Source organism: Oncorhynchus mykiss, chromosome 16 (assembly GCF_013265735.2).
Source record: "Oncorhynchus mykiss isolate Arlee chromosome 16, USDA_OmykA_1.1, whole genome shotgun sequence".
NCBI lineage: Eukaryota > Metazoa > Chordata > Actinopteri > Salmoniformes > Salmonidae > Oncorhynchus > Oncorhynchus mykiss.
Window position 1 is genome coordinate 26,483,283 of NC_048580.1, and position 144,179 is coordinate 26,627,461.

The 144,179-nt window shown below is 42.8% G+C and overlaps 1 protein-coding gene across 1 annotated transcript; it reads left to right on the forward strand.

The window, feature by feature from the left end:
- Nucleotides 1-11,755: 11,755 nt before the first annotated feature.
- ngfrb (nerve growth factor receptor b) lies at nt 11,756-93,871 on the forward strand. The gene is made up of 6 exons (XM_036946621.1): nt 11,756-12,137; nt 20,364-20,505; nt 31,978-32,340; nt 77,663-77,903; nt 86,926-87,092; nt 89,816-93,871. Exons 1-6 carry the CDS (start codon nt 12,102-12,104, stop codon nt 90,157-90,159), a joined length of 1,293 nt encoding a protein of 430 aa, XP_036802516.1. The 5' UTR covers nt 11,756-12,101; the 3' UTR covers nt 90,160-93,871.
- Nucleotides 93,872-144,179: the final 50,308 nt, after the last annotated feature.

Here is a 144,179-nt window from a genome sequence, read left to right on the forward strand (position 1 = left end):
GTTTTTTCGAAATTTTTGCACGTTTATAAAAAAAATTAAAAATAACAGAAATGCATTATTTACATAAGTATTCAGACCCTTTGTTATGAGACATGAAATTGAGGTCAGGTGCATCCTGTTTCCATTGATCATCCTTGAGATATTTCTACAACTTGATTGGAGTCCACCTGTGGTAAATTCAACCAAACTGAGCAATCGGGGGAGAATGGCCTTGGTCAGGGAGATTACCAAGTGTGACGTGTGCTCCCTCTCCGGCCTCATGGCCACCAAGCTGCTCGTTATGGCGCACACCTGTTACCATTGTTACGCACACCTGCATGTCATCAGACTCACCTGGACTCCATCACCTCCCTGATTACCTTCCCTATATGACACCCTTTGGTTCCTTCCCCAGGCGTTATTGTTTCTGTTCCAGTTTCCTGTCTGTGCGTTGTTCGTGTTTCTTATTTCGTTCATTTAATTATACACTCCCTGAACTTGCTTCCCGACTCCCAGCGCACACGTTACACCAAGATGGTCACTCTGACAGAGCTCTAGAGTTCCTCTGAGGAGATGAGAGAACCTTTCAGAAGGACAACCATCTCTGCAGCACTCCACCAATCAGGCCTTTATGGTAGAGTGGCCAGATGGAAGCCACTCCTCAGTAAAAAAAAGAAGGGAAAAAAAGCTGAGCCCATCGTTTGTGTGGCCGTTCAAGGTTTTCCGGAGGATCAACGAGGTGACGTATAGGTTACAGCTTCCCAGTGACTACCGTATCTCACCTTCTGTTCATGTTTCCCTTCTCGGGTTCCTGGTCCCCTAGCTGATGCTGACCTATGCCGCCATAATGGGGTTATATGCAGTACCCCATAATGACAAAGCAAAGCATTTTAAGATTTTTTTGCAAATTCATAAAAGAAAAAAACTAAAATCACATTTGCATAAGTATTCAGGCCCTTTCCTAAGTACTTTGTTGAAGCCCCTTTGGCAGTGATTACAGCCTCGAGTCTTCTTGGGTATGACGCTACAAGCTCGGCACACCTGTATTTGAGGAGTTTGCCCATTCTCTGCAGATCCTAACTTGCTCTGTCAGGTTGGATGGGGAGAGTCGCCGCACAGCTATTTTCAGGTCTCCCCGGAGATGTTTGATCGGGTTAAAGTCTGAAACTCTGGCTGGGCCACTGGAGGATATTCAGAGACTTGTCCCAAAGCCACCCCTGTGTTGTCTTGGCTGTGTGCTTAGGGCTGTTGTCCTGTTGGAAGGCAAACCTTCGCCCCAGGCTGAGGTCCTGAGCGCTCAGGAACAGGTTTTCATCAAGGATCTCTCTGTACTTTGCTCTGTTCATCTTTCCCTCGATTCTGACTAATCTCCCAGTCTCTGCCTCTGAAATACATCCCCAAAGCATGATGCTGCCACCACCATGCTTCACCATAGGGATGGTGCAAGGTTTCCTCCAGATGTGACGCTTAGCATTCAGGGGAAAGTGTTCAATCTTGGTTTCATCAGACCAGAGAATCTTGTTTCTCATGGTCTGAGAGTCCTTTAGGTGCCTTTTGGCAAACACCAAGTGGGCTGTCATGTGCTTTTTACTGAGGAATGGCTTCCGTCTGGCTACTCTACCATAAAGGCTTGATAGGTGCAGTACTGCAGAGATGGATGTCCTTCTGGAAAGTTTTCCTATCTCCACAGAGGAACTCTAGAGCTCTGTCAGAGTGACCATTGGTTTCTTGGTCACCTCCCTTACCAAGGTCCTTCTCCCCTGATTGCTCAGTTTGGCCAGGTGGCCAGCTCTAGGAAGAGTCTTGGTGGTTCCAAACTTCTTCCATTTTAGAATGATGGAGACCACTCCACTGTGTTCTTGGGGACCTTCAATGCTGCAGACATTTGTTTGTACCCTTCCCCAGACCGGTGCCTCGACACAATCCTGTCTCGGAGCTCTCCAGACAATTCCTTCGACCTCATGGCTTGGTTTCTGCTCTGACATGCACAGTCAACTGTGGGACCTTGTATAGACAGTTGTGTGCCTTTCCAAATCATGTCCAATTAATTGACTTTACCACAGGTGGACTCCAATCAATTATTGGAAACAAATTATCAATGGAAACAGGATGCACCTGAGCTCCATTTTGAGTGTCATAGCAAAGGGTCTTAATACTTATGCATTTATGTTTTTAATTAATACATTTCCAAAATGTTACATAAAATAGGTTTTCGCTTTGTCATTATTGGGTATTGTGTGTATATTGATGAAGAATTTAGAATAATCATTTTAGAATAAGGCTGTAACGTAATAAAATGTGGAAAAAGGGAAGAGGTCTGCATGCTTTCCGAATGCGCTGTATATGCCACATAGCAGACGTTTTTCTCCAAAGCAACTTAGTCATGCGTGGATACATTTTACATATGGGTGGTTTAAGGAATTGAATCCACTACGCTGGCGTTACAAGCTGAAATGGAAATGTACAGTACACATCACACATATTGAAAATGCATATCGTATTAATAATGTACTAAATACAATACATATTGTATTCATGTAATTTAAACAAATTTTTTTGTACTGCAAACACAAAGCTGTTTTGAAATGTATTTTCTAAGAGTGTAAATTGAAATGATGTTGTGAACGCATTGGAATGGCAAATGGAACATATTAATCTTGTAAAGTTCAGTGGGGTACAGCAGGGTAGTGAGTGCAATAAAGCATTTTCAGCCAGTATCTTCCCACAAAAGTCCCCAAATTTTCCAGAGGTGAATGAATTTGCCCTTTCAATTTGACCACTCATGAAACACCCTCTTAGGCGCTGACCTCGTCTGAACCTCATAACTGTCTCAGTGTCCGCTTCACTTTATTTCCATAGTGACTATGTCATACTCGTAGGGGGTGAGATGACAGGGGAGGAAGATAGACCAAGTATACTTACTAGACAAGAGGAGACCTCTTTCTTTCTCCCCAGTTGAAAACAATAGGGAATGTGTTGTTTTGGGCCTGTGGTGTCTCTGCAGTCTCTGGCTATGTCCCGAATGACACCCTACTCCCTACATAGTGCATTAAAGGTGGTGCACGATATAGGGGATAGGGTGCCATTTGGGACGCAAAATCTGCATAATCAGAGGCTAGTGGGGCTCCTGACTTGTAGCTTTGTCAATGAGTAGCATTTTGGGGGAACAGCCACAGGCATTGATCAGATATCATCATCAGACACAGTGCAGTTTAACACGTTGCCCAACACTGACCCCTCAGGCACTGAAGAAGGCTGGCTCGGACTGGGAGAGTCAATGCAGCCCTTTATACACATGCAGAGTCACACACACTGGCACACAAGTATATGAGTGCACAAGAGTACACACACACACACACACACATATGCTCATGACCGCATTCGTAACCATGTACAACATGCACGTGCGTGCACGCTCAAACATGTATGACACACACAAACACAAGCACACAGCCACGCACACAGCCACACATGCACGCACATTCACTCACTCACACACAAACACACACACAAACACACACAATTCATATAGGCACACACCCAACACATGCTAATGACCTTCAGTGCACTGACAGTGTAGAACATGGGTCAAGAATGTTGCATTTGTTTTCATCCCCCATGTCTTCGTAAGTGCTTACTAGCACAGCAGTAGTGGCCCGGACATAACATTCCATTCCTTGTAGTCCGTGTCATGCCAAACATGTTTGGCATGACAAGGAGTGAAAAGGAGTGGAATGATAGCTAAACAGACTGGTACCCAGGCTACTGTTCAGTTGGCTGTTGAATTGAACAGGAAGTATTTGATGTTACATCATTGCACAGGAGTAGGAGCCACTGGTGCATGGTGCTCTTTGTTTTATAACTTCCAAAAAGAAAGAGCTCTGCTTCTCCTCTCAGATTTGGCATGGGTCCCCAGATCCTTAAAGTTCTACAGCGGCACCATTGAGAGCATCCTGACCGGTTGCATCACCGCCTGGTATGGCAATTGCTCGGCATCTGACCGTAAAGCGCTACAGAGGGTAGTGCGTATATAGGTCCTGCCATCCAGGACCTATATAATAGATGGTGTCAGAGGAAAGCCCATACAATTGTCAGAGTCTCCAGTCACCCAAGTCATAGACTGTTTTCTCTGCTACCACACAGCAAGCAGTACCGGAGAGCCACGTCTAGGACCAAAAGGCTCCTTAACAGATTCTAACCCCAAGCCATAAGACTGCTGAACAGTTAATCAAATGGAAAATGTAAAATGCAGGTAGCCTAGTGGTTAGCATGTTGGGCAAGTAACCGAAAGATTGCTGGATCAAATCCCTGAGCTGACAAGGTAAAGCTCTGCCGTGCTGCCCAAGAACAAGGCAGTTAACCCACTGTTCTCCGGTAGGCTGTCATTGTAAATAAGAATTTGTTCTTTAACTGACTTGCCTAGTTAAATTAAGTTGAAATAACATGTGAAAAATGGCCACCAGACTATTACATTGACCCCCCTACATTTGTTTTGTACACTACTGCTATTCGCTGTTAATTATCTATGCATAGTCACTTCACCCCTACCTACATGTACAAATTACCTCAACTAACCTGTGCCCCCTGCACACTGACTTGGTACCGGTACCCCCTGTATATAGCCTAGTTATTGTTATGTTATTGTGTTACTTTTAATTATTTTAAAAATGTAATTAATATTTTTATTTGGTAAATATTTTCTCAACTCTTCTTGAACTGCACTGTTGGTTAAGGGCTTGTAGTAAGTAAGCATTTCACGTTAAGGTCTACACTTGTTGTATTTGGCACATGTGACAAATAAAGTTTCATTTAATTTGATTATTTGCTTACATCTTATACCTCACAGTATATACAGCCAATATTTCAGATAAAGTCTCTTTAGATTCCTATCTTATTTTGCAATATGGGAGAAAACATAACAAGTATATACACTCTAAATAAGATTATACTGTATGTATTTCAGACAGGTCCGGTTGATAAAATGTAGTATGGACACTGTGGGTTTGGTGACTATGGTTTTCTGTGGCTAGCGGTTGTTCTTGTAATACTTTTGAATGATAATGAATAGCATTTGTATGGTAATTAAGAGCCATTTGAGGTACCTAACCATTTTCACCAATGTGTAGCTCCCACCTGGGTGAAACAGGGCAGCCATTTTGTGACAAAAGAATCACCGCACATCTGTTTATTGGGGAGGGAACAGGCATTCAGGAGGTCAGTGGCCAGATAACTCGGGTCTGGAAGCTACATTTCTGCAATTCTATACATTTTGCCATGGGATTTTGTATCACAAGTTTTTCTACTGCTGCACATTGCATTTTAGTTACACTGTCTATACACACCACATATTTATTTATATACTGGATTTTTGAGATAGCTTTCTCTTATACATATCATTGCTAGTATATTTTGTGTAAATTCATCTGGTGTATATATGTATAGATTGCATTTGGATTACTGTTACAGTGCTATTTGGGTTGTTAAATTGGATTAGATCTAACATTTCAAGATTTGTAAAATTATTATTTGTGTTTCACATTTTACTGCCTTGTTAGGAGCTAGTAACATAGGCAAAAACATAAACTTTGATCTGATTTGAGACGGCACAAATCCCTTCCCATCCCAGGGACCACATCTATGCAGTATTGAACATGTCTGTTCGTCATGCTGTCCATCCAACTGCCGTTTCTTCCTGAGTGTTCTCTCCATACGCTGGAAGCAGTCTAAAATACAAGGAAGATAGGTCATGGACGACTATATCTGAATGGACAAAGCCATCGATCAAGTGACACCATTCATTGAATATGTCAAATCAAATCAAATGAAATTGCATTGTTCACATACACATGTTTAGCGGATATTATTGCGGGTGTAGCGAAATGCTTGTGGTGCAGCGAAACGCTTGTGAAGACTCAATAGTGCATTTGAAGCCAGGGAAGCCGGTTGAGATGGTGTGTCATGTAGGAGATTTATGTAGAAGTAACATGAGCAGTTTGAGCTACTCCAGGAAGTGATGTTGCAGGCTAGGTCAGTGCTGGCCCCCTCTCATTGAGTATTTCAAGTTGAAGGCGACATTAGCTTGGTGATTCTGCAAATTTGGGCACTTTGGCTGTGCAAACTTTCAGAAATTAAAACTGATTCAAACACCATTTTACCAGTATTGTACTTGTCTTTGATTTGTCTAGAAACGATATCTGATAATTGCTGCGATCGTACTATTCAGGAATGTATATATTTTTGTCATTTTCCCCAGACAGCCATAGACAAATGTCATTTCCATCACGTCATTAAACATTCATTTTAGTTGAAAATGAAATATCATACAATTGATTTATAACGGATTTCTAATACATTTGTACATGAACTTGTATTGAATATTATTTTAAGTGATTTTTAAGGTTTTCCTAATATTAATAATTCAACACGACGCCTGAATGTATAAACTTGCCTTGTTGACTGCTGAAAACATTTATTTATAATGAAAAATAAGATATTACCCAACCTTTTTGTGAGATTATGATAACAACCATATGATTTCCATGTCTAAACAAATAAATTAATGTAAATTATACATAATATACTCATTTAACTAAAAAATATGGGTTGTGATGGAAATCCCAAGGTGTGGTTGATATGACATCTATGTAAAATAAAAAAAACACATATGAAAACAATATTTTATTGCAAACATTTTGAACAACAACCATTGTTAAACATTTCATTACTATAAGACAAAGTAAGATTCCAAAAAACTGGAACTAGCGCCTTTTCAACATGAGAACAATGTCTTGTCCTTGACTACACTGAGATGCTGCAAATAGAAATTCTAGCACATATATAGAGGGAAGAGCTAATTGAGAGCTACACATGTTTTATTTAATGGATGATTTTATGCCCTGCTTTGTATGTACTGTATAGTGAGTTTCCAAGTGTGTCTAAGGCTTAGAAAGAGAGCTAAGTTCCTCCCAGACCAAGGCATCCAGCTCCATGTGCTTTTTGGTCACTGGATGGGGCTCAGGGACAAGTCCAAGCACATGCTGTGGTCTGTACCATATGATGTCGTCTCTCATTGGGCATTTACACACGTAGTTCTCTGCAAAGTCAACATGCGCAATGAACTCCTCTTTCCCCAGATTCTCTTTTAATTCTCTCCGTTTGGAGTATTGGCGTCAAATGTTGTACAAGTGTTTCCCCAACTTCTCTTTCGATCCTTTGGAGAAGTCCTCCAATCGAATCTGCAGTGAGCCACACCTTTTCTTTTACTGTCAAATGAACAGTGAACTTCTACATGTTTCCCTCTTTGTTTTTCTCCTCTCTCTCTCTTCAGCTTTGTTTTCCCACTCAAACCACCATGTCTGCACACCAGCATCAACGTCAGATGTTTTAAGCTCTTTTGCTTGGCAAAGGCAGCACTCTCTATACATGCACTCTTTCTCCAGGTTCTCACAGCACAAAGACTCAATGGATTTCTCAATGTTGCTGCAGCTGATCACTTTGTGATGCTGTAGTTTGTCTGCCATGAACTGGAGGTTGGGCGTGGGTTTTGCAGAGGCATGTGTCCCTATCCTGGACTGTTGGCTTGACGACCCAAAAAGGACGTCTTTTGCAGAATTCACAGTAGGAAATATGAATTTCTGAACTCAAACTTCTGATAAAGGTTCTGAATTGTGCCATTCAAGAAGCACTTCTGCTTTCTCTTCTTGCTCCTCGTTAGTGTGTCCTTTCCCCCTGTTGTTGCTCTGCTGTTGTCATCACATTCATATAATCTAGAGATTCTCTTCTGTGGCTGTGCTAATTCTGTTACACTGATTTATCCTTGAGTATTGAAGACTTGATGGCCTGTTTTCATTTGCCCTCATTGCTTTTGCTGAAAATCAAAATTCTCTGTTTGTGGCTTTGACCAGGCCATACTTTCTCAGGATGTTTCCTCTGAGCATTTTTGAAGCCACTTGTTTGTCCTTGGCACTACACATTTTTTTAATACTTTTGTTTTAACTCTGCAATGATGGCATTTTGAAACAATAAAATCCTTGTCAAGTTCTTCGGAGTTCCCTTCATTTGCTGTTTTGTCTTTGTCTTTGGGGAATCTGGTCTCTCCATTTGCTGTTTTGTCGTTGTCTTTGGGGAATCTGGTCTCTCCATTTGCTGTTTTGTCGTTGTCTTTGGGGAATCTGGTCTCTCCATTTGCTGTTTTGTCTTTGTCTTTGGGGAATCTTGTCTCTCCATTTTGTTCATTAGTCGATCATACCTTTTTTTTGCATTTCTCAGCTTTCCGTAAAGCATTATCAAGTTTTGACGTTTGTCATACTAAGATCTCTGTATGCTTTTGAGCGACCTCCTCAAACCTTTTTCCTTCCAGCAAGTATTCGACTTCTCATTCCTGTTGCAGACGATGAGGAAAGGGTGTCAGGGTGTGCATCAGGGGCAGGTAAGTTAGGGGCAGGTAAGTTAGGGGCGGGTATGTTAGCCTCATGTTCTGGCTGCAAGTCATCTGGTGACTGAGGTGGTGTGGTGCCTGATAGGTAGGTCTCCATTGCAACCGTTCTCTTTAAAGTCTGTCTTCTATTCCGTTGGTTCCATTTCCATTGCCTTCTCTTGTTTCTTTGTTCTCTCTTTGTAAGCTCAGAGATAGATTTCACTTCTCCCTTCTCTTTTTTTCTTCCAGTATCTCTCCCTGTCATTTTTCAGATGTTCCTGGTATCGTATAGGATCATTTTCTATTTTGTTTCTATATGTCTGTGACCCCTGTGCTGTTTTATGTGGCATATTCTAAGAATAAACACAAATACTACTTAGTTTTCAACTTGTGAAACCTTGGAGCATTTTCTAGATTAAATTCATTTAAAACATGATTAAATAATCCTAAAGTTTAAAAAATAAGAAAAAAAAAAAAAAGTTTCAAAAATAGAAAAAAAGTAAAAACGAGTAAGATAATGGATTTGTGTCATTTCCACCACTTTCTGTCATTTCCACCACACTTTAAGTTTGTGATGGAAATGACTGTGATGGAAATGACACTTCTACAGTGTCTGGAGAAAATTGACAGATTGCTAAGCATGCTTTGGTTAGTATTACAGCTAGCATATTGTTTACACTAAATACATAAAATATAAAAACATTTCAAAAGTTCTACCACAAACTAAAGAAATTATAGCCTGTTTCGAAATGACTGACAATTAAAATATTCTCTACACAAGCAACATTTACCTTGATTTTTCTTAAACTTCTGGACATCACATCTGGAACAACTGTCCACTGCATCCATGTGCTTCAGTGTCACAATATGTTTCAATGGTAACTAAATTAACATTCTCTTGAAAAAACTTGATTAATGAGGAATGTGTCCTCAGTGGTGGAAATGACACCACTCCCAAAGGACAGGTATATTTTGTGTGAAAAACAATATAAAGGGCATACTCACAATAAATATTGATACAGATTGTATTTAATTGACTCTTTCTGTGGTACATAACATTATATCATGTGTAATTATTCATGTTTTCTCATAGAAAAACATAGTAGAAGCTTAAAAGTCTGGGTCAGGGACAAGGGCAAAATAGTGAAATGAAGGTATAAAATGCACCTGAAAAGTAGCTAAAATACTTGATAGAGAGGTGTTTAAAAAAGTATGGGGTGTTTCCAGGGTGAACTTAACATACAAATATTTGTAGTGCCCCTAGTTGAAGAATCACCCAGCTACTAAATCATTCTTATCTGTGTGCGATTTTAAAATCTGTTCAAGTACATACATCTTGTGGAATAAAAGCAATTATTGGTACCATGATTGTCTTTGAATTTCTATTTTATTTACACAAAGATTGACTACGAAGATTTACATTTTCCCCTTCACTATAATGGTGTATCTTGTTTTCTGCAAACAATGCCTACAGTACCACGGTCGGCCTTGAACTTGTTGGCTTCAATCAGAGGGGGCAGTCATTCTCCCCTGAGTTATACGCGTCGTCAACACATGAGCATCAGTGATGTACTGTACGGACAATCGTCAATAGGTGTATAATTATTTGAATCAATAAAGCATCAGTAATTTGGCACTAATAGGCACCCATCACTAGCCTATAGACTTCATAGCTGCACCGACTCCCTTGCCAAGCTTTGTGGTCCCCCATCTAAAATAATTTTGGACGTATTCAAATTTCAATTGAAAGATTTGCTGTAGGATGCATGTAGCCTATTATTCCGAGGGTCTTTGCACCCTGCTAAAAAAGATAAACGAATTGGAAACACTATCTTTCCGGCTGAACTCCAAATCAATCATTGGTTGTGTCTAAAATGGCACCCTATTCCCTATGCAGTGCACTACTTTTGACCAAAACCACGTGCGAAACCTGGTCAAAAGTTGTGGACTACATAGAGAATAGGGTGTTGTTTTGGACGCACACGTTCTCTTTTACCTTATTAATCAGTGGGTTATGGAGGATATCCAACATACTGCTGGACATAGGATGTTGATGATACACTGCCTGAAAGGCTACAGGATCGATACTGAGTCTGTTCGGGCATCCATTGGCCCATGGAGGAAACCTGAACCTCTTCCTTCAGCATCAAAATACTTCCTTGTCCTTCAAGGGTTTTCTGTGAAGCTGCACAGCTGCATCTATATTCTTCACTCAGCTCCAACCTCAACGAGCCTCTTCAATCAACAACATCGCACGCAGATACTTTTTGTAGGGCATAAAGGGATGATAACTTATGATACTTGACTTCTCAGATGAAAATGCCCTTATTTTTAAAGATTGAGTAGGCCTCGCCTATTTTTGTATAATGACCATCGGCCAATTCGTGGTTAATTCTCAGTAGCACGTAGGTAATACACATTAGCTAACACAAACCGCACTGGCAAATATTCTGAGCTGGAATGATGTTGAATGAAACAATTGTTGGTAAATATGTAATAGAAGGTCTTATGTTGTACCTGACACATCTGGTTTCTGTGCTCAAAGGCATGGCTATGGTAAGGTCACGTGGTAAAATAATGCACAAAATACATTATTGATGCTCTGACCAGCACATGAGCTGAAATACTTCTTACCTGTGCTGTATGCACCTGTCTTCTTGTAGGTAAAGCCTACGATGATGTTGGTAATGCCTTACTCACGAAGAACTTGTGTATTTAATACCTTGAAACGTGTTTTAAATCACTTCAATAATTGACCCGTGCACCATGGCACGTGAGTATTTAACCTATGTTGCCCTCTAGTGGATGTCTTTATCAGACAGTAATTTACAGGAGGCTAAATGGAGACTATACCTGTCAAAAAAAAAGAGGCTAGACCACGTTTATTAGGTCTCCTTTCATTAGGCAAGACACAAGTGCCTGTTATAACATCAATAACAAATGTACAGCCTGTCAAAGGCGATAAATAATGTCACAATTGGTATGCCTACACTACAGTAGTCTATAACCGTATTACGTCAATTCCCCTATGATAAAGTTGTCTCTGCACTGAATGACCTAAACTTTAATTTGTTACGCAATTGGCAATAGTGATTTGGCATAGACTATTTGGGAAATTTGAGTCACAAGCCTGTAATTATTTACTTATGCGCGGTAATCTAATCAGACAATAAAAGTGTAAATGGTCTGCATGTGCAAAGATGCCGCGGGGCCGCTGGAAGGGAAAAGGCGGTGAAAAGTCCCAGGTTTGTTGTTTTGTAAAAGCAAAAAAAACAGAACATGAATGTTGGAGTGGTGGGCGTGCCCTTAGTCCATAAAACAAGCACAGCTGTCATATGAGAAGCTGCACTGGAGCGAGAATATACTTCCTATCAGTTGTACATCTCTCTGTTCCGCGCTGTGGGCTGTTCTCTCGCAAGTGCGCCCGGACTGCCCCGCAACATAGGCTACTGCATGAGTAAATCTCTGCAGGTTGCTTGCTGAGGATAATTATTATACAGTGACTCCAATACATGGACTGACTCAGTTATTTTGGAGACTTCGGAAACATAAGATAATAAAATAGAGACGTATATTTTTATGCATGGGCATTATCTATACTTTACCCGCGAAATAAATGATGTTCTTATTTTTTAGTGCTTTTCTCGTCAGTCCGTTGACCTATTGGAAAAACACATACATTTCGAAGAAGTGACGAGGATTCAGAATGCGTACTCTGTTCTTAACAGTTCTACTCGGAGCGGTAGGTGTCAATATACTTCTGTAACATTCACCTTGTGTTTTTGCATGGTCAATTTTTTATTAAGTTGTTTGAACTACCTCGTGCATATTCACGCCGCTGTATGAGCGACAACACTGTCACTTGCACATCCAGGTAGGACGGTGTAGCCTAGGCTAGAGTGCCAGGCTGCTAGAGTGCCAGGCTAGAGTGCCAGGCTACGAGTCGTGATTTCTACAGGCTTCTTTGGTGAAGTAATTTCATCTTGTAGTACATGTTAAAGTTTCTGTTCATTCATACACTTTAACATGCACTACGTGAGTCTATCTCATTCATAGACTCTTTCATCCAATACTCTGGAAATAACCTCATTCACTCTGTCAAACCCACCCCATCGTCCTCTTGTTCGCCTATTTGGAGACAACCCTCTTCGCAGATCCACCACGCACGTAAAGTAACCATTTAACATGATATCAACGTAATTATGAAGTGTATTCGGATCAGGGTCTATCAATTGACCATATTGAGCAGGGACTATCAATTGACCATATGTAAAATGTATGCACGCATGACTTTCGCTTTGGATTAAAGCGTCTGCTAAATGGCATATATTATAGCCTATACACAGTTTCATCCTGCATATTTATTTTCCCGTTCCATTTATGCACAACGTATAGCTGCGAACCTTGGAAACAACATCCGTCTCGATTACATTATAGACACTCAAATAAGTATGTTAGGTTACATTTGGTATGGTTACGTACGACAGATGGTTACTTAATGATGGAGTGGACGGATGGGCATGTAACGCAACACGTCTAGCAACCCGAAGGTTGTGAGTTTGAATCTCTTCACGGACAACTTCAGCATTTTATCTAATTTGCAACTTTTCATCTACTTACTACTTTTTATTTTTTTATTTTTTACTTTGCAACTAAACTCAGCAATAAAAGAAACGTCCTCTAACTGTCAACTACATTTATTTTCAGCAAACTTAACATGTGTAAATATTTGTATGAACATAACAAGATTCAACAACTGAGACATAAACTGAACAAGTTCCACAGACATGTGACTAACAGAAATGGAATAATGTCTCCCTGAACAAAGGGGGGGGGGGGGGGGGGGGGGGGGGGGGGTCAAAATCCAAAGTAACAGTCAGTATCTGGTGTGGCCACCAGCTGCATTAAGTACTGCAGTGGAACTCCTCATGGACTGCACCAGATTTCCAAGGCACCTGCAAGTTCCCGGAAATTTCTGGGGGGAATGCCCTGGCCCTCACCTTCCGATCCAACAGGTCCCAGACGTGCTCAATGGGATTGAGATCCATGCTCTTCGCTGGTCATGGCAGAACACTGACATTCCTGTCTTGTAGGAAATCACACACAGAACAAGCAGTATGGCTGGTGGCATTGTCATGCTGGAGTGTCATGTCAGGATGAGCCTGCAGGAAAGGTACGACATGAGGGAGGAGGATGTCTTCCCTGTAACGTACAGCGTTGAGATTGACTGCAATGACAACAAGCTCAGACCGATGATGCTGTGACACACCGCCCCAGACCATGACGGACCCTCCACCTCCAAATCGATCCCGCTCCAGAGTACAGGCCTCGGTGTAACGCTCATTCCTTCGATGATAAACGCAAATCCGACCATCACCCCTGGTGAGACAAAGCTGCGACTCGTCAGTGAAGAGCACTTTTTGCCAGTCCTGTCTGGGCCAGGCGACGTTGTTGCCGGTGATGTCTGGTGAGGACCTGCCTTACAACAGGCCTACAAGCCCTCAGTACAGCCTCTCTCAGCCTATTGCGGACAGTCTGAGCACTGATGAAGGGATTGTGCGTTCCTGGTGTAACTCAGGCAGTTGTTGTTGCCATCCTGTACCTATCCCGCAGGTGTGATGTTTGGATGTACCGATCCTGTGCAGGTCTTGTTATACGTGGTCTGCCACTGCGAGGACGTTCAGCTGTCCATCCTGTCTCCCTGTAGCGCTGTCTTAGGCGTCTCACAGTACGGACATTGTAATTTTTTGCCCTGGCCAGATCTGTAGTCCTCATGCCTCCTTGCAGCGTGCATAAGGCACGTGCATGCAGATGAGCAGGGACCCTGGGCAACTTTATTTTGGTGTTTTTCAGAGTCAGTAGAAAGGCCTCTTTAGTGTCCTAAGTTTTCATAACTGTGACCTTAATTGCCTACCATCTGTAAGCTGTTAGTGTATTAACAACCGTTCCATAGGTGCATGTTCATTAATTGTTTATGGTTCATTGAACAAGCCTGGGGAAAAATGTTTAAACTCTTTACAATGAAGATCTGTGAAGTTATTTGGATTTTTACGAATTATATTTGAAAGACAGGGTCCAGAAAACGGTATGTTTATTTTTTTGCTGAGTTTACTTAGCATGTTAGCTAAACCTTCCCCTATTCTTAACCCTAACCTTAACCCTATTAGCTAACCTTTCCCCTAACCCTAATTTAACCTTTCTTTTAGCTAATCCTTCCCCTAACCCAAACCTTAACCCTTTAACTAACTCCTAAACTTAAACCTAACCCCAAGCCTAGCTAATGTTAGCCAGCTAGCTAATGTTAGCCACCTAGCCAATTTTTTGGCACCTAGCCAATCTAGCTAGAATTCGTAACATATCATACGTTTAGCAAATTCGTAATATATTTTACATTTGAAAAGTCATAACATATTGTATGTTTTTCAAATTCGTAACATTTAATACTAATTGTAATTTGTAACATATCATACGAAATGGGTGATGGACATCCACAAACTGATACATAACATACGAAATGTAACATATCATTCTGATAATAATACTAAATGCACTGACACCAGGTTTTACTCTCTACTCTTTTGGCTACAGTTATTTTGTGAATGAGTGTTATTTGACCAAACCCAACCTGGAACAGCCACTCCATCACTAATTTCTGTCCAGTGTCAACTGCTGCACATATCATATGAAATGGGTGAGGGACATGCACAAATTAATACATACCATACGAAATGTAACATATCTTTGTGAAGTGAACACGACAAAACCTATTCCCCCTCAGGAGATTGAAATGATTTGGCATGGGTCCTCAGATCCTCAAAAGGTTCTCTAGCTGCACCATCGAGAGCATCCTGACTGGTTGCATCACTGCCTGGTATGGCAACTGCTTGGCCTCCGACCGCAAGGCACTACAAAGGGTAGTGCGAACGGCCCAGTACATCACTAGGGCCAAGCTTCCTGCCATCCAGGACCTCTTTACCAGGCGGTGTCAGAGGAAGGCCCTAAAAATTGTCAAAGACTCCAGCCACCCTAGTCATAGACTGTTCTCTCTGCTACCGCACGACAAGCAGTACTGGAGCGCCAAGTCTAGGTCCAAGAGTCTTCTAAACAGCTTCTACCCCCAAGCCATAAGACTCCTGAACATCTAGTCAAATGGATACCCAGACTATTTGCATTGCCCCCCCCCCCCCCCCCCTCTCCACCACACTGTCACTCTCTACATGTACATACTACCTCAACTAACCGGTGCCCCCGCACATTGACACTGTACTGGCACCCCCCGTATATATTGTTAGTTTTTACTGCTGCTCTTTAATTACTTGTTACTTTTATTTATCTCTTATTCTTATCCATATGTTTTTTAAACTACACTGTCGGTTAGGGGCTCGTAAGTAAGCATTTCACTGTAAGATCTACTACACCTGTTGTATTCGGCACATGTGACTATCATACTAAATGGAGTGTCTCGGATAATACTAAATGCTCTGAGACCAGGTTTTACTCTCTACTCTTTCGGCTACAGTTATTTTGTGAATAAATGTTATTTGACCAAACTAAACCTGGAACAAGCACTCCATCACTAATTTCTGTCCAGTGTCGACTGGTACACACAGTTTGTGCATTGTGTGTGCGTGCAGGCCAGTGCATGTGTATCCTTCACCAACCTGAACTCAGGGGTAAACGTAACATAGTAATGTAAAGCTGTCTCCCTTCATTTAGTATGATACATTTGTTTCATATTGTTTGTATTCATTTGTGGCTGTCCATCATCCAATTCGTATGATATGTTATGAATTACACTGAACAAAAATATAAATGCAACATGTGAAGTGTTGGTCCCATGTTTCATGAACTGAAATAAAAAATCCCAGACATTTCCGTACACCCAAATATTTCTAGCAAATTTGGTGCACAAATTTGTTTACATTTCTGTTAGTGAGCATTTCTCCTTTGCCAAGATATTCCATCCACCTGACAGGTATGGCATATCAAGAAGCTGATTGAACAGCATGATCATTACATATGTGCATCTTGGGCTGGGGACAATAAAAGGCCACTTTAAAATGTGCAGTTTTCTGTCTGTAATATAGCCCTTATGTGGGGAAAATAACAAATTCTGATTGGCTGGGCCTGGCTCCCAATAGGGTGAGCCTGGCTGCCAAGTGAGTCGGCCTATGCTCTCCCAGGCCCACCCATAGCTGCATCCCAGCCCAGTCATGTGAAATCCATAGATTAGGGCCTTATTTATTTATTTCAATTGACTGATTTCCTTATATGAACTGTAACTCAGTAAAGTGTTTGAAATTGTTGCATGTTGCGTTTAGATTTTTGTTCAGTATACAATTCGTATGATATGTTACGAATTGCAATTCGTACAATATGTTACGAATTTGCAATACGTATTATATGTTACAAATAATTCAAATTTGTTGTGGCTAACATTAGCTAGCTGGCTAACGTGAGCTAGGTTAGGGGTTAGGGTTAAGGTTGGGTTTAGGAGTTAGGGGTTAAGGTTAGGATTAGGGAAGTGTTAGCTAACATGCCAAGTAGTTGCAAATTAGCTTAAATGTAGTAAGTAGTTGCAAAGTTGCTAAATAGCTAAAATGCTAAAGTAGTCCGTGATGAGATTCAAATACAACAGTTGGATTGTTTGCCTTATACGACCGCCCGACCAACCACCCTCTTTTAGTTTGTGCCTTAATAACCATACCAAAATTAACATCAAACTCATTTGAGTGTCCTGGATGTTACGTTTAGTCTATGAGACCAGGCTGCCTCCACTGCTGCCTCGGCGCATGCAATACTGATATGAGTTTAAGTCCCCTTCACTCCTCTTTCCCTCTCTCTTTTGTTCCCTTTCTCATTTAGAGAGGATGATTCAGCATCGGTTATCCCAAATGGCACCCTATTCCTTACATTGTGCAATACTTTTGATCAGAACCCCCTAAGTGTCTGGCCAAATGTAGTGCACCATATAGGGAATAGGGTGCCATTTGGGACACAGCCCATACATTTGTCATATTACCGACACTGACATGCCCAAACCGCTCCCAAAACGAAGAAATGATTTACCTGACAGTTAAAAGCACTTGTCTTTGTTGTTGTTATTTGATAAAGGCTCAGAGAGTAGCTACCTTTAAATTAAAGCCAGCTTTACCGGAATAGCTACTGTTGTCCTAGTAGTAGATGTAGTCAATGTCTAACGGCTTAACAGCTGTTGACAGGCTGAGGTTGAAAGGTTAAGTGCATCCAAGTGAAAATGTACTCAAATAGTAGCTTGGTGGAACGTTCAAGTTTTGTTCCCTAAAAAATAATTTGATGTGTGTGTGTGTGTTTGTGTGTGGTTGTCAGACTTGTGTGGGCATCAGTGTACGTGTGTGTGCATACTGTATGCGTGCGTTCGTTTGTGCGTGTGTGTGAGAGAGAGAGGGATAGAGAACAGCCTCGAGTTCCACACTTTCCGTTCCAAGCCTTGTGATCAACCTGTGCTCTTGACTCTCCAGGGATAACTGACTTGATAAAAAAACACAACGATAAACGATAAACTAATGGAACTATATGCTAAGTCAAGCAATGACTCACTTGTGTCATGAACCAGGTATCCTTTGGCATTTTCTAATTGCTAACAGCTAATTTTCCACCAATCCAACTGAGCGCACAATTACTTTGTGTGACTTTCTGTACTTTTTGGCCATTGAAACATGTTGTACTACACCCATTCCTGAGGCTATAAGAAATATTGAATCAGAAGAAGCAAGGGATGCTTCCCAAATGACACCCTATACCCTATAGTGGTCAAAAGTAGCACGTGCCATATGAGACACAGCCAAGTAGATTGAGCAGGTTAACATTTTTCATCTTAAATCTTGTTCTGGAGGCAGTTTTACAGAGTGGTCACTAGCTGGCACAGCCACAAAATCTGATTTTAAACCTAACCCAAACCCAAACCCGAACCCGAACTAACCACACTGCTAACAATAATGCCTTAACCCTAACCTTACATTTAGCACATGAAGCACATTTTTTATTTCATAAATGTTTACAATATAGCCAATTTTGGCCTTGCAGCTGGCCTATCTAAGGGGAAATTGCTCAGTGACAATAAACGTGAACTTTGAACATTTTTGGCAAGTCCAATTGTGGTTTTTATACATACCTGTAATATGACTACCTTCAACTAAAGGTTAACAAGTAAACTAAAACATTTGCATTGCAAAACTTGCTCAGATAGCATATCACGCAAAAATAAAACATGTTATCAATGTAAGTAATATATTTTTCAATACCACGCTATAGAATGTTGAGCAAAACTCAAGAAACTGTCAATTGTTCCAAAGTAATCTGTCCGTCAACTCAAGTGTTACCACATCACAGTGGTCTTGAGCTCTGAGGGTTTAAATGGGACTAGCAGGGACTTAGAGGTGGATGGGGCACGGAATGGAATGGTCAAGGGACTGGAGGTGAGGGGTATGAGGAGAGGAGGAGGAGCAAGGGAGAGGGGAAGAGTGTGAAACGGACAACCTTTTTCCTGAAGGGGGAATGCATTGGGTATGTAAATTGGTGTGGATACACACACACAATGTCACTGACAAGAGAGCTGCTCTAAAAAGACAGCAAATGTCCCCTCAGTCGTGGTGTGTGTGTGTGTGTGTGTGTGTGTGTGTGTGTGTGTGTGTGTGTGTGTGTGTGTGTGTGTCCACACACAAACTGGTTCAAATAGCATATCATGAAAAAAATGAAACCAGTTATCAATGTAAGTAACTCAAAAAGCCTGAGGGGACATTTGCTGTCTTTTTAGAGCAGCTCTCTTGTCAGTGACATTCCACACCTGAGTACTTTGGAGTTCCGTCGACAACATCACTCTGCGTACCATGCATACCCCAGTATAGTTTAGGGTGAAGTTTCCCATATACACTGATCCTGCGTCAGTTTTACATTGTCCCACTAATGCTGAAAGTTCGTATTGGGGGAGGAGAAAGGGAAACTTCACTCCAGAGGACCCAGAATCCTCTCTATCCTGTTTTAACATTGCATAAAGTTGCTCACACATGAGTTTGTTCATTCTATTTTAGCAATAATAATAATTTTAAATAGCCTATAATATTTTCCATACAGGATCCCACTTCTGACACCAGTATACAGCATTCATAGAATCAGCTCAATCAAATGGAGACAGTACTCTCCCTCATATTGTGGTCCGTGGTTTGAAACCAATTTCTTTGAGGGAAAAGCTAATTCCTAGGAACCATGCAAATGAAAAAAATGCTATATCTACAGGCTACCTTGCTTTCAAAACAAGGTGCACGGACAGTGAAGCAAGCTAAAAAGATTTCTTCAAAAAGTTAGCATTTCGGCTAATTCCTTGTATCGAAAGAGGAAGTACGGAACCATAACAGGCTACCTTCATAAGGGCTAAAGAGAGAGCTCTCTTGTCAGCTCTCATTAGCATCACTGTCAAAACGCATTTTGCTTCTCTTTTTGAAGATTTACTTTGGAGATTAAGGGTCGTATGGAGTGTGTAGCATTTAAGGGACCAATTTTAGGAACATTGGGTTTAGTTTAAGAAGTGTAAGAAGTGCCCAGAGTATTCAACCTAACTAACACACACACAAACAACTCCGCCACACAGACACACAGACACACAGACACACACACACACACACACACACACACACACACACACACACACACACACACACACACACACACACACACACACACACACACACACACACACACACACACACACATCACATTAACCACCAGTGCATTCCCTTGCCTTTGTGTGTATTCTATGAGTGTTATAAGTACACATTCATGGCTCTAGAGTCTACAGTGAGCTTTCATGTGTTCTCCCTTCCTTTGTGTGTGTGTGCGTGTGTTTGGCCTTTCCATGTGTCTGTTGTTGTTGTTGTTCGTACCTAGTTGTTTGATCAAACATCCTCATCTGTGTCTTTCTGTTGATTGACAGGTCGGAGCTCTAGCCAATAAGGAGGCCTGTAGCTCAGGTAAGTTCACCACCACTGGGGAGTGCTGCAAGCAGTGCCAGCCCGGGGAGGGAGTCATCAAGCCATGTGGAGCAACACAGACTGTCTGTGCCGCATGCGTCGACAGTGAGTACACACACGCACACGCGCACGCACACGCACACACACACACACACACACACACACACACACACACACACACACACACACACACACACACACACACACACACACACACACACACACACACATGCCTTGATAGTGATTTACAGATTACACCCCCTTCAGCCATAAATGTCTGGACATTCATTACATTGTGATGTGGTCACCTAAGGGTTATGACCTCCTCATAGCATTACCCCACTGTACTTATTGTCCATAGTACAGTACAGTACAGTACAGTTCAGTTCAGTACACACAGTACTGCTGTATTGGACATGAAGTAAGTCTTGGCCGGTATTCATAAAGCGAAGAGAAGAAGCTAAGTAGTGCTGATCTAGGATCAGTTTAGCCTTTTAGATCATAATGAATACAATTATATGGACAGGGAGGGCCTGATCCTAGATCAGCACTCCTCTGAGATGTTTTATGAATATGGGCCCAGATGAACAGTGAGTTCTGTTATCACGGTTTCTCAACTTCCCAACAGTAATTATGCTGTACACTAGACCGAGTAAACTCTTTTTCTAGTCAAGACATACTTTTGAGTGAATACATACTGTACTTATGAGTGCCAAAGCAAGTGCCCTCTCCACGCGCCCTTGTTTGCCCGTGCTACAGGTGGCTATGTTGGTCCGCTAATACAGGAATAGTGAAGTCCCAAGTGCACTCCTCTTATGCACTACTTTTTTATTCATCAATATTTATTGTATATTTTTTTTAATTCAGGGGGTGCAACACGCTCTGCACCCCTACTTCCCACAGCTATGACAGAAGAGTATGTACTATATTTTCTTTACCCCGATGCTGGATGCTCATTTTCTCAAAACAATAACAATAACAAATGTGTCCTCCCCTAACAAATAAGACCCCTTTTTCGGTCTTATGTTCCAACATTTTAAATGGTGTTTTTTGACGTTGGATAAAAGTACAGAGTCAGAGCTTCAAAATGGTATATCGTACACTGCAATAAAAAAAGCTAAGTTACTTTGAAAGTTGATCAACTTGTAACCCCACATTTGAGAAATGGCCCTTGAAAAGTTGTGGTTTGGTTTTTACACCTGTTTGTTCCTACTCATTCAGCATCGTTCACACCCTCTTATGCATAGCCCCGCCCATCTCTTTAAGGCCTGAGGCCATGTGCTAAACAAAGTGAGTAAGGTAGTGTAGTAAACAACCAAAGATTTCAAGGCTGAAAGTCGTGAAAGTAGTAGCCTTCCGTAAGAAAAACTCAAGGTAAAAGTACACTTTATCTAGTTATTGGCCTATATCCTAATCAGACTTTGGTGTAGGTCATGTTGTTCTTCACATTACTGTCTCTGGGAAACACACACTATATCAAATCAAAGTATATTTGTCAGATGCACAGGATGCAGAAGGTGTAAACGGTACAGTGAAATAGTTACTTGCATAGTAGCAAAATCCAAAATAGAAAGTGTCAATATAAAAGTGTTAGGTTCTGAACAAACTCGAACGGACATCTGGGAAAAGCTCAAACCAAGTTGATTCAACTCAATGGGTGCTTGAGCTGCAAACACAACATACAAGTCACTCAAGCACATATTTATAGCTTACAACTAGGCGGAGTCATCTCCTTGCATGTCTAAGATAACTAATCCTTCTCTGGTGTTAGGCAGAGACACAGTAGGTTCCTCTTACTGGTATTATCATGGCCCTGCCTAAGTCCCAGGATCATTATGGGTGTGGAAATGTGTGTGTGAGATAGGACTATAATCAGATGGTCATCGGGGTGAGCCCCTATGGCCCACCTCCCCGCAGTGTCTTCTATCTTCAACTGCTGATCTTATCCCGAGTTGAGGTCCACATCTCTCATGGTCCGAGTTCCTCAGAAACTGGCCTTCCTTATCAGGAATTGTAACTAAACTGTTGCCCTTTGCCTCTCTCCTTAGGATCATTAATATATTTCAACAGAATATGAACTTTCTGCACTTCCTCTCAGTAACTTTCAATACCCAGAGTTCCTACACACCATTTATTGACCCCAAACATATACAGTTGAAGTCGTAGGTTTACATACACCTTAGCCAAATGCATATAAACTCAGTTTTTCACAATTCCTGACATTTAATCATTGTAAAAGATTCCCTGTCTTAGGTCAGTTAGGATCACCACTTTATTTTAAGAATGTGAAATGTCAGAATAATAGCAGAGAGAATGATTTATTTCAGCTTTCATTTCTTTCATCACATTCCTAGTGGGCCAGAAGTTTACATACATTCAATTAGTATTTGGTAGCATTGCCTTTAAATTGTTTAACTTGGGTCAAACATTTCGGGTAGCCTTTCACAAGCTTCACACAATAAGTGTCCTGACAGAGCTGGTGTAACTGAGTCAGGTTTGTAGGCCTCCTTGCTCGCACACGCTTTTTTAGTTCTGCCCTCAAATTTTTTATGGGATTGAAGTCAGGGCTTTGTGATGGCCACTCCAATACTTTGACTTTGCTGTCCTTAAGCCATTTTGCCACAACTTTGGAAGTTTGCTTGGGGTCATTGTTCATTTGGAAGACCCATTTGCGACCAAGCTTTAACTTCCTGACTGATGTCTTGAGATGTTGCTTCAATATATCCACATAATTTCCTCCTCATGATGCCATCTATTTTGTGAAGTGCACCAATCCCTCCTGCAGCAAAGCACCCCCACAACATGATGCTGCCACCCCCGTGCTTCACGGATGGGATGGTGCTCTTTGGCTTGCAAGCCTCCCCCTTTTTCCTCCAAACATAACGATGGTCATTATGGCCAAACAGTTCTATTTTTGTATCATTAGACCAGAGGACATTTCTCCAAAAAGTACGATCTTTGTCCCCATGTGCAGTTGCAAACCGTAGTCTGGCTTTTTTTTATGGCAGTTATGGACCAGTGTCTTCTTCCTTGCTGAGCGGCCTTTCAGGTTATGTCGATATAAGACTGGTTTTACTGTGGATATAGATACTTTTGTACCTGTTTCCTCCAGCATCTTCAAACGGTCCTTTGCTGTTGTTCCGGGATTGATTTGCACTTTTTGCACCAAAGTACGTTAATCTCTAGGAGACAGAACTCGTCTCCTTCCTGAGCGGTATGATGTCAGGGTGTTCCCATGGTGTTTATTCTTGCATACTATTGTTTGTACAGATGAACGTGGTACCTTCAGTCATTTGGAAAATGCTGGATGAACCAGACTTGTGGAGGTCTTGGCTGATTTCTTTTGATTTTCCCTTGATGTCAAGCAAAGAGGCACTGAGTTCGTAGATAGTCCTTGAAATACATCCACAGGTACACCTCCAATTGACACAAATTATGTCAATTAGCCTATCAGAAGCTTCTAAAGCCATGACATAATTTTCTGGAATTTTCCAAGCTGTTTAACGGCACAGTCAAGTTAGTGTATGTAAACTTCTGACCCACTGGAATTTTGATACAGTGAATAGTAAGTGAAATAATCTGTCTGTAAACAATTGTTGGATTTTTTTGTGTGTGTCATGCACAAAGTAGATGTCCTAACCGACTTGCCAAAACTATAGTTTGTTAACAAGACATTTGTGGAGTGTTTGAAAAATGAGTTTTAATGACTCCAACCTAAGTGTAAACTTCCAACTACAACTCTACATTCCTTATACATGTAAATATATCAATACGTTTTAGTATGGCAACATGAATAGGTCAATTTTAAGCTAGCTTTAATCTTTAATCCAACCGTGTCAATAAAAATAAAAAAACAAGAACAAAAAGTGTCAATGCCAGTAGAGACAGAACAAAATCATGTACAGTATGTCAAAGAACAATGTCATTAACGATAGCAGTGGTGTGTGTGAGTCATGTGAATGCGCATAGAGGCAGTGCAGATAGTCCGGGTTACTGGAAACTCACCCCCAGTGACGAACTGCGACGTCTACACCCCGCATGAACCAGGGAATCTATATATTCGGGAAAGCCTGTTTCTTGCCCTTGACTTTGGCACAGGGCATATGATGTCCATGGCCTCTTCATCGCAAAACTCTCAGATCTTCAAATAAAATACATACATTTTGGTGGGTGCTTGTACAGGCAGACCATCTCTGTGAGGAAGGGTGTCAGCATTGCGCCGCAGCTGAAACCTGCTCCCTACTGAGTCAGAACGCTCATTGGCAACGACAACACCAAGCTCCAGGGCTTTGAGGCTGTAAAACATGAAAATAGGCAAAAAAATAGACAAGACATTATAACCTTGCATAACATCAATGTACCTCTTAAGTTTAGATAATAAGACGTGCTGTTTATGCTTAACAAGTTGATGGGCCATGGAATCATCTGGCAAAGTGGAACCCGGGTATGCCACTCGGGAGGCCAACACTCCGCTTCTAACCCATCACTGAGTAATACATATAATAAATATATGTCCTCCAAAATGTATGATAAATTACCTCATCCAATTCGTATGCTATTGTATGAACAGGTAAGATGTATGATACTATAAGTTATCTAATTCATATGATAATGTACGATCACTATTCAATTCATAACGTAATGTAATGGAGGGTGTCAATTTAAATACCAAATCCTACGAATTGCCCTGAGACCAGGTTGGCATGATAGGAAAATAATAGGCCAATAAAAGAAAAAAGAGTTTGAGACTGTTACTTAGTTTGAGCCTGGTCCCAGATCTGTTTGTGCTATCATGCTTATCACTCATTGTCTTGCCAAACATGCCAGCAGAACTGGGACCAGACTAGTTTCTTGGATCAGAAGCTCCAAAATGAGAATGTTCTACATTTACTAAAACGACGGTACCGTCTCCCATGTAGGATGAGCCCATATTTAACTTTTTCCCCTGACTTATTGCGTGTCAGACTTGTTCGAGGTCAGGAGGTCCTAGTTGAGTTTGGGGCTGCGTTTCAAATGCCCTGGTTATGGGCCAGTTCCTGTCGGGTTCCCAGAGTCCTCTCTGGCCGTATTTGTGTGTGAATCCCAAGGCTGGTCTGGGCCACCCTGTCAAGTCAGCACTACTCTTTCCAGTGTGTGTGGGTGTGTGCGTGTCTCTGTCTGTGTCTCTGTCTGTATCTCTGTCTGTGTGTGAGCCATAGAGATATACTGTAGAATCCACAGGGCAGACAGACACACAGACAGGGTCATAAGAGTGTTTTTAGGTTTTAAGGATGAGGAGGACAGGATTGGTCTGCACTTTGTAATTTATTCATGGGTAGTTTCTGGGAAATTATGTACATCTATTTCTGTAAGACCATAATGCAACTCATGACATGAGTTAGGTTACTTTAAGTGGTCATGTTGCTTCTCAGAGAAATAATATCAGGGTTGCGTCCCAAATGGGCCCTGGTCAAAAGTAGTTCTCTATATAGGGAATAGGGTGCCATTTGGGATGCAGAAGTGAGTGCTTCTCTGGTTCTACTTTTCAAAATCCTTTTTTGGTAATATAAACACATGCTATAGACTTTAAAGGATTTCAGGGCTTTCCACACATTTGTTTTTGATTCCAAGAACAAGGTATTTCGTTAAGGAAAATATCTTAATTTTGGGGGGTTTGTTGCTTTCTGTTCTGGTTGCATACGAAGTACAACATTTATTTTGTTTAAGTGTGTTGTGCCTGTCTTGTCTGGACTTGAAAGGCATTGAGTCGCAATGACCCAAATTCATCACGGGACTACACAAGTTTAGTGACTCATACAGAAAACGTAAAAAGAAGATAAATAATGTGATGCCTGTCAGATGACTGATTAAATCACATGACTGATTGAAGCTTATCGCATTAGTACATTTTGCTTCAATTTAAAACTCAATTCAAACCATATTTGTTGATATTCACATAATATTGAACTTGAATCAGACATCAAATCAAATCAAATACAACAGGTTTCAGACTTTACCGTGAAATGCTTACTTACGAGCCTTTTCCAAACAATGCAGAGTTAAAAAGTAAGAAAAATGTGTTAAACATTTAAAAGGTAATAGTAACACAAATAATATATATTTATATAGACTATATACAAGGAGTACCGGTACCGGTAGACATACAGTAATGTATGTATAGATACATATGAGTATTAAACTACTATTTCATATGGCCAAAACTTTATGCAAGGGGAATGGAGCACATTGTTCTATCTAAGCCCTAAGACACCTCATCCAACTTAATCAACTTAATTATCAAGTTGAATAATATATATTGCTGGGCTTCAACCAAAATGTGCACCACTTTAGGTCCTCAGGACCATGATTGGGAAATACTACTGATTGTGTGCTCTGAAGCAGCACTTCATTCATCACTTTAAAGCCATTTGTTCCTCCCCTTGTCAATCACAGCCAACTCAAAGCATTCCATTTCCTGGAACACATTTTCTTGCCCCATCTCTAGGGAGGAACTCACCCCCAAAGGCATGTACTGATCTAGGATCTGTTTTCCTGACCCCCAAGCTTAACCTTCACCATAATCAGCCCAGAGAAAGCAAACTGGCCCCAGAACAGGTGTGCTTTCCTTGAAAAAAACGAACCTGACCTCACCATTCCTCTGGTCCAGAGATGCTGAACAGCTAACCTGATTAACAGCTTCCAGCTGTTAATCAAACTGACAGGCCCAATATACCACACCCTGTAAGTTGTTTTCCTCCCTTTTCTTGACCCCTGCCTTGCTCTTGCCCTCTTTGTCTTTCTTACCACCATCACCTTAACCTTTAAACAGTAGTTCAACTCCTATGCAGGTTGGTTATTTAACCTCTACAGGATCGGTAGAGCTAACGTGCGCTAATGTAATTAGCATGAGGTTGTAAGTAACAAGAACATTTCCCAGGACATAGACATATCTGATATGGGCATGAAGCTTAAATTCTTGTTAATCTAACTGCAATTGCCAATTTACAGTAGCTATTACAGTGAAATAATAACATGCTATTGTTTGAGGAGAGTGCACAGTTATGAACTTGAAAATGTATTAATAAGTCATTTAGGCACGTTTGGGCAGACTTGATGCAACATTTTGAACAGAAATACAATGGTTCATTGGATCAGCATAAAACTTTGCACATACACTTCTGCCATCTAGCGGGCCAAAATCTAAATTGTGCCTAAAATTGATTAATACTTTGTGGCTTTTTTCTTGCATTTCAAAAATGATTTAGAAAAATCATGTTTTTTTCTTTGTATTATCTTTTACCAGATCTAATGTGTTATATTCTTCTACATTAACTTCACATTTCCACAAACTTCAAAGTGTTTCTTTTCAAATGGTATCAAGAATCTGCATATCCTTATTTCAGGATTTGGGTTTGTCATTTTAGGTGAAAATTGGACAAAAAAGGGTACGATCCTTAAGAGGTTTAAAAGGCCTGTCTCATCCATGTTAATGATCGCATATACACATGACAATGTTGTGCTCTTTTGGCCATAGACAAAAAAATATGGACGAAGCTATCCATGACGTCACCCCATTGTTTCTTATGAGAATGCTCAGTGGCGCATTTGATAATCAGGAAGTGTCATTTCAACGTGTCGCCATCTTGCTACATGGAGGAGTTTTTGGAAACATTGCATGCGCAGTTTGAGCTACTCTAGGAAGTGATGTTGCAGGCTAGCTCAGTGCTGCCCCCTCTCATGGAGTATCTCAAGTTGAAGGCCAACCGAGCTACTGCAGGCTTCCATTAGCCTTGTAATTTTGTCTGTGTGTGATTTTAAAGTCATCGGTTCCAGGACATACATCTGGTGAAATATAAGTAATAATTGGTACCATAATTGGGTTACAATTTTTTTTTTTATATCAACAAATATTGACAACGAAGATCACCATTTTCCCATTCACTATAATAGGGGATCCTGTTTTCTGGAAGCAATGCCTGCAGTACCACGATCGGCTTTCAACTTGAACTCCTCAATGCAAGGGGGCAGTCGTTCTCCCCTGCTTTAGGCCACCAGACTGCTGTGTCAGTTTACAGTGCAAGACAGACTCAGTGGTTACTTGAGAAGAAAAACTTAACAACAGCCACACACCATTTTGTCTTGGAACGTGGAACTGATCAGGGCTGATCCGGGCCAACTGAAACATGAGTTCTTGGGAGTGGATAGATAGACAACACAAGATAAAACAAAGCTAACCCAGCTGTGTGAGAACTTCAAGAAGAGACATCTCGCCAAGCGAAAAACATGTCAGACTCACACAAGTATGCACGCAGATACACAGGCACGCACGCACGCACGCACGCACACACACACACACACACACACACACACACACACACACACACACACACACACACACACACACACACAACTAAACATTGGGTTTAGTTTAGGAAGTGTAAGAAGTGCCCAGAGTATTCAACCTATTCAATCTCTTGTCAGCTGTATGAGAAAAATACAGATCTCATCCAGTGAAAAACACTCCATCCTAACACACATGCTCATCTATTGCCGGCTGGCCAAAGTCGGAGTCCTTTCATGGGAGTTCAAAACAAAAGAATGCATTGAATGCTAGCTTCAGGCTAATGTACCGCTTTTATATTATCATAATGCTGAGCCAGGCAAAGACAGCCTATACTCCCTCCACTCCACCTCAGCTGCAGGCTAGCTTTATTAATGTATTGACTACTTGAATTATTGATGTGTGGCATTATGATAATGCATTTGAGAGCACTGATGGGGCAGGGGGGGGGGTGGCAGAGGGGCTGAGTGGACACATATCTGACACACAGGCAGGCACACATATACACACACACTGGCATGCACCAACACAATCCAAATAGATGCCAAATTTGGCCTCCATTCCCATATACCCAAGCATTATCTTAACAGTCCATTAGGTACAGTGCCGTGCAAACGTATTCTGACCCCTTGGATTTCTTTTTTTCCTTTGTTGAAAAGTGGGATTCAAATGGATTGAATTATCTTGTTTTGTCAACAATACACACAATACTCTGTAATGTCAATGTGGATTTTTTAAAAGATTGATCAAAAAAAATCCTAGAACTTAAAATATAGTAGAAGTATTCAGCCCATTTGTTTAGGCAAGCCTAAATGAGTTCAGGGGTAAAATTTGGCTTCACAAATCACATAAACAGTTACATGGACTCTGTGTGAAATAATAGGGGTTGACGTGTTTAATTGACTAATCTTCACTCTGTCCCCAAAATCGACTAAAAAGACTAGGGAGCTTTTCGAGAGCCTCGTAAAAAGGGAAGTGATTAGTAGATGGGTGACAATAGCAAATCAGGCATTAAATATCTCTTTAGGCATGGTTTAGTTAATAATTATGCCTTGCATTCTGTATTAAACCATCCAGACACCTCAAAGACACAGTTGCCTTTCTGAATTGAGATGCAGCACAGGAATGAAACTGCTCAGGGATGTTACCATAAGGTCATTGGTGATTTTAAAGCAGCTACAGAGTTCAATGGCTGTGATGGGAGAGAACTGAGAATGGATCAACAACATTGTAGTGACTCCACAAGAATGACTTCAATTACAGAGTAAAAAGAAGAACACAAATATACAAAACATGGCAAAGGAATACACTTTTTGGTCTATGTTTGGGGCAAATCGAACACGACACAACACTGAGTAACTGCCTCCTTATTTTCAAGCATGGTGGTGGCTGCTTCATGGCATGGGTATTTTTAAGGATACAAATACATGGGATAGGGATAAGCTAAGGCAAAATCCTAGAGCAAAACCTGTTTCAGACTTCTTTACACCAGACACTAGGAGATGAATTCACCTTTCAGCAGGACAATAATCTACAACACAAGGCCACGTCTACACTGGAGTTGCTTACCAAGAAGATGGTGAATGTTCTTAAGTGGCCAAGTTACAATTTTGACTTAAATCTGCTTGAAATACTATGGACTTGCTCACCAACATCCTAACAGAGCTTGAAGAATTTAGAAAATAGTAATAGGCAAATATTACACAATCAAGGTGTGCAAATCTTTTAGAGATTTACCCAAGAATACTCACAGCTGTAATTGCTGCCAAAGGTGTTTCTAACATGTATAGACTCGTTGAGCCGAATACTTATGCAACAACTATATATATAAATAAAAAGTACACATTTCTTCCATTTTGACATTAAACTATTTGGGGTAGATAATAACAAGAAAATTAACATTAAATCAATTTTAATCCCACTTTGTAACACAATCAAGTGTGAGGAAATCCAAAGGGTCTGAATACTTTTGCAATTGCACTATCTATTGAACCATAAAGCAATGGTCTATGGATGATGGTCACCAGCATTGTAACTTGCAGAGCAATGAAGAGACAGGGTGGCATTTCGGCTACTGTAGCTGGCACACACTTTATGACCTTAACGCTTTATCAGGATAGGTTCTCGTCCTCCAAAAATGATGTATTTTTTATCTTTATGCAAAATAACAAAGTTAGTATGTCCAGTGTCACCTCCCGACTCTTTTCCATTTGGGCTTCTGCAGTACACAGTATGTCCTGGTTGGTGTGCCAATGGCGCAGGAAGAAAACACTTGATATGCCAATGGGACATTGAGCATACAGACCACAGCACAACTGTCCTTGCACTACACCACACTACACCCCAACACACAACTGTGCCGTACATCCTCATTCGTTTTCAACATGCTCAAAACTTAGCCATTTAGGCGAACACAGACAGACACACACACTCAAAAAGAACATCACGGCGGCTCTGACAAATAGGTCCGTTGCATAATTGAGTGTGTTTCCGAGTTTTCTCTCCAGTCCAACTACAGCTAAACACGCAATGTTGATGGATACCTTTGAAATAATATAGATTCATACAACATTCTGAATAGATCTCACACATGTCAAAAATAAAACATTCTTAATATCACCGGTAAAAATGTTTTTTTTTTTAAATTCAGACATTTTTGTTGAGCAGATCCTTTCCCCAAGTGGCTTACATCGCCTTTGCTAACACTTATCCCCATTCATGCAGCTGAATATCTACCCACTTGAGTAACATAGGAGGAATTGCCTCAAGGGCATAGCACCTGGGAATTGAGCTATTGACCTTTGGGTCACCAGTAAGATGGATTTCTAAGAACATGCATAATAGTCACCTCTGTCAGACTACAAGACATCTCGGGAAGGATTCATGTTCAAAGAAGGTCTTGGGGTTGAATGTGTTTTTCTTATTGATTGTATTCACATGACAAAATGGGGGGGGGGGTGGTAGTAGGACGTGACATATCAAATGGATGACGTAGTACACAATTGTGCAATTTTCAGGGACCGGTTTTGGCTCATGAGCACTACTTTCAAAACTACTGGCTGAAATTACTATACAAAACCTCTGGAGCATCACTAGCTTTCCCAACATTCCCAGGTTTTCCAGAAATCCCAGTTGGAAGATTCCCGGAATAAGTAAGAAAACTGGAATCCACCGACAAGGATTTCTGGAAAACCTGGGAAATTTGCCAGAATATTGCAACCCTATTTAATTACATTATTTTCTCCATTTTCTCCAAGGTGAGACGTTTGCGGAGAACTTAAGCCACAACGAGACGTGCCAGCCGTGCACCCGCTGCGTGGGCCTCCTCCGCATGCAGACGCCCTGCACCGACTCCAACGATGCCATCTGTGTTTGCGACTACGGCTACTACCTCAACGAGCTGTCCAGCCAGTGTCAGAGCTGCACCAAGTGCCCTGAGGGCCAGGGCATGCTGTACAGCTGTGAACACGACCGCGACACCGTGTGCGAGGAGTGCACCAGAGATACGTACTCTGACCAAGAGAGTTCGCGGGAGCCCTGCCTGCCCTGCACCATCTGCGACGAGGACGACGAGCTGGAGATCAAGGCCTGCAACTCCATCAGTGACACCGTTTGCCAAGGTAGGAGAGACAGAGCTAATGTTACAGGGAGACTGAAAGCCAATGTAATATAGCATGCGGAACTCTGGAAGCAAATAGAGCTAATGTAAAAAAAAACAAGGTTATTTAGGATCCATAAACCTCGAACACATGCAGGAGGCAGACAGTCAGAGTTACAGTTCTTTAATATGTATTTTCTCTTTTCGTTTTGAAGGGGATTACAATAAATGAAAACATTTTAATTTATTCTTCGTAGCCCGCTTTGGGTCCGTTCGGCAGTCGCGGTTGTCTCAGTCGTTGCATCTTGGTTCCGCTGGAGAGAGGGGAGAGCTGAAATCAGTAGCATAGTCGCAATGAAAAGGTAGCAGGTACTTCAGTCACACAAGAGCTGCGGTTGACGTCGTTCAATCGTTTGGCTCTTTCCAAGCAGGGTCTCATTCGCTTCAGTAGCAGCTCCCCTCTCCCCAGGTAGCGTTGATGGCTTGATTGAGCCCTGTCATCTGCTCTGTAGCTGGTTTGCTGCAGTGTCGAATCCCCAACACTGACTGAAGAGCTACCTTTATGCCAGTGGCAGCTTGTTAATGCTATGCTCATCATGTGTGTTGGGCAACTACTTGACTCGCTCATTCCCTCATTCACTTAACCAGACAAACACAACAAAAAGGCTTATCAATTTCAAACTATTCAAAATATGAATAAATAGTTTAGGCCTATTTAAATAGTGATAACTGTAAAACAAACCACACATGTGGACTAAATAAATAAAGCACAAATCAGCGAAAAGGGAGAAAACTAAACACACAAAGCAATGGCCCACATATCGAGTAGCTTGCAATGTCAAGGTAGGAGAGACGGAGAGCTAACACTACTGTACGTCAGCTACCTAATGTTACCGGGATGTATTGTAATATGGGGAGATCGGGAAGCAATTAGAGTTAGCTCACACACGGAGCGAGAGATCAAAACAGAGGCCACACGCAGGCAGGTGCAGGCGCACACACACACACACACACACACACACACACACACACACACACACACACACACACACACACACACACACACACACAGACCGTACATCGGTTCCCATCCAGCACATACTTTTCTTGACATTCAGAGATGAGTTGGAGCCATTGTATTGTGTTGTCAATCAATGATACATATTGTATAAAGAACCACCACCACAGTGCCAACCCTAACCCTGCACTATATCAGCCCTATATGACTCTATCAGATAATATCTCTATCTCCCTCACCACAATATGGACATTGTTGGGCCAGAGATGTAACTACCACTCCATACTCGTCTCAATGTCCAGATAGACTCATCCCAAACAAAGACCACCCTCTGTGTCTCCTGGGGCCACTTGAAAGGTCATGATCACTATTGGCTCTGAATTACTTTTATATAATTTCGCCCCGTGGCCATCGCAGTCCTCCGAACCTGGAATTCCCCATGATCAGCTTCACCGCAGATTTCAATGTCTTCGTGCTTCCTCCCTGGATTAAATCGATGCTTTATGTGAGTTTATTATAAAGGGAGTCTATTGAACAGTCATGGAAAGGCCTTTAGGGAGGCTGGTGGATGTGATGGCGTAATTTCGGTAGCGTACTGCAGACGGAAGGAGACCAGGACTAAAGGGAGTCTTTTGTGCTCTCCCATGATCCCTTTTGGTGCGACAGGCTGTTTGATGGCCCAAGAGGCATGCTGGGCTATTTCAGGGACCTACAGAAGATGAGTGAACCCTTTACACTCGTGAGAATTGGCCTGTATGTATAGTGCTAGATTAAAATGTGTCTTACAGAAGAAATACGAAAGCATATGCATAAGCATGGTAGCAATTGAAAGGGGATTATGGGAAAATTATTAGACTAAAGGTGAGGACACAACAGTTCACCTGACACAAGACTGAATCCAAACATTAGACATTTGATTACATGTGCATTTTATATTGACTGTACTTTTCGCCACATTTGAAATCTGGAAATACTCTGGATAAATTCAGTAACATGATAAGAATATTCCTGGAAAATGTGGAGTAGGTGCAACAAAGGGTTTAAGTGAGAGGACTAACTGCTGTCTCCAAGTGGCCACACCAAAGTGTGCGCACTTCTTAAGCTATTGCAATGCACTTTTATGGCTCTAACTACAAGGTGCTTTTTTGAGCTCTCCTAGCCGTGTCATTGAGGAACTAGGGCAAGCACACTTGTTTTGTTTGGAACACAGCCCTGCATCCCCGCAATCACACAATTACTTTTGTTGTTTATCCAAAAACGGCCCATTACAAATCGAAATCTGGGTCAGGTGGGCATCATTTGAAAGCGTGTTCTATTGCCAACATGAATAGCTAAATTATAAAATATGATCTTAGTGTTAGGCTTTCACAGGCCAATTCAGAGAAACAGATTGAATTTTCACAATAGACAACCACAGGCTCATTCTGTTCAGAACAAACCAGGGTATGGAGCCATGTCATCTTGTCATCATACCTCAAACATAGTGATCATAAACGTTGGCAGTGTATACGACATGCGTTTTATTATATGAAAATGTGAAGTGCTCATTTAGACTCTTGGGTGTTTGCCTTGCTTGCAGAACATCAAAGCTGTGTTTATTATAATCCTCAACGTCTCACCTTTCAAAATACATAGATTTGTCCTGATTTACAGCAGTTTCCTCACTCAGACAGCAAAAGCTTCCCGATTTGCTGGAGAGATGGGGGCAACTTCTTGTACTGTGCGGTGCTTAACTTCAGAACGTCTGTCGGTCAAAACCCATACAGCGCTGTGAAACGCATGGTCTGAGCTCTGACGTCATTTATAGCATGACACTGCACAGCCACGCCGTTCCAACCTCCATGCTTATCAATGCCTAAATCTGCTATTTAAAAAAAAATTGTATTCCTTTGAAATTGATATATAGTTATGCTTGAGTTTGCGTAAGAGGAAGCTATATCAGCATGTACAGTTGAATAATGTTACATTAACCTCGGGAGTCAGGAAGCAGGTGCCGAATGTAAGTTTAATAATGATAATTACAAATGAAGAAAACATGAGAAGCGTACAGAATGTGAATGAAAGCAATACCACCTAGTGACTGATTTCTACTGAGGGCTAAATAAAGGGAGAGAAATCAAGAAAATAATGATGTCCAAGTGTGCGTAATAATGGGGAGAAGGTGTGCGTAATGATGGTTACCAGGGCAGGTGGTTAGTAGATCGGCGACGTTGAGCAGGAGTAGGCGTGACAGTAAATGGCAGAATTTAGAGAATCTGTCAACAACAACCATAATAGTAGTAAAACCATCAGAAAGGGGGAGATCAGTGACAAAGTCTATGGACAGATGGGCCCAAGGCCGCTGAGGCACGGGAAGGGGAAGGAGTTTACCTTCTGGAGCGTGCCGGGGAGATTTGGTTTGAGCACATACGGAGCAGGAGTAGCGGGCGCGTAGCGGGTGACCTCCCACGTCAAGGTGGGCCACCAGTACTTAGTGAAGAGAGATTGAATGGTACAGGTAATATCTGGGTGTCCAGAGGCGAGGGTTGTGTGTGCCCAGGACAACAGCCAATTCCTTACCCCCGTAGGGATGTAGGTGCGCTCCGGAGGGCAGGTAGCAGGCGCATGTTCCCACTGCAGAGCCTGGCAGATGTCCACATCTACGTTCCAAAGCACGTGAGCAACGATCCAAGAGGGTGGAATGATGGGCGCACTCAGGATCGGTACCTCTCCCGAGTCATGGAGACGGAACAGGGCATCGGCTTTGATGTTCTTAGAACCTGGGCGATATGACAGTGTGAAGTTGAATCTAGTGAAGAAAAGGGCCCACCTTGCTTGGTGCGGGTTCAGCCGCCTTGCCGTCCATATGTACTCCAGGTGGTCGGTGAGATTGAGGAATGGCTCCTTGTCACCCTCCAAGGAGCTCCTGGTAGCCGACGTCATGTTCCTCTCTGCAGGAGACAGTTTCTTTAAGAAGTATGCACATGGTTACAATTTCTGTAGGTTACCTTGGCGTTGGGACAGGATGGCTCCCATGCCCACTTCTGAGGCATCCACTTCCATCACGAAGGGCATCACGGGATCTGGGGTTTTTGGGCAACGGGCGGAGGTGAAACACTTCTCCGCTTTATCATAAAGGCGGTTATCCAGGAGGCGTCTCAGGACTACTCAGACGTGGGCGACGTGATCCTCCAAGGTGGCCGAGTAGACCAGGATGTTGTCAATATACACGACCACCTGGGGCCCGATCATGTCCCGGACCACCTCGTTCACGAATGCCTGAAACACTGACAGAGCATTGGCTAATCCATAAGGCATCACCAAGTACACGTAGTGCCCAGACGTCGTGCTGAAGGCCGTGTTCCACTCACCCCCCTCCCGGATGTGGATCAGATTGTAGGCACTCCGCAGGTCCAGCTTCGTAAAAAAAACTATTCGATGGCAGCCGGTACCAACGGGAGAGGGTAGCGGTACTTAGTGGTGATAGAATTGACCCCCATCATTCTTGGTCACGAAGAAGAAGCCTGCCGACGCAGGAAATGTGGATGAGTGGTCAAAACCCTGTTGGAGAGCCTCCTGGATGTACTCCTCCATGGCCTCGATCTCAGCCACCAACAGAGGCTAGACGCGGCTGTGCGATGGCGCAGAACATTCTAGCAGGTCGATGGCACAGTCCCAGAGGCAATGAGGAGGGAGACAGGTGGCTTGGGTCTTGGAGAACACCTCCCAGAGATCCTGGTAAACCTCCGGGATGTCGGGCTCGAGGGCAACCACAGGACTCTCAACCGACGTGTGTGATAATGCCTGATCCCACAGGTCGATTATCCAGGGAATGGACTGGAAGAGGAGAGCGGGTATGAGGAGATATTCATGGAGGAGACGAGGGCCTGGTCGATGAAATTCCCCGCAGCACTAGAATCCCCTATAGAGGTAAAAACAACACATGAGTAACAGCCAACCAGTGAAATGGAAACCAGGAACGGTTTGGTGGAAACCATATCTCCATTGGTTCAGGATCTGCCTCGGGACAGCCAAAGGATGGAGGCGAGTGGCGAGGTGGGCTCAAACAAACACTCAATATTTGAAAGAAAATAAATACTCTGTGAACCCACTTCCTATATGAACATGATTCAGAGTCTGATGTAATTTTGCAGTCTGCAGACGGCTTATACAGTAGTGCACTTACCAGTAACATCTTAATCTAGATTTTCATTCCAGGCATGAAGTTTCACAGACCACTGTTTTGTGTTTCGTCCTCATCATCATATATTACTCTTGAATCTAACCTAATCATGTACTCTTACTATCTGATCTAATCGTTTTAAGGAGCACATGATTCATCATTACTTCTCAATCTGTATCCCTGCCAGATGTCCTCATCCATTAAGGACGTGGAGTGAGTTGATGCAGCCTTAAGGCTATAGAGTTGATGCAGCCTTAAGGCTATATACTGCCAGAACCTAGTTAGCAGGGTGGAGAGAGAGAGAGACGTAGAGTGAGTGAAAGAAAGAGAGACCCGAGAGAGCGAAAAAGAGAGAGAGAGAAGAGAGAGAGAGCCAGAGAGAGAGAGAGAGAGAGAGAGTAGGAACAGGAGACACTGCTTCTTGTTGTAACTCTAGCGGTGAGAGAGATCAGTGCGTTTAAGAATGGAAGGCGTCAGGAAAGCCGTTATGTCCGTCCATTGACATTTACACTGTATCCAATTCATTATTCTGTATGTCTTGCGAAGTATATTTTTGTCGGCCATTGGGATGATTCGGCATTCTAGCAGCTCATGAAAGTGGAGGGAGTTGAAAAAAGATCTGCGATGGTTGAGAAATGGTTGTGTTTACCTTATTGCCGCCAATAGCTGCTGTGAAAATCCAATTTTCCCTCTCATTACCAAAGGGATTACTGTTAGTGTTATATTGGAGATTTGAGAAGGAATACTCTCACCAGTCCTCTCCTTAGAACACAATGATGATAATATAGAACATACTCTGAGTGTGTCACAAATGGCATCATATTCCCTATACTGTACCGTGCACTTCTTTTGGCCAGGGCCCAATGGGTGGCTTTTCCTGTGGGTCCTGCTTTTTGTTTCACATCCATGGGCTTATTAAACACTAAAGATGACAATGACATTATTAGTAATATATTCTTTTTTTTTTTTAACAAATGGCAACACTAGCTATTCTATCTTGGAATTTGAGAGGCCGAAACTGTCCTATTAAACGTTCCAGCTGCGTTGGTATCCTAGCAAGAAACCATGTTGATATAGCAATGCTAGAAGAACCACAGCTGCTTCCAAAAGGATTCACACAGAAAGAAAAAATATATATTTGTACAAAACTAAAAGGGGTGATCATAATGATACATAAATAAACTCAAAATGCACCTGTTGGGTAAAGGTGAAGACCAAGAATGCAAAGTCACTTTCTTTAAATGGAAAGAAAAATTGCCTTTATTCATGTGCATGCTACAAATTCACATGGTTCTATGTTTTTTTTGTATTCTCTGAACAGCATCTTGTTAGGATTAACTGAATTCCATCTGGTTCTTGGGACAGTCGTGAATGCCATTTTGGACATAGTAAGACTAACTACAATCCACACGCAACCAAGGCTCTCCAGCATATACTCTCTGGTTACAACCTCATTGATGCCTGGACGAGCACATAATCCTGAAGCTAAAGAGTACAGGTATTCAAGCAGGGCGTAAATCATTCTCACAAATCGATTTCACACTATTATCTACTCCGCTATTGTCTTTAATTAAGAAAATAGAAATTAGACAGAAGAGCTTGTCGACCACCATGCTTAATACCGCCAAACTTCAAATTTCAGAATCTGCTAAACGATCCACAATATGGATTTCTGCGATCAATTCGAAATTGAACTAAATTAATTCATAATGATCAATACAAATTCAGTCGGACCCCTGGATTCTATGGGATGCAACAAAAGTTTTTACAAAAAAAGAATGCAACTGCATTTGCATCTGGGTTGAATAAATCACTATTAGAGAAGATATCACCTCAAATCTCTCTCAATTAACTCAATAGAGCATTGGATATCATGAATAAAGGCAAATCACCTGGATGGAACGGCTTTCCTCCTGATGTGTATTTGAAATGCTGGAATCAATTAGGTCCACTATTGCTTTAAACAATTAATACAGCCGTTCACAAGGTTCATTTGGGAGAGATGTGAATACAGCACTAATCCCCCCCCCCCCCCCCCCCCCCCCCCCAAAAGACAAGATGCCACCCAGTGTTCTCACTATCGTCCCCTACCTTTTGATTAACACAGATATTCAACTGTTTTCTAAAATGCTGTCATCCCGTCTCGAGACGTACGTACCCAAATTGGTCTGTCTTGGAACAGATGGGAATTGCCTCCATTTTCATTAATATGGTTAAAATACTATATTCCAATCCCTCGTCCATAGTTATAACAGGCAATGTCTGCTCTGCTCCATTGAAAATGACTAGAAGCAGCAGACAAGGCAATCCAATTTCGCTATTGCTATTCTTATTCTCCACGGAACCCCTGGCCCAGGCGATTTGTCAATCGAAAGGAAATAACATACATTTCCATAACATCTACTGATCACTTCATCTCATTATATGCAGACAATATTTTACTACCTTACATCTAGACATTGTATCTCTATCGCTCCCTAACGCATTGAAGATTCATAGATACATTTAGCTTTAACCTAAAGCCCTACAGTACTGCTGCTCAAGACCCCGATGGATGACTCCATTGCTACTTATGGAATCCCAATAGTTTCCCTTTTTAAATATATGGGAGTAGATATATTTCCTTCCCTAGGTAAAACCCTTGCCAGAAACTTTAACGGAATGCTCAGATCAATTAAATCCAACCTCGGTAGATGGTTACTTTTAACCAGCAGAATGTCTATTATCAAAAGGAATATATTGCCACTGCTGAATTTCTTTAGAGGTGGGAGGCATGCTTTCTTCGAGGGGTGGGGGGTGGAAGAAGGCATCCAAAAGTAAGTTTGTTCTGAAGTGTCTCCCGTTTGAGACGCACCCTCCTTGATGCTAGTCCCTTGTAAGTGGAGTTGACGGCCAGTAGCGTCTCAAGTGAAATGATGATGGTTATCTAAAGGAAAGTGCAACATGCCTTCGACTCTGATCCATGCCAGTGAGGCCACCGTGTAGAGGTCAAGATTCGTAGGCCATGGGAGGCTATCATATCGTGTGACAGAGGTCTGTTTGGGAGGTTAGAGTGGTTCAGAACCTCCCCAAGGGACATGACTGAGATGGAGAAAACAACAAAGGGTTAATCCCCCAAAATTCCTGCTGGGTTCAAATTGCTCCAACGTTGAAGTTGATGAATGAAAACAGTCTAGTTAACCATAACCAAGCCTCAGTCAGAGCGACATCTTCGGTGTGATCGTAAATCAACTTGGACAAAGTGATGTTACTGTGGAGTGTATGTGATTAATCCTCAATGGAATGCTGGTGCTGTACAATGCTCCGGGGCGAAGTTTCCCCTAGGTACAGATCTAGAATCAGATTCTCCTCCCCCAATCTTAATCTTAACCATTATTGGGGAAAATGCAAAACTGATCAGCGTCTAGAGGCAACTTCACTGTACACCGTGTACAAAGGAAGATGGGGCCATGAAATTGCTGTGTAATATGGCTAATAACAGGATCGGTTTACAGGGTGACAGATGTGTTTGTCTGTTGAGCCCTGGGGGTTACTGTTACATGCATACACGTGTGCTCACATACTGTACATGTGCGAATATGTGTGTGTGTTCTATACAATAGCTAAAACAGGTTGGTAAAGCTAGCCTTATTGTAACAGCTTTCTCTTGGACCATGACTGGGTAAGCAGTCCTAAAGGTCCTCATGTCCAGTTCTTATCAATTTGAAGCACTGGCTGAGTACCTCAAGGTTAGTGGGGGAAGAGGAGGACACCATCCATGGCCTCCCTCCCTCCTTAGGATTATACCCCAGACACGCTGCACATGTTCTGGGCTGGCCCCTAACCCAAGGCTGGGGCCCCTGGATGTATGGCCTCAGGGCCAAGGGTAGTGGAGAGGCTGACGACAAACACACGCACACGTATATTAACATAGGTTCACAAACAGTGGTGTAGTGGAGGCTAAACGCACATACCCACCTTTTTTGGTGGGGCGCAAGCGTTTACACACCTTTTGCGCAAAAATGTTTTGAAAGTTTAGGGAGTGATACTTACCTCTGAACAGCGGATATTTTTTACCCACATATATTTTTTACCACTACTACACGCACACACACACGCACGCACACACGCACGCACGCACGCACTCACTCACTCACTCACTCACTCACTCACTCACTCACTCACTCACTCACTCACTCACAGACAGACGTTGAGGTTCATGGGCTGACTTATTGGACATGACAGAGCATTGTATACAAGGTCAGGTGGGGATCAGAGGAGAGGGGATGGAGGAAGCATCGGGCCAAGTGCATTCTGTTATTAGTTGGGTAGGTGGGGGAGTAGGGGGGTGGGCTCAGGCTGTTTCCTTCCTGTGTTTGGTTGACATTAACGATTAACGACAGACTGCCCTCAACAAATCGGGAAAAGGAGTGATCAACTAACCAGCACCATATACAACTAGGGTTTTTTAGTGGAAACCGGGTTACAGAGATTTACAGAGACTCCCTGCCCAAACCCACTCCCGTTTTCCAGGAGAAATAACTGCGAGAAACTGGTCAATTATAATCCATTATTTATATGAACAGCATGACGTGAAATTGAACTGTTAAATTATATTCAATGTCTAATTCTGGCTTCTCTATAGTCTTCTTTGCTCTGCTATCTGATCAATAATGATCGATAATCATGGCTCAGTGTATGCTGTTGTAATAGCCTATCGCATTTACTATATTGTTTATGCATATTGTTTATGCTGAAACTGTATACACAACCTTGAAGTACAGTTAGTAGGCCTAGGGTAAAGTAATGCCACTGAGACAGAATGCAAATATGCAAGCGCAGAATAAAATGTAGCCTACAGGCAGTTCGACAAGTGGATTGATCCGACATGCAGGCCTACATCCCCCAACAATTGTGAGGCAAGTGCAGAGGGGGCTTCAGCAAGTGCAGAGGGGGCTTCAGCAAGTGCAGAGGGGGCTTCAGCAAGTGCAGAGGGCGCTGTAGCAGCCAAACGTCCTAGAGTGATGCAGTCTTACCTCAAGCTGACGCAAGCACTGAATGAAATTCTAGCAGAAATGGCTGCGAGCGACGGATTCTCCTACCATGCCATTGCAAACAGCATTGTGCCACACACCATCTTCCTCACTTTCTCCAATGTGCTCCGCAGCTCCCCTCTCACCTCATACTGTACTATCCATCTTCTTCAGCATCAACACAAACTTTGTGGAGCCAAAAGGCTCACGTTTCATTTATTTTTTGCTGTGGCTATATTTGGATCTCAATTATTATTTTGTTGCTCAGAATTTTCCTGCAGGAAATGCAAACTTGTAGTGTTTTGGAGGTTTTAAAAGGCTTGTGAAGTTTGTAATTTCAACGTAAAAATGTCAGACTTGAATTGCCTTAACAAAAAAATATATCAATCCCTAAAAAAATGCCAATGAATTATAATCCATATAATAATTCAAATTGCTTGAAGCAAACGGGCTCAGATTAAGATGCTACTTGAGTAGACTAGCCTATGTGTTTTGACCAACATATTATTTTGTGAAAAGCCAGATTTATTCGAATGAGAGAGAGAGAAAGAAAGAGAGAGAACGAGGGAGAGATTTTATGTTCCATAGAATTACCACATCATTAGCTGAGGCGACTGGTGAGACCCTCACCCGGGCCTAATAACTTGAGACTATTTTGTCTGTCTGCCCCTACATCTGTCTGTCCGTCCATCCGTCTGTCTGTCTTTGTAAAGTGTGCCATTGTAAGGCCATAGCGCGGGCTACCCTCTTTGAGTCCACTTTTGACTTCTATGGCCTTGCATCAGTTCTATTGACTTGGGCTATATGGCCACAGTTGACCTTATCTCCTGAACCCCATTGCTCTCTGCTCAACACAATACAAGCCTTGTGCCGACGAAGGGAGTTTTAAGTCTCCAAATTCCACGCATGTAGATGCAAAGAATTGTCTCCTTGTGTTAAGGACTCATAACAAATAACGAATGGCGCAGTGTGGCCATTTTCTGGAATGTTGTGTAATTCAGCCCTTCGACATTCCAAGAAGAATTTTTGGGAGTTGCTTTTTTAATTGCAGCGTTGTGTTCCGGTCCAGGGATGACCACAACACTTGTGGCGGGGCTCGTGCCGCTTCCATTCATGGCCAATTTTCCAGTTGGTAGCCCAAGTCCCTGTGATAGATGGATGATGTGTTGGAAGCTTGTATGTAGGCTTGCTTGTAGCATGGCCAACCCTTCCCAACGGTAATTCTTATCAGCTATATGCCATAGTTATCAGATATCTGCATTGATCATGGCATGAACGCAACATGCAACAATTTAAATCATTTTACAGTTAAATATAAGGAAATCAGTCAATTGAAATAAATTCATTAGGTCCTAATCAATGGATTTCACATGACTGGGAATGCAGATACCTTACAAAAAAAGAAAGGGGCATGGATCAGAAAACCAGTCAGTATCTTCTGTGACCACCATTTGCCTCATGCAGCATGACACATCTCCTCTGTCAAAGCTATATATTCAAGTTAAATGAACTCTTGTCTTTATTTGTAGTTATTTATCAGAAATGAATGTTGGTCCTTGGTACTCTGAATCTTGTCCAGCAGTCCAAATCTAATGGGGAGAAAAGGCTCTTCAGTTTTCCCCCAGCAGGTTATTAACGAACACATTTTATGAGTGATGTATATCAATACCTTTGTTTTATAGCACTGCCTGACTTTTTTAGACCTTATTCCTCAATTTGACCATTTGGGTGAAAGGAGGAGCAGAGGTTGCAGATGAACACAACAAGAGAAAGACAGGTAGAGGAGGGAGGGCCGGCGAAGAGAGAGGAAGAGAGACAAGAGGGGGTGGTGCAGAAGCAGAGCGAAGGAGAGAGGCTAAAAGGGGAGAGACGGAAGAGAGGATAGGAGAAAGGGGAACAGATGCTGAGAAGAGTGTCCCGGTCGATAAAAGCGATGGAGTTACTCCTCTGCACTCTCAGGTTTCGGCGGGTGACCTCTAGCAGTGCCTATCACATTCTGCCGCAGAGCAGACACTCACACACGCGCGCAAATATGTACACGTGCAAGCACGTGCAAGCACGCACACACACACACACACACACACACACACACACACACACACACACACACACACACAGCAACAACTGTGCACAAGTCCATCCGCACATGAATAAACACAGGGGTATGTGCACAGATAAATGAGAAAGGTCAAGGGGAGCGAGAGAGAGAGAGAGAGAGAAAGAAAGAAAAAGAGAGGCACCCAAGTAAGAGCTAGCCATATAGCCAGAGAGAAAGAAAGATCAGGTGAGGAGAGCAAGCAAGCCATATAGTATTTGTATTGGCAGAAATTACGTCATTACATGCGGAAGTACATTTTTGTCACCGAGTCTGAGCAATGAATGAACATCACAATTTCTGAAATACTTTTTTAAGCAACTGTTAAGTTACTTAACTGGATTCTAGGACAGGACTGGGCTTGTGGTGGGAAAGGTTACAGTTTTGGCACCACTCAAGCGTAATGACATGTAATAAAAACAGGGTTGTGTCGGAAACCCCTCTTTCTCCAGCCCTGAAACCATAAACCTCCACTGTGGAGTCTGTAAAAGACTAGGAACACTGTTGACTACAGTATTCAAGAGGTTGGAATGCAGAATGGTCATTGCTTTTTCAGGTGTGGCCAGCTACTGAAATATCCACACACACACACATTTATGAGTGCCTAGTGAAAGTCTACCCACCCCTTGCAGTCTTGACATGTTGCTGCCTTAAAATGTTATCTTAAAATTGATTCAACTGGATTTTTGTATTTCTTTTTTTTCAAAGCCAGCATTCTTCTTTCTCTGTGCAGGGAGAGATTATCAGGACACACCTTATTCCCAAATTGATAACGTTTATCGCGCATCGAGAGTCACGTGGAGACGAACAGATTTGGTTCAGTCAGTTCAGTTCAGTCAGTCATCCTGAAGAGCCCTTCCCATCTAGCTAGTTTATGCTTGTGGCTAGATAATATCAGCGAGAATTTGTCTGCCGAAGTTGGGACTTTGGGAGTGTTCAGAATCATTCTGTTTTTATCTGAGTAATGTTTTATTATACACTACCAATCAAAAGTTTTAGAACACCTACTCATCCAATGGCCTTTTTCTTTATTTTTAATTTTTTTTACATTGAAGAATAATAGTGAAGACATGGAAACTAATGAAATAACGCATATGGAATCATGTAGTAACCAAAAAAGTGGAAAACAAATCAAAATATATTTGAGATTCTTCAAATAGCCACCCTTTGCCTTGATGACAGCATTGCACACTCTTGGCATTCTCTCAACCAGATTCACCTGGAATGCTTTTCCAACAGTCTTGAAGGAGTTCCCACATATGCTGAGCACTTGTTGGCTGCTTTTTCTTCACTCTGCGGTCCAACTCATCCCAAACCATCTCAATTTGGTTGAGGTCGGGGGATTGTGGAGGCCAGGTCATCTGATACAGCACTCCATCACTCACCTTCATGGTAAAATAGCCCTTACACAGCCTGGAGGTGTGTTGTGTCATTGTCTAAATAAATCACAGACAGTGTCACCAGCACAGCACCCCCACACCATGACACCTCCTCCTCCATCCTCCACGGTGATAAATACACATGCGGAGATCATCTGTTCACCCACACCGCATCTCACAAAGACATGGCGGTTGGAACCCAAAATCTCAAATTTGGACTTCAGACCAAAGGACAAATTTCCACCGGTCTAATGTCCATTAATCATGTTCATGGTCCAAGCAAGTCTCTTCTTCTTATTGGTGTCCTTTAGTAGTGGTTTCTTTGCAGCAATTTGACCATGAAGGCCGGATTCACACAGTCTCATTTGAACAGTTGATGTTGAGATGTGTCTGTTACTTGAACTCTGTGAAGCATTTATTTGGTCTGCAATTTCTGAGGCTGGTAACTCTAATGAACTTATCCTCTGCAGCAGAGGTAACTCTGGGTCTTCCATTCCTGTGGCGGTCCTCATGAGAGCCAGTTTCATCATAGCGCTTGATTGTTCTTGGATAGTGGTGCACATGACCACCTCTCTTGTATCCATCCACTTCAAAAAGAGCAGGCCATCTTGTCGAATCCATCTCATGGTACCCCAATCAGCCCGCTTAGGCATGTCATTCACCTTGGTTTTCGGAAAGCCCACTGTTGGCCTGAATGGTGCCACAAGCCCACACATCCTGCTTCCTCAGGTCTGTGAACAGGGTAGGGCTTGTGTAGAAGTTGTCCACAAAAAGTTTGTTGCCCTTCCCCATTCGTTGAAAATCTAATAACTCCATGACGGAATCATAGCTAAGTCCCTTACCGGTCGCACAACTGCTCGTCCCCTCATAAACAAAAAAATTGCACTTGTATGCACACGCAGAATCAACCAAAACAAACAGTTTGTAACCCCATTTATTTGGTTTGTTAGGCATGTATTGTTTTAGGCCAATTCTGGCCTTTGAGGTTACCATCCTCTCATTGATGGAAAGTCCTGGGCGGGCTGAAAATAGGTCTTGCAGGCCTCAACCACACTGGTAGAGAGGTTTTATTTTGCCGAGCCTATCAAACCTTGCTGTGCCTCGCTTCTTCTCGTTGTCCTCATCAACTTCTGGGTCACTGATATGAAGCGCCCATGACATTGTCAGACACATTTTGCATGACATGACAGTGGAGAGGAAAGGCAGTTGATAGAGGGGAGCAGTTTTCCAGTAGTCTTTAGCTTCACATGACCCATGTAAATGACCATTGACAGGTAACAAAAAAGATCTGACGTGGAAATGGGCTTCCATGCCTCTTTCTTGCCTGCCATACTTATTAGTGTTCAACACCATCAACAACTGACAAGGTGAAAAACAGCTGAAAAAGTTGAATGGGGCTGTACTTCGAGGTTATGTCCAGCTCAGGTCCTGGTGGCCTTTTCTGTCTGAATGTTGGAGGAAGTGGCTCGACATCCTCCTCCAGCACAGAGTGCCAACGACCCTCTTCCTCTCATTTCAAAACGTCATGAGAAGTATTTACCAGTCCAACACTGCATCTTCTCCGTACAAAAACATCTCCTCGGTTTGCGAGTCAAAACTGTTCACTATCTGACTCATCTTGTAGTAACTCCGTCTCACTTTCCCTATCAATTTCATCGATAATATCATGTAGATCTGTATACCTAGAGTTTGCCTTTGATTTTCCAGATTTAGTTGCCATAATTATTCAGATAAAACTGGGGGAAATGCTCTCGAAACAATACTGCTATGCGTAACCAGCGTGGCTGGTTCAGGTAAAATTTTCAATGGCAAATTAGTGTCTTTACGCTCGAGTTTCAAGCAAGGGCTAGTCTTTCTGAATATAACCGTTACACATTGCCGTTTACCTCAGCTCATTGGCTGTCTACCATGACGATCAGTGGTCATTGGGCCGAAATACAGTCAATCAACGAAGCACTGGTCATATCATTGGTGCGCAATGAGGTCATTGTTTGGTGTGTTCAAATCAGTTCCTTTCAGTCAATACGTCCCGCGAAAATAACCATGAAGTCTGGTTGCGTTACTAACAAACAGAGGATTGCAATGAAACCAACCATGAGTGGAAAAACGTAAGTTTAGTGTGAGTAATTACATCGAATGTTTCGTCAAAAGTTGAAGGAGACAAAATTCATGAGCCGTTTACAAAATGTTTCGTATTAGGCTAGATTGGACCTTTTGTATTACCAAAAGATGATCTTGAAAGATAAGTGATTATTTTATTGCTATTTCTGACTTTCGTGACTCCTGTCCTTGGATGGAAAATGTATATTATGCATTTCTACGTGGGGCGCTGTCCTCAGATAATCACATGGTATGCTTTCGCCGTAAAGCCTTTTTGAAATCTGACATGGTGACTGGATTCACAAGAAATTAAGCTTTATTTTGTTGTATAACACTTGTTATTTTATGAATGTTAAGTATTTATCTTCCTGTAATTTGAATTTCGCGCCCTGTAATTTCACCTATGTTGTCGAGGTGTCCCGCTAGCGGCATGCCTTTCCGAAACAGGTTTTAAATGATAGGTATGCACAATCCTGTTACTCTGGTTGTGTAAATTGCTGTTTCCACCTAACTCTGTACCTAATCCACAACGGCTGTGCACATCTCGTGTTCTTACCCCCACCCTCTGTACCCTGAAACTTGCACGTTCAGAATGAGGTATCTCTGTTCCGAACAAAGTCTCTCCTCTATTCTAACAACAAACAGTTCTTAGTACTCGCAGGAGAACACAGAGGACTCCGAATATTTGGCCCCCTAATACAGTAGATATCAGTTAGTTTGACACATTGAGACAGTTGTGGTGGATTAAGGAAATGTGACAAGGTTGGGCTATATAGGCAAACCCCAACTCCGAATGGCTGAGTTCTCACTCTTTTCACTTGTGTGTATGGTGTGACCTGCTCTCTTATTAATAGATTTTGAATAAAGAAATAACTTGATTGCTGCCCTTGTCTCTCCTCATTAATGAATTAGCATTTCCACGACACGGTCTTCATGAGAGCCAGTTTCATCATAGTGCTTGATGGTTTTTGCGACTGCACTTGAAGAAACTTTCAAAATTCTTGACATTTTCCAGATTGACTGACCTTCATGTCTTCAAGTAATGATGGACTGTCATTTCTCTTTGCTTATTTGAGCTGTTCTTGCCATAATATGGACTTAGTCTTTTACCAAATAGGGCTATCTTCTATATACCAGTCCTACCTTGTCACAACACAACTGATTGGCTCAAACGCATTAAGAAGAAAATTAATTCCACATATTAACTTTTAAGAAGGCATACCTTTTAATTGAAACACATTCCAGGTGACTACCTCATGAAGCTGGTTGAGAGAATGCCAAAAGTATGCAAAGCTGTCATCAAAGCAAAGGGTGGCTTATTGAAGAATCTCAAATATAAAATATATTTTCATTTGTTTAACACTTTTTTGGTTACTAAATCAAATCAAATCAAATTTATTTATATAGCCCTTCGTACATCAGCTGATATCTCAAAGTGCTGTACAGAAACCCAGCCTAAAACCCCAAACAGCAAGCAATACAGGTGTAGAAGCACGGTGGCTAGGAAAAACTCCCTAGAAAGGCCAAAACCTAGGAAGAAACCTAGAGAGGAACCAGGCTATGTGGGGTGGCCAGTCCTCTTCTGGCTGTGCCGGGTGGAGATTATAACAAAACATGGTCAAGATGTTCAAATGTTCATAAATGACCAGCATGGTCGAATAATAATAAGGCAGAATAGTTGAAACTGGAGCAGCAGCACGGCCAGGTGGACTGGGGACAGCAAGGAGTCATCATGTCAGGTAGTCCTGAGGCATGGTCCTGGGCTCAGGTCCTCCGAGAGAGAGAAAGAAAGAGAGAAAGAGAGAATTAGAGAGAGCATATTTAAATTCACACAGGACACCGGATAGGACAGGAGAAGTACTCCAGATATAACAAACTGACCCTAGCCCCCCGACACATAAACTACTGCAGCATAAATACTGGAGGCTGAGACAGGAGGGGTCAAGAGACACTGTGGCCCCATCCGAGGACACCCCCGGACAGGGCCAAACAGGAAGGATATAACCCCACCCACTTTGCCAAGCACAGCCACCACACCACTAGAGGGATATCTTCAACCACCAACTTACCATCCTGAGACAAGGCCGAGTATAGCCCACAAAGATCTCCGCCATGGCACAACCCAAGGGGGGGGCGCCAACCCAGACAGGAAGATCACATCAGTGACTCAACCCACTCAAGTGATGCACCCCTCCTAGGGACGGTATGAAAGAGCCCTAGTAAGTCAGTGACTCAGCCCCTGTAATAGGGTTAGAGCCAGAGAATCCCAGTTGAAAGAGGGGAACCGGCCAGGCAGCGACAGCAAGGGCGGTTCGTTGCTCCAGAGCCTTTCCGTTCACCTTCACACTCCTGGGCCAGACTACCTGATTCCATATGTGTTATTTCATAGTTTTGATGTCTTCACTATTATTCTACAATGTAGAAAATAGTAAAAATAAAGAAAAACCCTTGAATTAGTAGGTGTTCTAAAACTTTTGACCTGTATATATTTTTTTTAACAAAAATGTAACATTAGACGTTAATGCTGTAATTGTACATTTTCGGTGAAATCACTACAATAAATGTGCTTTAGCTGTTACCCTGGCCGGATATTGGCTACAGTATCTAGCTGCACTACATGACCAGAAGTATGTGGACACCTGCTCGTCTAACATCTCATTCCAAAATCATGGGCATTAATATGGAGTTGGTTCCCCCTTTGCTGCTTTAACAGCTTATACTCTTCTGGGACGGCTTTCCACTAGATGTTGGAACATTGCTGCAGGAACTTGCTTCCATTCAGCTACAAGAGCATTAACGAGGTTGGGAACTGATGTTGGGTGATTAGATCTGGCTCGCAGTCGGTGTTCCAAGTCATCCCAAAGGTGTTCGATGGGGTTAAGGTCAGGGCTCTGTGCAGGCCAGTCAAGTTCTTCCACACCATTCTCGACAAACCATTTCCGTATGGACCTCACTTTGTGCATGCTGAAACAGGAAAGTGCCTTCCCCAAACTGTTGCCACATATTTGGAAGCACTGAATCGTCTAGAATGTAATTGTATGCTGTAGCGTTAAGATTTCCCTTCACTGGAACTAAGGGGCCTAGCCTGAACCGTGAAAAACAGCCATAGACCGTTATTCATCCTCCACCTAACTTTATGGTTGGCACTATGCATTGGGGCAGGTAGCATTCTCCTGGCGTCCGTCAGACCCAGATTCACCCATCGGCCTGCCAGAGGGTGAAACGTGATTCATCACCCCAGAGAACGCGTTTTCAATGCTCCAGAGTCCAATGGCGGCAAGCTTTACACCACTCCAGCCGACGCTTGGCATTGCGCTTGGTGATCTTAGGCCTTTGTGCAAATGCTAGGCCCCGACGAACAGTTCTTGTGCTGACGTTGCTTCCAGAGGCAGTTTGGAACTTGGTAGTGAGTGTTGCAACCGAGGACAGACAATTTTTACACGCTAAACGTTACAGCACTCGGCGATCCCGTTCTGTGAGCTTGTGTGGCCTACCACTTCGAGGCTTACCCATTGTTGCTCCTAGACATTTCCACTTCACAATAACAGCACTTATAGATGACAGGGGCAGCGCTAGCAGGGCAGGATTTTACGAACTGACTTGTTGGAACGGTTGCATCCTATGACAGTGCCACGTGGAAAGTAACTGAGCTCTTCAGTAAGGCCATTCTACTGCCAGTGTTTGTCTATGGAGATTGCATGGCGGTGTGCTCTATTTTATATACCTTTCAGCAACGGATGTGGCTGAAATAGTCAAATCCAATAATTTGAAGTGGTGTCCACATACTTTTGTATATACTGTATTGTGTACTTCCCTTTCTTTACTGAGGCGAGCGGGAGCAAAGGACACTGTGTTGTTGTGCTGTCGGCCTGCAGCACAAACCATCCCCATTAAGCAGTGTAGACTGTATCACTGTGACATCCAGATGGTTACCTCCAATATTACAAGTTATTTCTCGTGTATGCTGCTATCCTACGAGAAAAAAAATCAAGTGGGATGGTATAACTTGGAAATGGTGACCAAATCCAGATGGTGACCAATAACGTTACGTGAAGTTATTTCTCCCTTGCCCATCGAAATAAACATCACTTGAAGAGTTTATTTCCAAAAACGCTACATCCACCAATTTTTTCACATGTATGTTTTTTTCAACCGAGATGATTGTGTCTGTAAAATATTATTGTTCTCAGATGTTTTATTAATAGATTTTAGTTGTGTATTAAAATGTTTTTATTTTATTTTTACAAACCACTATATATTGATTGTTTAGCTGTAATGGAATGTTGGTATACTGTATATTTGATGGTGATATGTGTTTGTCTCACCTAGCTATCTTAAGATGAATGCATTGACTGTAATTCGCTCTGGATAAGAGCATCTGCTAAATGACTAAAATGTCAAATGTAAATGTTTTACCTACCTATCTCATATAACTATCAAGAAGGTGTTGAAAGCATTCCACAGGGATGATGGCCCATGACTCCAATGCTTCCCACAGTTTTATCAAGTTGGCTGTATGCCCTTTGCGTGGTGGACCATTCTTGACACACACAGGAAACTGTTGCGTGTGATCAACCCAACGGAGTTACCATTCTTGACTCAAACCGATGTGCCTGACACCTACTACCATACCCCGTTCAAAGACACTTAAATATTTTGTCTTGCCAATTCACCCTCTGAATGGTACACATACACAATCCATGTCTCAATAGTCTCAAAATACTTATTTAACCTGTCTTTTCCCCTTCATTTACACTGATTGAAGTAGATTTAGCAAGTGACATCAATAAGGGATCATAGCTTTCACCTGGATTCACCTGGTCAGTCTATGTCATGGAAAGAGCATGTGTTCTTAATGTTTTGTACACTCAGTGTAGCATTTAGCTAAAAAAACATGATTATTTGTCTTAAAATGGGTATATAGCGTTTTGGAAAGAAACTCTTTGCTTACTTTTACAAGTTGTAACTAGCAGCATGTTGCTGTTGTTGCCATCTAGCCAAGATAAACTAGCTGAGAAGGGTTTATCAGGATGACTGACTGAACTGAATCCATCCGTCTCCACCCTCGACTCTGAACTCTGTGACATACGTCATACATTTGGGCACCAGGCTTATCTGTACAGCTTCTCCCCACTGTGGAAATCATCAATGTGTGTCTTGCTAGCTGTCAATCAAATGACGAGGTGCTGAAGCTCATTGGTTGGAACTCTTATTGATAGGAGGCTTGCTACATGGGCCCCGCTTGCAGTACTCAAAATGGTGCCACACAGCTTCCAGAAAACCGTTGCTTTCAAACTAGGGATTTCATGACTAATTGAGGTAAGACAGTAATTCTGTTAATGGATTATGCATTTGTGAACTACACGTAGACACATCCAGCCCAAAGCAGGAAGGTAAAAAAATACATACCTAGTTGCCGAAGTTCCAGAACATCTCTTTATTACTTGGTTGAAGGTGGAAGCACCTTGCTTTTCAAGTATTGTGGTGGCAGTGTCATGTTATGTTATGGGGTATGCTTGTCACAGGCAGAGACTGGGTAGTTTGTTAGGAACAGAATAAATATTAAATATACCACGGCTAAAAAATAAATGTCCATTTGCTAGTGGAAATGTTTTTAACATCCACTGAAGTAGCTAGCAAGTTTACTAGTTAGCTAAGGTAAGCTAACGCACTTCTGTACATCACGCTGTAACATACAATTTACCTTATTTTAGCACCCCAATAACGAAATCATTCCAGGTCAACTTTAATATGAATACCATTGTAAAGCACAATTTCTCCCCTTTCCAGAAAAATCAATGACGAGCCCTTCATGCTGCCCGTCTCTGAATGATTGAAGAAGGCAATGAGCTCCGTCGGGTCTTTAAAAAAATGACGGGTGGGGAAGCGAAACCTACTTTGTGATAGGGAAAAAGGGGAGATAAGCCGTGTGGTGAAACTGCTTTTTTCATCCGAGCTGTCCAACTTATCACCTCTAAAATGTAAATAAAAACACTAAAAAGAGTTTATATAATGTGTCATTACACACATATTTGAAGGTTTATGTCGAATTTGAATCGGGTTTTTAGGGCGGCGCTAAAGTTATCTTCAGAAGTAAACAGCGGCTGTCGAGGCTTTTGAGAGTGATGTGCTACACAGAGGGGTCTGTTTTTTCAAATGTTCTCCAATACTATCGGGCCATACCATGTCAATAATTTTCATTTTCATTTCATTTTTAAGTGGTTAGAGCTTTGAGCCAGTAACCGAAAACTGACAAGATAAAAATCTGTCGATCTGCCCCTGAGTAAAGCAGTTAACCAACTGTTCCCCATGCGCTGCAGACATGGATGTTGATTATGGCAGTTAGTATCAATTGCAGATCTCCTCTTGTGGGAGCCGGCAGCATTGATAGTCTATGTTCGCTAGCTAGCTAATTAATTATGTTCTCAGATCTACTTAGCTAGCTAGTTCTTACTAGTGTCTGGGTGTCGGTATTTCAGAGCAAGTTCAACCATAATTTCCCCCCGGGAATGCTGTGCCATGATAGTGCTGTGCCATCACTATCAGAATAAAATGATATGATATCAAGATAAAAGGCAGTTAGAATTGGCTGCTGGGGGTCAAGGAAGAAGTAGACTGAATTTTTTAATCAGTGGAATGCTCGGTGGATAGCTAAGGGGATGGAGAAAATTCTGGCATTTGATTGCAAATATGCGGAGGGAGTCAAAAAGAGAAGTTGTATAAAACACCTGTCTGTGGATTACATCTTAAAAATAAGGGCATCCATGGGATCCATGACAGAGAGGGATAAATGTTAATCCATGTACATGGGTAAGAAGAGTCTAGCTAGCTACATTTTCAGATATTATACGTTTCTAATTTTGTCTGAAAGTCATTTTCATTGCAAGTTAAAGCGTACTGTTAGCTAGCTAGCTAACATTAACTGGCAGGCTTTCTAGCTAACGTTACATGTATGATCTTTGTAGTAATATTAATCGTATTTCAGAAAGCCAATTGTATTTCCAGTTATAGCCTAATGTTATCTAGCTAAACATTGAACCTAGTTTGTTAGCTTTAGCTACCTGCAGATTCATGCATGGTGGCTAGTTATGAAAATCAGTTTGTATTGCTAGTAGTATATGGGTTGGGATTATTGCTGCATTCAAAACAACTGGGAACTCGGAACGGGCAACTCAGAAACCTCAGACTTCAGTGCATTCAAGATAACTCTTTCTAGAGCCCCGACTTTCCGACCTGAAGATCGCTGACGTCAAGATTTGACTTTGTATTTTTCCAAGTTCCCAGTTGCCTTGAAAGCATCATTAGGTCCATTGTTTAGCTAGCTTGCTTCATGTCTGAACAAAAGACTCCACTTTGCTAGATGATTGTATGACCCATCAAGTTAGCCAGGTGTGTCTGGAGGTGATTACGGTAATCTAATGGACCAGATAAAGTGTATTTTTGCTACTACTTTAACCACTTTAGTCTTAAAATCTTTGGTTGTTTACTACACCACCTTACTCTGTTTAGCACATGGACTCACATGTGAATCCTAAAAGAGATGGGCGGGGCTAAGGCTTAAGAGTGTATGAACGATTCTGAATGGGTGTGTAGACAAAGAAAAGCTCTCCAGTAGGTGTACCAGAATATTCAAGATACATTTTCTTAAAAGTGGGGTCACAAGTTTATCAACTTTCAAATCAAAATTAATTTCCCATTGTTCCTCAACTGCAGTGTATGATATACCATTTTCTAGCTCTGTCTCTACTTTTATCCAAGGAAAAAATCACAAATTTCAAATTTAGCTACGTAGGACCGAATCGAGCAGGTCAGTCATATATTGCCATCTAGTTCATCCCCTGAAAGTTAGCTTGTTATCTAGCCATATTTACGTGATCTGTTATTAGCTAGCTAGCCAATTTGACGTGGTCCATCAATCAATGTATCCAATCATGTCTGTCAGCAGCAATTGTGATTAAACACTCTTTAAAACAAGGTTAAAAAGAGGATAGCTAACTTCGCTGGATAGGTCTATGCTGTTTGGAGGAAAAAACATTAGGTCTACCTACCACTATGTTTAGCCAACTGTACAAAGGTTCTACCTGTAGCTTGCAAAGTAAACATTATCAGCTAAAAGTGCATTGGCAAAACCTCCTGCTGCTTGACAGGCAGAGCCTACAAAGGATGAGAAATTAACCTAAGCCACTCATACTTGTCAGGTATAGTTCACTCAAATATCCAATTAATTGTGGCCAATATTTAGAGATATCATAAGACTACCCTCATGTATCTGAAATTACATGATCAATTGATGTTTACTGATCATGATACGCAGGCAGTTGCTGCTGTATATTTGCTGTATACTATACTTGCTGTATAACTCTGATGATGGAGCCAAATGTGCGCAATTGTTTGCATAGAATAATCGGAAATGTGTAGTTCTGACTACGCTCTACAAGATATTACAACTAATAGTTAACATTTGTTTAACAATCCCTTGAAAATGGCATGCAGTTATCAAAGGTTTTAGCGGAGATGGGGGGTCTCCTTGCCTCCCAGCAGGCAAATCGAAGGCTTTGAAACTTATTGTGATGTTTTATTCATAATGACCTATTGGGAATTATAAACTGGGTGGTTCGAGCCCTGAATTCTGATTGTCTGACAGCAATAATGCACCTCAGGGGGTTTGTGATATATGGCCAATATACCACGGCTAAAGGCTGTGTCCAGGCACTCCGCATTGCGTCATGCAAGAACAGCCCTTAGTTGTGGTATATTGGACATATGCCACACCTCCTCAGGATTTTGCTTAATTATACAACGGGTGGGTCTAATCCTGAATGCTGATTGGTTAAAATTCGTTATCCAGCCGGTGTCTATTCCACAAGTTACTACCGGCTAAATCTAAATCTGGTCATCAGACCAGCCATGCAATTTATAAACTTGATCTCCACTATAAAAAGCATCTAGACATTATCTCACATTTCTTTTAGACTGAATTTAGTTTTCAATAGAGGAGATTTGTGTGAACCTTGCTGTCCGTCTCTCCGATATTTGCAACATTGTTTCAATATTCAAATTCTATCTCCAGCATAGTAATGAACGAGTCAGGACAAGACAGACAGGCAGGCAGCGTTACTCAGACAGTCGAAAATCATGAATCAGCTGGCACCAATGTTATGGATAGATACAAAGAAATGTCATTTGAAAAAAAGTCAAATGAAACAAAGCGCTGCTACTGTAGTTTGCCGTCTTTCCAGCTTCAGTTTGAAGTGATTCTGTTTACTGTGTTGTTGCCTAGCTACTCTGAACAAGTGTCCTGACGAGTGAGCACATTTTCTATGCCAGGTGAAACCGCGCCTCATTGTAATGGATGTATCCAAATAACTGTCAATGGAAAACAGCTTAAACAAATGGAAATGCAGCTACTTTGCTGTTATTTTGGCTTTTCGACGTGACTGTAAGTTAGCCGTAGTTGGCTAGCTAGCAAGCAAGGGATAAGAACGTTGCCAGCCAGTATGGCAATGCACCATTTAGAACGAACGACTGGGTCGCGTCCATAGATACAGAACAAAAGGACTGTGTCGCGACTATATCTTGTGGAAGGATAAAATAGTATGAATACATTTATCAAAATAACAATTTTTTATGAAAATATGTAAATTATTATTTGAATATGTTGGTAACCCGTAAAAGTGATAATGCCCTCGAAGCCGGTGTTTGGAGGATACAGTGTATTTGGAAATTCAGACCTCTTGACTTTTTCCATATTTTGGTACGTTACAGCCTTATTCTAAAATGGATGTTCCTCGTCAATGACCCGTAATGACAAAGCAAAAACATTATTTTTTGCAAATATATTACAAATAAAAACTGAAATATCACATTTACCTAAGTATTCAGACCCTTTACTCAGTACTTTGTTGAAGCACCTTTAGCAGCGATTACAGCCTTGCGTCTTCTTTGGTATGAAGCTACAATCTGAGTTTCACCCATTCTTCTCTGCAGATGCTCTCAGGCTCTGTCAGGTTGGATGGGGAGCGTCGCTGCACAGCTATTTTCAGGTCTCTCCAGAGATGTTCGATCGGGTTCAAGTCCGGGCTCTGACTGGGCCACGCAAGGACATTCAGAGACTTGTTCCGAAGCCAGTCCCGCGTTGTCTTGGCTGTCTGCTTAGGGTCGTTGTTCTGTTGGAAGGTGAACCTTCACCCCAGTCTGAGGTTTTCATCAAGGATCTCTCTGTATGTTGCTCCGTTCATCTTTCCCTCGATCCTGATGAGTGCCATGACTCTCCTGTGAGGATACGAAGGATCAGGTTACAGTGAGTCCACTCTACAGCACCCTCTCTCTCCCGCAAAGGGGTATACGTGCAGGGCGAGCTGAATACGTCACAAATGGTCAGGAACTCTCGATGAGTGAAGAAGATAAAGACTACACATTCACAGTCTGCAGCTGTATATGTAAAATAGTCTAAGAAACTTGACCGAAGACAAGAAAAGATGAACATTTCCCTATCGGTCGACCATTGGAATGTCTGGAAGATCCGTTCTAACGGACACTCCGAGACCAACCTACTACAACTACAAAGGACATGGTGACCTCTGGTGGACAACCAGAGACTTACAGAACCAGAGAGGTTCTGTCGAATTACTCCCCGTAGATAGATTGAGTGTTTTCAACAGAGAGACAGCAAAGACATTCACATGTAAATATGTACATTGCAATTGTTTTCGAATGAGCGGCCATTCATGTGCAAAGTATTCACATTTCCATGAGCATAGTAATCAGCTGTATGTACGATAGTGGAATTCCTTTGTCTCTCGCTTTCCCTCTCTTTTGAATCCACCATTTTGTGTAACAAGCCGGTTTAGTCCACTACGGACTTTTCATTGCATTGTGTAGTAATCAATGTGTAAGCTATCCTGTTTGTGTGTTTATGTAATTCTGTGTGATTATTTAGTTAGTTAGTAAATAACAAAGCCAATTTGTATATCGCTGATTCATCATTTATGCTAGGGTTCGTGCAGATTTATAGGATATTATGGCGTGTTCAGAATGAGACTAAGATATGAGGTAATAAAAATTAATTAGTGACTGCTATGAAATCGATATATTCTGATATTCTTTGAGTTAATTCGGGAAACTGTAAATCATTAAACAAACTTTTCCCGTGGTGCCACAGGTCACTGAATTAATTGTTTTAGAATTAATTTAATCACGGAATAATAACATTAATTATAATTAATAATAATTATAATTATTCTAATAATAGCATGTCATCACATTAATGATAGTCACGACATGACACTAGTCTCCCAGTCCCTGCCTCTGATAAACATCCCCACAGCATAATGCTGCCACCACCATGCTTCACCATAGGGATGGTGACAGATTTCCTCCAGATGTGATGCTTGGCATTCAGGCCAATGCATTCAATTTTGGTTTCATCAGACCGAAGTATCTTTTTTTCTCATGGTCTAAGAGTCCTTTAGTTGCCTTTTGGCAAACTCCAAGCGGGCTGTCATGTGCCTTTTACTGAGGAGTGACTTCTTTCTGGCCACTACCATAAAGGCCTGATTGGTGGAGCGCTGCAGAGATGGTTGTCCTTCTGGAAGGTTCTCCCATCTCCACAGATGAACTCTGGAACTCTGTCAGAGTGACCATATGATTCTTGGTCACCTCACTTACCAAGGCCCTTCTGCCCCGATTGCTCAGTTTGGTCGGTCGGCCAAAGAGTCTTGGTGGTTCCAAACTTCTTCCATTTAAGAATGATGGAGGCCACTGTGTTTGTGGGGACATTCAATACTACATTTTTTCAAATCAAATCAAATTGTGTTTGTCACATGTGCCGAACAGGTGTAGGTAGACCTTACAGTGAAATGCTTACTACAAGCCCTTAACCAAACACGCTTTAAGAAGTGTTAAGTAAAAAATAGATAAGTAAAAAATATAAATACTTTCTGAATGCACGGTTTGCTGGCCCGAGACGAAACAACACCCCTGTGAATATATCCTCCAAACACAGGTTTTCTGGCATTATCACTTAAATAATGCACACTCTAGAATTTCCTTCATGCTAATCAGAAATGAGTATTCAACAATTCCATGATATAAAGTAGTATAGTGTACTCTACAGAAATATACACTATCACAGAGATATGCATAGAAATATTGCTTAGCTTGTTGCTTAGCTTATACACCTTTCAAACCAATATGTTTTTCCGGCAATTTTAGCATCCTGCCAACCTTTTGTGAACTTTTTAAATATGGTTAAGTTCTGCCTACGGCTTAGTATGAAATGTAGCTGTAATGCTGAGGCGGCATTAGCACGCACTACGCTCTTAAGCTCTTGATGGTTGCCAGGCAGTGCCCGTTATACTGCTGTCCTCCTGGCAGTTCTAAACTTTGCGAGGCATGTCACTTCACCCATCTTTTCACATGGCCCACCACACCCAGCTAGCAATGAGGAATTGGCCCAGAAGCGGCCAATTGGGTGTTGGACTCGGCCCGGAATCAAAATGAATGAGCCCAAGTACATTGGGCCATTTCCATCTACCGGAATTCAGCTGACTTTGCCGGCATCTTACCAGAATCCCCCCAGAAGCGGCCCGATGCAAATTGTACTTGATTTAGTCATTTGAAATATTACTATTATACATTTTATACATAGAAATTATGCCCAATCAACAAAAAAACATTCAGTGTCAGAGGAAACACAATACACCTGGTGACGTGTCAGCGTGCATGCGCCTGGCCCGCCACAGGAGTCGCTACAGCGCGAAGGGACAATGACATCCCGGCCGTCCAAACCCTCCCCTAACTCAGACGCCGCTGGGCCAAATATGCGTCGGCTCACTGGTCACTGCTGGCACAGATCTCGAACCAGCATCTGGGCCAGATAACTCTCACCGGAATCGGCCCAAGCCCCAAGTAATACATTTGGGCCAGATAGCTCGCACCGGAATCGGCCCGAACTTCGGCCGTGTCTGACACTCAGCCGAGTGCCCCGACTCTCAGCCGGAATCGGTCCAGATCCACAGATCCACTGTGCTAGCTGGGCATGCATTGTTTTCTTAACCACGACTGGATGGATCCATAAAGAATTACTGTGGGCATAAATATAATTGAATTATGAAAATATTGGAATAAAGTAGGCCAATGCAATTGAAGGCATCAACTTGTTGCTTGCTAAAACTCCAAACGTCATTAAATTGTTATAATACATTTTTAGCAAAACCCTACCCGCGTGTGTTCAAGTATTTTGGCACCGTTTTAGGCTGGTTTGAGACAAGCGTGGGGACGCGTCTTGATAATTCAATCAATGTCCGATTTTTCTTTTTACTGAATCACCGTTTGGATATTGGTTAGGCTACAATTAGGCTGTAGAAATGTTAGCTAAGTTGAGGTGGGTGCTGCTCATGATCATCTTGTCTAGTAAGCTCATTTATTATCAGAACATTGTTGTTCTGTTGTGTAGCTTAACAATTTGATTATTTTGCTCTTCACTCCCAGTCGTTTAGTAGCCTAGGCCTACTCCCAACCAAAACCCGGTGACTCGTCTTAATCAATCAATGTGTTTTTTGTTTCACTGAATTTCCATCTGTATATTTGGTTAATTCTCTGGCTGGGGAAGTAAGTGGAGGTGGTATAGCTCATCTATTTGTTTGCTCATCTATCACTGATCAGAGACATTTAGCATGCAATAATGTACCCTAAATCAAGTGTAGGCCTATTATTTTGTTTGATCGATTGAAGGCAACTTCGAAAGCCCACGGAGGTTGTGAAATATGAACACGAGACTCACATGCTTTTGAAAATACGGATAGCTAGTATTTTCTATCGCTATCATGATGAAGATACTCTAAATGTCAAACCCTACGCCTACTCCCTCACAAAGCGGAGTGAGGGTAGGAAAGAGATTAAATGTTGATCAAAAAAGCATGGGCTTGCCTCTGGCTCTGTTTCAAATTATTACTTTTTGTTTAGGATTGTGCTTCCACATGTTGCCGTGAGGCAAGTTGTACGGGAATAATATTATTTGTATTTTATTCTGTTATATTTAATTATATCCTTACTACAAAATATATGTGTGTTGACTGTGATCGGGGTGTGTCTCGTCTGTTTTCATGAACAAAAATAATGAACTATTGATTTCATTCATTTGGATGAATTCAACTCAAAATATGCCATTCTATTGTTTTGAAAATCAATTGTATTAGTCTTATAATGTTTCGTAGGATCTGCATAAACATTTTAATAATGGATTTTCATGGTGTTTATTCAATGGATTTATTCCAATAGACACACACCCACAACTGCACACCACTACTACCACTTATGCCGGTATGTGCACGGGAGCTATACAAGGAGTATGCAGGCAAGAACGTGGTAAATATTGGCGGTCATACATTAAAAACATTGCCCATATCTTTATGGACACACTTCAGAAAGAACACTTGGCTCTTTACAAGTGTAATTACAGTAGCTGCTTATGAGTTATGGCTATTAAAGTCTTTCACAAACAGACAAAACCAGACAGGATTTTTTTCAATCATTCCAATAACAACTGGCAACACATTTAAATGTATGATGTTGACATTCACTGTGTAATCATCTTTGGCTACAGAGGCTATACTGTTGGTATAGTACTCGCACTGTAAAAACTACTTAGCACCCATGACCTGTGACTTGACTTTCTGTATTTGTAATGGAATATCTGTGTTTTTGTGCATTTTTCTGTGTGTTTTGGGTATGTTCTGTGTGTTTTGGGGTGTGTTTTGAGTATGTTTCTTGGGTGGTTTTCAGAGTGGCTTGGATGTGTTTTGGGTATGTCATGTGTGTTTTTGTTGGGGTTTTGGTGTGTTCAGGCCAGGGTGTGTTTTTGTGTGCATGTATGTACCTTATAACTTGAGCTTTATCAAAACAGGCTCTGAGTTACAACATGAACATGTTCACACCTGTCCTTGGGGTTAAAACGTAATAGAATAACTCAAATCAAATCAAATTGTATTGGTCGTACACACACAAATTTAGCAGATGTTATTGCGGGTGTAGCGAAATGCTTGTGTTCCAACAGTGCAGTAGTATCTAACAATACACAACAATACACACAACATCTAAAAGTAAAATAATGGAATTAAGACACATATACATTTTAGGACGAGCAATTTTGGAGTCCGGAATAGAAATATATAGACAGTATGTGGATAGAATATGTAGTATATCTCAAGAAAATGTTGGATTGAATAGTATATGTACAGCAATAGTTGAATAGGATGGCCATGACTGGAACACAGTACATACACATGAAATGGGTAAAACAGTAGGTAAACATTATTAAAATGACCTGTGTTCCATGTCTATGTACATAGGCCAGCAGCCTCTAAGGTGTAGGAGCCGGGTGGCAGCCGGCTAGTGACAGTGACTAATTTCAGGGTAGGGTACTGGGTGGAGGCTGGCTTGTGATGGCTATTTAACAGTCTGATGGCCTTGAGATAGAAGCCGTTTTTGATGCACCTGTACTGGCCTCGCCTTCTGGATGATAACAGGGTGAACAGGCTGTACCTCTGGTGGCGGGGATGGCTGAGGTCCTTGATGATCTTCTTGGTGCTGTAGATCTCCTGGAGGGTAGGCAGTGTGCCCCCGGTGATGTGTTGGGCAGACCGCACTACCCTCTGGAGAGGCCTGCGGTTGTGGACGGTGCAGTTGCCGTACCAGGCGCTAATACAGCCCGACAGGATGCTCTCATTGGTGCATCTGTAAATGTTTGTGAGGGTCATAGGGGCCAAGCCAAATGTATTCAGCCTCCTGAGGTTGAAGAGGCACTGTTGTGCCTTCTTCCCTGTACTGTCTGTGTGAGTGGACCATTTCAGATTGTTCGTGATGATTACGCCAAGGAACTTGAAGCTATTCACCTTCTCCACTGCCTACAAGATAATCAACAACTATTAAGTAAAGAAGAGATTTTGATGTGTCTTAGATGTTTTATATCCATTTAAGTGCTTGAGAGAAAGTTACATGTGCCCTTGGGTGTGCACAGTCTAAAAAACAGTTTGAGCTTTAAAGTGACCACTTACAATAAACCAGAAGCATTGCCTCCGCTTGACAACGCTTCGCATCAAAAGGATTGGCTGCTTCGTGGGCGTAGGCGTGAACCTATTCAAGTAAGTAAATACATTTTGAAAAGTATAAAAAACAATGTATTATTAGCTAGTTGTTTAGCTAGCTGACTACAGCTGGCCACTGTGTGTAGGCTAATGAGCTGGCTAGCCAACTTCAGAACTTTACAGTACATAAGTTAAGTGAAATATCATCAACGAGCTAACTTCATATTAGCTTGTTATCTTGATGTAGGCCTATTTATCATTGTAAATTAAAAACACATGCTCCAAATATATTTGTAGATAACAGCAATGAAAACTGGTCAAAGGGAGAAAGTAGGCTACTCGTTAGATAGTGCAGGTATAGTGCATTTGGAACTTATTCAGACCCCTTGACTTTTCCCACATTTTGATATGTTACAGCCTTGTTCCAAAATGGATTAAATTGTTTTTTCCCCTCATCACACTACACACAATGCCCCATAATGACAAAGCAAAAACAGTCTACTGTTGAAGCACCTTTGGCAGCGATTACAGCCTCAAGTCTTCTTGGGTATGACGCTACAAGCTTGGCACACCTGTATTTGGGGAGTTTTGCCCATTCTTCTCTGCAGGTCCTCTCAAGCTCTGTCAGGTTGGATGGGGAGCGTTGCTGCACAGCTATTTTCTGGTCTCCCCAGGGATGTTCGATCGGGTTCAAGTTCGGGCTCTGACTGGGCCACTCATTGACATTCAGAGACTTGTTCTTAAGCCACTCGTGTGTTGTCTTGGCTGTCTGCTTAGGGTCATTGTCCTATTGGAAGCTGAACCTTCACCCCAGTCCTGAGCGCTCTGGAGCAGGTTTTCATCAAAGAACTCTCTGTACTTTGCTCCGTTCATCTTTCCCTCGATCCTGACTAGGCTCCCAGTCCCTGCCTCTGAAAAACATCCCCACAGCATAATGCTGCCACCACCATGTTTCACCGTAGGGATAGTGCCAGATTTACTCCAGATGTGATGCTTGGCATTCAGGCCAATGCGTTCAATTCTGGTTTCATCATTCAAAGAATATTTTTTCTTATGGTCTGAGAGTCCTTTAATTGCCTTTTGGCAAACTCCAAGCAGGCAGTCATGTGCCTTTTACTGAGGAGTGACTTCTGTCTGGCCACTACCATAAAGGTCTGATTGGTGGAGCGCTGCAGAGATCGTTTTCCTTCTGGAAGGTTCTCCCATCTCCACAGATGAACTCTGGAACTCTGTCAGAGTGACCATATGATTCTTGGTCACCTCCCTTACCGAGGCCCTTCTCCCCCGATTGCTCAGTTTGTCCGTGCGGCCAGCTCTAGGAAGAGTCTTGGTGGTTCCAAACGTTTTCCATTTAACAATGATGGAGGCCACTGTGTTCTTGGGGACCTTCAATGCTGCAGAATTTTTTTGGTACCCATCCCCAGATCTGTGCCTCGACACAATCCTGTCTCGGAGCTCTACGGACAATTCCTTTGTCCTCATGGCTTGGTTTTTGCACTGACATGCACTGTCAACTGTGGGACCTTATATACACAGGTGTGTGCCTTTCCAAATCATGTCCAATCAATTGAATTTACCACAGGTGGACTCCAATCAAGTTGTAGAAACATCTCAAGGATGATCAACGGAAATAGGATGACCCTGAGCTCATTTTCGAGTTTCATAGCAGGTTCTGAATACTCACACAAATATTTTTTATACATTTAATACACAAATTTAAAAAAATTTTTTTTTGCTTTGTCATGGGGTATTGTGTGTAGATTGATGAGGAACATTTTTATTGAATCACTTTTAGAACAGGGCTGTAACGTAACAAAATGTGAAAAAATGCAGTGTATGTTTTGTGGGAGGAAATGGAAAACTATAGCAACATATTAGGGACTGTTTAATTGTAATATAATGAAGCCTGTCTCTTTGTGATGTTGTCTGTCCTCAGATATGGAGAGCTGTGAAAGCCTGTCTGCAGATGAAGAGGTCCCAATGATTGGCGTAAGAGACTGCTGGCAAATACTTATATGCCATGGGTTGTATGTGTAATACAGTTAAAAATCACACACAATGTAGGCTATAAACGTATTGCAAGTGGAACAGGCCAATCCTGCTCCTAGAGCTATGCTGGGTGTGCAGGCTTCTATTCCAGCACAGCACTAACACACCTGATTCAACTTATCAAACCTAATGAGTTGATAATAATGTGGTGTTATTGCTGGGTTGGAATAGGTGTCTGCTCACCCAGTAGATCAGGGAGTGGACCAGGGTTGGTCACCTTTGAAATGATGCTTTAGTAATAATAGCCTACTTACTAAAACGTCTATAATTTACAAACAAGTTCGCTTATTTGTACATTTTGAAATTATATGTTGATTCATTCAATGTGGATTCATTGACGTGAAGGGTTTAAATTTATCTGAATTGTTAACTTAAATCTATTATTCAAGATTAACTAGTGTCAACGTTCACAGATCAGAATTCTGCAATAAAAATGGGATGAAGAGGATCTGTCTCCAATTTGTTGTTGTTGTGTTTCTATGTTGATTTCTCCGACGAACACGACTTCTTCGGGTCCTGTTATGTGCTCTCCAATCTGTTTTTTTTCCTGATTGTTTACTCTCTCAGGATATCAGGCATGTGAACGTATCATAATGGCATGCATCACCAATGCAGCCATATGCCTTCAGTATGATGGCATTACTCGCCTTATGGACATGTGCAATGCGTCCCTTGTTATTGTACATCTGAAGCAAAGAATTACTAAAAACTCGCACTTTGTTTGTTTGATCTAGCGAAATATTTTCAATTTAGAATGATACCAGTAGATATGAGGCTAACAAAAAGCCAGATTTTTCGATGTGATTCTTCTGACACAATTGAATTGTTCAATGCAAATCCAACCCTTGTATTCTGGGTACAGCGCTGTATGTGAAAATAAGGATCTGAAATGTGTAGGCTAATTATACAAAAAATATATAATTAAAGGAAAATAGTGGGGACGTGGGGAGTCTTGTAATTCTACCTTGTTTATTTGTTGAGAATGTTTTTATAACGCTGAAAGAAAATCAGAAGGTCAATTGCATGGAGGAGGTTTGCAGAGATTGTTGGTGTTGATGGTGGGTCATTAGAGATTTTCTCACAATTTACTTCTACCCAAAGTACCCATTCATGTGTATTTTACATGCAGGCCCATGGACTGTAATTTATAGGAAGTGAGCTCTAATCATCTATGTCATTACACAGGTATAAGAGCCATGAGCCATAACTTATAAGAATCAAAATGTTAAGATACCATAATCCAATTGGTAGCATATTGCAGGCTTAGAGCTATATTTACAATGTTATAATTTGTGTTACTGTAAATTTCTATCATTTGGTGGGCAAATTTCAGAATGTAATTTAGTTAACACATTCACAAATGGTGGCTTTGATCACAATTTTGAAGTTTAGGTCTAGGTTGATTGAGGTTCATAACTAGCTAGCAGCACAAGCAAACAATGCTGTGCAAACTTCTCTTCATTCACCATCAACACCAACGATCTCTAAAATCCTCCTTCATGACGTTGACCTTTTGATTTAGTCTATGTATTCTAGCAAAGCCAACATCATATATATAGTTGAAAAACAGAACCGATGATTAGCTTTCTTCCATCCTTTTTAAAATGTCGCTTGCTCGGAACAAATGACTGGCGGAACTACTATATGTTTTATGAACTGAAGATTTTCAAGCAAACATCTGCTCCTCACCTGATTGGTTAACAGCAGCGGTGGCCGTGTGAAATTTGAATAAAGTAGTGAAGCGCTCAACTTTTTCTGACGCGCCGCAAGCAGGGTTCTCTTCGCTCACCTTCACACAATCCATTCACATTTCTCTTCATGCCCTTGTTGAAAATGAAAGGGGGTCGGAGCTTCTGCTGCCGTACTGTCTGTACTGAGTGATACAATAATAGGGCTCAATCCTAACTTGAGGTTACACACACAAGCTCTTATAAGTACAAACCAAGGGCCACTTCTCCTGCTCTAGGGATACTGTATGTGCTGAGCTCAGCAGAATGCTGTGGAAGAGGAGGAGGATAAGGTCACTCCCAGTGTGGCCATTCATTGCACTGTGGGCAGCACTCAGTCACGCTGGTAAAGGGCACTTTAGAGTGTACGGCTTCCTCTCTCCATCATACAGAGATGAAGAGAGAAATCGAGAGAGAGAGAGAGAGAGAGAGAGAGATGCAGAAACAGACAGACAGCGAGAGAGAGACAGAAATACAGTAAAAGAGAGAGAGAGCCAAAGAGGGTGTTTGTGTGTGTGTGTGTGTGTGTGTGTGTGTGTGTGTGTGTGTGTGTGTGTGTGTGTGTGTGTGTGTGTGTGTGTGTGTGTGTGTGTGTGTGTGTCTGTGTGTGTGTGTGAGAGAGAGAGAGAGAGAGAGAGAGAGACTGTGAGGTCCAAGTGAGTTGGGGATGGAGACAAAGGAAACTGCATATGGCTTGATAGAGAGGGAGATAAGGAATGGACAAGGGGGCAAGTAAGAGAGATGGCATATTCTGATAGAAAGAGAAAGAGGGAGTGAGGGAGAGAAAGAGAGGGCACATTTGTGCCCGACAAAGGGGATCTCTGTCAGTGTAGGGTGTCTGGTGTCCTTTCTTGTTGGGTGGGTGGAGGGGTGTAATGAAGAGAGTGGTGGGCGCGGTGGGGGAGGGGGTAGTAAAAGAGGGAGAAGTCATGATGATGAGAGAGGAGGAAATGTCATGAACTAGTAGTAGAGACAGGCAGCAGGTAGCCTAGTGGTTAAGAGTGGTGGGCCAGTAACAGAAAGGTCTCTGTTTCAAATCCCCAAGCTGACTTGGTAAAAAATCTGTTGATGTGTCCAAGTGTAAGGGTTGAAGGGAAATAGCCATTATCAAAAGAAGTGAAAAAAGTTGTCAATTAGGCAGTCAATCAGCTTAGTTCCCTTTATTGATAGTCTATTTGATTAGAAATCCAATCGAAACATTTGCGTTTTTTTCCTGTGTTGCGTATTAGCGTTAACCTATCATTGTTCTGGAAATGTTCATTTTTCTGTGTAGTGGTGGTCGGTTGCTAGCAATTGATTTTGAACGCATGAATTATTAAAAAAAAACAATGAACATCCTCAAATGCTACGGGGTTAAGCTACAGAAGCCAGGTTAGAGTAATGCACCTCAGTAGAAAGGGGTAAAGAAAGGGTAACCGGAAAGAGAGAGGAAAAAAAGAGCTGGCGTCAGCCACCTGCGTCTAAGCTGTGTTCTGCTGAGTAGGCTGAACCCACGGAGAGGCCACTTGACTGGAGCACAAGGCTCATTGAACACAGCAGGTGGACCATTCACTGACCTGGCAGTCACAGGAGGCCATAGTCAGACCACCTAGCAGTCAGAGAAACAAGCATCAGCCAGAAAAATAAACTTTAACACACCTGCAATCTACCAGTAAACTAGCGGCCAGACAAAACAATCAGACTAACTGTCTGTTATTAACAACACCTGCAATCGAACATGCACCACTAGAACTGATCTGCAGTCAGACAGGATAAATAAGGTTGAACAAACTCGGCCTCAAGTAAATCAGTAGGCTGGCTAGTCAGTCACGCAGTCACACAAGCCTGTAAATTGCACAACAAAATAAAAGAAAGGATCTGTTTGTTGTTGTATTCATGGTCAGAGCTGCTATGAAGTTATGACTAGGACCCTTAATAACATGAGATGAGATAAATGAAATATGGGAAAGCAGTCAAAGATGTAAATAAAATGTATGCGCAAATGTGACGTTCAATGTATTTCTAATTTTAGAATTCTGTACAGTTCAAACGCAGCGGGCTCATGAAGCAAAAACCCAGTTACATGTCAAACTAATTGACCACTTCCGGTCATTGACATTGGTCACACCTAAGACAGCATACTAAAAATGTATCCTCTCCTTCCACACTACTGACCCCTCCCCTTGACCTGCTCCCCTTGAGTCGCAATCACAACAAGGTCTCACTAATTATTTCACCACATTAGCGTAAAAAAAAACGACTACCATCTCCTTCCCCAATGCAAAGCAACTCTCCTGAGTCATTTAGTGCTGTCGGATGAGTTCCTGTTGATGTGAGTAACTGTAAGTAAACGACAGACGTGGAGAGTTTTCCACATCAGCAGCCAGCGCTGAGGAGTGAACATGCCCGCTAGGTGTTAATGGTGGAGAGAGAGGGAAAGTGGGCCGGATGGATGGAACCACGGGCTCTTACTCTGGTAATGACTCCTTGGGGGTATGGGAAATGGCCAAGTGATGTGGGATGGGATAGGAGGAGGAAGTCAAGTGTGTGTGTGTGTGTGTGTGTGTGTGTGTGTGTGTGTGTGTGTGTGTGTGTGTGTGTGTGTGTGTGTGTGTGTGTGTGTGCGTGTGTGTGTGTAGGGAGATGTTCTCTGTTAAGTATACCCACCTTCTCCTGGGTTTTCGAGCTACTCCTCAAAATGGAGTCAATTACTGACAGTTACAGGACAAGAGAGAGATGCAGCATGGTGTGTGTGTGTGCGTGTGTGGGTGCATGCATGAGGTTAAGCTTAGGGGGGGATTGTCTACACTGTCAGGCCCAGGGCTACTTGTGCCGTATTCAACTCCTGTAGGCTCACTCCTGTTTCCATCCTTGGGGCCTATACCCACCCCACATCTTAGGTCCCTAAAACCTCCATATGGGCAGGGTATCAGGACTCACAATATGTTTCTCCATCTGCCACCACCTGTGACAGAGGGAACAGTCTCCATATTGAGGCTCCAGGCTGGGCTTGTAGAGGTGGAGGGGTGGGGGGGGGGTGACCCCCTTATCAGGCCTCTCCCTGAGTATCTACGGGTGTTTGTATGAAACTCAAACTGATAACAATACTTCAAATATGGAGATAGATACAGAGGGCTAAATCCTGTTCTCAATACATTATCTGCCTGAAAGTTCAAGTGGCAAATGTGTATTTCAAGACAGGATTCGGAAGAAAACTGAAGTAGATGTTGATTGTATGGTGGGTTAAGATAGTGTGGGAAAGGACTTAATATTTGATATTGTACAAAGGAGGGAGTTTAGCAGTAAGTCGTCGTACAATACATGTTGACTGATACAACATCGAATCAAATCAAGTGTTATTTGTCACATGCGCAGGTGTAGACCTTACAGTGAAATGCTTACTAACAACCCCTTTAACCAACAATGCAGCTTTAAGAAAAGTAAGTGTGAAGAAAGTATTTACTAAAATAAACTGAAGAAAGAGGTAAAGTGACTATACTTAGATAAGAGTAGCAAGAAGCATAAAAATTGGGGGCAATGCAAATAGTCCAGGTAGCCATTTGATTAGCTGTTCAGGAGTCCTCACAAGGCACCCCGACCTAAGTCCCAGATATCTCTGTCTCTTCTTCGTGCAAAGGACAGGGTCCAGTACGAGGAGAGAAATCGCTGTTCTGATATCCAGAAGCTCTTTTCAGTTATAAGAGATGGTGGCAGAAACATTATGTACAAAATGAGTTACAAATAACGCGAAAAAACACACAATAGCACTATTGGTTAGGAGCCCGTAAAAGGGCAGCCATGATGACATGATGGCGCCGGAGAGGATGGCTGCCATTTTATTAGCTCTTAAACAATTTTTTTTTCCGCATTGCTTGTAACTTATTTTGTACATAATGTTGCTGCTACCGTCTTTTATGACCGAAAAGAGCTTCTGGACAGTGATTACTCACCTCGAGTTGGACAAATAATTTTTCTTTAATGAGTCGGACAGGAAGGATATACTCCAAACACCCGAACAGGCCCTCATCGCCGTCATTCGCAGGAGAAAGAAACAGATGTTTCATGGAAAGAGATCGGGGTGGATTGTGAGGATCAGGCGACGAGTGGCTAATCTGCCTTTGCCATTCGTACTGTTAGCCAACGTTCAATCTCTGGAAAATAATTGGGCCGAACTGAAAGCACGTATATCCTACCAACAGGACATTCAAAACTGTATATCTTATGTTTCACCGAGTCGTGCCTGAACGATGACATTAATAACAGCTGGCAGGCTATATTCTCTATCGGTAGGATAGAACAGCAGCCTCTGGTAAGACACGGGGCGGTGGCCTATGTATATTTGTAAACAACTGCTGGTGCACACATGGTGTCAAAGGAGGTATTGAAGTTTTGCTCACCATGATAAGCTGTAGACCACACTATCTACCTAGAGAGTTTTCATCTGTATTTTACGTAGCTGTCTACATACCACCACAGACTGATGCTGGCACTAAAACCGCACTCAATGAGTTGTATACCTCCATAAGCAAACAGGAAAACTCTCATCCACAGGTCGGCGCTCCTAGTGACCGGGACTTTAATGCAGGGAAACAAATCAGTTTTATCTCATTTCTATCAGCATGTTAAATGTAAATAACAACTCTAGACCACCTTTACTCCACACACAGAGACATGTACAAAGCTCTCCCTCACCCTCCATTTGTCATAGCTGACCATAATTCTATCCTCCTGATTCCTGCATACAAGAAAAATTGAAGCAGGAAGCACAAGTGACTCAGTCTATAAAAAAGTGGTCTGATGAAGCAGATGCTAAACTACAGGAATGTTTTGCTAGCACAGACTGAAATATGTTCCGGGATTCTTCCGATGGCATTGAAGAGTACACCACATCAGTCACTGGCTTCATCAATAAGTGCATCGATGACGTCGTCCCCACAGTGACTGTACGTACATACCCCAACCAGAAGCCATAGATTACAGGCAACATTCACACTGAGCTAAAGCGTGTACCTGCCGCTTTCACGGAACAGGACTCTAACCCAGAAATCCCGCTATGCCTTCCGACAAACCATCAAACCGGCAATTAGGGTTGCACCTTTTGGGGAATATTCAAAGGTGGGAATTAACAGGAATATATGGGAATTAATGGGAATATATTTGGATTAAAGGAAATATATGCAAAGACATATTAATGCCATTTAAATGTAGATGTTTTTTGCATTGGATATATTTACCATATCATATGGAGACAGAAACATAAACCTTTTACCTTATCATAAGTAGACATAATTGCAAATTATGAAATCCTTCCAATAGAAATTTAAAAAACGATTTAGTTACTTAAATTAAATGAGTTGACTCTTCACATGGGATGATTTCACTGAACAACAAAAGAAAGGGAATATTGAACATTCCCCAATGATCCATCACATCTCCCAAAAACGTTGTCAACATACATCTGTAAAATGATAGTCTAGAAACTAAAACTTTGGTTGTCTTCCTCTCAGGCTTCCATATCTTCTCCCTAGACCTCCTCAATGTCCACCTTTTGAACATCAGACTCTGAGGCCTCCTCTTCACTGCCACTTTCCAACCTTGTTGAGGTTGGCTCGTTGTCAGGCTCAAAAAGCCTCAAATTTGCCCAGATGGCCACCGATTTTTCAACCCTTGTATTGGTCAGCCTGTTACATGCTTTGGTGTGTGTGTTCCCAAACAAGGACAAGTTGCGCTCTGAGGTGGCTGATGTTGGTGGGATTTGGAGGATGATGGAGGCAACAGGAGAAAGAGCTTCAGATCAACAAAGTCCCTTCCACCAGGTGGCTGATGAGATATGTTGGCACAACTGCCATATTGCATCTCCATCCCAAAGCCCTTGCTTGGAAGTGTACTTCGCCAGACAGCCTATGTACCTAGTCCTTATCCAGGCCAAGGTGGCAAGACAAGGTAGTGATGGCACCATAGGCCTTGTTGATCTCTGCACCAGACAGGATGCTCTTGCCAGCATACTTGGGGTCCAACATGTATGCTGCGGCGTGTATGGGCTTCAGGCAGAAGTCTTCACGCTTTTTGATGTATTTAGAACTCTGCTTGGAGCAACAGTGAAGTGGGCAGGGCAGTACGGATTTCTTCTCTTACATCTGCAAGCAGCGTCTGAACATCAGACAGGATGGCATTGTCTCCCTCAATCTGTGCAATGGCTACTGCTATAGGTTTCAGGAGTTTCAGGCTGCATGCCACTCTCTCCCAAAATACATCATCCAGGTGGATCCTCTTGATGGGGCTGTCCATATCGGCAGACTGTCAAACATGATGACAACACCAGCCCAACGGGTGTTGCTGGGCAGCTGCAATGTGGTGCTCTTATTCTTCTCACTCTGCTTGGTTAGGTAGATTGCTGCAATAACTAACTGACCCTTCACATACCTAACCATTTGCTTGACTCTCTTGTAGAGTGTATCCATTGTTTTCAGTTCCATAATGTCCTTGAGGAGCAGATTCAATGCATGAGCAGCACAGTCAATGGGTGTGATGTGAGGGTAGGACTTCTCCACTTTAGACCAAGCAGCCTTCATGTTTGCAGACTGCCTTCAGCTCATCTGCAATGTAGAACCGGTGTGTCTGTTGTCCCTTGTGTCTGTGCTCTTGTAGAATACTGGTTGAGGGGTGGAGAGGATGTAGTTTATTATTCCTTGCCCACAAACATTCAACCACCTATCAGAGATGATTGCAATAGTCTGCTTTCTCTGATTTGCTTGACCTTCACTTGAACTCTGTTGAACTCTGCATCCAGCAAATTAATATAATAAAGCATGCCTGGTTGGAGGGGTGTATTCTGGGCGAAGAACATTCAGAAATCTCTTCCAATACACATTGCCAGTGAGCATCAGAGGTGAACCAGTTGCATGCACAGCTTGAGCATCAGCATTTCTCTGACTACGTTCCTCCATTGAGTCAAAAAATCTTCTGATTCCAGGAGGAGGGGTGCTGTTGCTATCGATAAGGTGTCTTATTCATCATTTTCACCTCGAATAGAAGTAGAGGGACTTTTGTCAGATGTTGCTAGTTGTGAGCGCTGAAGGAAATTAATGCTCTTTGCCTGATGATTCTTCATCTAAAAAAACAACAAATACAATTCCATGTACAGATCAATAGTTAAGCAGTTAGATTAAACAAGTCCTTTGTAAGATACATGTTTTAAAATGAAACATTTATGGAAACCCACATGGTAGTAAATACTAACTAGCAGAAATTGTGAACAAGTTAGAAATGATTTAAACACACTTTACTGAATGCTACTATTTACTAGTTAACAATAAATCATGTATGTCTTATGAAATATATTCACCCCACCCAATATTGTAATCAAAGCTTACCAGAAAGCATGTAGTCCTTGGCTCAGACAGTGTAGTAGTGTGGGCTCAATAGCATCTCATTAGTGTGCGAGATCTTGAGAATCAGATGTGCATGTGATGGAAGAATGCACTGTGCATGCAGATGCTTGCAATTCCATTGAATTGGGGATAGTTTAACCGAAATATACTACAAGACCTAGAATTGCCTTATGTGTATACCACAAAAAAAGGTTCACTGTTATGAGCGAACTTTTTGGAGGAATTTAAGCAAAATTCCCCAAATTCCCGGGCTTAATTTCACATGGGAAATTTCAAGAAAAATTCCCTAGCGTCAATACGGGACTAAGATCAAATCGTACGACACCGGCTCCAACACTCGTCAGATGTGGAAGGGCTTACAAACTATTACAGACTACAAAGGGAAGCACAGTCGAGAGCTGCCCAGTGACACAAGCCTACCAGACGAGCTAAATAACTTTTATGCTCTCTTCGAGTCAAGTAACACTGAAACATGGATGAGAGCATCAGCTGTTCCTGACGACTGTGTGATCTCGCTCTCCGCAGCCGATGTGAGTAAGACCTTTAAACAGGTCAACATTCACAAGGCCGCAGGGCTAGACGGATTACCAGGACTTGAACGCCGACCATGCGCTAACCAACTGGCAAGTGTCTTCACTGACATTTTCAAACCTCTCCCTGTCTGAGTCTGTAATACCAACATGTTTCAAGCAGACCACCATAGTCCCTGTGCCCAAGAACACTAAGGTAACCTGCCTAAATGATTACCGACCGGTAGCACTCACGTCTGTAGCCATGAAATGCTTTGAAAGGCTGATCATGGCTTACATCAACACCATTATCCCAGAAACCAATTTGCATCCCGCTCCAACAGATCCACAGATGATGCAATCTCTATTGCACTCCACACTGCCCTTTCAGACCTGGAAAAAAGGAACACTTATGTGAAAATGATATTCATTGACCACAGCTCAGCGTTCAACACCATAGTTCCCTCAAAGCTCATCACTAAGCTAAGGACCCTGGGACTTAACATCTCCCTCTGCAACCGGATCCTGGACTTCCTGACGGGCCGCCTCCAGGTGGAAAGTGTAGGTAACAACACATCCGCCATGCTGATTCTCAACACGAGGGCCCCTCAGGGGTGCATGCTCAGTCCCCTCTTGTACTCCCTGTTCACTCATGACTGCACTACAACACCATCATTAAGTTTGCTGACGACACAAGAGTGGTAGGCCTGATCTCCGACAACGAAGAGACAGCCTATAGGGAGGAGGTCAGAGAACTGACCCCGTGTGGTGCAAGGACAACAACCTCTCCCTCAACGTGATCAAGACAAAGGAGATGATTGTGGACTACAGGAAAAGGAGGCCCGAGCATACCCCCATTCTCATCAACTGGGCTGTAGTGGAGCAGGTTGAGAGCTTCAAGTTCCTTGGCGTCCACATCACCAACAAACTAACGTGGTCCAAGCACACCAAGACAGTCGTGAAGAGGGCATGACAGAACCTATTCCCCCTCAAGAGACTGAAAAGATTTGGCATGGGTCCTCAGATCCTCAAAAGGTTTTACAGCTGCACCATCGAGAGCATGGTTGCATCACTGCCTGGAATGGTAGAGGGTAGTGCGTATGGCCCAGTACATCTCCAGGGCCAAGCTTCCTGCCATCCAGGACCTCTATACCAGACGGTGTCAGAGGAAGGCCCTAAAATTGTCAGTCCCCAGCCAACCTAGTCATAGACTGTTCTCTCTGCTACCGCACGGCAAGCGGTAACGGAGCACCAAGTCTAGGTCTAAGAGGCTTCTAAACAGCTGCTACCACCAAGCCATATGCCTCCTGTACATCTAATCAAATGGCTGCCCAGACTATTTGCATTGCCCCCCTCCCCTTCTACTCTCTGTTATTATTGCATAGTCACTTTAATAACTCTACCTACTTGTACATGTTACCTCAATTACCTCGACACCGGTGCCCCCGCACATTGTCTCTGTACCGGTACCCCCTGTATATAGCCTGTATACATTGTTATTTTTCTGCTGCTCTTTAATGATTTGTTATTTTAATCTCTTACTTTTTTAGGTATTTTCATAAAACTGCATCGTTGGTTATGGGCTTATAAGTAAGCATTACACCTGTTGTATTCGGCGCATGTGACAAATACATTTTGATTTGATTTGATCTCCTCCGGCGCCATCTCTCATGAAATTCCTTAACGGATTTGTATGCCTCTATCTAGATTCACATCAGATATGTTCACAGTTCACATATATTTACTCATACATGAATACACAACGGTCAATTATATTCACTCCATTTCTCTCCCACTTTTTATTCTCACCACCATCTTGTTCTTCTCTTCTCCTGCAGATCTGAACCCGCCGCTCTTCTCCTCCATCTCGCCCCCTCCCTCTGGGGGCTCGTCCCTGCCCTCGTTCACTGACGATGACGCCCTTTTCCCCTACGGCCCCACGGAGACCGCCACCACCACCACCACTACCAGTACAATCAAGTTCATAGGCGACGAGCTGAACAAGAACCTCATCCCCATTTACTGCTCCATCTTGGCAGCCGTTGTGGTGGGCCTCGTAGCCTTCATCGTCTTTAAGAGGTGAGGAAGAAGGGCAGATGGGATGGGACTTCAATGAGGAATGGTGTTGCATTGTAATATTTAAGGGAACCAATCTACAGGAACGCAATGTTCGATAGATGAGATTTTCAAGACATGAGGTATACATAAGAGTCAAGGAATCTGATCTGATAATAGAGTTCATCTGCCACTTTTTCTGGGTGAGGGCACAAGCCCCTGACATTCAGCCTGGGGATCCCCAACGTCTGTTCAGAGAAAACGGCCTATTTTGTGCTACATTTGAGTTGCTATCCTTTTAAACCTTTTACACCCACTCCCCACTGATCCACGCGTAATATTGATTGCTTATTTTCCCAACTCTACACTCTCGACACGGCACTGCTAGCTTTAGTGTGATAATCCGACGCACTTTCAGCTCAAGACAGGGGCTTCAAAACAAACAGACCAGAACACGGTTGGGCTAGCATCGATGCTGGTGTTGATAAAATGAGATGTGCAGGCGGACGAGTCGGTCAAGGATCGATTCGGACAAAGTGATCTATTGTATGACAAGTGACAGTTTATTCAGAGTAAAGATATCTGGTACAGCATGCATGGGCTCTGTCAAGTAACTCCGAGTGAGCTAAAAGAGAGAGCGCCTAATACAGTTTGTTTACATATTTTATACAGCACAGAAAGTAGGTTGAGTCTTGAAGTTCTGGTTCTATGGTTCAAATCAAATCAAATCAAATCAAATCAAATCAAATTTTATTTGTCACATACACATGGTTAGCAGATGTTAATGCGAGTGTAGCGAAATGCTTGTGCTTCTAGTTCCGACAATGCAGTAATAACAAGTAATCTAACTAACAATTCCAAAACTACTGTCTTGTACACAGTGTAAGGGGATAAAGAATATGTACATAAGGATATATGAATGAGTGATGGTACAGAGCAGCATAGGCAAGATACAGTAGATGGTATCGGGTACAGTATGTACAATGAGATGAGTATGTAAACAAAGTGGCATAGTATAGTATAAAGTGGCTAGTGATACATGTATTACATAAGGATACCGTCGATGATATAGGGTACAGTATATACGTATGCGTATGAGATGAATAATGTAGGGTAAGTAACATTTATATAAGGTAGCATTGTTTAAAGTGGCTAGTGATATATTTACATCATTTCCCATCAATTCCCATTATTAAAGTGGCTGGAGTTGAGTCAGTGTCAGTGTGTTGGCAGCAGCCACTCAGTGTTAGTGGTGGCTGTTTAACAGTCTGATGGCTTTGAGATAGAAGCTGTTTTTCAGTCTCTCGGTCCCAGCTTTGATGCACCTGTACTGACCTCGCCTTCTGGATGATAGCGGGGTGAACAGGCAGTGGCTCGGGTGGTTGATGTCCTTGATGATCTTTATGGCCTTCCTGTGACATCGGGTGGTGTAGGTGTCCTGGAGGGCAGGTAGTTTGCCCCCGGTGATGCGTTGTGCAGACCTCACTACCCTCTGGAGAGCCTTACGGTTGAGGGCGGTGCAGTTGCCATACCAGGCGGTGATACAGCCCGCCAGGATGCTCTCGATTGTGCATCTGTAGAAGTTTGTGAGTGCTTTTGGTGACAAGCCGAATTTCTTCAGCCTCCTGAGGTTGAAGAGGCGCTGCTGCGCCTTCTTCACGATGCTGTCTGTGTGAGTGGACCAATTCAGTTTGTCTGTGATGTGTATGCCGAGGAACTTAAAACTTGCTACCCTCTCCACTACTGATCCATCGATGTGGATAGGGGGGTGTTCCCTCTGCTGTTTCCTGAAGTCCACAATCATCTCCTTAGTTTTGTTGACGTTGAGTGTGAGGTTGTTTTCCTGACACCACACTCCGAGGGCCCTCACCTCCTCCCTGTAGGCCGTCTCATCGTTGTTGGTAATCAAGCCTACCACTGTTGTGTCGTCCGCAAACTTGATGATTGAGTTGGAGGCGTGCGTGGCCACGCAGTCGTGGGTGAACAGGGAGTACAGGAGAGGGCTCAGAACGCAACCTTGTGGGGCCCCAGTGTTGAGGATCAGCGGGGAGGAGATGTTGTTGCCTACCCTCACCACCTGGGGGCGGCCCGTCAGGAAGTCCAGTACCCAGTTGCACAGGGCGGGGTCGAGACCCAGGGTCTCGAGCTTGATGACGAGCTTGGAGGGTACTATGGTGTTGAATGCCGAGCTGTAGTCGATGAACAGCATTCTCACATAGGTATTCCTCTTGTCCAGATGGGTTAGGGCAGTGTGCAGTGTGGTTGAGATTGCATCGTCTGTGGACCTATTTGGGCGGTAAGCAAATTGGAGTGGGTCTAGGGTGTCAGGTAGGGTGGAGGTGATATGGTCCTTGACTAGTCTCTCAAAGCACTTCATGATGACGGATGTGAGTGCTACGGGGCGGTAGTCATTTAGCTCAGTTACCTTAGCTTTCTTGGGAACAGGAACAATGGTGGCCCTCTTGAAGCATGTGGGAACAGCAGACTGGTATAGGGATTGATTGAATATGTCCGTAAACACACCGGCCAGCTGGTCTGCGCATGCTCTGAGGGCGCGGCTGGGGATGCCATCTGGGCCTGCAGCCTTGCGAGGGTTAACACGTTTAAATGTCTTACTCACCTCGGCTGCAGTGAAGGAGAGACCGCATGTTTTCGTTGCAGGCCGTGTCAGTGGCACTGTATTGTCCTCAAAGCGGGCAAAAAAGTTATTTAGTCTGCCTGGGAGCAAGACATCCTGGTCCGTGACTGGGCTGGGTTTCTTCCTGTAGTCCGTGATTGACTGTAGACCCTGCCACATGCCTCTTGTGTCTGAGCCGTTGAATTGAGATTCTACTTTGTCTCTGTACTGGCGCTTAGCTTGTTTGATAGCCTTGCGGAGGGAATAGCTGCACTGTTTGTATTCGGTCATGTTACCAGACACCTTGCCCTGATTAAAAGCAGTGGTTCGCGCTTTCAGTTTCACACGAATGCTGCCATCAATCCACGGTTTCTGGTTAGGGAATGTTTTAATCGTTGCTATGGGAACGACATCTTCAACGCACGTTCTAATGAACTCGCACACCGAATCAGCGTATTCGTCAATGTTGTTATCTGACGCAATACGAAACATCTCCCAGTCCACGTGATGGAAGCAGTCTTGGAGTGTGGAGTCAGCTTGGTCGGACCAGCGTTGGACAGACCTCAGCGTGGGAGCCTCTTGTTTTAGTTTCTGTCTGTAGGCAGGGATCAACAAAATGGAGTCGTGGTCAGCTTTTCCGAAAGGGGGGCGGGGCAGGGCCTTATATGCGTCGCGGAAGTTAGAGTAACAATGGTCCAAGGTCTTTCCTCCCCTGGTTGCGCAATCGATATGCTGATAAAATTTGGGGAGTCTTGTTTTCAGATTAGCCTTGTTAAAATCCCCAGCTACAATGAATGCAGCCTCCGGATAAATTGTTTCCAGTTTGCAGAGAGTTAAATAAAGTTCGTTCAGAGCCATCGATGTGTCTGCTTGGGGGGGGATATATACGGCTGTGATTATAATCGAAGAGAATTCTCTTGGTAGATAATGCGGTCTACATTTGATTGTGAGGAATTCTAAATCAGGTGAACAGAAGGATTTGAGTTCCTGTATGTTTCTTTCATCGCACCATGTCACGTTAGTCATAAGGCATACGCCCCCGCCCCTCTTTTTACCAGAAAGATGTTTTTTCCTGTCTGCGCGATGCGTGGAGAAACCTGTTGGCTGCACCGCTTCGGATTGCGTCTCTCCAGTAAGCCACGTTTCCGTGAAGCAAAGAACGTTACAGTCTCTGATGTCCCTCTGGAATGCTACCCTTGCTCGGATTTCATCAACCTTGTTGTCAAGAGACTGGACATTGGCAAGAAGAATGCTAGGGAGTGGTGCGCGCTGTGCCCGTCTCCGGAGTCTGACCAGAAGACCGCCTCGTTTCCCTCTCTTTCGGAGTCGTTTTTTTGGGTCGCTGCATAGGATCCACTCCGTTGTCCTGTTTGTAAGGCAGAACACAGGATCCGCGTCGCGAAAAACATATTCTTGGTCGTACTGATGGTGAGTTGATGCTGATCTTATATTCAGTAGTTCTTCTCGACTGTATGTAATGAAACCTAAGATGACCTGGGGTACTAATGTAAGAAATAACACGTAAAAAAACAAAAAACTGCATAGTTTCCTAGGAACGCGAAGCGAGGCGGCCATCTCTGTCGGCGCCGGAAGTCAGTGGTTGGTTCAGGTCCAGGCGTAGTCTCCGATGATTGGCTCCTGCAGTCCATCGCTTCAGCCGTTGCTCAATGTCCTTGTTGTCTTCTTGAGTCCAGGGTGGGTGTGTGTGTGTGTGTCCTAGATAAGTTATAATCTTGTGCAGCATGTGTGTGTCTTGAGTTTGTGTGTCTTAATGTATGTAGTTCCTGTTTTCACATAGCCAGCCGTTGGCCGATACTGAGACTAAGGCATTGTGGTTGGGCCAGTTCCTGTTTATGTGCTGTGAGTGGAGACATCAGCCTGCTTGTGTCAGCGTTATTGAAGTGCTGTTTCCTATTGAGTAATACTTGGTAGACAGATGAAGTTAATATGCTGAAGTTAATATGTTATAGCAAAAGGCCTGGTTATAATGAACACAGCTAAGTGCTCATGCTTACACTGGCGGCAGTCAGCACCGGGGACAGAAGGGGGGCTATGAAATATTCAGATACCCCATCAAATGGTGTCACTTTGACCCACTTCCGCCCCATGAGCATGAAAAGCAGACTGAGGACATAGACAGGTCGCACAATAGGTCAGTTACTATTGACTTATCGGTGAAATTGACATTTCTTTCATGTTTTTAAAAAAATGTATAACCTTTATTTATCTAGATTAGTCTCAATAGCTAGGTTTCCATCCAATTTACAACATATTTTCATGTGAGTATTATATAACTTGCCAGATCTGGTTTTCACACATGCTCTCTAAACAACAGTTCGCTGATAAAGTGGACAGGAGCATTTTTATTTGTAATTGGCAGCTAAGCCCTGATCATCATGTCACTTTACAAATGAAGACCCTCAATGTTTACAGGAAAGGAGTATCAAGCTCATCCCCATGGACTTTCACCACCCTGGGAAGTTCATTATAACTTATTTCATCTGTAGCCTAATAAACTGAGCATGCGTTTTCAAGTCATAGTGAGGACCACACAAAATACCTCGACAGGATGGATATCTTATTGCACAATAAATAGTTTCCCCCACACAAAAAGATCCCACCATGTCGACCGAACAAATTGCACATTACATTATTGATTTTTAAATGTTTTATTTAACAAGGCAAGTCAGTTAAGAACAAATTCTTATTTACAATGACAGTCTACCCCGGTCAAACCCTAACCCGGACGACGCTTGGCCAATTGTGCGCCACCCTATGGGACTCCCAATCACGGCCGGTTGTGATACAGCCTGGAATCGAACCAGGGTCTGTAGTGACGCCTCTAGCACTGAGATGCAGTGCCTTAGACCACTGCGCCACTCAGGAGCCCAACATCTTCTTGGCAAGAGAGACCTGGTTAAAATAGCAGACAGAAATTATGTTCGAATGGGGTCTGAAGTGTCAGCAACTAAAGGGTCAAAAGTTCGAAGGTGTTTTATTTTTATTTTGATCCACTTCAAAGCTTGTTGAGTCTAGGATGAAATGTGTTTTGTTCAAATGTGTTTCGTTTACTCATTCAAGTAACTGACAGGTGTTAACTAATCAGAACAACAGGAGACGCATTGGTATGGAAGATGACAGGATTAGATTGAATGTAGTTTAATCAGATAAGGGTGCATAGTATGGAACGCCATTTGCGTCTTTGCGTGTCAAAAAAGATACACGTCAAATAACAGTATTTGACCTGTCAAACAAGATTATTTACCAATCAGGACCTGAATATGACTGCACGTCACATAATAATTTCACGCGTTCATACATTTTTTACGTAGTTATTACACATTGATTACACTATCACTCGTATTTCATATGTCACAGCGATTCATCGATATGTATGCTATGATGCTGGTGAAGTTGTCTTGCGCACCTACAGTGCTGGATATAAAAAAGCTAGCTGATGGATGCAAACAATGTTCTTCCTCAAAAACATAGCAAAACGACATAATCTGTTTCAGGAGCTATAGTTAGCTAGATAATTATATTATATAATATATAAAATAACCCTAATTTATAAGACAGTTCTTATTTGATTAATGGTGGTCAAACCCATCTATGTGAAGCTAGCCACAATAAGGATTAGCCACAATATTGGACTTTGAGGTTAGCCTTCAAAATAAAAGTATGCCATTGACAGTGATGCAAACTAAAACAAATAGTAGAATTTTGCCATAATTGAATAATAATAAACGAGGTTGAAATGTTGTCATATAAAATCAACAAAAGACAATCATTTGTTAATTTCGGTTGAAATCACACTGGATGTATTATACTTTAGAATTGCATTGGGCGCATACTTATTTCACTGTACAGCCTTATCTATGGATTGTGGATCAATGACATGGGGTATCAGTCTACTCAGTGACACCCAGAGAAAATTAGCATCGTAGCTCTTATTGTGGGACTCTGAAACAACCTAATTGAGCCACATTTATTGTCAACCTACTATGTGTATTGAACATTATCCCAGAGGAAAAACAATACTGCGTGGATGTTTTGGAGTCTGATAACTCTGAGGAGGGCATTGGGAAGAAATATCTTGGGTATTCAGTAGACTGATACCCCATTTCATTGATCCCTAATCCTTAGGTAAAGCTGTACAGTAGTCTGACTGGGGAGGTGATTTCACACAGTCACAGTCCTGCGATAAGAGCTACAATGCTAATATTTGCGTAAACTCTTCACAGTTGTGTTCTGTGGGTGTCACCGAGTAGACTGATACCCCATTTCATTGCTTCACATTCCAACCTTGTTTAACATTATATAGTTTAAATATGGCATGATTCCACCAATTGTAACCTTCTGCATTGCTTTCAAATAAGTACTTTTATTTTGAAGGCAAACTGCAAATTCCACTATTGTGCCTCATCCTTATTGTGGCTAACTTCACAACACATAACCCGGTCCGGTCGAGCTTCACTAGCCAGATGAAGCTAGTTGGCTGCTTATAACGTTAGCTTTGTGCAACAGGGTTAAGTAGTTGGCAAGCTATTTATTTTCATGAACTGAAGTTCAATGTCAATAGGCAAACAACAAGTGACTATCTAGCTAATACTTACTGTGGTGGTTAATTTCTGTATTATCAAATGAGGAGAGACAAACTTATCACACAAGTCAGTTAAACGTTAACTAAATCTTTAATAGTGAGAGCTTTGCAATAGCAATGACTTGTCAATGATTCACCATTTCTAATGATCCGTTGAGAGTCACAACACAATGGCTAATGAGATCTTTTATAGCAAAGATCCACCCCCTAGTCGACATAACAAACCACAGATATTAGGAACAGTTCACAAAATGAGACTTTATAAATGAGATCCCGTAGCCAGATAGCATTCGCCAAGAATTATCGTTCTGTTTGGCCCCTAAGACGAGGTTGCTATCTTGTTCCTGTTACTCCTAGCACAAAACACCAACTCGACCAATGGCATAAATCAATTGTCAACTCCAGACACTACCACACACATCCCTCAAGGCCAAACGAGGGAGTGACTGGCACACAAACATTGTGGAAATCTGTAATTGGTTCCCCATTAATTACGCCATCCTTTCACATGGTTTAGAATGGGTAAAGACACATTCACATATGAAGATAATGTTCCCTCCTGTCCTCTTCCCTTTCTGATATTCTGCATAGCACCAGGGACATGTGAAAGACAAGCCTGACCTCTCCCCTCTCTGGGTCCCAAGTGACTGAGCCCCAGCTGAGGGAGGAAGTGCAACTGCCAACACCAGAGTCCAAAGGGATACATTCTAATAACAAGTATATCACATAAGCATATTATGCAGATAAGACATCTTAATTATCCAAATTACCCAACTAATTCTGATTCATCCGTCACATTACTCACTAGGATTGCTGAATCATTGCGAAGAATAATGAAAAGGACTTAATTTCCTACTGGTCATTGTTTTTAGGTACCGAGCTAAAGCTAGCTAGCTACCGCAGAAGTACCGGTCAAACAAATGATGCCTTATTACCAACGTGGTATTAAAAACACATAGTTTGTGGCCAGTGTATGCTTGTTTGCAGACTTTTTTTTGTACAGCTTTGACAGTGCTTACTGATGGTAGTGGTGGCACTTGGATGGCACATGCAAATTCAGCACACACAACATTCTACAATAGAATTGTATTATTTGACGCGCATCTTTTTTTGACCGCCAAGACCCAAACGGCGTTCCATAGCTAAGGGAGCATGTGGGAATGGCAGTGGACTGTGTAGAATATGAGGTGACTATTGAGAGTTAGTGCCAGCAAGAGAAAATTGGGGGTAGGGTTCTATCCTCTGCCAAAGGGTTCAACATTCTACCTGCTCATCATGTATGTTGTTAATTGATAGTGATGGGGATGGGGTGAGCTTGTCTCCAGGCGGGCACTAATGGTGGGTGGGATTATCATGATCAATTAGTAATTTAACCCAATAGAGTCACTCTTGGCTCTCCAAATTTCGTCTGCATGTTTTAAAATAACCCACTATTACTTTTGTAAAAAAAAAAGTGTTATTACTATTGCATAGTTGTATGCTTAGTCCTGATGGACCAATGGGTATCTGGATAAACTGAACTTTACAACACCATACAAGGTAACTGAACACGGGTATTCTTGAATTTAACAAATGTTTCTTTGACTAACGTTTCATTTCATTAGACCTTCGGCTCTGTGAAGCTGCAAGGGTCATGGCCGGTATTCATAAAGTGCCTCAGAGTAGGAGTGCTGATACGGTATATATACTTTGATACGCTTTATGAGTACGGGCCCTGACCTTCATCATTTGATTTGATTTGATTTGATTTGAATTGAAGTCCATTTAAAGCATTTATTAATCCATTTTTATATAATGAGTACTTTTTTCCCCCCATCTCTGTGCAGGTGGAACAGCTGTAAGCAGAACAAGCAGGGCGCCAACAACTGCACAGCAAATCAGAACCAGACTCCTTCGCCGGAGGGGGAGAAGCTGCACAGCGACAGTGGCATATCGGTGGATAGCCAAAGCCTACAGGAGCAGCAAGGCCAGGGGCAGACTCAGGCACAGACAGGTAGGCCTGCACAGAGATACTCACACACAGGCGAGCACAGATGTATGAGTACGCACGCACGCACACACACACACACAGGTGGCGCGTCCAAAAGCAAAGCTAAGCTTCCTCAGAAGTAAATTGAATTAAACTTGCCCAAATTATATAATTACCACTGCCTATACAAAAATAAATGAAATCCTTCAAAACACTAGCTTCTCTTTTTTTAAAGCGTGGATTGTTTTCAATCACAAGGCCAGGGCATAACCTACAGTCGGGAAGCGTGCAATTTTGGCAGCGTGCAGCATTTCAAATAGCTGATTGTTGATTTGCGGCAGTCAGTGAAAAGCATCTAAAATAGGCCTAGGCATATCTCAATATTTCTAAATACAATTGTTGGAAAAACAAAGAAAAAACTCTAACCTGTCTTTAGTTAAGATATCAAAATGTTCAACTCCCAATAGGCTATTGAGCAAACAACACTTAGCCCAAAGGTGGACGATATGCCGATATTGAGTAATTTCATCTTATTGTCTTACTTAGCCGCTACAAACGTGTGTCCCTCGTGGAACAGTGGGTACATAAAACATTCTCCATTAAAGGCTGCAAAGGCGCCAATTTCCTCTTTAACTCTATTTAATCTCGAGAAGGCAGAAAAAAACAGAAAATATACATACTTTCTTTATGAAAAACCATTTTCCACCACCATGCTATTCCCAGATGTTGTGTATTCAGCCAATCAGGTTGCTGCAGTCTGTTTTTTTCACCCAGGGTCTAATTGATTCAAAAATAAAAGACTGCTGCAACCTGATTGGCTGAACACAATAAACAACATCCTGGACTAGCTTTAGCTACTCTAGCATGGCGGTGGAAAATGGAGAAAGTATGCATATTTTTCCAGTTTTCTGTCTGCCTTCTTGCGATTAAATAGTTAGGGTGGAAATTGATGATTTTGCAGCCTGAATAGGGAATGTTTTATTTACGAACCGGTCCACGGGGGATACGATTGTATAGCCGGCTGTATACATTCCCTATGGACGGTAAGATGAAACGACTCAATATCGCCATCTGCCAGCCTTTGGGCTAATTGGTACTATAGCGGAGCGCATCGGCCATATCCCCGGTGAGTGCGCACATTCACTGTCTTTATCATTGGGTGAGTTTTTTTAGGATAACATTTTCCTCCCCCAGGCTAGATGGACGTCATAGCCTACAATATGTGTCTCCCCTTTTCATAGGCCTTAATTAGATGGTTGTATTCAAGACAAGGTTGTTTTTATTTAGCTCAGTTTGTCAGCAGAGTAGCTATTGTCTCCAGTCATAGAGAGTAGAGAGTGTCTTAGAATTGCACGAAATGTGTTTATAAAAGACAATTTTTTTGCGAACAGTGAGTCAGTCTTGTGACTGATTGGATAGTCAGCCTTGTGACTATCCAATCTACTCCTCACATTAGGAATAGTAGGCTAGCTTACATTTGTATGCAAATGCCATAATAGATGCATGCAATACTTTATCATAAAGGTAAAAAAAAAAATTGTTGTAGATTTGTTTAGCTTCCCCTTACTTGAAGCTCACGCACGGCATACAGTATGCACATACACACATACTTTAACACACACACACCTGTATGTAGAGACAAGTCAACCCAGGGACAGACAGGTACAGACGGGAACTTTACTACAGGTCTGTGCACCCGACACCTAATGTACTGTAACACAAAATATAGATTAATGTACCACATCTACTATAGCACACCTAGACAAGCTCCCCCCCCAAAAAATATAATGAAAAGATCCATTCATGAATTCACATTTAAGTCAGCATTCAGGTCAATTATACCATGTGCCACGCAACAAAGCAACTCCATAGAGGTACCATGCGTTTGATGGCTGCTTGCACTTTGAGGGCAGTTTTCAATATGGAGCAAAATGCATAATTAAGCTATTTAGGTTGAACCGTGATACCACTCAACAGAACACTACCACAAATAGGTTTGATGGACAGTAAGCTGGTATGGAATAGCTTTTCTAGATGCCATGTTTGTTAACACCCTGAGGGCCTTCACTCAGTAAGACAAGAGGATAGGAATTTCCCTTTGGGGAGAGTGGCATCTGGTGGCCTCGTAAGCTCCACTTTGAACACAACCTCTCAAACCTACTGTAGCAAATCAACAACAATAATAATAAACCTCTGTTAGGGGCCACAGTTAGTTCATCAGCGGCATGCGCTCCTGGCGGTTTGGAGTCAAGCCCTGAAGAACCCGTTTGGAAGAATGTAGACCTTTCAAAACACACACTTGGCTGAAACTAGACTAGATGGCTGGTTTGTCTGTGGAGTCGCGTGATTCTCTAGTGATTAACAGGTTCCTTAGAAAACCTTCAGAGAACAAGAACTAGTTCCAAAGAACTATAAGCAACTGGAGCAGAGGAAATAGTCAGAAAGAGCACTCCAGCTGGCCTGAACAAAGTCCTACAATATACTGTCTATAAGTGTAGTGAATCAATATTATTTGCTGATGTTCATTTCTGTTTAGTGATTCCATCTGGAAACAAAGCCAAATTCAAAGTCAAAGCTATGATGTAATGATGATCCATTGACATTAATGTATGATTGACAAAATGTCCACACAGATCCTGAGTAAGGATTTGGAGCTCACTGACCAGTGTGATTAAACATTACTTCAACAGATATGAATGTAAATGTAACCTCAGACTAACGCTCATGTAACATCTTTCTCCCTGCAGTGGTCACTGTGGATGAGGAGCCTTGTCTGCTCCTTCCCCTCCACACGCGAGAGGAGGTTGAGAAACTACTCTACAGGGGTGGAGAAGGGGAGGGCTACGACCACACGGAGGACAGAGATTGGTGCAGCCTGGCAGGGCTGCTGGGATACCAGGAAGAGCGCATCGCCACATTCCGGCAGCAGGAACATCCAATCCGTGCACTGCTCTCTGATTGGGCGAGCCAGGATTGCGCCAGCCTGGACACGCTCTGCACGGCGCTGTGCAAGATCAACCGCGAAGACATCGCACAGAGCCTCGTGCTCAGCCCCAACACCGTCAAACCCACTGCCACATCTGCAGTGTGACCATTTGACCATTACCGCCAATGCTACGAAAACATCACAGCCAAACCCCCCCCCCCCCCCCCCCCCACCCCCCCACAGTCCATCCATACTGTGACTATTTAACCGACTACACCAACCATCTGAGCAATTACACCAATGCCAAACCATGCAGATCGGCAAACCAAAGTCTGATCATCCACACCTGATGCCAAAACTACTCCTATCAATCCACCAAGACTCGGCCCAGACCTAAATCGAACATTTCTGCGAGACTTCGGCAGCCACTGCATCCCTTACCGCCTTTATGGTCCTTCCTAAGCGTGCCGCATCGTGTGAAACCTATCGCTTCCAATTCCACTTGTGAACCTATGTCAAACTCTGTGGCTGGTGCACTTTCAAGATACACAAACCCATGATGGTCAACTGTGGCCTTGTAACCATACTACTGGATGTTCCACTGTGTCTTCAGTGTGCCCAAAACAGTCAGGCACCATTTTGCTCTGCCCTCTCACTAACCCGGAAGTAGCAAAAGGCTACAAGACTCTGGGGATTGAGGTTAATTTTCATTTTCTGTGCTTCTCTTATGACTGAACTAATTGTTTTCATCCATTCCTCACTTGCAACACAGAACTCTGGCTTGTGGTGCCTTGATGAACATCCCTTGGCATTCAACACGTACAGCAAGGTACTACTATTCTTTCATTTCATTTTTGTTGTTCTGTACTACCAAAGCCTAGCTTATCAACCATACCTATACCTATTATAATATCTGAACATTAAATTGTTTGTAATTTATTGGCAAAATATTCCATTATTTGTGACCATTTGCTAGTCAATCAATGACTGTCGGTCAAAGCTGAATGGTGGTCATTTTCAGCAGAGATCAAGGACTGGAAAGATATAACGAGCTAGACTACAAAAGGTTAGCACTAAATCCAAACCAATTCTTATGTGAAAAAAGCTAATGACATATCAACCTGCATCGTCGCCTCTATTATTTTCAACACATTGATATGGAGAAGCTCAATTATTTGAGCCGTTTCCTCCATAATATTTTGTGAAATGAAATATTAAGGAGAAATATCCCCTTTCAAACTTAAGTTATCGTATGCATTATTATTATTTCTTTAGACCTGACATAGGAACAGTTCCCAGTATGTATATATCTACTGGAACAAAGTCAGAGTAGTGGACTGGCTGACCTGTGCTGCCTAACATGGTAGTCTGTGGAGCAGGCAACCTGACTCCAGCTTCTATCTGGCCAGGCCCATCTGCATAACACTGGGGCTCTCACACTAGGCCTATACTCTGACCTAGATAGAAAAGGACTAGGAATTTAAAACTCACTCACACATATAGGCCTATCTACACACACAAACATCCATGAATGCACGCACACACACACACACACGCACACGCACAAATCTACACACACTTACATACACACGTACACAAACACACAGATGCATGCATGCATGCCAGTATCCACACACATGTATGCATACACATACTGTATAAAATAACAAACAAACAAAAAAGCCTGTGCTGTGTCAATCAAGTGTTGTGTCAATGATAAGGGACCACAGGACCAAGGTCATTGGACATGAACATACACCCTTTCAGGGACCACATGCAGGACACCTTATCGGACATGATGGACGTCGGCCAACTTGCAGTCAAAAATATTGCAGTCATTCACACCACAACTGGAATCTGTATAAATCATGTAATCCTTTCCCGTGAGGTCATCCACTGCTGTGTTAGCAAGAGGAACAGCATGTACACACTAGCGAGTCATATAACCGATACACATCATATTCAAAATGCACATACAAGTACTGTACATAAAATAACTTACGACTGAACAACTAGCCATTATTTCAGGCTAAGATATACAAATCCAGGGTTATCTATTTCTGTTTAGTTTCTCAGGGTCTTTTGTGTGGCTTTAGTGATTAGCTGGATGTTTGTCTAATGTTGTTTCCTTTTCCTAATCAACGCTCAGACAACCTGAATTAGTTGTGTATAGGTTGAGGAAGGTGAGGGAGGCCTTGTGGAGGGATCCAACACTAGCTAGTGTTTCAGGAAAGGCCCTTTGTAGAACTTACTCAGGCAATGATATCAGTGGCGTTTCAGGTTGTCTTTCTATGCAGTCGCGCTGCTCGGAGGATCAGATCTCACATTGCCTGGAAAAGTGTTTAAATGTTTAAAGTAGCAGGGACCATATTCATATGATATCTAGTAGGGGACTGCCAAAAAGACGACCCGGTGGCCATTGTGACTGACAATCCTTCAGACAAAAGAATAGGGATGGACGCAGATCAGAGGAAAAACAGGGGTGTCTAGTTTCCCCATTGTTCACGACAACAACCTTCGAATGAAAGGCTAGTCCTTAGAGATCGGAGACGAGCAATACGGGAGGACTTCCAACCACTGAGAGTTGAAAAGATGAAAAGAAGCATGCCAATTAGACCTTTTGGTAACAGGTTACTTAAAGCTGACGGGTATAATGCATTAAGATGTGGTTATAATGCATTGTAAAAATTGCTATAGGCATTTATGTCCCACTTATAATGTCTTATTGTCATGCCATGGTACCTACATATTATAAGCCTCATAAGCCTCATTGTATGCTTATAACAAGTAATAAAGCACTATACGTGTTAGCTCAAAATAAAAATGTTAGCACATCGGTGCATTCATAAAGCCTTCGTAAATGCTTCAAAATGTGTCGTAGGCATGCATAACCATTACAGGCAGCTATGAATTAAGAACTGAGGGGGGTGTTCCCTTATTTTTGTTGTGCTTTGTGGGGTCATATATTTCTTAGCTTATTTGAGGGTTAAAATGCCAATGCATGCTTATAACAAATGTAATTGCAGCATAATACAGCCTAAAGTGAAGCGTATCCCCATTTATTCTCATTGTCAACTTGATTTTTTTTATATATATATTTTTTTTTCAATTTCACATTGGGAATTTTTTTTGGGGGGGGGACAGGGGTTGAATGACAGGAGTTTGGAGGAAGTAACAGTGGTCGCTTGCTTTCTGTCCATCATTTAATGCAAAGAGATCTGTTAGGGCTGTCGTGTTAAATTCTGGCATTACTGACATATAGGTAGGTTCAAAGAGAGTGAAGACAATATTCATGCTTTGCTGGACTTGAACCAGTCTATGTCACAGAATTGATCCACGCCTGGTTTAGCTTGCTACTGCAAGAGTCTGGCCTGAGTCTATAGGCACACGTGCCTATTGTAAGTACTGTACAGCACGTTTCACCGATAGTTTACTGATCTTAGTTCAGTGGCTAAATTACGAACAAAGGTATTCTCAAGGGTTTTCATGTGTTACTAGCAGTAATAAACGGTATTATAGGTTAGATTGTAGAGCACCGTATGTATTCGACATCACAAGTGACCTGGGAAATGTTTCAGGTCCCTGATGATGATGTTGTGTTTGTTTTGTATGTATTTTTATTTGATTTTGATAAGTGTTCATTTGAAGTTTGTGTTTTTGAGCCCTCAAGGCTTATCGTAAAATATCATGGTCCGACAGGACTTCTGACTCAGATGCAGTCTCTAGAGTCGATCGACAGTGACTCAATCCCACTTTACCTCAATGACCTGACTCTAAAGAAATAGAATATTTGGCCCAAATGGTTTCACTGTATGCCTTAGCCACAGTCAGTAGGACACAAATTAAGCATAGTCCTGAACTAAAAAGCTATTTCAAAGAAGATCCTCTGTTGATGCTTTTTAGTCCAGGACTATAATACATTTTTTGTCTAGGAAACCAACCCCAGATGTCTGGATCAACGGTATTGCATGGTAAACACTGCTGGGACTAAATGTGGTATATCCCTGTATAGTGTATGTATGTGTGTGTGTGTGTATATATATATATATATATATATATATATATATATATATACTGAGGGAACAGAACATTAAGAACACCCTCCTAATATTGAGTTGCACCACCTTTTGACCTCAGAACAGCCACAATTCATGAGGGTATGGACTCTACAAGGTGTCGAAAGCGTTCCACAGGGATGCTGGCCAATGTTGACTCTCAATGATTCCCACAGTTGTCAAGTTGGCTGGATGTCCTTTGGGTGGTGGACCATTCTTGATACACATGGGAAACTGTTGAACGTGAAAAACCCAGCAGCTTTGCAGTTCTTGACACACTCAAACTGGTCCGCCTGGCACCTACTACCATACCCCGTTCAAAGACACTTAAATATTTTGTCTTGCCCATTCACCCTCTGAATGGCACACATACACAATCCATGTCTCAGTTGTCTCAAGGCTTAAAAATAATGATTTAACCTGTCTCCTCCCCTTCATCTATACTGATTGAAGTGGCTATAACAAGTGACATCAATAAGGGATCATAGCTTTCACCTGGATTCACCTGGTCAGTCTATGTCATGGAAAGAGCAGGTATTTTTTATGTTTTGTATTCTCAGTGTATGTACTGAATGTGTTATAAGTAGGTTAGGTAAGGGATGAAAGGAAAACCTATAGGATGATAGCTCTCCACTACGAGGGTTGGGCATGAAATGACAGCAGGCTGTTCAATACTGAGCCATACTGACTGACGGGTGGCGTGGATTGGTACAGCTCGGCTCAGTCCCACGTTATCACTTATTTGGCTAAATTATTATCCATAGTTGCCTCTTTTGATACAGCAGCAGTCTTTAAATGGACTGTTACCTTGAATGCAACACTACGATGTAAAAGCTATTCAACTCCAATTAAACTCTGTCTATGTCATTTCCTGACATATTTTTACTCTCGCTCTCTCTCACTGCAGTGGTTCTCAGGAGACGGGCCAGTATGTGTGGGGAGAACATGTGTCAGACAAGGTTGAGTCAGGCGTCTAATGTTTTGTACACCCAGTGTATAGCCATGACTGTAACAACAAAGTTGGTTTCCCCTACAGACACTGACGAGGAATGTGCTAATATGATATGAAAACTGAACTGAGGACAGAATTGTTTCCCCCCCAAACAGTATTCACTTATTAATTTCTTTATTTTTATTAGAGGACAGTTGCAGGCCATACGTTTTGTATAGTTGTGAAGCAGCACACCTAGTAAGTACAATAAAATACCAATGAAGGCTTATATTCAACTTAACCTCGCACTTGGCTGCATGCTGTTCGGTCAGAGGAAGAGGTGGGAGTTTGACAGTGAAGGGATTGTTGAAAATATATGAAAATAAATTGATGGAGATGTGTCACCAAGCCCTGATGATGTGGTCCATAGTGAAACAAGACGGATTCTTAATGCGCCAAGATGTACAGAAGTGAGAAATACTGAATGTTCCCTGTATTTACTAATATGTACACTGTATTATACAAATGTGAATTTGCTATATAAACAGTACAATCCACAAAATAATAAAGTCCTTCAATCAACATAATATGGTCTTGTCAAAAAGCAATGATTTCAAATATGGTCATAAAAGTAATTATTGTGTCTTTATCGCTGTCACTCTCTCTCACACACACACACACACACACACACACACACACACACAAACATTCACACACAAACTCATGCACACACACTACCCCCATTAACAATGTGGCTAGCTTGTGTAACTTCCATGGATTCACACATTATCTCCTTAGGCTGCAGGACTCTGGGCATTTTCCCGCAAAGCCACTTCAACGTCCTTCTGACATGTAACTCGAGGCAAATGAGACAGATTGATTACCGGGGGCTTCAAACATAAAGAACACACAGAGAGGAGGAGGAAGGAGGTGAGGAAGAGTTGTGTACTACTTGTCCCTCCTTATTGGCTGCTTTACAATGAGTGTAAAGGAAACTTGGTGTAATTTTCTAAATGTTATGGCCAAATCAACTGAAATGAGTTTGACCTTAGTTAAAAATCATTTGACCATTTAAAAAAAAAAACATTGCATGGTTGTTTAGTTAGCTGAAGTTTTTAGTGGATGTTTATTAAAAAAACTCAACTGTGGATTACAGTTTCTGACAACTTTTAGGGTGAAGAAGCATCAAGTTGTAAAATACTGAAATCCTTAACACCAGCTAAGTTGGTTGAGAGCGCATTCACATCAACATGCTGGGGAAGCGGCAACCGTAGGTCATTTGCTGTGTGAAAAAAAACATGCATTGCAACTCATGCTACTGTGAGACCCACATGATGTTGAGGCCTGTGTCAATTGACCATAACATGACCGTAAATATGTTCACAACCGTTTAATGTCCAATTTGAACCACAGCAACCCCTACATAGGGCAGTGGCTCCAATCACTACTGCCCTGGGGCATAGGGTCACCTTAGACTAGAGGGATGAGTGTCCCCTATTAGCCCTCAAACACCACTTCCAGCAGCATCTGGTCTCCTGTCCAAAGGTCGACCAAGCCATGCATAGCTTCAGAGGCAAACCATCAGTGGGATGCATGCAGACAGAGTGGTATGGCTGCTGTATGGCTGTATGAGTTATTGTTGGCCTTTGACATGGGGGTTGCTGTCATGAGGGTAACATAATGCTATCATAACAATGGCATATAGCTTGTCAAAACAACTAACCTCAAGTTGGCGAGTGACACAGCTCGGTAATGAAGCGGAAAATGACACGTGCTTGAACATTTCGCTGTTTCACTTTCGCAACAGTTGTGCCACTTAATATTAGATGTAGTAGATATCATGACTGTTGACATTCGGTCAGGAACTATTATCCCAAGTGTTATATAGTTCTTATAGCAGTTACTAATAATGTAAGCATTGTTAATGGAATAAATTACGTTTTTCATCAGCATATGTATAACAATTCAATTCGACGTGAACTATCTGACAATTTTCTGTCACATACTGTACACGCTTAACTACCAGAACTGTAATTCTTCTGTTAAACTGTCAATGATGTTTTATCATTATAGAAGACAGACTATGGGGTAGAGGAGCAATTAATGCATTTGCTTTGGCAGTCAATACATTTATTTTAAAAGTGAAACCAGAACTTTTAGGGGGTAGATCAGCTTTAATATTGCAGATAGACTGTGGCTTCCATCAATGTAATTGTCTGCATCATTTCCGATACCCGATATATTTATTTTGTTAATATATATATATATATACACACCTACTCATTCCAGGGTTTTTCTTTATTTGTACTATTTTCTACACTGTAGAATAATAGTGAAGACATTAAAACTATGAAATAACACATGTAGTAACCAAAAAAGTGATAAACAAATCCAAATATATTTATATTTGAGATTCTTCAAAGTAGCCACCCTTTGCCTTGACGAAAGCTTTGCATACTTTTGGCATTCTCTCAACCAGCTTCACCTGGAATGCTTTTCCAACAGTCATGAAGTAGTTGATAATCCTTAAGATGTTTCTACAACCTGATTGGAGTCCATCTTTGGTAAATTCAATTGATTAGACATGATATGGAAAGTCACACACCTTTCTATAAAAGGTCTCACAGTTGAGAGTGTATGTCAGAACAAAAACCATGCCATGAGGTCAAAGGAATTATCCGTAGAGCTCCGAGACAGGTTTGTGTCAAGGCACATATCTGGGGAAGGGTACGAAAAACTGGAACCACCAAGACTATTCCTAGAGCTGGCCGCCCGGCCAGACTGAGCAATCGAGGTAGAAGGGCCTTGGTCATTAAGGAGACCAAGAACCCAATGGTCACTCTGACAGAGCTCCAGAGTTCCTTTGTGGAGATTGGAGAACCATTCAGAAGGACAACCATCTCTGCAGCACTCCACCACTCAGGCCTATATGGTAGAGTGGCCAGATGGAAGCCACTCTTCAGTAAAAGGCACATGACAGCCCGCTTGGAGCTTGCCAAAGGGCACCTAAGACTCTCAGACCATGAGAAACAAGATTCCAAGAATAGGGATTGAACTCATTTGCCTGAATGCCAAGCGTCACATCTGGAGGAAACCTTGCACCATCCCTACGTTGAAGCATGGTGGTGGCAGTATCATGCTGTGGGGATGTTTTTCTGCGGCAGGGACTGGGAGACTAGTTAGGCTTGAGGGAAAGTTGAACAGAAAAAAATACACAGAGATCCTTTATGAAAACCTGCTCCAGAGCACACAGGACCTCAGACTGGGGTGAAGGTTCCCCTTCCAACAGGACAACGGCCCTAAGCAAACAGCCAAGACGACACAGAGTGGTTTTGGGACAAGTCTCTGAAAGTCCTTGAGTGGCCCAGGCGGAGTATGGACATGAACCCGATCTAACATCTCTGGAGAGACCTGAAAATAGCTGTCCTGCGATACTCCCATCCAATTTGACAGAGCTTGAGAGGATCTGTAGAGAAGAATGGGACAAACTCCCCAAATACAGGTGTGCCAAGCTTGTAGCGTCATACCCAAGAAGAATCAAGGCTGTAATCACTTCCAAAGGTACTTCAACAAAGTACTGAGTAAAAGGGTTTATGTAAATGAGATATTTCATTTTTTTATTTTTTTTATTAAACTAGCAAACATTTCTAAAAACCTGTATTTGCATTTTCATTATGTGGTATTCTGTTTTGATTGACAAGAAAATTTAGAAACTTTAAAGAACTTTGAAAGTTTCTTCAAGTGCAGTCGGTACCTCTGCTGCAAAGGATAAGTTCATTAGAGTTACCAGCCTCAGAAATTTCAGCCCAAATAAATGCTTCACAGAGATCAATTAACAGACACATCTCAACATCAACTGTTCAGACGAGAATCAGGACTTCATGGTCGAATTGCTGCAAAGAAATCACTACTTAACCTCTACGGGATCGGTCCGCTAATGTGATTAGCATGAGGTTGTAAGTAACAAGAACATTTTCCAGGACATAGACATATTTGATATTGGCAGAAAGCTTATATTATTGGTAATTAAACTGCACTGTCCAATTTACAGTAGCTATTAGAGTGAAATAATACCATGATATTGTTTGAGGAGAGTGCACAGTTTTGAACTTGAAAAGTTATTAATAAACCATTTAGGCACATTTGGGAAGTCTTGACACAAAATTTTGAACAGAAATGCAATGATTCATTGGATCAGTCTAAAAATGTGCACATACACTGCTAGTGGACAAAATCTAAATTGTGCCTGTGCTGGAATAATACATCATGGCCTTTCTCTTGCATTTAAAAAATGATGGTACAAAAAAATACAAAAAACGTTTGGTTTTTTCTTTGTATTATCTTTTACCAAATCGAATGTGTTTTATTCTCCTATATTCCTTTCACATTTCCACAAACTTCAAAGTGTTTCCTTTCAAATGGTACCAAGAATATGCATATCCTTGCTTCATGTCATGAGCTACAGACAGTTAGATTTGGGTAAGTCATTTTAGGCCAAACTTTTTTTTATTTAGTTGTCTGAAAGCGTTCAAAATACACTGAAAAAAGTCCAAATACATAATCTATACGAACAAAATGTGATGTCAAAATAAATTGATATTGAGGTGTGTGAAAAATCAACATGTGAAAATCCATGTGAAACTTTACACGTCTGAAAACCACGTGTCTGACTCGTGGAATTTGGAATTTGTATGACATTTTTCTTCTATTCTTTCACATGAAGTTTTGAAACGTGTGCTCATATGTGTGTTTGAAAACCATATGTATTTTTTTTCACTTTCAAGTTTTTTATTTTATTATTATTGAAGGAAATCCCTTTCTATTTCACTGTTCTGGAACCTGAGGAAAGGTATTTTATTCTTCTAAGGGGTGACTGATGTTGCTCTGTCCCAATGTTATGGGCTATTTTGGGACCATGTGAAAAGGTATTTTTCGAGGTGACCGAGGTTGGGTCTCCTGATGTTGCTCTGTTCAGGGACCTGCTCAAACCAGGGTTTGGCTCAATTCAGAATTTTGGAATTGACTCCCAAGTATCCATTTCAATAGAATGACACTGCAACAACTGTTTCAGAGCACAGAGTAAATGTTGAATTTACGAACGCTCAACACCTGTTGAATATGGCCAGTGTTAGTAAACGTCAGCAAAAAAATTGTTATTAAATTGTTGCCAGGGTCACAGTTAAAGTCACCAACACTCTGGATAACATGAAAACAGCCTAACCAGCTCTGTTGAGAAAAATTGTCAGAGTGTGGGTGGGGGATGAAGTTTACGATGATTCTTGTGGTATTGCACACGGTCAGTAGTGTGAACCAGAGTGACTTGATGCAACGGGCCAAGCACGCTGTACAAACAAAACGGAAACGACACAGGACGTCTTGGGGTTGCAGTCTGCCGTGAAGCGTTCAACCATGTGTACGGGTAAGAATCTAGCTACAGTTTCAGATATTATATGTTTCGATTTTTTTCAGAAAGTTGATTTCATTGCAAGTTAAAGCTTACTGTTAGCTAGCTAGCTGATGTTAGATGACTGGCTCTCTAGCTAACATTACCTTTATGATCTATGTGTAGTAATGTTATCTCAGAATGCCATTTCACATGGCTAGTTATTGCTTAATGTTAACTAGCTAACATCGAACCTATTTGGTTAACTTTAGCTAGCTATGACAATTGGTTTGTATTGCTAGTACTCTATGGATTGGGATTATGGTTAATTGTTTAGCTAGCTACATGTCTAAACAAAAGACCCCAAGTTAAAGCTTACTGTTAGCTAGTTAGCTGACGTTAGATGGCTGACTTGATAGCTAACATTACGTTTATGATCTGTGTGTGGTGAGATCTCAGAATGCATTGCTAGTTATAGCCTAATGTTAACTAGCTAACTAGCTAACGTTGAACCTGTTTGGTTAACTTTAGATAGCTATGACAATCATTTTGTATTGCTAGTACTCTAATCAAATCAAATCAAATTTATTTATATAGCCCTTCGTACATCAGCTGATATCTCAAAGTGCTGTACAGAAACCCAGCCTAAAACCCCAAACAGCAAGCAATGCAGGTGTAGAAGCACGGTGGCTAGGAAAAACTGGGCGCCAACCCAGAAAGGACGACCACTTCCAGGGACAGTATGAGAGAGCCCCAGTAAGCCAGTGACTCAGCCACTGTAATAGGGTTAGAGGCAGAGAATCCCAGTGGAAAGAGGGGAACCGGCCAAGCAGAGACAGCAAGGGCAGTTCGTTGCTCCAGAGCCTTTCCGTTCACCTTCCCACTCCTGGGCCAGACTACACTCAATCATATGACCCACTGAAGAGATGAGTCTTCAGTAAAGACTTAAAGGTTGAGACCGAGTTTGCGTCTCTGACATGGGTAGGCAGACCGTTCCATAAAAATGGAGCTCTATAGGAGAAAGCCCTGCCTCCAGCTGTTTGCTTAGAAATTCTAGGGACAATTAGGAGGCCTGCGTCTTGTGACTGTAGCGTACGTGTAGGTATGTACGGCAGGACCAAATAAGAGAGATAGGTAGGAGCAAGCCCATGTAATGCTTTGTAGGTTAGCAGTAAAACCTTGAAATCAGCCCTTGCTTTGACAGGAAGCCAGTGTAGAGAGGCTAGCACTGGAGTAATATGATCAAATTATTTGGTTCTAGTCAGGAGTCTAGCAGCCGTATTTAGCACTAACTGAAGTTTATTTAGTGCTTTATCCGGGTAGCCGGAAAGTAGAGCATTGCAGTAGTCTAACCTAGAAGTGACAAAAGCATGGATAAATGTTTCTGCATCATTTTTGGACAGAAAGTTTCTGCTTTTGCAATGTTACGTAGATGGAAAAAAGCTGAACTTGAAATGGTCTTGATATGTTCTTCAAAAGAGAGATCAGGGTCCAGAGTAACGCCGAGGTCCTTCACAGTTTTATTTGAGACGACTGTACAACCATTAAGATTAATTGTCAGATTCAACAGAAGATCTCTTTGTTTCTTGGGACCTAAAACAAGCATCTCTATTTTGTCCGAGTTTAAAAGTAGAACGTTTGCAGCCATCCATATGTCTGAAACACATGCTTCTAGCGAGGGCAATTTTCATTGATGTTTCATTGAAATGTACAGCTGTGTGTCATCCGCATAGCAGTGAAAGTTAACGTTATGTTTTCGAATGACATCCCCAAGAGGTAAAATATATAGTGAAAACAATAGTGGTCCTAAAATGGAACCTTGAGGAACACCGAAATTTACAGTTGATTTGTCAGAGGACAAACCATTCACAGAGACAAACTGATATCTTTCTGACAGATAAGCTCTAAACCAGGCCAGAACTTGTCCGTGTAGACCAATTTGGGTTTCCAATCTCTCCAAAAGAATGTGGTGATCGATGGTATCAAAAGCAGCACTAAGGTCTAGGAGCACGAGGACAAATGCAGAGCCTCGGTCTGATGCCATTAAATGTAATTTACCACCTTCACAAGTGCAGTCTCAGTGCTATGATGGGGTCTAAAACCAGACTGAAGCATTTCGTATACATTGTTTGTCTTCAGGAAGGCAGTGAGTTGCTGCGCAACAGCCTTTCCTAAAAAATTTTGAGAGGAATGGAAGATTCGATTTAGGCCAATAGTTTTTTATATTTTCTGGGTCAAGGTTTGGCTATTTCAAGAGAGGCTTTATTACTGCCACTTTTAGTGAGTTTGGTACACATCCGGTGGATAGAGAGCCGTTTATTATGTTCAACATAGGAGGGCCAAGCACAGGAAGCAGCTCTTTCAGTAGTTTAGTTGGAATAGGGTCCAGTATGCAGCTTGAAGGTTTAGAGGCCATGATTATTTTCATCATTGTGTCAAGAGATATAGTACTAAAACACTTTAGATTATGCTTCATTGTTTAGCTAGCTAGCTACAAATCTAAACTAAAGAACCCAAGTGAAAGCTGACTGTTAGCTAGCTAGCTGATGACCCATCAAGTTAGCCAGGCATGTCTGAGGGTTATTATGGCTATCTATTGGAATTTGTCTTTCAGCATCAGTAGAACAAGCATGACTCTCCTCCACCAGTCATACAACGAGAATGGTCTAATCTAACGGCCCACATCCAAAAGAGAGCTGGTACAAGCAAGCACAGGTTACACCTGAAGCATAAGGACTTGCAGCGAGTGGTGAACTTCATCAACAATGACGCAGAGGATAATGCAATAGTATTACCAGGACCACCCAGGACACAAACTCTTTGGTGGAAAGCTGCTGCCATCCCATGTGACAAAAGCAGCAGTGTGGCGTCTCTACAAGGAATCGATGACAGCACTCGGTATATAAAGCATAAGCAACACGTTTTGATTATTTAATTGACCAACATGATTGGCACTACCTTTATTACTCTCACATTATTTTTGTATTTTCCAGAGGGCTGTCTTCCTTCAGGAATCTGTAGAGAAAATTGTTGCCCCACATCTCAAGCACTAAGCCCAGGACAGACCTGTGCTGGCAGTGCCAGAGGAGCAACTATCAGGTCTTCAGATCTGCCAGAATTTGTTAAGTCAGCCAAGCTGAAGAATTAAGATCTGCATCTCCAGCTTGTTCAGAGTGTGCGGTCTGTCTACCGGAAGATATTTGCTGACTGCAAGACCACCTGTCAAGACATGCAGTTGTCTCTGGGGGCCCCTACTGAACCAGCAAGCAAAGACATCGGGATGCATTACAGCTTTGATTTTTTCTCAACAAGTAAGCAACATTTCCTCCTTTATACTGATTAAGGACAGAGAGAAACAGAGAGTGAGAGAGAGAGAGCATTTCACTGAGCTGTGTAATTAATTTACATTTTGTTGTTTGCAGGTGCACTATCATTCTGACCCTATGCAGCCAGGTCCCATCTACTTTTTAACTCCTTGCAAGTGGGGCTTGTTTGGTGTCTGCTGTGAAGGAATACCACAACAAGTCAATTACTTGATTGATGAAGGCATGTCATCACTTGATTGATGAAGGCATGTCATCCGGCAAAGTCAGCAGCACAGTCATCAACAACATGCATCATTTATTCACCAACTACGGAGTTGGGGAAACACGTGTGTACCTGAATTCTGAAAATTGCAGTGGCCAACCAAGAACAAGTTTGTGCTCTGGTATTGTGCCTGGCAGACCATGCACAAGCTCCACCACAGTCTGGACCTTGGACTTCCTGGTCACAGTCCACACCAAGTTTGCCCCTGACTAGTGCTTCAGCCTCATCAGGCAGCACTTCAGAAAGACCAGAGTGAACACTTTGTCTAAGATTGCTGGTGTTGTGATGGACAGCACTGTGACAGGGGTCAACATCCCACAGCTGGTTGGACTGGAGAATGGTACGGTGCTGGTGGAAAGCTGTTTGGGACTCAATTTCTGCCTGAAGACATACCCTAATCTAATTGCCTGTAGCTCAGGCCCAGAAGCAAGGATATGCATATTCTTTATATCATTTGAAAGGAAACACTCTGAAGTTTGTGGAACTGTGAATTGAATGTAGGAGAATTTAACACAATAGATCTGGTAGAAGACAATACAAGGAAATAAATATACATTTTCTGTTTTTATTGTTGTTGCATCATCTTTCAACTGAACAAGAACAGCCAAACATTCAGATAGGATGCTGGAGATAATTTTGATGCAGAACATAACAGGGCGACAGTATTTGAGCAAAGTTTCAGACAGATATCTTCATGAATGAGCAAGCTACATGACATTGAGCATGTAGTCACCCAGGTGTCCCACACAAGTTGCCCAAATGTACCCAAGTGGCCAAATTGGTACAGTGATACATTTTGATGCAAATAACTATATGCGAAATAACACCCCCCCCTCATTTTTTTTTTAAATAAAAATTTATTATTGAAAATTTGAAAAAAATGAAAATTACAAGGGTAACAATTTACACACATTCAATGTATAACATTATAATGTACAATATTGTGAAGACTGCTGATGCCATAGCCCATAGCAGTCTCTTTCTGGTGTAAAACAGAGAGTCACCAAACAAGTGGTGCAGGTGACGGGGCATTTCATGTGGCAAAGAGCACAACGACGCCTCCCTACTGTGCCCTTTTTGCCCTGAGGCATATTCATGTCTGCAGAGATGAACTTTGGCATGTGAGCACCACTGGTTGAAGCAGCAGAAGGTACAGAGGTAGAGGGGACAGAGGTGCAGCGGACTTGCTGTAGCTAGTAAGCTCCTGGATGAGCAGCTCCCTGAAGGCTAGCTGTGAGATGGGGGGCTGTCCACAGCTCTTAGCCATTTCCTTCTGGAGGATGAAGGCATTCACCACAGCATTGTCGATGAAATGATAAAACAATGTCTTGTACCATTTCATTGTCTTGTGGAGAACATTGTAGTGCCCTATCAGCGCGTCTGACAGGTCCACACCTCCCATGCCCTTGTTGTAATCCTTTATAGCTGCAGGAATGGGGAAATTTTTGGTGGTCCATGCCCCAGTAGCGTCCTTCACACGCCTGATGACGTGATCGCCACTGAAGGACTTGTGGATAGTGGTGCACATGACCACCTCTCTTGTATCCATCCACTTCACAAAGAGCAGGCCATCTTGGTGAATCCATCTCATGGTACTCCGATCAGCCCGCTTAGGCATGTCATTCACCTTGGTTTTCGGAAAGCCCACTGTTGGTCCGAATGGTGCCACAAGCCCACACATCCTGCTTCCTCAGGTCTGTGAACAGGGTAGGGCTTGTGTAGAAGTTTGTTGCCCTTCCCCATTCGTTGAAAATCGAATAACTCCATGACGGAATCATAGCTAAGTCCCTCACCGGTCGCACAACTGCTCGTCCCCTCATAAACAAAAAAATTGCACGTGTATGCACACGCAGAATCAACCAAAACAAACAGTTTGTAACCCCATTTAGTTGGTTTGTTACGCATATATTGTTTTAGGCCAATTATGGCCTATGAGGCCACCATCCTCTCATCGATGGAAAAGTTCTGGACGGGATGAAAATAGGTCTTGCAGGCCTCAACCACACTGGTAGAGAGGTTTGATTTTGCAGAGCCTATCAAACCTTGCTGTGCCTCGCTTCTTTTCGTTGTCCTCATCAACTTCTGGGTTACTGATATGAAGCGCCCATGAGATTGTCAGAAACCTTTTGCATGACATGACAGTGGAGGGGAAAGGCAGTTGATAGAGGGGAGCAGTTTTCCAGTAGTCTTTAGCTTCACATGACCCATGTAAATTACCATTGACAGGTAACAAAAATGATCTGACATGGAAATGGAATTCCATGCCTCTTTCTTGCCTGCCTTCTTCTTAGCACCATACTTATTAGTGTTCAACACCAGGGAATCAACAGCTGACAAAGTTGAATGGGGCTGTACTTCGAGGTCATGTCCAGATGAGGTCCTGGTGGCCTTTTCTGTCTGAATGTTGGAGGAAGTTCGACATCCTCCTCCAGCACAGAGTGCCAACGACCCTCTTCCTCTCGTTTCAAAAACGGCATGAGAAGTACTTACCAGTCCAGCACCGCATCTTCTCCGTACAAAAACATCTCCTCGGTTTGCGAGTCAAAACTGTTCACTATCTGACTCATCTTGTAGTAACTCCGTCTCACTTTCCCTATCAATTTCATCGATAATATCATGTAAATCTGTATACCTAGAGTTTTCCTTTGATTTTCCAGATTTAGTCTACATAATCCTTCAGATAAACTGGGGAAAATGCTCTCGAAACAATACTGCTATGTGTAACCAGCGTGGCTGCTTCAGGTAAAATTTTCAATGGCAAATTAGTGTCTTTACGCTCGAGTTTCAAGCGAGGGCTAGTCTTATTGAAAATATAACCGTTACACATTGCCGTTTACCTCAGCTCATTGGCTATCTACCATGACGATCAGTGGTCATTGGGCCGAAATACAGTCAATCAACGAAGCAATGGTCATATCATTGGTGCGCAATGAGGTTATTGTTTGTTGTGTTCAAATCAGTTCCTTTCCGTCAATACGTGCGAGAATAACCATGAAGTCTGGTGGGTGTTACTAACAAACAGAGGATTGCAATGAAACCAACCATGAGTGGAAAAACATAAGTTTAGTGTGAGTAATGACATCGAATGTTTCGTTGAAAGTTGAAGGAGACGAAATTCATGACATAAGCCGTTTACAAAATGTTTTGTATTAGGCTAGATTGGACCTTTTGTATTACCAAAAGAAGATCTTCAAAGGTAAGTGATTATTTTATTGCTATTTCTGACTTTCGTGACTCCTGTTCTTGGATGGAAAATTTGTATTATGCTTTTTTATGTGGGGCGCTGTCCTCAGATAAACGCATGCTTTCGCCGTAAAGCCTTTTTGAAATCTGACACGGAGGCTGGATTAACAAGAAATAAGTTTTATTTTGTTGTATACCACTTGTTATTTTATGAATGTTAAGTATTTATCTTCCTGTATTTTGAATTTCGCGCCCTGCAATTTCACCGGATGTTGTCGAGGTGTCCCGCTAGTGGCATGCCTTTCCCAAACAGGTTTAAAATGATAGGTATGTACAATCCTGTTACTCTGGTTGTGTAAATTGCTGTTTCCACCTAACTCTGTACCTAATCTACAACGGCTGTGCACATCTCGTGTTCTTACCCCCACCCTCTGTACTCTGAAACTTGCACGTTCAGAACGAGGTATCTCTGTTCCGAAAAAAGTTCTTAGTACTCGCAGGAGAACACAGAGGACTCAGAATATTTGGCCCCCTCATCCAGTAGATATCAGTTAGTTTGACACATTGAGACAGTTGTGGTGGATTAAGGAAATGTAACAAGGTTGGGCTGTATAAGGCAAGCCCCAACTCAGAATGTAAGGGTTGTCGTCGGTGGAAGAATGAGAGGACCAAAGCGCAGCGTGATTAGTGTTCATCTTTTTAATAAGAAACTGAACACTTCAAAAATACAAAACAACAAATTGACAACCGAAACAGTTCTATCTGGTGCAGACACACAAAGACTGAAAATATAGAAAAACTAACATAGACTGCCCACCCCAACTCCCGCCTTGACCATACTAAATAAAGACAAAACAAAGGAATAAAGGTCAGAACGTGACACAGAATCGCTGAGTTCTCACTCTTTTCACCTGTGTGTGTGTGTGTGTGTGTGTGTGTGTGTGTGTGTGTGTGTGTGTGTGTGTGTGTGTGTGTGTGTGTGTGTGTGTGTGTGTGTGTGTGTGTGTGTGTGTGTGTGTGTGTGTGTGTGTGTGTGTGTGTGTGTGACCTGCTCCCTTACTAATATGTTTTGAATAAAGAAACAACTTAATTGCTGCCCTTGTCTCTCCTCATTAATGAATTAGCATTTCCACGACACGGTCTTCATGAGAGCCAGTTTCATCAAAGCGCTTGATGGTTGTTGCAACTGCACTTGAAGAAACCTTTAAAGTTCTTGACATTTTCCAGATTGATTGACTTTCATGTCTTCAAGTAATGATGGACTGTCATTTCTCTTTGGTTATTTGAGCTTGTCGTGGAAATTCATACTGAGAGAGACTTTGTCATTTATTCAAACAATCATCTTTATTTAATATCGATTAATTATTGCAATAATGAGGCTGGTCGACCCCACACCCTTGAGTGTTGGACCGAATAACCTAACCTTTACACAAATGCAGAGTACTACATATAGCTGACACTAAAAATGAGTTTCCCAGTTCCAAGGATGATTTTGAGACAATGAGGGATTGTTCTACTTCTAAGCTAGTAAAACACATTCTTGTGTATGTAATGCATTTTTTAAACTCAGATTAGCTGCAAGGAACTAGAGTGGAGATGATAAAAAACACAGACACTGGTAGGACAGAAATGTCTTACTATTAGTTCAATATTAATTGTTAACCATTAATATTAAATAGATCAGGTAAATACATACTTTTTCTATCACAAGCTTTTCTTGCCATTATATGGACTTGGTTTTTAACCAAATAGGGCTATCTTCTGTATACCATCCCTGCCTTGTCACAACACAACTGATTGGCTCAAATGCATTAAGAAGTAACGAATTCCACAAATGAACTTTTGACAAGGCACACCTGTTAATTTAAATGCGTTCCATGAAGCTGGTTTAGAGAATACCAAGAGTGTGCAAAGCTGTCATCAAGGCAAACTTTGAAGAATCTCAAATATAAAATATATTTGGATTTGTTTAACACTATTTTTGGTTACTACATGATTCCATATGTGTTATCTAATATTTTTAATGTCTATTATTACTTATTATTATTATTATTCTACAACGTCAAAAATGGTTAAAAAAAATAAAGAAAAACCCTTTAGGTGTGTCCAAACATTTGACTGGTACTATAAATATTGACTGTACCACATACTGTAAATGTTACAACAGTGAGTGCCCCATCCAACAGAATATAGATTCCAAATGAGTCAGAGGTCAAAAGTCGATCCAGATTTACTGCAACGAGATGACATCCCTCTATGAAACAGAACAGACCTGACTCTTATGATGATGTATGACATTGTGTCTGTATCCCAAAAGGCATCCTATTCCCTATATAATGTGTTACTTTTGACCGGAGCCCCAGTTGGGACGCAGCCTGTGTGTACCTTGCCAGATAATTCCACACGTATTCTGCTTTGTCATGGTTGACTGTAACAACAGATCAAACGGCAACAGCAGCTTTGGGAAGAAGAAAATGAGTTATTAGTGTGAGGGGGGGAAAGGAAGAAAGGGGAAAGGAGAAGGTATTTTTTATAGAAATGACCATTTCTATTGCTTTAATATAATAATGATGATATCATACTCATTATGATAGCATAACTTAGATTATGTATTGGTCAAATCAAAGTAGATGTTGGAAAACCCCATCATTTAAAATGTGCTCCTCTGGTCTTTCTGTCCTCCTCTCGCACACACACACACACACAGGCACACACACAAGCGCACACACAGAGAAAAGTGTTTGTTCACCTTTTACACTCTCCGCTGGTGGGAATCTGGTTGCATGTTGAAATGAAGGTTTATGATACCAAGACTATTGTGTTTCTGTTTCTCTGGTTTCAGTTTGTGACAACTGTTGATGTTGAAAGGGTTTAATAAATACATTTGATTGATTGGATCTCTAGTGATATATTATATACAACTACTAAATGGATATTGATGAATTAACATTGATGTATTTGCTTATCAATTATCCTGTTCATGGTCACCTTCAATGTGAGATTTGAATTAGCAGGATAATATTACTGTTAATTCAAACCATTTTCATGAACTCCTTCTTACACACAATTACCATAATGTTTGACCTCGGGCTGGGAAGGTTTTTGAAAGCTGTCACTTAAGGTCAATGAAATTATGTGGTTGTCAGGAACAGCTCTACTCCTGCTCTACATCCATACCGCCACCTGCTGCCGCCCCCATCATGCTTTGCTGCTGTTGTTCTGTGGCAGAGAGGCAGACAGACAGAGGCTCTGGGAGTGATGCACACAATTATCTGCAGAGTGATGAAATTATATCTCCAACCCTAACAGATGGAGGGAGGAGGAGGAGGGGAGAGTCCATTCTACTTCCCTCTGGGATCAGGGGAAATTCTATTAGGCCCGATAATAAGGCCATTTGTCACCTCTCTCCTCCACTCCCTCCCTCCCATCCTCCATGTCTGTCTATCTGTCCCTCCCTCCTCTCTTCCTCCCTTTTGGAGAAGCTATCTCTGGCTGTCTGCTTCTCTCTCTCTCATTTACATCCGTAGTAAAAAACCCTTCTCTTTCTGTCTCTCTGATTCCCTTCCTTTCTTTCTCTCCCCCTCTCTTCCCTCCATTCCTCTGTCCTCCTGTGCCATATGGTCTGATTAAAGTAAAAGCTACGGAAAGAGAGCGAGAGAGAGCAAGAGCGAGAGAGAGAGAGAAAGAGTGAGAGAGAGGGATAGAGAGTGAGAAAGCGATAGAGAAAAGGATAAATGAAATAGCAAAGGGAGGCTAAGAAAAAGGTAGTGAATGACTTAGGCTACTTATCTAAGGGCTTTTTAGTGGTTTCGACCCCAAATGTGGTGGGTCCCATCACTCAAACGCTCAATGTTTTACTGGGCACTTGATAACCATTTGACTTTCTATTTCCTTTGATATCAAATCAACTCTAGTAATGTTAATTATATAAGCCACATCATCATTGACTGAACGGTAATAAACCATTTGTGGTCTGAAAGCAGGTGATTAAAAGTTAATGATGTTGATCTGCTTCAGGGAAGCACTGCATGCTTTTATCGTCCACATTGATTTAATTTTCAATCATGATCATTCATCTTATAGTGCACTGAAGCGAAAATTTAGAAAAGTCGCAAAAGTTTTCCAGTCTTGGAAAGCAATAACTAGCAGGATGTCCGGTTGCCCGTTTTGTGGTTAATTTGCATTTGTTTTCTTACAACCATTTGTTGTTTGGAAGAAACACCAATAAAACATTATTTGGATAATTTAACTGGCCACATTTCACATTAGGCATGCATATGTCTTCGTTAAAGTCTATCTATCTTCTAACAAGGAGCATTGTGTTGTGCAATTTCACTTTGATGGTGATATGTTGAAGCTGTAACAGTCACATGTCCATGATTAAAGTATTGTAACAAAATACACTGATATATATACTGATTTTAATCAAATGGTGTTGGGTTGGGAATGTAATAAATAATAGGCCAAAACCTTCCACCCAATGACAGACAACCTATTGTTTACAGTAGCCTATTATATCAGTTTACTCTTCAAGTGTAGTTATTATACAAGAGTACTACATACATTGCCTTTGGAAAGTATTCAGACCCCTTGACTTCCTTCACATTTTGTTACGTCACAGGTTTATTCTAAAATTGATTACACACACAAAAAAAATCCTCATCAATCTAAACACAATACCCCATACTGAAATTTTTGCTAGTTAATTTAAAAAATAAATAAAAAGGGAAATATCACATTTACAAAAGTATCCAGACCCTTTACTTATACTTTGTTGAAGCACCTTTGGCAGCCATTACAGCATCGAGTCTTCTTGGCACACCTGTATTTGGGGATTTTCTCTCATTCTTCTCTGCAGATCCTCTCAAGCTCCTGTCAGGTTGGATGGGGAGCGTTGGCTGCACAGCTATTTTCAAATCTCTAGACATAATGGCGCCAGAGGAGATGGCCAGAGGACATGGCTGACGTTTTATGGGCTCCTAACCAAATGTTGTTATTTTGTTTGTTTCTTTTATTTTATTTGTAACTTAATTTGTACATAATGTTTCTGCCACCGTCACTTATGACTGAAAAGAGCTTCTGGATATGAGGACAGCGATTACTCACCTCATACTGGACGAAGATTTCTTCTTTAACAAGTCTGACACGGAGGATTTACTTCAGACACCCGTCAAATCAAATCAAATTGATTTATATAGCCCTTCTGTTACGGTGCGTGAATGAGGACCCAAAAGCGAATTAACGTAAACAGAGCTTCTTTAATAACAAAACATAGGTAGGCTCAGATGGACCGGCAGATTCCGACAGGACAGGACAAGGTTGCAGCAAACATGACGATAGTCTGGTTCAGGCATGAATAACACAAACAAGAATCCGACAAAGACAGGAACAAAAACAGAGAGAGATATAGAGGACTAATCAGAGGGAAAAAGGGAACAGGTGGGAAAAGGGGTGACGAGGTAGTTAGGAGGAGACAAGGAACAGCTGGGGGAAATAGGGGGAGAAAAGGTAACCTAATAACGACCAGCAGAGGGAGACAGGGTGAAGGGAAAGGACAGAAACAAGACACAACATGACAATACATGACAGTACCCCCCCACTCACCGAGCGCCTCCTGGCGCACTCGAGGAGGAAACCTGGCGGCAACGGAGGAAATCATCGATCAGCGCACGGTCCAGCACGTCCCGAGAGGGAACCCAACTCCTCTCCTCAGGACCGTACCCCTCCCAATCTACTAGGTACTGATGACCACGGCCCCGAGGACGCATGTCCAAAATCCTACGGACCCTGTAGATGGGTGCGCCCTCGACAAGGATGGGGGGGGGGGGAAGACGAGCGGGGGCGCGAAGAACGGGCTTGACACAGGAGACATGGAAGACCGGGTGGACGCGACGAAGATATCGCGGAAGAAGAAGTCGCACTGCGACAGGATTAATGATCCGAGAAATACGGAACGGACCAATGAACCGCGGGGTCAACTTGCGAGAAGCGGTCTTAAGGGGAAGGTTCTGAGTGGAGAGCCAAACTCTCTGACCGCGACAATATCTAGGACTCTTAGTTCTACGCTTATTAGCAGCTCTCACAGTCTGCGCCCTATAACGGCAAAGTGCAGACCTGACCCTCTTCCAGGTGCGCTCGCAACGTTGGACAAAAGCCTGAGCGGAGGGGACGCTGGACTCGGCGAACTGAGATGAGAACAGCGGAGGCTGGTACCCGAGGCTACTCTGAAAAGGAGATAGCCCGGTCGCAGACGAAGGAAGCGAGTTGTGGGCGTATTCTGCCCAGGGGAGCTGTTCTGACCAAGACGCAGGGTTGCGAAAAGAAAGACTGCGTAAGATGCGACCAATAGTCTGATTGGCCCGTTCTGCTTGACCGTTTGACTGGGGGTGAAAGCCGGAAGAGAGACTGACGGAAGCCCCAATCAAACGGCAAAACTCCCTCCAAAATTGAGACGTGAATTGCGGACCTCTGTCCGAAACGACGTCTGACGGAAGGCCATGAATTCTGAAAACATTCTCGATGATGATTTGTGCCGTCTCTTTAGCAGAAGGAAGCTTAGCAAGGGGAATAAAATGAGCCGCCTTAGAGAACCTGTCGACAACCGTAAGAATAACAGTCTTCCCCGCTGACGAAGGCAGTCCGGTGACAAAATCTAAGGCGATGTGAGACCACGGTCGAGAGGGAATGGGAAGCGGCCTGAGACGGCCGGCAGGAGGGGAGTTACCGGACTTAGTCTGCGCGCAGACCGAACAAGCAGCCACGAAGCGACGCGTGTCATGCTCCCGGGTGGGCCACCAAAAACGCTGGCGAATGGAAGCAAGCGTACCCCGAACGCCAGGGTGGCCGGCTAACTTGGCAGAGTGAGCCCACTGAAGAACGGCCAGACGAGTAGGAACGGGAACGAAAAGAAGGTTCCTAGGACAAGCGCGCGGCGACGGAGTTTGAGTGAGTGCTTGCTTTACCTGCCTCTCAATTCCCCAGACAGTCAACCCGACAACACGCCCCTCAGGGAGAATCCCCTCGGGGTCAGTGGAGGCTACTGAAGAACTGAAGAGACGAGATAAAGCATCAGGCTTGGTGTTCTTAGAGCCCGGACGATAAGAAATCACGAACTCGAAACGAGCGAAAAACAGCGCCCAGCGCGCCTGACGCGCATTAAATCGTTTGGCAGAACGGATGTACTCAAGGTTCCTATGGTCAGTCCAAACGACAAAAGGAACGTTCGCCCCCTCCAACCACTGTCGCCATTCGCCTAGGGCTAAGCGGATGGCGAGCAGTTCGCGGTTTCCCACATCATAGTTACGTTCCGACGGCGACAGGCGATGAGAAAAATACGCGCAAGGGTGGACCTTGTCGTCAGAGAGGGAGCGCTGAGAAAGAATGGCTCCCATGCCCACCTCTGACGCGTCAACCTCGACAACGAACTGTCTAGTGACGTCAGGTGTAACAAGGATAGGTGCGGATGTAAAACGATTCTTGAGGAGATCAAAAGCTCCCTGGGCGGAAACGGACCACTTAAAGCACGTCTTGACAGAAGTAAGGGCTGTGAGAGGAGCTGCCACCTGACCGAAATTACGGATGAAACGACGATAGAAGTTCGCGAAGCCGAGAAAGCGCTGCAGCTCGACGCGTGACTTAGGGACGGGCCAATCAATGACAGCTTGGACCTTAGCGGGATCCATCTTAATGCCTTCAGCGGAAATAACAGAACCGAGAAATGTGACGGAGGAGGCGTGAAAAGAGCACTTCTCAGCCTTCACAAAAAGACAATTCTCTAAAAGGCGCTGGAGGACACGTCGAACGTGCTGAACATGAATCTGGAGTGACGGTGAAAAAATCAGGATATCGTCAAGGTAAACGAAAACAAAGATGTTCAGCATGTCTCTCAGGACATCATTGACTAATGCCTGAAAGACAGCTGGAGCGTTAGCGAGGCCGAAAGGAAGAACCCGGTATTCAAAGTGCCCTAACGGAGTGTTAAACGCCGTCTTCCACTCGTCCCCCTCCCTGATGCGCACGAGATGGTAAGCGTTACGAAGGTCCAACTTAGTGAAAAACCTGGCTCCCTGCAGGATCTCGAAGGCTGAAGACATAAGAGGAAGCGGATAACGATTCTTCACTGTTATGTCATTCAGCCCTCGATAATCTATGCAGGGGCGCAGGGACCCGTCCTTCTTCTTAACAAAAAAAAACCCCGCTCCGGCGGGAGAGGAGGAGGGGACTATGGTACCGGCGGCAAGAGCTACAGACAAATAATCTTCGAGAGCCTTACGTTCGGGAGCCGACAGAGAGTATAGTCTACCCCGGGGGGGAGTGGTTCCCGGAAGGAGATCAATACTACAATCATACGACCGGTGTGGAGGAAGAGAGGTGGCCCTGGACCGACTGAACACCGTGCGCAGATCGTGATATTCCTCCGGCACCCCTGTCAAATCACCAGGCTCCTCCTGTGAAGAAGAGACAGAGGAAACAGGAGGGATAGCAGACATTAAACATTTCACATGACAAGAGACGTTCCAGGAGAGGATAGAATTACTAGACCAATTAATGGAAGGATTATGACAAACTAGCCAGGGATGGCCCAAAACAACAGGTGTAAAAGGTGAACGAAAAATTAAAAAAGAAATGGTTTCGCTATGATTACCAGAAACAGTGAGGGTTAAAGGTAGCGTCTCACGCTGAATCCTGGGGAGAGGACTACCATCCAGGGCGAACAAGGCCGTGGACTCCCTTAACTGTCTGAGAGGAATGTCATGTTCCCGAGCCCAGGTCTCGTCCATAAAACAGCCCTCCGCCCCAGAGTCTATTAAGGCACTGCAGGAAGCTGACGAACCGGTCCAGCGTAGATGGACCGACAAGGTAGTGCAGGATCTTGAAGGAGAGACAGGAGTAGTAGCGCTCACCAGTAGCCCTCCGCTTACTGATGAGCTCTGGCTTTTACTGGACATGAAGTGACAAAATGACCAGCAGAACCGCAATAGAGACAGAGGTGGTTGGTGATTCTCCGTTCCCTCTCCTTAGTCGAGATGCGGATACCTCCCAGCTGCATAGGCTCAGCACCCGAGCCGGCAGAGGAAGATGGTAGTGATGCGGAGAGGGGGGCAACGGAGAACGCAAGCTCCTTTCCACGAGCTCGGTGACGAAGATCAACCCGTCGCTCAATGCGAATAGCGAGTTCAATCAAGGAATCCACGCTGGAAGGAACCTCCCGGGAGAGAATCTCATCCTTTACCTCTGCGCGGAGACCCTCCAGAAAACGAGCGAGCAAAGCCGGCACGTTCCAGCCACTGGAGGCAGCAAGAGTGCGAAACTCAATAGAGTAGTCTGTTATGGATCGATTACCTTGACATAGGGAAGACAGGACCCTGGAAGCCTCCTCCCCAAAAACAGATCGATCAAAAACCCGTATCATCTCCTCCTTAAAGTCCTGATACTGGTTAGTACACTCAGCCCTTGCCTCCCAGATTGCCGTGCCCCACTCACGAGCCCGTCCAGTAAGGAGAGATATGACGTAGGCGACACGAGCAGTGCTCCTGGAGTAAGTGTTGGGCTGGAGAGAAAACACAATATCACACTGGGTGAGGAACGAGCGGCATTCAGTGGGCTCCCCAGAGTAACACGGCGGGTTATTGATTCTGGGCTCCGGAGATTCGAAAGCCCTGGAAGTGGCCGGTGGATCGAGGCGGAGATGGTGAACCTGTTCTGTGAGGTTGGAGACTTGGGTGGCCAGGGTCTCAACGGCATGTCGAGCAGCAGACAATTCCTGCTCGTGTCTGCCTAGCATCGCTCCCTGGATCTCGACGGCTGAGTGGAGAGGATCCGAAGTCGCTGGGTCCATTCTTGGTCGGATTCTTCTGTTACGGTGCGTGAATGAGGACCCAAAAGCGAATTAACGTAAACAGAGCTTCTTTAATAACAAAACATAGGTAGGCTCAGATGGACCGGCAGATTCCGACAGGACAGGACAAGGTTGCAGCAAACATGACGATAGTCTGGTTCAGGCATGAATAACACAAACAAGAATCCGACAAAGACAGGAACAAAAACAGAGAGAGATATAGAGGACTAATCAGAGGGAAAAAGGGAACAGGTGGGAAAAGGGGTGACGAGGTAGTTAGGAGGAGACAAGGAACAGCTGGGGGAAAGAGGGGGAGAAAAGGTAACCTAATAACGACCAGCAGAGGGAGACAGGGTGAAGGGAAAGGACAGAAACAAGACACAACATGACAATACATGACACCTTCGTACATCAGCTGATATCTCAAAGTGCTGTACAGAAACCCAGCCTAAAACCCCAAACAGCAAGCAATGCAGGTGTAGAAGCACGGTGGCTAGGAAAAACTCCCTAGAAAGGCCAAAACCTAGGAAGAAACCTAGAGAGGAACCAGGCTATGTGGGGTGGCCAGTCCTCTTCTGGCTGTGCCGGGTGGAGATTATAACAGAACATGGTCAAGATGTTCAAATGTTCATAAATGACCAGCATGGTCGAATAATAATAAGGCAGAACAGTTGAAACTGGAGCAGCAGCACAGTCAGGTGGACTGGGGACAGCAAGGAGTCATCATGTCAGGTATTCCTGGGGCATGGTCCTAGGGCTCAGGTCCTCCAAGAGAGAGAAAGAAAGAGAGAATTAGAGAGAGCATATGTGGGATGGCCAGTCCTCTTCTGGCTGTGCCGGGTGGAGATTATAACAGAACATGGCCAAGATGTTCAAATGTTCATAAATGACCAGCATGGTCGAATAATAATAAGGCAGAACAGTCAAGGCCCAAATCCCCGACATTCGCATGAAGAAGAGACGAAGATATCGGAGAGGTAGGTTGGGGTGCCCCGTATATGATCCGACGGCGAGTGAGGAATCCCTCTCTACCATCAGTCCTATTAGCCAATGTGTAATCATTGGATAACAAAATGGATGAGCTCCAATCAAGACTATTCTACTAATGGGACAATAAAAACTGTAATATCTCAAGCTTCACAGAGTCATGGCTGCACGACGACATGGATAACATACAGCTGGCTGGGTTTTCAGTCCATCGGCAAGATAGAATACCTGCCTCCGGTAAGACAAGGGGTGGCGGTCTGTGTCTAATTGTAAATAACAGCTGGTGCACTAAATCTAATATTAAGGAAGTGTTAAGGTTTTGCTCATCTGAGGTAGAGTATCTCATGATAAGCTGTAGACCACACTATTTACCAAGAGAGTTTTCATCTATATTTTTCGTAGCTGTCTATTTACCACCACAAACCAATGCTGGCACTAAGACCGCACTCAACGAGCTGTATAAGGCCATAAGCAAACAAGAAAATGCTCATCCAGAGAAGGCGCTCCTAGTGGCCGGCGACTTTAATGCAGGGAAACTTAAATCTGTTTTACCTAATTTCTACCAGCATGTTAAATGTGCAACCAGAGGAAACAACTCTAGACCACCTTTACTCCACACACAAAGATGCATACAAAGCTCTCCCTTCGTCCTCCATTTGGCAAATCTGACTATAACTCTATGCTCCTGATTCCTGCTTACAAGCAAAAACTAAAGCAAGGAGTACCAGTGACTCGCTCAATAAGAAAGTGGTCAGATGACGCAGATGCAAAACTACAGGACTGTTTTGCTAGCACAGACTTAAAAATGTTCTGGGATCCTTCCGATGGCATTGAGGACTACACCACATCAGTCACTGGCATTATCAATAAGTGCATCGATGATGTCGTCCCTACAGTAACCGTACGTACATACCCCAACCAGAAGCTATGGATTACAGGCAACATCCGCACTGAGCTAAAGGGAAGAGCTATGGCATTCAAGGAGCTCAACTCTAACCTGGATGCTTATAAGAAATCCTGCAATGCCCTCCTACGAACCATCAAACAGGCAAAGCATCAATACAGGACTAATATAGAATCATACTAAACCAGCTCCGAAGCTCGTTGGATGTGGCGTTGATTGCTAACTGTTACAGACTACCAAGGAAAACAAAGCCACGAGCTGCCCAGTGACACAAGCCTATGAGACGAGCTAAATAACTTCTATGCTCGCTTCGAGGCATGCAAAACTGAAGCATGCATGAGAGCATCAGCTGTTCCGGACGACTGTGTGATCAATCTCTCCGCAGCCGATGTGAGTAAGACCTTTAAACAGGTCAACATTCACAAGGCCGCAGGGCCAGACTAATTACCAGGACTTGTACTCTGAGCATGTACTGACCAACTGGCAAGTGTCTTCACTGACATTTTCAACCTGTCCCTGACCGAGTCTGTAATACCAACATGTTTCAAGCAGACCACCATAGTCCCTGTGCCTAAGAACACCAATGTAACCCGCATAAATGACTACCGACCCATAGCACTCATATCTTTAGCCATGAAATGCTTCGGAAGGCTGGTCATGTATCACATCAACACCATTTTCCCAGAAACCCTAGACCCACTCTAATTTGCATCCCGCCCCAACAGATCACAGATGATGCAATCTCTATTGCACTCCACACTGCCCTTTCACACCTGGACAAAAGGATCACCTATGTGAGAATGTGATTCATTGACTACAGCTCAGCGTTCAACAACATAGTGTCCTCAAAACTCATCACTAAGCTAAGGACCCTGGGACTAAACACCTCCCGCTGCAACTGGATCTTGGACTTCCTGACGGGCCGCTTCACAGGTGGTAAGGGTAGGTAACAAAATACCTGCCACGTTGATCCTCAACACAGGGTCCCCTCAGGGGTGCGTTCTCAGTCCCATCCGGTACTCACTGTTCACCCATGACTGCATGGCCAAGCACGACTCCAACACCATCATTAAGTTTGTTGACGACACAACAGTGGTAGGCCTGATCACCGACAAGGATGAGAAAGCCTATAGGGAGGAGTTCAGAGACCTGGCAGTGTGGTGCCAGGATAACAACCTCTCCCTCAACATGATCAAGATAAAGGAGATGATTGTGGACTACAGGGAAAGGAGGACCGAGCACGCCATCATTCTCATCGACGGGGCTTTATTGGAGCAGGTTGAAAGCTTCAAGTTCCTTGGTGTCCACATCACCAACAAACTATCATGGTCCAAACACACCAAGACTTGTGAAGAGAGTACGATAATGCCTTTTCCCCCTCAGGAGACTGAAAAGATTTGTCATGGGTCCTCAGATCCTCAAGACGTTCTACAGCTGCACCATCAAGAGCATCCTGACTGGTTGCATCACCTCCTGTTATGGCAACTGCTCAGCCTTTGACCGCAGGGCACCACAATTTTTATGTTGCTCCTAAATTATTTGTTATTTTTCTTATTTATTTATTTATATATATATTTATTTATTTTACTTCAATTTATTTAAGTAAATACTTTAACACTTATTTTTCTCTTCTTAAAACTGCATTGTAAGTAAGCATTTCACTGTATTCGTTTTTTTATTTGATGTTAATTCTGGGCTCTGGCTCAAGGACATTCAGAGACTTGTCCTGAAGACACTCCTGTGTTTTCTTGTGCTTAGGGTCGTTGTCCTGTTGGAAGGTGAACCTTCGCCCCAGTCTGAGGTTCTGAGCGCTCTGGTGCAGGTTTTCACCAAGGTTCTATATACTTTGCTATGTTCATCTTCCCTCGATCCGGAGTAGTCTCCCAGTCCCTGCCGCAGAAAAACATCCCCACAGCATGATACTGCCACCACCATACTTCACCGTAGGGATGGTGCCAGGTGTCCTCCAGATGTGACGCTTGGCATTTAGGCCAAAGTGTTCAATATTGGTTTCATCAAACCAAAGAATTTTGTTTATCAAGAATCTTGAGTCTTTAGGTGCCTTTGGGCAAACTCCAAGCGGGCTATCATGTTCCTTTTACTGAGGAGTGGCTTCTTCTGGCCACTCTACCATAATGGCCTGATTGGTGGAGATGGTTGTCCTTCTGGAAGGTTCTCCCATCTCCACAGAGAAACTGTAGAGCTCTGTCAGAGTGACCATCGGGTTCTTGGTCACTGTTCTTGGGGACCTTCAATGCTGCAGACAATTTTTTGGTACCCTTCCCCAGATCTGTGCCTCGACACAATCTTGTCACAGGGCTGTACGGACATTTCCTTCAACCTCAAGGCTTGGTTTTTGTTCTGACATGCATTGTCAACTGTGGAACCTTATATAGACAGGTGTGAGCCTTTCCACATGTTTTACCTTTATTTAACTAGGCAAGTCATTTAAGAACAAATTCTTATTTACAATAACGGCCTACTGTGGAACAGTGGGTTAGCTGCCTTGTTCTGAGCTGACAGATTTTTACCTTGTCAGCTCAGGGATTCGATCCAGCTAACTTTCGGTTACTGGCCCAACGCTCTAAGCACTAGGCTACCTGCAGCCCCAAATCATGTCCAATCAATTGAATTTCCCACAGGTGGACTCCAATCAAGTTGTAGGAACATTTCAAGGGTGATCAATGGAAATAGGATGCACCTGAGCTCAATTTCGAGCCTCCCAGCAAAAAATACTAATGTAAATAAGGTATTTCTGTTTTTTATTTGTTATGCATTTGGCAAGAATTCAAATAATCTGTTTTTCGCATTGTCATTTTGGGTTATTGTGTGTAGAATGCTGAGTATTTAAAAAAACGTACCAACAAAATGTGAAAAAGTCAAGGGGTCTGAATACTTTCCGAAGGCACTGTAAAACCGCCCATCCAGGAAATTGTTCAATGAGTGCAAATCTATATTTGTAATTATAACAACACTGCATGTTGTAAGAATGTTTCAATGCTGGAATACCCCTTAAAACATTGATAATGTATTTGTGTCTATATTGTCATTACAGTTAGACAGTCAATTCAGGTTATTTTTCTCCCCCCTCCTATTTATGCTATATTGATATTTGTCAGCAAGTTGACATTGAATCATTAGAACCTGCCATGGCATGTCAGAACTCAAAAAGTAGGTTTGATTGGCTTGTTAATCAGGATTTGAATTTACATATCATTGTACTGTAGTCTGCCCGCATCAATAAACACTCACACACCAGTTAGTTGACTGTCGTCTGTGGTTAGATGACTCTGTAGTGCTTCATATTTCATAATCATACTTACAATGCTTTCAGAGAGTATTCACACCCCTTTACTTTTTCCACATTTTGTTGTTACAGACTGAATTTAACATTGATTAAATTGAGATTATGTCTCGCTGGCCGACATCGGCAGGGACTGGGAAACTGGTTAGAATTGAAGGAGTGATGGATGGCGTTAAATGCAGGGAGATTTTTGAGGGAAACCTGTTTCAGTCTTCCGGAGATTTGAGACTGGGACAGAGGTTCACCTTCCAGCAGGACAATGACCCTAAGGATACCGCTGAAGCAACACTCGAGTGGTTTAAGGGGAAACATTTACATCTCTTGGAATGGCCTAGTCAAAGCCCAGACCTCAATCCAATTGAGAATCTGTAGTATGACTTAAAGATTGCTGTACACCAGCGGAACCCATCCAACTTGAAGGAGCTGGAGCAGTTTTGCCTTGTTAGACTGTGCAAAAATCCCAGTGGCTAGATGTGCCAAGCATAACAAGCGAGTCGGAGTCTGAGGCCGAGCCTTCTCTTGTCTCTACTCCTCCTGTTACGGTGTCTGAGATGCCGAAGCGTCCCACCATTAGCTCTGACAAATTGAAAACCCTAGTCATTGGTGACTCCATTACCCGCAGTATTAGACAAAAAAATTATAATCCAGTGATCATACACTGTTTACCAGGGGGCAGGGCTACCGACGTTAAGGCTAATCTGAAGATGGTGCTGGCTAAAGCTAAAACTGGCGAGTGTAGAGAGTATAGAGATATTGTTATCCACGTCGGCACCAACGGCACCAACGAAGCGCAACATACCTTCAGCGTGTAAATCAGCTAGAAAGATGTGTCGGCATCGAGTAATTGTCTCTGGCCCCCTCCCAGTTAGGGGGAGTGATGAGCTCTACAGCAGAGTCTCACAACTCAATCGCTGGTTGAAAACTGTTTTCTGCCCCTCCCAAAAGATAGAATTTGTAGATAATTGGCCCTCTTTCTGGGACTCACCCACAAACAAGACTAAGCCTGGCCTGCTGAGGAGTGATGGACCCCATCCTAGCTGGAGGGGTGCTCTCATCTTATCTACCAACATAGACAGGGCTCTAACTCCTCTAGCTCCACACTGAAATAGGGTGCAGACCAGGCAGCAGGTTGTTAGCCAGCCTGCCAGCTTAGTGGAGTCTGCCACTAGCGCAGTCAGTGTAGTCAGCTCAGCTATACCCATTGAGACCGTGTCTGTGCCTCGACCTGGGTTGGGCAAAACTAAACATGGCGGTGTTCGCCTTAGCAATCTCACTAGGATAAAGACCTCCTCCATTCCTGCCATTATTGAAAGAGATCTCAGATCTCAAAATAGGGCTACTTAATAGATCACTCACTTCAAAGGCAGTTATAGTCAATGAACTAATCACTGATCATAATCTTGATGTGATTGGCCTGACTGAAACGTGGCTTAAGCTTGATGAATTTACTGTGTTAAATGAGGCCTCACCTCCTGGTTACACTAGTGACCATATCCCCCGTGCATCCCGCAAAGGCGGAGGTGTTGCTAATATTTACGATAGCAAATTTCAATTTACAAAAAAAAAGACGTTTTCATCTTTTGAGCTTCTAGTCATGAAATCTATGCAGCCTACTCAATCACTTTTTATAGCTACTTGTTTACAGGCCTCCTGGGCCACATATATAGCGTTTCTCACTGAGTTCCCTGAATTCCTATCGGAACGTGTAGTCATAGCAGATAATATTCACATTTTTGGTGATTTTAATATTCACATGGAAAAGTCCACAGACCCACTCCAAAAGGCTTTCGGAGGCATCATCGACTCAGTGGGTTTTTGTCCAGCATGTCTCTGGACCTACTCACTGTCACAGTCATACTCTGGACCTAGTTTTGTCCCATGGAATAAATGTTGTGGATCTTAATGTTTTTCCTCATAATCCTGGACAATCGGACCACCATTTTATTACGTTTGCAATCGCAACAAATAACCTGCTCAGACCCCAACCAAGGATCATCAAAAGTCGTGCTATAAATTCTCAGACAACACAAAGATTCCTTGATGACCTTCCAGACTCACTCTGCCTACACAAGGACGTCAGAGGACAAAAATCAGTTAACCACCTAACTGAGGAACTCAATTTCATCTTGAGCAATACCCGAGATGCAGTTGCTCCCCTATAAACGAAAAACATTTGTCATAAGAAACTAGGAGCTAGTTTACAGAAAATACCCGATGTCTGAAGCAAGCTTCCAGAAAATTGGAACGGAAATGGCGCCACACCAAACTGGAAGTCTTCCGACGAGCTTGGAAAGACAGTACCGTGCAGTATCGAAGAGCCCTCACTGCTGCTCGATCATCCTATTTTTCCAACTTAATTGAGGAAAATAAGAGCAATCCAAAATGTATTTTTGATGCCGTCGCGAAGCTAACTAAAAAGCAGCATTCACCAAGTGAGGATGGCTTTCACTTCAGCAGTAATAAATTCATGAACTTCTTTGAGGAAAAAATCATTAGAAAGCAAATTACAGACTCCTCTTTAAATCTGCGTATTCCTCCAAAGCTCAGTTGTCCTGAGTCTGCACAACTCTGCCAGGACCTAGGATCAAGAGAGACACTCAAGTGTTTTAGTACTATATCTCTTGACACAATGATGAAAATAATCATGGCCTCTAAACCTTCAAGCTGCATACTGGACCCTATTCCAACTAAACTACTGAAAGAGCTGCTTCCTGTGCTTGGCCCTCCTATGTTGAACATAATAAACGTCTCTCTATCGACCGGATGTGTACCAAACTCACTAAAAGTGGCAGGAATAAAGCCTCTCTTGAAAAAGCCAAACCTTGACCCAGAAAATATTTTAAAAACTATCGGCCTATATTGAATCTTCCATTCCTCTAAAAAAAAATTGAAAAAGCTGTTGCGCAGCAACTAACTGCCTTCCTGAAGACAAAAAATGAATACAAAATGCTTCGGTCTGGTTTTAGACCCCATCATAGCACTGAGACTGCACTTGTGAAGTTGGTAAATTACGTTTTAATGGCGTCAGACCAAGGCTCTGCATCTGTCCTTGTGCTCCTAGACCTTAGTGCTGCTTTTGATACCATCGATCACCACGTTCTTTTGGAGAGATTGGAAACCCAAATTGGTCTACATGGACAAGTTCTGGGCTGGTTTAGATCTTATCTGTCGGAAAGATATCAGTTTGTCTCTGTGAATGGTTTGTCCTCTGACAAATCAACTGTAAATTTCGGTGTTCCTCAAGGTTCCGTTTTAGGACCACTATTAGTTTCACTATATATTTTACGTCTTGGGGATGGATGTTTTTCGAAAACATAATGTTAACTTTCACTGCTATGTGGATGACACGCAGCTGTACATTTCAATGAAACATGGTGAAGCCCCAAAATTGCCCTCGCTAGAAGCCTGTGTTTCAGACATAAGGAAGTGGATGGCTGCAAACGTTCTACTTTTAAACTCGGACAAAACAAAGGTGCTTGTTCTAGGTCCCAAGAAACAAAGAGATCTTCTGTTGAATCTGACAATTAATCTTAATGGTTGTACAGTCCTTTCAAATAAAACTGTGAAGGACCTCTGCGTTACTCTGGTTCCTGATCTCTCTCTTTTGACGAACATATCAAGACTGTTTCAAGGACAGCTTTTTTCCATCTACGTCACATTGCAAAAATCAGAAACTTTCTGTCCAAAAATGATGCAGAAAATTTATCCATGCTTTTGTTACTTCTAGGTTAGACTACTGCAATGCTCTACTTTCCGGCTACCTGGACAAAGCAGTAAATAAACTTCAGTTAGTGCTAAATACGGCTGCTAGAATCCTGACTAGAACCAAATAATTGTATCATATTACTCCAGTGCTAGCCTCCCTACACTGGCTTCCTGTCAAGGCAAGGGCTGATTTCAAGGTTTTACTGCTAACCTACAAAGCATTACATGGGCTTGCTCCTACCTATCTCTCTGATTTGGTCCTGCCGTACATACCTACACGTACGCTACAGTCACAAGACGCAGGCCTCCTAATTGTCCCTAGAATTTCTAAGCAAACAGCTGGAGGCAGGGCTTTCTCTAATAGAGCTCCATTTTTATGGAATGGTCTGGCTACCCATGTGAGAGACGCAAACTCGGTCTCAACCTTTAAGTCTTTACTGAAGACTCATCTCTTCAGTGGGTCATGTGATTGAGTGTAGTCTGGCCCAGGAGTGTGAAGGTGAACGGAAAGGCTCTGGAGCAACGAACCGCCCTTGCTGTCTCTGCCTGGCCTGTTCCCCTCTTTCCACTGCGATTCTCTGCCTCTAACCCTATTACAGGGGCTGGGTTACTGGTGTCACTGGCTTACTGGTGCTCTTTCCTAGGAGGGGGACGGCATGAGTGGGTTGTGTCACTTGAGTGGGTTGAGTCACTGATGTGATCTTCCTGTCTGGGTTGGCGCCCCTCCTCTGGGTTGTGCCGTGGCGGAGATCTTTGTGGGCTATACTCGGCCTTGTCTCAGGATGGTACGTTGGTGGTTATCCCTCTAGTGGTGTGGGGGCTGTGCTTTGGCAAAGTGGATGGGGTTATATCCTTCCTGTTTGGCCCTGTCCAAGGGTATCATCAGATGGGGCCACAGTGTCTCCCTCCTGTCTCAGCCTCCAGTATTTATGCTGCAGTAGTTTATGTGTCAGTGGGCTAGGGTCAGTTTGTTATATCTGGAGTACTTCTCCTGTCTTATCCGGTGTCCTGTGTGAATTTAAGTATGCTCTCTCTAATTCTCTCTTTCTCTCTTTCTTTCTCTCTCTCGGAGGACCTGATCCCTAGGACCATGTCTCTGGACTACCTGGCATGATGACTCCTTGCATTCCTCAGAACCCCTGGCCGTGCTGCTGCTCCAGTTTCAACTGTTCTGCCTGCGGCTATGGAATCCTGACCTGTTCACCGGACGTGCTGCCTGTCCCAGATCTATTATTTGACCATGCTGGTCATTTATGAACATTTGAACATCTTGGCCATGTTCTGTTATAATCTCCACCCGGCACAGCCAGAAGAGGCCTGGCCACCCCTCATAGCCTGGTTCCTCTTTACATTTCTTCCTAGGTTTTGGCCTTTCTAGGGAGTTTTTTCTAGCCAACGTGCTTCAACACCTGCATTGCTTGGGGTTTTAGGCTGGGTTTCTGTACAGCACTTTGAGACATCAGCTGATGTTTGGTGGCCTTCCTATGCCAGGATTCATACACGGCTAGGACATCAGGGTTGGCGGAGTGTGCTAAAGCAGTGAATAAAACAAATTTAGGAAGGATGCTTCTGAGATTAACATGCATGAAACCAAGGCTTTTACAGTTACAGAAGTCAACAAATGAGAGCGCCTGGGGATGCTGGGGGGCTACAGGGCCTGGGTTAACCTCTACATCACCAGAGGAACAGAGGAGGTGTAGGATAAGGGTACGGCTAAAGGCTACAGGAACTGGTTGTCTAGTGCGTTGGGAACAGAGAATAAAAGGGGCAGATTTCTGGGCGTGGTAGAATAGATTTAGGGCATAATGTACAGACAAGGGTGTGGTAGAATGTGAGTACAGTGGCGGTAAACCTAGGCATTGAATGACAATGAGAGAGCTTGCATCTCTGGAGACACCAGCTAAGCCAGGTGAGGTCTCAACATGTGTGGGGTGTGTGACAAAAGAGCTATCTAAGGCATGTTGAGCTGGACTAGGGGCTCTACAGTGAAATAAAACAATAACTAACCGAAACAGCAGAAGACAAGGCATATTGACATTAGAGAGAGGCATGTGTAGCCAAGTGATCATAGGGTCCAATGAACAGCAATAGGTGAGTCCGGGAGCCGTTCGGTAGTCGCTACTATGCTAGGCTAGCGGGAGGCATGACATTCAGAAAGCTAGCGGGCCGGGGATAGCAGATGGGTCTTCGGTGACATCGCAACGGAACAGCCTGTTGAAACCACATCGGACGATTACGTCGGCAGACCAGTCGTGATGGATCGGCGGGGCTCTGTGTCGGCAATAAAGGGTCCAGGCCAATTGGCAAAAGAGGTATTGAAGCCCATGAATTAGCGGATATACCTCTTCGGCTAGCTCAAGGCTAACTGGTGCTTGCTTCAGGACAGAGGTGTTAGCCAGGCGTAGCCACTCGATCAGAGCAGCTACCTAGTTGCCATGATCCGGTGTAATGGCACAGAGCTTGCGGCAGGAATCCGGTGATGTAATGGAGAAAAGCAGTCCGATATGCTCCGGGTTGATATTGCGCTGTGCAGACTGGCAGGTATTGACCGAGTTAATGCTGGCTGGTGACTGAGCTAAAGATGAAGACCGCTAGCCGTGGCTAACAGTGACTACTAGCTAGTAGCTAGTTAGCTGGCTCGCTTCTGATGGAGGTTCCAGTTATAATGTGTAAAAATATCAAATCCGTACCACATTGGGTGAGGCGGGTTGCAGGAAAGTATATTTAGATCGTAGGTGGAAAGTAAGATTAAAATAAATACAAAAAACCCTGATGACACCGACTATTTACATGGGACAAGACGGCAAAAGACAAACACGCGTCCGACTGCTACGCCATCTTGGTTTGCAATCGAGACTGTCCAGGAGCGGGGGTGGGGGGTTGGTAAAGTCAGTGTAACCATCCTCTGTATAGAGCCATCTTTCTAAATAGACAGCAGATGGCCATGTCATCCCCGTTACGTGACAAATAACAATGCCTCCATTGAGCGTTAAAGCAATTAGAGGACCTCTCAGTACCACTAATGATTAAGTTATGGGCGGGATTGATAGAGGTCATGGTTACCTGCAGGAAGTTCCCAGAGTGCTGTACTTAGAGGAGAGTCAAGCTACTTGGAACAGATTGGACTCCTGTATCTCCTATCTCTTTCAGCTTGTAGAGAACAACTTCCCCCACCACAAAGTAAAAGTAAAGAAAAAGAAGGATGGAGAGAGAAAGTGATAGATGGTTAGAAGTCATTCTCTTTTAATGTAACAGCACAAAAACTGCAGGAGTAAAAGTAATCAAATCTGTATTTCAAATAGACTGCATCTCTAAGTATGCAGTTAGCAGTTTACAATATTGGCTATTTAGTTAGGAGTTTGATCTCTCTTGGCTCCCCCTCACCCCATCTTAATCAATGTTTTAGTGGTTTCAATTTAGGGATGATGGAAACCACTGTGCTCTTGGGGACCTTCAATGCTGCAGAAGTGTTTTGGTACCCTTCCTCAGATCTGTGCCCCGACACAATCCTGTCTCAGAGCTCTTTGGACAATTATTTCTACCTAATGGCTTGCTCTGACATGCACTGTCAACTGTAGGACCTTATATAGACAGGTGTGTGCCTTTCCAAATCATGTCCATTTACCACAGGTGGACTCCAATCAAACATCTCAAGGATGATAAATGGAAACAGGATGCATCTGAGCTCAATTCGAGTCTCACAGCAAAGGGTCTGAATACTTATGTAAATAAGCTATTTCTGTTTGAATTTTTCTTAAATTTGCAAACATTTCAAAAAAACTGTTTTTGCGGCATCATTATGGGATATTTTGGGTAGATTTCTGGAAAAAAAATAATATTTAATCCATTTCAGAATAAGGCTGTAATGTAACCAAATGTTGAAAAAGATATGCTCCGGGTTGATATCGCGCTGTGCAGACTGGCAGGTATTGACCGAGTTAATGCTGGCTAAACAGCCACCACTAACACTGAGTGGCTGCTGCCAACACACTGACACTGACTCAACTCCAGCCACTTTAATAATGGGAATTGATGGGAAATGATGTAAATATATCACTAGCCACTTTAAACAGTGCTACCTTATATAATGTTACTTACCCTACATTATTCATCTCATATGCATACGTATATACTGTACTCTATATTATCGACTGTATCCTTATGTAATACATGTATCACTAGCCACTTTAAACTATGCCACTTTGTTTACACACTCATCTCATTTGTACATACTGTACTCGATACCATCTACTTACTGTATCTTGCCTATGCTGCTCTGTACCATCACTCATTCATATATCCTTATGTACATATTCTTTATCCCCTTACACTGTGTACAAGACAGTAGTTTTGGAATTGTTAGTTAGATTACTTGTTATTACTGCATTGTCGGAACTAGAAGCACAAGCATTTCGCTACACTCGCATTAACATCTGCTAACCATGTGTATGTGACAAATAAAATTAGATTTTATTTGATTTGATTTGATTTAGACTGTGAGTGAATTTTTAATTAGGCCCACAGTTGCATAGGCCTACATGATGCAAACATACATAAAGCAAGCTCAGCCTTGTGAGTTTTATTGTCTATCAGTTGTTGTCTGTGTCTGAGTACCTCCCTTTAATAATTGTCATACCCTATAGGGTCCAACGTCTTCCTGGTTAGGTTATCAGATAAAGAAAAACTCTGGGCATCACAGGGAATTAATTGCCCCTCCACTCTGAGACATACAGTTGTCAGTTATCGTCCGGTATGTGGATGATCAGGGCTTCATTCAGGCACGTTTCTTGGGCTACTTTGACGTGTCAAATGTTTGACTTTGTGAATTCTGAGGTTAAACTCAGTTAAACTTTATGGAGAAACTTGTTGTCCAAACCTATCATGGCGCTGCTGTAATGGAATATTTCTGCTATTTGTATTTACTGCTAAGTTCCCTCCTGTTCCCAGGTTAAGAGGTGATGACCACTCCACTCCAATTGTCAACTCTCTCCTGACATGAACTGAAGCCACGTATCATGTGCCCGCTCATCTACTGGCACATTGAATGTTTCCCCTCCAAGCACTGAGTACCCCTATGAATTTTCTCTCACTACAGTATGTAGAGTCAATCACCTGCACAAACACAATCACATTATTAGGGATCAATGACTTTACTCCTTGCTTGGACTAACACATTCTTAGCTCTTTTGTTCAACTGTGTAATGTATTGTGTTATGTGTTTTTTTTCTTTCCAGTCAAATCAGTGGAAGAGTTGAGCTCTTCTCCAACACCATCCACCTATGATGAGCCTGTCCTGCACTGAAGCTTATGAACACCTCAACCCCTGTCCTGCACTGAAGTCAAACCTCTGAACACCTCAACCCCTTTCCTGCACTGAAGTCAAGCCTCTGAACACCTCAACCCCTGTCCTGCACTGAAGTCAAGCCTCTGAACACCTCAAGTCATGCCTCACGCCCTCATTCAATCACTGCTGTGATCCCTTCCCAACACTGTGTAAGTATCCCTCTCATTCCAATTCCCAATAATTCTGTACTGTGTAAATGTATTTATGAAATGCTTTAGGTTAAAATAATTTCCCTTTGACGATTTTTGAAACACGCTTTGTCGTCAAATCAAATTATTTGTCACATGCGCCGAATAACAGGTGTAGACCTTACCGTGAAATGCTTACATACAAGCCCTTAACCAACAATGTAGTTCAATAAATATTTAATAATGTATTTACTAAATAAACTAAAGTTTTTATTTTATTTTTATCAATCAAAAAGTGACACAAGAAATGTACATAACAATAACGAGGCTATATACAGGGGGTACCGGTACCGAGTCAATGTGCGGAGGTACATGTTAATCCACTGTGTCTCCGTGTGCTCTGTGCCTATTACCGTGGGTCTCCCATCCTCCTCAATGTTTCATACCACCAGCCTCCACTGTTCCCAAGGGATTCTTGGTCAGACACAGTTTAAATGCTTATTTTTCTTGGATTCAGCGGGCAAATTCTACATGCAAGCAGCAGAGCTCTGGTAGACATTACTTTTTCTTCCAACCAATCAGGTGAGGTGTTGTCAGTCTCGAATGCGCTTTCACGTTTCACAAAGTTCCGGTCTGGGAGCAAGCTTTCCACTGTGCTAATATGGATAAAATTTGTAAGAATGTACTAGCTAGCTTAAATGATATTCACAGAACTTGAAAGCTACAACAAGGCATTGGTGAGGAAGGTGAAGGGAATAATTAAAATGAGTGCTTCCACATAGCATAACTGCTACAAAGCTGATGCTCTCTAGTTAGCTAGCCTCTTTTCTTGGCTGGTTATCTATCTAGCATTACAGCTTTCTGGCAAGCCTGTATCTAGTGGTTCTTACAATGTGTAACAGAGCAATCGGTCTAGGTATGTACTTGTCATTTGGTTAAAACTCTAGTTTAGAAAATAATTGTTTGCTCTATGTATATTTATTTGGTGTGTAGTTGCTTGGATTTGCTAGATACAGTGAGGGGGGGGGGAGTATTTGATCCCCTCCTGATTTTGTACGTTTGCCCACTGACAAAGAAATGATCAGTCTATAATTTTAATGGTAGGTTTATTTGAACAGTGAGAGACAGAATAACAGCAAAACAAATCCAGAAAACCCCATGGCAAAAATGTTATTAATTACTTAGCATTTTAATGAAGGAAATAAGTATTTGACCCCTCTGCAAAACATGACTTAGTACTTGGTGGCAAAACCCTTGTTGGCAATCACAGAGGTCAGATGTTTCTTGTAGTTGGCCACCAGGTGTGCACACATCTCAGGAAGGATTTTGTCCCACTCCTCTTTGCAGATCTTCTCCAAGTTATTAAGGTTTCGAGGCTGACGTTTGGCAACTCGAACCTTCAGCTCCCTCCACAGATTTTCTATGGGATTAAGGTCTGGAGACTGGCTAGGCCACTCCAGGACCTTAATGTGCTTCTTCTTGAGCCAGTCCTTTGTTGCCTTGGCCGTGTGTTTTGGGTCATTGTCATGCTGGAATACCCATCCACAACCCATTTTCAATGCCCTGGCTGAGGGAAGGAGGTTCTCACCCAAGATTTGACGGTACATGGCCCCGTCCATCGTCCCTTTGATGCGGTGAAGTTGTCCTGCCCCCTTAGCAGAAAAAAACGCCCAAAGCATAATGTTTCCACCTCCATGTTTGACGGTGGGGATGGTGTTATTGGGGTCATAGGCAGCATTCCTCCTCCTCCAAACACGGCGAGTTGAGTTGATGCCAAAGAGCTCCATTTTGGTCTCATCTGACCACAACACTTTCACCCAGTTTGCCAATGAACAACTGAATGATTCAGAGGACAACTTCAGACGGACATGTATATGTGCTTTCTTGAGCAGGGGGACCTTGCGGGCGCTGCAGGATTTCAGTCCTTCACGGCGTAGTGTGTTACCAATTGTTTTCTTGTTTTCTATGGTCCCAGCTGCCTTGAGATCATTGACAAGATCCTCCCGTGTAGTTCTGGGCTGATTCCTCACCGTTCTCATGATCATTGCAACTCCACGAGGTGAGATCTTGCATGGGGCCCCAGGCCGAGGGAGATTGACAGTTCTTTTGTGTTTCTTCCATTTGCGAATAATCGCACCAACTGTTGTCACTTTCTCACCAAGCTGCTTGGCGATGGTTTTGTAGCCCATTCCAGCCTTGTGTAGGTCTACAATCTTGTCCCTGACATCCTTGGAGAGCTCTTTGGTCTTGGCCATGGTGGAGAGTTTGGAATCTGATTGATTGATTGCTTCTGTGGACAGGTGTCTTTTATACAGGTAACAAACTGAGATTAGGAGCACTCCCTTTAAGAGTGTGCTCCTAATCTCTGTCACGTTCTGACCTTAGTTTCTTTGTTATGTCTTTGTTTTAATATGGTCAGCGCGTGAGTTGGGTGGGTTGTCTATGTTCGTTTTTCTATCATTTGGGATTTCTGTGATCGGCCTAGTATGGTTCTCAATCAGAGGCAGCTGTCAATCGTTGTCCCCAATTGAGAATCATACTTAGGTAGCCTGGTTTCACTTTTGAGTTGTGGGTGTTTATTTTCCGTGTTAGTGTCTGTGCCACACGGGACTGTTTCGGTTTGATTTACTTCACATTTATTGTTTTGTTCAGTGTTCGTTATTCATTAAAAAACATGAACACTTACCACGCTGCATTTTGGTCCTCCGATCCTTCATACTACTCCTCTTCGTGAGAAGAGGAGGACAAAAACCCTTACAATCTCAGCTCGTTACCTGTATAAAAGACACCTGGGAGACAGAAATCTTTCTGATTGAGAGGGGGTCAAATACTTATTTCCCTCATTAAAATGCAAATCAATTTATAACATTTTTGACATGCATTTTTCTGGATTCTTTTGTTGTTATTCTGTCTCTCACTGTTCAAATAAATCTAACATTAAAATTATAGACTGATCATTTCTTTCTCAGTGGGCAAATGTACAAAATCAGCAGGGGATCAAATACTTTTTTCCCTCGCTGTAGCAAGCTGAGGTCTCTGCTCAAGTTGGCTAATGTTAGCTAGCTTGTTAATAATGTTTTGAGGAGAACAGGCTAGCTCCCTGTATAATCAAGACAAGAGAGGATGGGGAAGAAGATTAGATGTGCAGTTGCTTTATCTGGCTGATGCTGTGCCCAGACGAGACGAAAGCTAACTGCTACAGAGATAGAATCTGAGGGATCTCACCTTTTTTATCTTGATTAGCTAGCTAGATGTCAATGATGAACCAATGCATTGATATTTATTGTATTGGCTTGCTATTTGAGCTGCATTTCCTGACCATGTCTATCTGACATAGCTAGCTAGTTGTTATAGTGTCCGTTAAATGTTGCAGCCACATCATCATGTAGTCATGTATCTGCAGACACGCTTGGAGGAGAAAAACCTGCTTTGGGTGAGCTAGCTATGATATCAGATAGACATTTTCAGGAAAAGCATGAATAGAGCTAGCTACCTGTAGAAATTTTATTTTCAACCACCCCATGCACGTAATTTGTATCTGTTTTAATATATGTTTTTATATATTTGTACTGTATTTCTATCTGTCTCAAGTTGTACAAATCAACAGAATGAAGAATACTAAATTTTGTTTGAATTGTCAAGTGGACTCAATTCTCATTCAAATAATGTTGTGCCTCTTTTTAAGATCTGCTAAGCACAACTCTGCCTCTGCTAGCCACACAACCGCTGTGGTTGCGTAAGCTCCTTCCTGGCTGGTCCTGTCCATCAGTGACATTGGACAGAGCCACAGTGTCTCCCAACCCCCCTTTTTCAGTCCCCATTTATTATTCTGCAATAGTTTATGTCCTGGGGAGCTAGGGTCAACTTTTCTTATCTGGACCAGTATTCACAAAGCATCTTAGAGTACTGTAGGAGTTCTGATCTAGGGTCAGTTTTTATTTTTAGATCATAATGAATTGAATTACAGTATATTGACTGGTAGGACATGGTTCTAGACCAGCACTCTAAAAGGCTCAGACTTTTCTGTTTCCATCTACGTGGGTCGGCACCCTTGTCTCACTGGGCCATGGCTCCGAGGGACCTGCACCAGAAGCTAGGCCACTGATACTTTTCAGCTGTCATTTGCATAACAATGGCTAACTGGGAACTTACCATCTTCTCGCAAAGCTGTTTTGATACTAGATGGGGGGGCTGACTGGAACTGAAAGATGGGACTAAAAGCAAACAGAAAATATCTATTGTAAAATATACTGTGTCCGTAATATGTATATAGTATGTATAAGCTAGAAACGTAAGCGTTGTCCATTAGTTTACTCCAATTAGGGGAAGGGTGGTAGGGCTAGGGGAAAATAATAAAGGAAAAAAATATACATACAGTGCCTTGCGAAAGTATTCGGCCCCCTTGAACTTTGCGACCTTTTGCCACATTTCAGGCTTCAAACATAAAGATATAAAACTGTATTTTTTTGTGAAGAATCAACAACAAGTGGGACACAATCATGAAGTGGAACGGCATTTTTTGGATATTTCAAACTTTTTTAACAAATCAAAAACTGAAAAATTGGGCGTGCAAAATTATTCAGCCCCCTTAAGTTAATACTTTGTAGCGCCACCTTTTGCTGCGATTACAGCTGTAAGTCGCTTGGGGTATGTCTTTATCAGTTTTGCACATCGAGAGACTGAATTTTTTTCCCATTCCTCCTTGCAAAACAGCTCGAGCTCAGTGAGGTTGGATGGAGAGCATTTGTGAACAGCAGTTTTCAGTTCTTTCCACAGATTCTCGATTGGATTCAGGTCTGGACTTTGACTTGGCCATTCTAACACCTGGATATGTTTATTTTTGAACCATTCCATTGTAGATTTTGCTTTATGTTTTGGATCATTGTCTTGTTGGAAGACAAATCTCCGTCCCAGTCTCAGGTCTTTTGCAGACTCCATCAGGTTTTCTTCCAGAATAGTCCTGTATTTAGCTCCATCCATCTTCCCATCAATTTTAACCATCTTCCCTGTCCCTGCTGAAGAAAAGCAGGCCCAAACCATGATGCTGCCACCACCATGTTTGACAGTGGGGATGGTGTGTTCAGCTGTGTTGCTTTTACGCCAAACATAACGTTTTGCATTGTTGCCAAAAAGTTCAATTTTGGTTTCATCTGACCAGAGCACCTTCTTCCACATGTTTGGTGTGTCTCCCAGGTGGCTTGTGGCAAACTTTAAACAACACTTTTTATGGATATCTTTAAGAAATGGCTTTCTTCTTGCCACTCTTCCATAAAGGCCAGATTTGTGCAATATACGACTGATTGTTGTCCTATGGACAGAGTCTCCCACCTCAGCTGTAGATCTCTGCAGTTCATCCAGAGTGATCATGGGCCTCTTGGCTGCATCTCTGATCAGTCTTCTCCTTGTATGAGCTGAAAGTTTAGAGGGACGGCCAGGTCTTGGTAGATTTGCAGTGGTCTGATACCCCTTCCATTTCAATATTATCGCTTGCACAGTGCTCCTTGGGATGTTTAAAGCTTGGGAAATCCTTTTGTATCCAAATCCGGCTTTAAACTTCTTCACAACAGTATCTCGGACCTGCCTGGTGTGTTCCTTGTTCTTCATGATGCTCTCTGCGCTTTTAACGGACCTCAGAGACTATCACAGTGCAGGTGCATTTATACGGAGACTTGATTACACACAGGTGGATTGTATTTATCATCATTAGTCATTTAGGTCAACATTGGATCATTCAGAGATCCTCACTGAACTTCTGGAGAGAGTTTGCTGCACTGAAAGTAAAGGGGCTGAATAATTTTGCACGCCCAATTTTTCAGTTTTTGATTTGTTAAAAAAGTTTGAAATATCCAATAAATGTCGTTCCACTTCATGATTGTGTCCCACTTGTTGTTGATTCTTCACAAAAAAATACAGTTTTATATCTTTATGTTTGAAGCCTGAAATGTGGCAAAAGGTCGCAAAGTTCAAGGGGGCCGAATACTTTCGCAAGGCACTGTATATATACAGTATCAGTCAAAAGTTTGGACTCGCCTATTAATTCAACACTTTTTCTTAATTTTGACTATTTTCTACATTGTAGAATAAAAACTATGAGATAACACATATAGAATCATGTAGTAAACAAAAAAGTGTTAAACATATCAAAATATATTTTATATTTGAGATTCTTCGAAGTAGCTACCCTTTGCCCTAATGACAGCTGTAACGATCTTCTTCATCTGATGAGGAGTAGGAAAGATCGGACCAAAACGCAGCATGGTAAGTGTCCATTTTAATGAAATATAACTGAACACTGAATACAAAATAACCAAAGTGAAACAATGAAAATCGAAACAGCTCGAAACACAGACACAAAAAACAACTACCCACAAACCATAGTGGGAAAACAGGCTGCCTAAGTATGGTTCTCAATCAGAGACAACGAATGACAGCTGCATATGATTGGGAACCATACCAGGCCAAACACATAGAACTATAACACATAGAACAAAAAAATAGAATGCCCACCCCAACTCACGCCCTGACCAAACTAAAATAGAGACATAAAAAAGGAACTAAGGTCAGGACGGATGGGCCTCATAGAGGCCTCTCTCATAGAGGATGGGCCTCTATGAGATAACACTGACAGAGGAGATTTACGATGTCTTTGGGTGATAAAACCTAAAGAGCATTCCAGATAACATGAGGTAATGTTTTTGTGCTATACCGTACCATGGTGAGACGGTTCCAGTTTGGAGTAAGAGAACCAGACACTGGTCTCTATAATGAAAACTGTTGACATAGCAGTTGCTGTCTGCTAGGTATTATTTTCATACAAATCTTAACCTTGTGACCATTCTATGTATCTGTTGTTCGTCATTTAGGTTGAGAGGGGTGTATCTTTGCTATAAAAGATCTCAGTAGCCATTGTGTTGTCACTCTCAACGGTTCATTAGAAGGGAATCGTTGAAAGTCATTGCTATTGCAAAGCTTTTATTATTAAAGATGTAGTTTAAGTATAACTCTGACTGGTGTGTGAAGTTTGTCTCTCTCCTCATTTGGTAATACAGAAATTAACCACCACAGACACCAGTAAGAAGAAGAGACTTGCTTGGGCCAAGAAACACGAGCAATGGACATTAGACAGGTGGGAATCTGTCCTTTGATCTGATGAGTCCAAATTTGAGATTTTTGGTTCCAGTAGGTGATTCGATGATCTCTGCATGTGTGGTTCCCACCGTGGAGGATGGAGGAGGAGATGTGATGGAGCGGGGGTGCTTTGCTGGTGACACTGTCTGTGATTTATTTTGAATTCAAGGCACACTTAACCAGCATGGCTACCACAGCATTCTGCAGCGATACGTCATCCCATCTGGTTTGCGCTTATCATTTGTTTTCAACAGGACAATGACCCAACACACCCCCAGGCATTTTTTCTTGAATTATTTGTTGCTTTTATTTATTATTTTTGTAGGTATTTTTCATAAATCTTCATTGTTGGTTAAGGATTTGTTTATGTTTACCTTTATTTAACTAGGCAAGTCAGCTAAGAACATATTCTTATTTACAATGATGGCCTAACCCCCAAAAAAACAGACGACGCTGGGCCAATTGTGCGCCACCCTATGGCACTCTCAATCATGGATGGTTGTGAAACAGCCTGGATTCGAACCAAGGTGTATGTAGTGACGCCTCAAGCACTGTGATGCAGTGCCTTAGACCGCGGCACCATTCAGAAGCAAAAGGCTTGTAAGTGAGCTTTTCAATGTAAGGTCTCTGTTGTATTTGGCATATTTGACAAATACATTTTGATTTGATTTGTAAGGGCTATTTGACCAAGGAGAATGATGTAGTGCTGCATTAGATAACCTGGCCTCCACAATCACCCGACCTCAACCCAATTGAGATGGTTTGGGATGAGCTGGACCGCAGAGTGAAGGAAATGCAGCCAACAAGTGCACAGCATATGTTGGAACTCCTTCAAGACTGTTGGAAATGCATTTCAGGTGAAGCTGGTTGAGAGAATGAGTGTGCAAAGCTGTCATCAAGGCAAAGGTTAGTAAATGTGTTGCATTCATTGTCAAATGTACGTATTTGCATGCTTGCAAATCTTACTGAATTTATTCAGTATACTCATATTTTATATGGGCAAATCATACTTTACATGCTTGTACACTGCTTTGACCTTCATAGAGCTCCTCCACCACACTCTGAGAGGCCCATCATTCACACCTGTGGTGTTCTCTTCCCATCCACTGGCTGAAAATAACCTACTCTTTCTGTCATACCCTGATCTTTTTCACCTGTCCTTGTGATTGTCTCCATCCCCTTCAGGTGTCGCTGATTTTCCCCAGTGTATTTATCCCTGTGTTTCCTGTCTCTCTGTGCCAGTTTGTCTTGTACGTTTTTCCAAGTCAACCAGTGGTTTTCCTGTTGACCTGCTTTTTGCTATTCTCCTTTTTCTAGTCCTTGCGGTTTTGACCGTTGCCTGTTTCTGGACTCTGTACCTGCCTGCCTGACCATTCTGCCTGCCTTGACCACGAGCCTTGTCTGCCACATTGTACCTCCTAGACTCTGATCTGGTTTTGACCTTTTGCCTGTCCACGACTATTCTCTTGCCTACTCCTTTTCCTGTCTTCCTACAGGGAGCAACCATTAGGAGACATGGGGAGTTGTTACAGGGCCTTTTGGAAGGGCTCAGTTCCTTGACGAAGTTTTGGAGCAAATCAAGGAGTTAGCTCAGAGACTGCCTGCCACCTCTGGAAAAAACCCAGTCACCCAGTAATTTGTTCCCTCTCCGTGGTGAGTTTGTAAAGCCTATTCCGGCTCCCCGAGAACACCCACTTACCTCCTCCGGAGCAATATTCAAGGAATCATGGTGCCTGCAGGGGTTTTCTTTCTCAGTGCTCACTTATTTTTGAGCTACAGCTATCTTAGTTCCCTTCAGACCGATCAACGATGGCGTGTATCATTACGATTATGTCGGGAAATGCGCTCTCCTGGGCTACGGCAGTTTGGGAGCAACAATCTGCCATTTGTGGTTATTTGGAGGAATTTATGGCAGAGGTGAGAAAGGTATTTTGTGTCTCTTGTATCTGGGAGAAAGGCGGCCAGTAAGCTGCTTGACTTATGTCAGAACTCCCATAGTGTGGCAGACTACGCAGATGATTTTTGTATGTTGGCCGCCGAGAGTGCCTTGAATCCGGAGTCTCTTTTCGATACTTTTCTGCACAGATTATCTGAGGAGGTAAAGGATGAGCTGGCTGATCGGGAATTGCCGGTGGACCTCGACTCCCTTATCGCCCTAACCATCAAAATCAATGGAAGCCTAAGGGAATGTAGGAGTGAGAGGTCTCGTCTCGGGCACACTCGTACACCCGCTATGGCTCGTTCATCTTCGAGGGAATCCGGAAGTTTCCGAAGTCAAGAGAGGATTCCGAGAGGATTCAAAGCCACCCGAGGCCTCTCGTGAATCTACGATGGGTGAGTTGGATACTCCTGAGCCTATGCAGTTGGTAAGAGCAAGGTTATCAGTTGGGGAACGCTCACGGAGGATGAACAGTAACAGTTGTCTGTACTGTGGACGGACAGGACATTTTATAACTACTTGCCCTATTAGGAAACCCTTGTCTCTAGCGGGTACCAGCACTATGGTGAGTCAGACTGGGAGATGCCTAATTCCCATCACCTGCACACCCTTTTTTGTGCTTGTGCTGTGGGGAGACCAATCCAAGTCTCTCCGAGTGCTCATTGACTCTGGGGCTGATGAAAGTTTTATGGATGCCACTATTGCTTCGGAGCATGGTATTCCCACTCAGCCTCTCTCACGGATGGTCATCTCTCATCCATGGTTCCCATGGATGCTAGGACACTGGACAGCCGCTCTATAGGGGAACTCACTCATAGTACTGTGCCCGTTTAATTACGGGTTTCTGGTAACCACAGTGAGACCATACAGTTCCTCCTCATTGCATCTCTCCATATTCCAGTCATTTTGGGATTTTCCTGGCTACATAAGCACAATCCGGTGATTGACTGGACCACAAGCTCCACAAGCTCCATCCTGTGTTGGAGCCCAATTTGCCATTCCCACTGCCTTCAAGCAGCACAGCCAAAGTTGTCTTCCTCAGGATGTAAGCAAGACTGTGGATGTCTCAGCTATTCCCAGAGAACACCATGATCTCCTGGAAGTGTTCAGTAAGGCACGTGCTGCTTCCCTTCCTCCGCACCGTCCTTATGACTGTGCCATTGATCTTCTCCCAGGCACTACACCACCTCTGGGTCGGATTTATTCTCTGTCCGGACCAGAGACCAAAGCTATGGAGGAGTACATAGAGGAGTCTCTGGCCACTGGGGCCGTTTGTCCGTCTGCATCTCCTGCCGGCGCAGGATTTTTCTTTGTGGAAAAGGACAAGACATTGCATAAGTGCATTGACTTAACGACATTTTGGTAAAAAATCGTTATCAAATCAAATCAAATGTAATTATATAGCCCTTCATACATCACCTGATATCTCAGTGCTGTACAGAAACCCAGCCTAAAACCCCAAACAGCAATGCCGGTGTAGAAGCACAGTGGCTAGGAAAAACTCCCTAGAAAGGCCAAAACCTAGGAAGAAACCTAGAGAGGAACTAGGCTATGAGGGGTGGCCAGTCCTCTTCTGGCTGTGCCGGGTGGAGATTATAACAGAACATGGCCAAGATGTTCAAATGTTCATAAATGACCAGCATGGTCAAATAATAATAATCACAGTAGTTGTCGAGGGTGCAGCAAGTCAGCACCTCAGGAGTAAATGTCAATTGGTTTTTTCATAACCGATCATTAAGAGTATCTCTACCACTCCTGCTGTCTCTAGAGAGTTGAAAACAGCAGGTCTGGGACAGGTAGCACGTCCGGTGAACAGGTCAGGATTCCATAGCCGCAGGCAGAACAGTTGAAATTGGAGCAGCAGCATGGCCAGGTGGACTGGGGACAGCAAGGAGTCATCATGCCAGGTAGTCCTGAGGCATGGTCCTAGGGCTCAGGTCCTTCGAGAGAGAGAAAGAAGGAAGAGAGAAAGAGAGAATTAGAGAGAGCATACTTAAATTCACAAAGGACACCGGATATCCCCTACCTCTCCTTCAACACAGCCAGTGGACATTATGAGTACCAGGTCATGCCATTTGGACTCACCAATGCCCCTGCTGTTTTCCAGGCTTTGGTCAACGATGTGCTCCGGGGACATGCTAAACCGTTTTGTTTTCGTTTACTTTGACGACATCCTGTTTTTTTTTTCTTCAGATCTGCCCAAGAACATGTACTTCATGTCAAGACAGGTTCTTCATCACCTCCTGGAGAACCAATTGTTTTTGGCAGCCAAGAAGTGAGTTCCACCGCTCTATCACCTTTCTGGGATATGTCATTGCTGAGGGCAATGTTCAGATGGATCCTGAAAAGGTGAAAGCAGTGGTGGATCAACCAACTTCCAGGGTGCAGTTGCAACAGTTTCTTGGTTTTGCTAACTTCTACTGTCGTTTCATTCGGGATTACAGCACCCAGTCTGACCCCCTCTTGGCACTCCCCTCTCCCAAGGTACCGTTCAAATGGTCTCCATCTGTCGACAAAGCCTTTGTGGACGTGAAGCATCGGTTCACAACAGCTCCCATCCTCATCCATCATGTCAATTTGTGGTGGAAGTTGATGCTTCGGATGTTTGAGTGGGGGCCATCCTGTAAACTGGGGATGATTAGGTAACTGTGATGGTATGAGGGCCAGATTGGGAATTGAGCCAGGACACCGGGGTTACCACCCCTACTCTTACAAAAAGTGCCATGGGATCTTTAACATCCCATATGAAAGACGGCACCCTACACAGGGAAATGTCCCCAATCACTGCACTGGGTTATTGGGATATTTTATTTTAGACCAGAGGAAAGAGTGCATCCTACTTGGCCTCCAACACCACTCCCAGCAGCATCTGATCTCCCATCCAGGGACTGACCAGGACCATCCTGCTTTGCTGGCTTGCTTCTGAAGCTGTGGGATGTAGCAACTGCAGATTGTCCACTAACAACACAGGGAAGGTAGACTCCCAACACCCAGCCATATCCCATTCCCTTCTTCCCATTCTGTAATTCTACTGAGGCAGAATGCAGTGTTGGATTCTGCTACAATATCAGCTAGCAGGGATTGGATTCGGATCAAAGGAGAACGGTGAAAAGAAGGGAGATCCACACCCTGGCTCATCTCCATACAAAGCGGCCCTGTGAAGGCCCTCTGGGGGTTGTAATGAGAGTGACAACCCCGTCGACCAGGGCCATGGGCCAGTCCAGTGGAGCCAGTGCTGCTGTGGGTGTCAGGCTGTGGTCCACAGGGGAAGTCAGGCCATAGGGCTCTGGTCAAAAGTAGTGCACTATGTAGGAGATAGGGTGTCATTTGGGACGTACCAATGGTCTAGGGAAATGAAGAGTGAGTAAAGTGAGGAGTTGGGCCAGATAACGGTGCCAGAATAGACTTGTTGGAGCTCTCTCAACAAACCTGGGTTCAGATAGTGTTTTCTATGAAGTACTTCAGCTGTGCTTGATGGAATTTGCCTGCCGCAATGGGACCAACGGAACACTCCCATAAGTTCAAACTCCGCCCACCTGGCACTCAATCAAACCCTAAAAGTATTTGAAAGAATACTATTTGAACCCAGCTTCCAATGGCGCTCACAGATTTGTGGTCTTTATATGCATTGGGTCAAAGTAGAGAGGTGACCAGAAACATAAAAGCGCAGCTAAAGTAGTTAGTAGTATACTAATAGTAAACTATACCAGGTGTTGGGCTTAGTATGCTTGCTCAACATGTATTGCTTCGTATTTACAGTACATTTAA

Coding starts and splice junctions, on each gene's coding strand:
- ngfrb (XM_036946621.1), top strand. CDS start 12,102: ATGCGTACTCTGTTCTTAACAGTTCTACTCGGAGCG. Junction 77,904..86,925: donor GCCTTCATCGTCTTTAAGAG/GTGAGGAAGAAG, acceptor ATCTCTGTGCAG/GTGGAACAGCTGTAAGCAGA. Junction 87,093..89,815: donor GCAGACTCAGGCACAGACAG/GTAGGCCTGCAC, acceptor TTCTCCCTGCAG/TGGTCACTGTGGATGAGGAG.